Below are 144,179 nucleotides of genomic sequence, written 5' to 3' on the forward strand. Positions count from 1 at the left end.
TACACATCAGGGCAGAAGAAAATAATTGTTCAATAAATGGTGTTTGTATAACAAACACATTATTAACTTAGTTCTCATCTAATAGCATAGGCCCAGATTAATTCCAGAATCAAATTTAAAAATTCTCTAGCCCTGGCGGGTGTGGCACAGTGGAATGAGTGCTGGCCCACGAACTGAACTGGGGGGTCACTGGTGCAATTCCCAGTCAGGGCCAATGCCTCAGGTCCCCAGTAGGGGCTGCATGAGTGCAACCACACACTGATGTTTCTCTCCTTCTCTTTCTCTCCCCTTCCCCTCTGTCTACAAATAAATAGATAAAATCTTTTTTAACTCCTTTAAACAAATATAAATAAGGATTAATACTTGATAACTAAAGCACTGAAGTACAATGCAATGGCAAAAAGAAACAAGTGAGCCGTAGAGCAGCAATTTTCAATTGGTGCCACAGCACACTGGTGCGCCACAAGAATTTTTCAAACATGCAATATCTGACTACTTAGTCAGGGGCACTGACCTCTTTTTCCTTAGACTGTCAAATGAAAAAAAATGCCAACAGCCAACAAAATAGCCTTTTGGTGTAAATGAATCAAAATTATACCTATTATTTTCTCAGATAGGCAAAAAATATTTTTTTTGGTGTGTCGCAGAATTTTTGTAATTACTTTACGTGTGCCATGAGATGAGAAAGATTGAAAATAGCTGCCTTAGAGGGAAGCACCATGAAGGCGGAGACCCTAGAGGTCTGACTTATCACTGACTTTTGTGGCCAGTAGGAGATCTAGCCAATTGTATGTGCACAATTAAATCTTTATACAATTCATACATTTGTAAAATGTATGAAAACAATTGTTTATTTTTTGTAAAGGCAGAACCACTATCAATTTTAAAATGGCAAATTGTGAAAAATATTTGTCATATATATATATATGAAATAAGATTAATATCCTTCTCTTATTAAGAGTTCATGTAAATGATAAGAAACTTCTTTGAAGCTCATTAGATGGATAAATATGTGACCAAACTGTTCACAATAAAAAGAATACAGAGATTAATGAGCATTTGAAGAAATACTGAGGACTTCTGGTCAAGAGGGAGGTATAGGTACACACATTTTGCTTCCTTGCAGAACAACAAAAAGAATTACAATTAAATCTCAAAACAAATAATACCCAGAACTGTCAGAAATTCAAAATTAGAATTAGAAGTCTGACAACCAAGAATTTAAAGAAGCCACAATCATCCAGATGGGTATGGGGGCTGGAGATGCAGAGATGGGGCACAGAGGTGAGGAGAGCCGGTGTGGCACAGAGTGACAGTTGCGATGGTGGTGGCAGAACAGATGGTCCCACATTCACCTGTGGTGGATAAAAATAGGGAGGGATACCTTGGGAGTGAGCAATCCCAGCTCTAGACCAGACCACACAGCCCGGGGTTCCAGTGCTGGGAAGATAAATCCCCATAACTGCTGGCTGTTAAAACCACTGGGGTTTGGGGTGGCAGACTAAACTGAGGGATTTTCAAGAAGCTTCACTTAAAGAACTTGCACAATCTTAAAACATACGCAAACCCACCCACTCTGGGATTCAAAACCAGGGCAAGAGCTCAAAGGGTGCCAGTCACATACGGAAAGTGGGTGAGATGACTGGATATGGGGCAATTGTCCAGCAAACTCCCAGAAGCCAGGCAGTAGCACAGTCCCCTCTCTCAGTGCTCCCCCGCACAGAACCGCAAAGTGGTGAAGTGGGTTGCCCCACTATGGCCTAACACTCTGACCTACACATTTATAGGTGCCTTTTATGGAGAGTCAAAGCAGCTCTACTTAATACACGGAAACAAACACAGGGGGGCTGCTAAATAGAGAAGGCAAATAAATATGGCCCAAGTGAAAGAACAGAACAAAACCCTAGAAAAAGAACTAAATGAAATGGAGATAGACAACCTACCAGATGCAGAGTTCAAAACACAGGTGGTCAAGATACTCAGAGAACTCACTGAGTAAGGCAACAACATAAAGGAAGAAATGAAGATTACATTAAGTTAAATAGGGAAAAATCCACAGGGAACCAACAGTGAGGGGAAGGAAGTTAGGATTCAGATAAATGATTTGGAACATAAGGAAGAAATAACCAGAACATAAAGAAGAAACAAGAATCCAGGAAAATGGGAATGTATAAGAAGACTTTGGGATATCTCCAAATGTGCCAACATCTGAATCATAGGGCTGCCAGAAAGAGATATGGAAGAGCAAGAAATTAAAAACTTATTTGAAAAAATAATGAAAAAACTTTCCTAATTTGGTAAAGGAAATAGAAATAGACATACAAGTCCAGGAAGCACAGAGAGTCCCAAACAAGTTGGACCCAAAGAGGACCACACCAAGACACATCATAATTAAAAGCCAAAAGTTAAAGAGGGAATCTTAAAAGTAGCAAGAGAAAAGCAGAGAGTTACCTGCAAAGGCATACCCATAAGACTGTCATCTGATTTCTCAAAAGAAAGTTTTCAGGCAAGAAGGGACTGGCAAGAAGTATTCAAAGTGGTAAAAAGCAAGGACCTACAACCTAGATTACTCTATCCAGCAAAGCTATCATTTAGAATGGAAGGACAGATAAAGTGCTTCTCAGACAAGGTAAAGCTAAAGGAGTTCATCATTAATAAGCCAGTATTACATATAATGTTAAAGGGACTTATTTAAGAAAAATAAGATAAAAACTACGAACATCAAAAAGGCAACAAATTCACAACTATCATCAGCTGAATTAAAAAAAAAAGCAACCAACTAAGCAAACCAGGACAGGAACAGAATCATAGGTTTGGAGCTTATTTGGAGGGTTATCAGCTAGGAGAAAGGAGGAAGGGGGAGAAGGGATAAAGGTGCAAGGATTAAACAGCATCACTGGTAGGTGCAAAATAGACAGAGGAATTTTAAGAATAGTATAGAACATTGAGAAGCCAAAGAACTTACATGTACAACCCATGGACATGAACTAAGGGAGGGGATCACTGGAGGGAATGTAGGTAGTGGGCAGGGTATGGCAAAGGGGGCAAATTGGGACAACCATAATAATATAATAAAATATACTTTAAAAACACTGAATGTTAATGAAAAAGAGTTGTGTATTATCTGTCAAATTATAAGATTAAAAAAATAAGAATATCCAATGAGAGTTTGGTAGTAATAGTGTTACTGATCCAAAGTCTGTGTGTCTGAAGCTTCAAAAGGCCAAAACTCAAAATGTCAGAGTTTGGAGTAACGAAAGGTTTATTGATCTAGAATTTGCCGATAGAGGAGATGAGAGACCTAGTGGTCTTCAAAAAGGAGTTAAAGGGAAGGAGGGATGGAAGAGGCAAGAGGTGACTGAGGACCACAGACATCCAGGCCCTAGCAGGGGTCAGAGGAAGATTGTACTTAGTCTGTTGACCCTAGCTGAAGTGAGTGTGATCACAAGGTTCCTGGAAATATTTGCTAAACAGTGCATACTTCCCTTATCGCTTTGGGAGAGGAACTTTCTGGTAAGGGGTCGCTTTTGTAAAACTCAAGCCATAAACAGAATTCCTCTACTGATTATTGTGTCTGTGTGCAAAAAGTTATTAACCTAAAAGCTTTAGGACGAAAGCAGGCTTGAACAAGATGGGGTGGGGGGAGCCAAACATTTCACTGTTACAAGAGGTCATATCACACAGTTTGATACAAACTATTGTAAGAAAGTAATATTGCATTGTGTATTCTCAGCCTTAAAAATATGTACTACTTTTGACTCTGTAATCACTTTTCAGATAATGTATCTTAAAGAAATTATCCAACACAAAAAAACTTATAAAAAGTTTATCATAGAATTATATATGGCAATGAAAATTTGGCAAGTCTATGCCTAACAATAGAAAAATGGATTTAAATGTTTGGTATAGCCACCCAATGGAATACTATGCAGCCATTTAAATTATTTTTATAAAGATTTTAAAATGTCATTGGGAAATAATGGTTTTAAAAGATACTGTGAGGAAATAGTTTTGTGATTCCCAACAATATAAAATATGCATAGAAAAATAATAAACATACCATAAGTGTTACCTTTTCCTGAAGAGGTACTCTCTCAACACTTTAAAGGGATTATGTTATTTACCCTCACATCAAACCTATGATACTTTTTTTTTTTATTTGTACCACTGAACGACTGAGGAAGCTGATTCACAAAGTAACTAAGTAACTTGCCCAAGTCGCTGGGGTAACACATGGGATAGCAGGGTTTGACGGCGGACTAGCTTCTATATCCATGCTTTTCATCACTGCACTATATGGCTTGTTTCTGTTAAAATGTAACAGAATGTTTTCACTAGTTTTATAGGTTTGGGGCTCATTGCCTCTCTGTACTTTATATAATTTCCAAAGTTTTTACAATAAGCATTTATCATTCTAAATAATCTTAATTAATTTTATTAAGATCCCCAAATCAATTTGATTCTGTATAGTCACACCCAGATCCTATATCTGGGAATTATTTGCAGCCTTGGGAGCCTCTGGTTCCCATTTCTTCTTGTTCACGGGGTCTCCCGGATTTTACCCACAGTATGTCCAGATCCCCATTCTTTTTTAAAATCATTTTTTAATTGTTGTTCAAATACAGTTGTGTCTAGATTCCCATTCCTGAAGCATGCTTTTTTACCCTGCGCCTGTGTCGCATCAAACAGCTCGAGGGTGCAGTTGCCAAACTTTTAAAGGCCGCAGGGCCAGAGTCTTCTGGACCCTCCTGGGTGCCACCCCACGAGGCCCTGCAGACCTCTAGCGGCCGCGGGTTCATGTTTCTGTTGCTGGACGAGGCCCGGCACCCATCCAAGAATGCAGCGTCCTTCCTAGAGTGAGGTGCCCATGGGGAAATCCCCTGGGGCTTGCAGGCGGGAATCGGCCTCTGCCCACAGTCAGAGAGGCTGGGAGGCCGCAGGGGTTTGAGGTTCATGCCAGGTACCAGCTCCGGTGCCGGAGGTCCTGGAGCAGCGCCTCTTGGGTTGGGGGATGCGCACGCAGCCACAGAGGCAGCAGCCCACCTGCTTGACCATCATCTATCAGGTTGGGGCAGTTGCTGAAAACAGTGATTCTTTCAATCTGACTGAGCAGTGCCTGAGGAAAGCGAGTGTTAATGAATGAAGGTTTTCTGGGACAAATTTACGGCTTGTGTCCTGGGGGGTGGGGAGGAATTATTGTGGGGTGAGTGTATTATAAACACATTTTCATCTTGAGAATAAATGGTCTCTGGTGGGGAACAAGAGTAGGGGGAACGGTTTGTGCAGCCGTGGGAGCCGAAGTCCCACTTTTGTGGCATTAGGGCAAGGGATGCCTTGTGGCAGCGCGGCCCCTGGGTAAGCAAGTTTTCCAGGTCCCCGGGGCAATTATTCGGCTTAAGCCTGCCTTGTTCCTGGGAGGCATTCACAAGCACCAGCACGGCCCGTAAGCCGGTTCCTCTGCCTGGAGTAAGCTTTTCACTTCACTGGTCTGCTCAGGGAAAAATGGTGAAACCCCCAAATCTGCTTCCTTATGTGGTTAATAAAAGGGCGCAAAGAAGAGCCCGGGGAGAGAAGGAATGCGAGTGACTTGCGTAGTGTTTTGACGTTTAAAAACCCGACTCCGGTGAATCACTGAATCACGTATTTCAAGTTTCAGTGTCTAAATGAAGTTTGGGGGGCGCAAATTACTTGCTGTTTGCACAATCTCTGCACAGTGTGCCCCAAGTTGACGGCTCCCATGTGAAAAGCTGGGCTGAGCGGGGGTGGGGAGGGTCTCCAGTCGCAGGCGCTGCGCTCGGGGCTTCTGCCTCGTTTCCTGCCTCGGAGTTGCGGCATCCGCCCCAGCCCAGAGCAGTTTGTGCAATTTAGAAACTCGATAGGAGGCAGCAGCTGATCTCCCACCACCCTAAAAATAATCCACTCAGGCGCGCTGCGTGCTTCGGCTAGGGGAGGAAAACTCTGCCTTCGGAGTAAGTGAGTCCGTCTTTTACATGAGTATCATTAACAATTTTTAAGAATAACTGTAAACTGTAGATTTGAATCTAACGTTTCGGCAACCCAAGGGCGCCCGCGCACTCTCCAGCGCTTGTCTTCTCGGAGGCTATTTCTAGGATTAAGGGAAAGGGCCTCCGCCGGGATGAGAGGGCGTGGGGATCAGGTTTCCAGCGTTCCTAGCAAAGCTCTGGCGGCTCCTACTTAAACCAACTGGAGACAGTGCAAGGAGTCATTACTAATTTTTTTTTTACTCTTAGACATTTCCCGTACTGTTCACAAAGTAGCTTTCTATCTGTTTAATTTTTGTTACTCTTTGCTTTTTAGGAGTTCTGCTTCCCGGGTTGAAATGTACACTTAAGCCAGTGTAGGAAGCCGGTGTGTTGAAGGTAGAGCGAGTACACCAGTAGGGGTTTGAAGCAGCGTCAGATTGTCCAAGGTATTTATTTGTTGCTTTATTTGTTCAGTTAGAGATTTTAAAATATCCCATTGGAGTGTCCGTCTAAGGAATCTTACCTGCTGAGTAGTTCCAGCATTTCCTTGCGTTTGCTATCGAACTCAATGGGTGCGTTCAGATCCTTAGCCAATGCTCGTTTTTTTTTTCCCCAGTGATTTTCCCACTTGGATCTGTCGTTCATAGGCAGATAGATAAACAGACGGGCATATTTTAGTTCTCATTTTATGAACTATTGGCTGAATAACTTAAAGATGTTATTACGTTTGTTTTCATAACTGATCTCATCCTGAAAATGTCCTAGATAAGGATAAAGTCCTAAATAAGTTCTTTAAGATGTCATGTTTCTTTCTCATAACATAATTTGATTAATCTCTGGATAACTAAAAAATGAGTTATTGTGCCTGTAAGGATGAAAGCTTTAATGTTGCTTTTAGCATGTTTTCTTTAGGTGTTTCCAGCATATTAAATTCCCAGGGATTGCTGTTGCATTAGAACTGACACTTTCTGCTGGATAACCGGAGAAGAGTACTAGTTTCCCCGTACTTTGCGCTTGTCAACCAAATCCAATTTTTTTTTTTAACTCTGAGGGGAGTTCTTTGTGCAGTGCCTTTCAAAGAATAAGAATACCCAGAGTAGTATTCTTGCCGTGAAATTATGTTTGGTCATCAAGGAGTATTTTCTTCTTGTTTTCTGCTCTGCAGACCATCCCTATAATCAAAATTTCACTGTTGATGTTTGTCTTTAAAGTGTATTCAATCAAATTCTCCAGCTGTATCCATGGTCATAAACACTTGAACATCTTTCGGTGGGTTTGTGCTCGTGAGGAAAATGTCATGTCTTCCTGTCTCACTCTCCCTTCCTGCTCCCCCTTCCTTGATGTGGGCCTCAGTCAGTATTTGGCTGAACTGGACAGATCCAGAAGGGGCGGGGCTGAAAGATGTCAGGGGGCAGAGTTTAGCCAGCAAGAGCACCAGTTTGTGTCCTTCCCAAAGCCTTCCTAACCTAACCTGGGTAGGGAAACCTTGAATGGCATTCGGAGATCTAAAAATTAGTTAAAAATACTGAGTGAATAAAAAAACTCTTTAGGTAAACACAATGATTTTCGATATACCTACAAGTTTATTTCTTCCCTCTTTTTGGTCCATGTTGGGCTGCAGTATGGACTGGCTGTTAGAATGTGGCACCTGCACACTGGGTTTTAGAGAAAGAGGCTAAGGGTCCAAGGGAGAAGATAGAAAAGGAGGTAGGAGAAAAGGCAAAAGGGGAGATGTGGTGAAAGAGACAGTGAACAGGTTGGGAGCCAGGGGGAATCTGAGCTTAGAGATTTTGGTGGAAGGAATAAATCATTCTAAAGCTTTTGCTTTACCAGTCTGGAGTAGGGACCTCCCTGTGACAATGTCCTTGTATATTTCGCTGTCTCTTAGATGATAACTTTTCCATTAGACCCAGAACTATTGGGATTAGTGTGGTCTGTACAGTCTAAGACCATGAGGACTGTTCTGTCACATGCAGTGTTGGGTTCCTGGTGTCTAGCACACGCTCAGCATTAATAAGTACATTCATAGTTAGTTGGGTGTCGGCCTGGCATCCCAGGCATCCGGTGCATGGCTGAAACTGTTCTTTGACTTTTTCAGGTTGTTGAACTTCTCTGATATTTTCTTTCCACAGTCACACACATTTGTCAAAAGGTTACTTAACTGGTTGGTTTTAAGATTGATTAAATACTAAGCAGGTGATGCTTGGAGCTAATAAAGTGTATGTTGTGCAAATTCAGATTATTTTTTAGCATCTGACTCAGTGATAATGATAGTGTGGCCAGTTGGAATATTATAATTTTGGATAAAATTATAAAACCAGCTAAAATAAATAGGACAGTTTATACATGTTTGTCAGTTTAGAGGGGGCTTAAAGTTTTCTTTTATCACCTTTACTAAAAATTCCATTACTAGTTATTAGTGTTTAGTTTATGTACTTTTCATCTTTACCAGAAATACATCTAACATATAATTATAAACTCATAACTTCCATTTTACTGTTATTTTAAAAAATCTCAAGTCCTTTTTAATTATTTAGTTTACTATCTTAGAATCTTATTGCTATAAGGATTTGCCAAGTATATAACCTTGAGGTTTTTTTTAAGAGTGACTTTTTTTTTATAGATGAGAAGACGTCTCAACTTGAGAGCATTTAAATTATTTTTACAAAGGGTTAATCAGAAATAATATGTGAAAGGAACTTCACATAAGCTTTAATAGACTACAAGTACATAGGCTTTCTAACTAGTTCTATTTACATCGTGCTTTATAAAACTTCTGCTTGAAATTCAGTTTCCCCTGTAGTTTACCTTTTGTGGCCAATCTTTTCTATGTAATACTCTATTATTTTCCAGGAAAAAAATATTGTTCATATTCATTGCTAAATAAATTATCAACGAAAAAGAAGAGAGGACAAGTACCATTTTAGTTATTCAAACCATTGCCAGTCTTTAATAATCTAACTCAGAGTCCCAGATGACATAAATATGGAAAAAACAATGAAATCCAGTGAGATTAAAATTTTAAGCTGCTACTTACTTTAATAAGAATAGATAATATATTTTCTTTAAAAAATAGATTGGAGGCTGTGTGATACAGTGGGACAAACATAGTTTATGGTCAGACAGATGGGTGGGGATGCCAGCTACTCTACTGATTGACAAGTTACTGAACCAATCTCAACTTCAGTATCCTCCTCTGTGAATTGTGCATGAGTCCACTAACATTTCATGGTGTTTCTCAGGACTTAAGATAACACCTTTTTAAGGCTATAATTTTATGAAGGAAAATTTAATAATAAGAGGCCGTTCCTCTTTTTCTCTTCATTTCAGAGTGAACCATATAATAAGAAATGAGCCTTTCATTCTGTGGTAACAACATTTCTTCATATAATATCTATAGTGGTGTTTTACAAAATTCCTGCTTTGTGGATGCCCTCAACCTGGTTCCTCATGTCTTCCTGTTGTTTATCACTTTTCCAATATTGTTTATTGGTAAGTAATGTACTGTTCTATATTATATCACCTAATATTTATTTTTAAAAAACTCTTATTAATGGCTGAGGTATAATATTGATTAATTTCTCTAACATGAAAACTGATATATAACTGTAAGAAGAGAACAAGCAAGTATTTTGTGTGTTCCAATTATTTAATTTTTGGCATATAACATTCTATAGGTAAAATAGAATTTACACGCCATCTCACAATAGACATTAAGTAACAGCAATGTTTTTTTTAAAAAGAGAGAAAAGAGAATTATATGAGATAGATTTAAAGCATTTGTTGAGCCTTGCTTTGCACTAGGTAAAGAGAATGGAAAATGAGTAAAATGCAATACTTGCCCAGGATGTTCCCTGGGATGGTCCAGTGAAACAGGTATGTTAAAGTTAACAGAGATGACTATAGTAGTCCCCCCTTATTTTTGGTTTGGCTTTCTGTGGTTTTTAGTTATAGTCAAATGCAGTCCAGAACTACTAAATGGAAAATTCCAGAATTAAACAATTCATAAGATTTAAATTGCACATTGTTCTAAGTAGCGTGATGAAATTTTGTGCCTCCCCATTCTGCCCCAAAAGGGACATAAATCATCCCTCTGTCCAGTGTATCCACAATGTATATGCTACACACCCATTAGTTACTCAGCAGCCCCCTCGATTGACACATTGACTGTCATGATATCACAGTGCTTGTGTTCAGGTAACTCTCATTTTACTTAATGGCCTGAAAATGCAAGAGTAGTGATGTTGACAGTTTGGGAATGTCAGTGTGTCAAAGAGAAGCCATAAAGTGCTTCATTCGAATGGTAAGCTGAGTACAACACAAAAAATATTTTGAGAGAGAACACATTTTCATAATTTTTATTAAAGTGTATTGTTCTAATTGTTATATTTTATTATTAGTCATTTTTGTTAGTTTGGGGTACCTTTCCTAATTCATAAATTAGAATTTATAGTAGGTATTTAATATAGGAAGACACAGTAAATGTACGGTTTGGTACTATCCATGCTTTCATGCATCTACTGGAGGTCTTAGGATGTATCCCTTGAGGGTTAGGGAGGACTACTATATACCACATTGTCAGCTCAATTACAGATGCAGGAACAAATCTTCCTGGAGATTAACCTACTAGAACAACTCACTCTTCCTGAGGCTAGAAGGGAATTTATGTTGTGTAGCATATTACGTCATGCAGAGGCCAGCATACTCTTGCTACACAGTTGTTCATGTTAAACCAATGTACAGACATTAAATATATTGGTACTACAATGGCCATTTATAGAGACACTAGTCGTTTATGTGGTATTATTTGCAGGACATTTAGAATGCCCTTTGGCTAAAAGTAGGACATCCTTTTTCAAAAAATTGTATTGATTTTTTTTTGAGAGAGAAAAACATCATTTTGTTTTTCCACTTATTTCTGCATTCATTAGTTGATTCTTGTATGTGTCCTGACTGGGGACTGAACCCACAACATTGGTGTATCAGGATGATGCCCTAGCCAACTGAGTTGCCCAACCAGTGCAGAACATACATTTTAAAAATTGCAATTCTACAATTAAGAATTCATTTCTGGCATCTAATTAACTTCTTGAGAGCAATTACTGTGGCATTTTTATTTGTATTTCTAGCATCAAATACAAAGGCTGGCAAATGGGTATTTGAATCAAGTGGAATTAAAATGAACATTGTCAAAGGGAAATGGAAGAAAATGCAGTCTGTTTATCTCTAATATTGGCTACTCGAGTTAGTGAGAATACATAAATAAATCTCAAGGAACTTATCAGCTATAAGGAAAATTATAATGCTACAAAAGAGACACAGGGCTTGCCTGCAAGAGTTTGTAGCATAAATTCTAATAAAATATGTTAAATGTAAGTAATCATCCAATAATGAAGTTCATTTGGAAACAACTAAGACATGAGTCAATTTTACTTTCAAAGAATGCTCAGGGACCCTTTCGTTCATGAAGAATTTTCTTCCTACAGTATTTCAGACATAAAACACACTTATTCCTTTTTAAAATTTTCTTTTTATTAAATTTATTGGGGTGACATTTGTTAATAAGAATATAGAAGTTTCAAGCTATGACACATGATCTTCATGTGCATTGTACGTCCACCACCCACAGTCAAGTCATCTTTCGCCACCATGTATTTGACCCCTGTACCCTTGACCACCCTTACACCCCCTTCCTCTGGTAACCACCATACTTGTGTCTGTGTCTATGAGTTTTTGTTTGCTTTTCTTATTTGTTCATTTCTTGCTTTCAGTTTTATATCCTGCATATGAGTGAAATTATATGATTCTTAACTGTTTCTGATTTATTTTGCTTAGCATGATATTCTCACCCAGGATGTTGCAAATGGCATTGTTTCATCTTTTCTTTTGGTTGTGTAGTATTCCATTTTATATGTGTACCACAACTTTCTTATCCAATTATCAATTGAAGGACACTTTTGTTGTTTTGATTTGGCAACATTTAATTGCAAAGACATATGCACCCCTACGTTCACTGCAGCACTATTCATGGTGACCAACACATTCACTCTTGACATATGTGGGATTTCTCAGTATTCAAAATGAGAAAAACAGGAGACAAAATGACCCAAAGTGAGTTCTTTCCTAGCACACCATATATGAGTTGGTATTACTTTGCTGTTTGGGAGAAGCCATCAGAATTCTACTAAACAGTAGTCTTGAACTTTTTCTTCAATGATGAGCTAAGGGTGAAGCTATATTGTTCTTGGTGCTACTTAAAAGGTAGACAATGAACACAATCAAGCTTTCTTTTAGAAAGAATCACTACCACTGTTGAAAAGTGCTGGCTCAATCACAGTCTTAATTTTTCTCACATGATATCCTTATGATTAAGAGTTGACTCAACTAATGAGTCCTATATTTCATCACCAAATACAACCTTTATTGTGAGTCTTCCATAAATCCTGTGCTTTGAAAGATTTTAGACACCAAACTGCTTTTATTAATATTATCATTAACTTTTTCTTTTTGAATGAATCAGACAGCATTCCCTGAGTAATTCTCTGTGAGTAAGAGCTTTGATTAGCATGAAATAACCATGTAGTCACTTGGACTTGGTGTTAATCCCAAACAATGCAATAAATGTTAACATGTTAACCTAGACAGTCTTGTAAAAATAAATTGAAATTATTATTTTTAACATAATGAAAATAGATCACAATATCCACTCTAGAAATTGTAGTGTTACTCTAGAAAGCACTAAGGTTTCATGAACTCCCCAGAGCATATCACAATGTAAACTTTCTCCATCATTATAATCGATTCTTTTGTTTATCTCTTTACTCTTTTCTTTTTTTCAGGGTGGGGCAGTCAAAGCTCAAAAGTACAAATTCATCACAACACATGGCTTCACTTTCCTGGACATAACCTGAGATGGATTCTTACATTTGCTCTCCTATTTGTGCATGTTTGTGAAATTGCAGAAGGCATAGTTTCAGATTCGTAAGTGACTCAACTTAGTTAATGTGATACATTATACATACATGTGAGTGCATTGATATGGGTAGTAGCTAAGAGTGTACCAAGTCAGACTTAACTTTTTGGTCATAATTTAGGAACAAGAGCTGCCACCCAGTATCTATGATGGTCATGCCTGTTGGCCTGACTTTTGTGTTGCTACATAATTTCTTTGATAACACAAGTTCAGTTCTCTGTGACAAGAACTTATTGATGTACTTTCTGGGTCTTTTGCCCCTTCTTCTATGTAGCCCTGGAAGAAAATTCTGTCCTTTTAAACACTTGGGTGTTTGCCTTGTCTTTTAAAATAGGTATAAATAGCAAGATTGTCTATATTGGCATATAACCCTAGTAACTTTATATTTACATATAAGTGTATAACCAATACTCAGATGTTTTGATTTACTTTATAAAGAAGCACATATAGATGAAGCAGGCATTAAAGGAGTCCAAGAATCTATGAGGATATAAGTACAAACCAAGGCATAGTACAAAATTATTTTAAAATCAGGGTTTGTCCCCAAACCACTACTTTTGAAAGAATTTTGTCATTCTTATAAAAGAAGAAATTTATATTAGGCATTTAAAATATAATGAATTCTATTTGTAAACTTGAACATAATGTATGGGAAATATTTTTATCACAAAGGTATAGTAACAGAAAATACACTTAGGTAAGAGGAAAATTTTGATGATAAAATTTTGCTGAATAGTATACCTTTCATTGAAGAATTGACAGGAAAGAACCTTTAAAGATTTTTAAAAAGAAAGCTCCAAAAATCATTTTTCTCTTATCGAATAAGAACTTCCCTTGACATCTGTTTATGTTTTGCTGTTGCAGTTAATGAGGAATGAAAGTTCTAAGCTTTTGATAGGCAGCCAGTTATTTTATAATGTTGTATGACAGTTCTTTGCATATATGTGCACCTTGTGGTTTCTGATAAAAAGACAAATCAGAGACTCTAAGATATCCCATGCCTTCAAGTATTTAGAAGCCTAATTGGCTGTTCTCCTATTGATAATTGTTTAAAGCACTTTTGTGTTTTTGTACTATATTCTATTAGCATAGCCAATTCTAGTGTTCACTTTTTTTAAAAAAATTATTTATTTATTTTTAGAGAGGGAAGGGAGGGAGAAAGAGAGAGAGAGAAACATCAATGTGCGGTTGCTGGGGGTCATGGCCTGCAACCCAAGCATGTACCCTGGCTGGGAATCAAACCTGTGACACTTTGGTTTGCAGCCCATGCTCAATCCACTGAGCTATGCCAGCCAGGGCCTTAGTGTTCATTTTTTATTCCCTTACTATGTATGTGTATACAGGCCAACTCTACATTTTTCTGTATGTATAACATGGAAGATTGGTCGGTCTAATATTTCCTAAAAATGTGGTATCACATGGGCAAGGATGACTTCTCCTTTCCAGCCTCATGGTTGATGTACAGGTTCAGGCAGAGACTTAAAGCAAGAGGCTGCACTAATAATGATGGGGCATATGCTATTGGCAGAATCTTATCTTATAGTGGTAGTGACACAAGGGACCCATGCTAAAAACAAGCAGAAATAAACTTTTGAGTTTGCCCTACTCCCTCCCATTCTTTAGCTCTAGACTTTTCCCCCCGTACTCTTTTTATTCACGCTTCTCAAAAGTCCTCTTCCAGCTACTTATGAACCCAAATATTTAGTTTGTTTTCTCATGCTCCTATAAGAATTCCAATGAAGATTAACAATACTTTAAAGGATACCTTTTGCTCCTTAACATAATTGCTATATTTGATGCTGCTGATCGTTCCTTTCTTCTTTATTTTTTTAAACAAAATCTTTATGGACTTTTTTATATAAATATCACAAATGCTCATTATAATTAGCAAAACAATGCAAAGACTTTCTAAATTCAAATAACTTGTTTCTTTTATAGTAATACAAATATTAAAGCTATTAATTTTTCTTTTGAAATATCCTTATCTGTTTTGCATACGTATTTGTAATGTGCTCACATTTTTATCTCTATCTAAATAATTTATCATCTAGTATAGATACTCTCCTAGGTCTAGGAATCATTTCTACTTTGCTTTTTAGTCTACTTTGAAAGGTTTAATATTAGGGCATGTAATTTGTTAAATGAACACCTTTTGGAATTTATTACCATTTTCAAAATAGTAAAATATTTGATTATTTTACAAATATTTAATGAGTGTTAGAAAATAATATACATTCTTTGTAGGAAATGAAATTTTGTTGAGTTTATTGATGAATTACTAGAGTTCGGTGCATTGATTATTTTTATATTTAATCCATTAAATTCTAAAAATGTATATTAAAGTCTTCTCTATCATTATGTTTTCATTGAGGTTTTTATTTTTATCATTTTCTTTTTTTTGAAATTATTCTTTTGTCCTACATAATGTGCACTTTAAAAATTTTCTTCTTAACTTTCTTGCTAAAGATTTTCTGCTATAATGGGATATAAAGGCTTTTACAGAATGTTGAGATCTGTGGATCACACTCTAAAAATAATAGCGCTTAAGGGAAAAGATAGGGTTGGGGCAACTACTTGAGTAACCTAGACAACTTTTCTAATTACAAAAACTTGAGTGGTTAGAAGACATTAATAAACGAATGCTACAGTAAATATAAAACCTTACAGTATTACAGAAAAATCCTGTTATCTTTATTCTTCCTTTACTATTGCTTCTCTTAATGATGTCTTGTAGTTCTTTTTCTAACTTGAATTGACTACTTAATTTATTATGATTATTTCTTATTGAATATGTGTAAGGTTATAAACTCTCTTCTTCTGGTTATAGTTTTGGCAGCATTTAACAAGCTTGCATAAGTAGTATGCTTATCTTAAATTTCCTAAATATTGAGTGATTTTAAAAATTCTTTCTTTGGTTCAATAATTAGAGAGTATTAGAAGCATTTCCTAATTCCTGTACTGATGAAATATTTATTTCCTACTTTTTTTCTTTGACCACTTTCAACTATTTCTGGGAGGTGGTGCGTGGTTTTTAAGCTAGTTTTTATGGTATCTAGCACTTTCGTATTTTCATTACTATGTCTATACTAATGTTTCCAGGTTTATCACTGATCATGTTCCAAATCTCTACATATTCCTATTAGACAACTTCCTTTGCATGTTTACTAGTTCATGCATTCCTGCTGAAATGAGTTACTTTCTTCTCTCCAATCTGCTCATCCTCTTAAAATCGTATTTGCCCACACCACCATCCACCCAGGCACTGTGGGAATTATTCTCTACCTCTCCATTGCTGTCATCCACATACCCTAACACTGTTAAAGTCCTGTCTATTTAACAGTTAATATTTTGCAAATGTATTACTTCCTTTATATTTCTGCCGCCAAAGCTTAATTCAGGCTTTCATCATTCAGGCTTTCATCATTCGTCACCTGGCCTACACCCACACTTGGCTAACTGCTCTTTCTTTCTGTGTCTCTCTCCTTACCTCAGACCTGCACACTACCTGTCAACTCCATGATCTGCATGACTACCAGACTGATATGTCTAAAACTCAAATCTGACCATACCACTTACCCGGTAAAGTATTTCAATTTTCTGCAAGATTAGAGCCCGGCTCCTAATATCGCACGCAAAGCCCTTTATCTGATCTCAGATTTTCTGCTTAAGGAACATTACATTGCTTGGAATTTTGAAGATGCTATACTGTTTCATGCTTCTGTGTATTTGCACATTCTGTTCTCTTTTTTTGAAGTGCTCTTCTACCACTTTCCTTACTAGTGGATTCCTTTATATATTTCAGTTCCCATTGTCAACCATACCTCTTTCTGAAATGGCTTTCCCAAATGTTTCTCTTTCCCTCACTCACAAACGAGTTACTTTCTTCTCTGTTTTTGTATAAATAATATATTTAAGTATTTGAGAAAATATGTTTAATTTTGTATCATTGTTAATGCAAATGAGTTGAGGGCTGTCTACCATGCAAATCTGTCCTGTCATATTTCTGATCCACTTGAAGCTCTCTATAATCCTCAGAATGACGCCTCATCTCCTTGCAATCATAATGAATTGCTTGCAATACCCTTGAACGTATCTAGGCCCTGTGCCTGAAACTGTTCTACTTTCTTCTTCCGCTGTGTAGCAATTTCTCATTCTTTTTTTTTAATTTGCTTTTATTGTATTTCAAGTACAGTTGTCTCCATTTTCTCCCATGCCCTCCCCCCTGCCCCACCCACCCCCTCCTCCCACCCTCAATCCTACCTACCTTTGCCTTTGTCCATGGGTTCTTTATACACGTTCCTTGAAGACCCTTCCCTTTCTTTCCCTTGTTATCCCCCCTCCCCCTGCCTCTAGTTACCCTTAGTCTATTCTTTATTTCAATGTCTCTGTTTGTATTTTGCTTGCTTCCTTGTTTTTCTGATTAGGTTCCACTTACAGATGAGATCATATGGTATTTGTCTTTCACTGCCTGGCTTGTTTCACTTAACATAATGCCCTCCATTTCCATCCACGCTGTCACAAAGGGCAGAAGCTCCTTCTTTCTTCCTGCTGCCTAGTATTCCACTGTGTAAATGTACCATAGTTTTTTGACCCACTCATGAAGTCTCAGTCTAGAACCCCATTCCTTGACAAAGCTTCCTCTGTCACAGGCACTAGCCCTGTCTACACTCACAGTCTCTTCATCTGTGTTATAATTTCCTATATACTATTGCTCTTTAAACTAAATTTTGTGATCACAGACACTATATCATGTCTTGTTTACTGCTGCATCCCTAAATCTAATACAGTGCCTGGACCAACAAACACATGTAAATTCAATGAATTAATGAAACTGGAAGAATCACTGAAAAGTTTATGAAAGCTATAAAAAAACATACTTTTCAAAGACTTTAGCACTTATTTTCAGTTGATTGTTCTTACTTGCTATGGGTGTTAAATTGTTTTAGCAGGTCTGCTCCTCAGGATAAGAACAGTTATATATTTGCTTTTGTTGTATGCATTTTAAGGTCTTGTTTAGCTGTGTTTACACAGCCCTCCATGTCAGCGTTGACCCTTTCAACAGAATTCTGTCTCCCACCGTAATCTTCCTTTCTTTATATGTTCTTTTGTCAACTACCACTGAATTCTGTATTTTACATATCTTATTGCTAAGAGGGAGTTTTAATGAGAACATTGGAAACAAAATGAGAGACTGTCCAGAATCACCTGCTGCAGCCACTGACACTGTACCGCTCTCTGCAGACGCCGGGAATCGCGGCATCTCCATCTCTTCATGCCGGCCGTGATGGGATTTGTTGCCACGACAACATCAATAGTATATTATCATAACATTGAAACATCAAATTTTCCTAAATTACTTTTAGGTAAGTATGAACAAATGTCCACCCCCCCCCCCCCATTTTGGAAAGAGCTATTTGTTTTCCCTTTTCCTCATAGTAGATGCTACCAGTGTGGGTTGGGATTGGGAAGAATTACCCATGGAAGAACCACAATATTTAATTATTCTGTAGGCTCCCCATAAATATGGTGATGAAAATAAGCCGAGTTGCTCTAGGCTGTAAAAACATCATTTCGCTAGGATATCTGTTGTGCATGAAATGCCCCTCGCGATGCATTGGTCCGTGGCCGAAGGAAAGGGGAGGGGATGTGCTAGCCTTCTGGTGGCACAAGCTGTATTCCCAGAGCCACAGCTCTGGTGAGGCGCTGCTGCACTGAGTGGCCCCCTGAACCAGCCGTTTCCTCTAGTTCCACATGTGGCTAAGGTTCAGGCCTTCCATGGAAACTGTGGGAGAGTCACGCCCCTCCTAGAATGGCTGCGGAGGCAGCAGGGGGACTCCAGGTGGCAGAGCATCCTTCCCAGCACCCGGAGAACTGAGCCTGTCTGAGAATCACCGCCCCAAAGCACAGCCCCTCACGGCTGCGTCAGGTGTCACATCATCGCCTTAGCCCCTCTTGCCCCTCTACTCTGCGGATCAGAGGCTGTCCGAAATGTTCCTTGTTTTTCCCTTAGGCTGAAACAATAGAACTTATCCCAATGAGCTAGATTTGATACTCCAACCCATCCTAGCATTCCCGGGTGCACACTTTCATAAACAGAGCTAAGGGGAAGCTATAGAACCTGGACCATGTATGACCTTCAGGGATCGATCTGTGACTCTCCTAAAATCGTAGTCAGAGTTGTGTGTGTTTGTGTGTGAATGAGTTCTTATAATCTTCTATGTTTCATAAATTTTATTTGATTGGTATATGAACATCACATTGATGAGTGATACACAAACTAAGAAAAGTAGCAATTAAACCACACATATATTATTTGCTTGTCCAGAGGACATTAAAATTTAAAACAGATAAGAGAAGAATACTAATTATTTAATTTTATGTTGACTTGCATTATTAGATTGTGCAAAAGTAATCTAACAAAAACAAGTAGACGGGTTAAATACTAATTTAAAAAGCCTGTCAAAGTCTGAATTATCTTACTAGAAAGCTCTTTAGTACAAAATAGTAGGCAGATATCATCACAGAATTTTTTTTATGAAGATATCCCCCAAAAAGCAAAATTTTCACCAGGCAACAGCAAAAAAAAATATACATAGCATTAGGAATTCGATACACTAGATATTAAGTTCCTGAAAAACTGATGATGATATGAGTTCTCAGATGTAATTAGAAAGGAAACTGCATTTTAATAATATTTTGAAGGAGATGCAATCAGAATCTTGCTGTAATTTTTATGTAGATACAAGGCAGAGGGCACAATTTGATCATATTTCTGGAAGGACTTACAGAGATGAAAAATAGTCCAACTTTTTCTTATTTTAGGAAAGAAATATTTGGACCTAGAAAATCACACTTATTTTAAGATCACAAAATTAGTCCTTTTGTCCCAACATTGTATTTTTCCCCTACCAAACATAAAGTTGAAGGAATTATGTGAATATTCATATATCTACCACCTAGATTCTTCAATTTACATTTTATTCTATTTTATCAGGTATCTACATCTTTCTATCCTTCTCCATCAATTAATCTACCTTATTTTTGATAAGTTGCAGACATTACTATGCATCATCCCATGCTTATTTCAACGTATCATTAACTAGAGTTAAATACTCATTTATAATTCTTTTTTGTGAGACAAATTTTTTTTTTAATTTTTTAATTTTAATCATTGTTCAAGCATGGACAAAATTTACATACTGAAGTACAGAAATCTTAATTTGCTGAATGCATACACCTGCAGAACATTGCCCCGGTCCATGAAAGTTTTCTTGTGCTCCTTACCAGGCAATCCTGGATTTCATTGCCCCAGAGGCAATGCCTAATCTGATTTTTTTCCCCACCATAGACTAGATTTGCCAGCTCTAGGACTTCATAATCATTGAACCATATAGTTTAAGCTCTCTTGTGTAAGACTTCTTTCCCTCAGCATGATTTTTTGAGGCTGACTCAGATTGTAGTATCAATTAATATTTGTTCTTGTAATTGTTGGGTATTCCATTGTGTAAATACACCTCAGTTTTTTCCATTTTCTTGTCGATATACACCTAGACTGTTCCCAGGTTTTGGCTATCATGGAAAAAAAGGCTGCTGTAATCATTCATGTGTAAGTCTTTTGATGGATATCATTTATTTCTTTTGGGTATAGAGTTAGGAGTAAAATTGCTGGGTTGTAGGGTAGGTAGGTAAATGCTTATATTTGTGAGAAATCATGAGGTCTTTTCCCAAGGTGGTTTACTTTCCAGTTGCACTAGAAATGTGTGGGAATTCCAGTTGTTCACATGCTCACCATCATTTGATTTTCTTAATTTTGTAATTTAGCCATGCTGTTGGGTATGAACTGCTAACACATCGTGGGTTTAGTTTGCTTTCCGCTCAGGGCTAGTGATGCTGACCCTTTTTGATGAGTTTATCGGCCATTCATTATTTTTATGAAGTGGCTATTCATATATATTTGCCAACTTTTTATTGGTTGTATTTTTATTATTGAGTTGTAAGAGTGCTTTGTATATACTGGATGCTAATATGTCATCAGATACATGTATTTAGAATATTTTCCTCCTAGTCTGTGGCATGCATACTCATTTACTTAACAAGGTATTTTTATGAGCAGAAGATTTTAACTTTGATATAGTATAATTCATTATTTGTCATGTATAGTTATTGATTTCTGTGTCTTAAATCTTTGACTTCTCAACATATTATTCCCTCATATTTTTCTATTTTCTTTGAGAAGCTTTATAGTATCAGTTTTTATTTTGAGAACTATGATTCATTTATGTTAACTGTGTCTATGATATAAGGTTGGTATCAAGGTTCTTTTTTCTCCAAATGGGTATTCATGTGTTTGAGCACCATTTGTTGAATAGACTTTCCATTTCTTATCAGATTGCTTGGGACCTGTGTAAAGAATGAAATCAAATAACTGTTCAAGTATGATTTGTTTCTTGACTCGGTATTTTTTATTCTTTGAACTTTCTATGCCATTATCCTTTTGTCCTGATTACGGTAGCTTTGGAGGTTTTGAAGTCATGTATTATGATCACACAACTTGTTTTCTTTGTTTCCCTCCCAAGACTGCTGTGGATATGCTAAATTTTTTCATTTCCATATGCAGTTTACAATTGGATTGTCATTTTCTACTACCAAATGTATATCTATGTGTGTGTATATATGTATAATGTGTGTATATATGTATATATGTATGCATGTGTGTGTATATATAAAACTGGTGAGATTATGATAGGAATTACACTGAATGTATAGAGCAATTTGGGGATAATTGACATCTTAAAAGTATTGTTTCACAATTCATTCTTTATTTGTTTGGGTCTCTCATTTGCTTTAGCAATGCTCTATAGTTTTCAATGTAGAGGCCTTCCATGTCTTACTAATTGTAATACTAGCAATTTTGGTTCACTGCTGTTATATATATGCAATTGTATTTTAAATTTCATTTACATTTGCTTCTATCATTTGATAAAATGCAGTTGATTTTGTATATTGACCTTGATTCTTGTCACCTATTCTAATTATTGCTTTGTAGGTTTCTTTAGATTTTCTATATAAACAAGTACCATCTGAAAATAGAGACAATTGTATTTCTTTCTTTTCCAAGTTTAATTTATGCTTTTTTGCCATATTGCATTAGGTAGGACCATCAGTAAAATGTAGAATAGACATGGGGAGAGTGAAATCTTTGCTTATTTCCTCATGTTAAGGAAAACATAGTCTTTCATAATTAATTACAAAGTTAATTATAGACTTTTCATATAAGACCTTTATCAGGTTAGTAAGTTTTCTTTTATTCAAAGCTTTCTCAGAGGTTTTTTTAAAATCATAGATAGATACTGAATTTTATTAAAGATTTTTTCCTGCATTTGTCGGGATACATATTTCTGATAATGTGCTTCTGTCGATGTATATTTATTAATTTTTTAAGTGATAAAGTAACCATGTGTTTCTGGGCTAAGCTGCACATCATACTCTATTCATGCTATATATTGCAAGATTTTATTTGTTAAGGTTTTTTATAGCTAGGTTGTGAGGGGTATTGGTCTGTTTTTTTCTCCCAATCTTTTCCAGTTTTTATATGTTGGGATATACAAATGAATTTGCAAATGTTCCCTATTTCTATTTTCTGAAAGACAGTCATGAGGTTAATTTTATTTCTTCCTTAAATTTTTGATAGAATTCATCAGTGAAGTCACCTGGGCCTATACCTTTAACTAAGGGAGGATTTTAAATTATAAATTTATTTATTAGATATAGTCTCTTCAGAGAATCTATTTTATCTCATTTCAATGTTGATAAGTTATAGTTTTCAATAAATGTTTTAATAGTTTTCAATAAAGTTTTACAGTTTTGAAATATAAATTTCAAATCTCTCAGTTTTCTATTTATTGTCATAAAGTTGTTTAAGATATTCCCTGATTTTCTTTTTTAAGTACCTGGTATATGCAGTGATAACTCTTCTTTCATTCCTAGGATTAATAATTTGTGTTTCTTTTTTCCTGGTCATTCGGGCAAGGGCCTTATCAATGTTCTTGATCTTTTTAAAAAATTAACCTTGTTGGCTTTGTTGTTTTTTAAAAAATTTTCTCAATTATTTGTTTTCTATCTTATTGCTTTCTATTCTTATCTCTGTTGTTTCCATCTTTTTATTTTGTTTATTCTTCTTCTTTATCCTATTATCCTATTATCTTAGCTTTTAAAATGGAAACATAGATCATTGGTTTTAGACTTGTCTTTAGAAAACTGTACTTGAATAATGATTAAAATAAAATTTAAAAAAGTTATGAATTTTTATCTAAGTATTGCTTTAGTAGCTATCCTTAAATTTTTAATATGTAGTATTTTTATTAAAAATTTCTTTAAATATTTTCTAACTTTCCTAGTGATTTATTCTTTAGTATGTGGTTAATTAGAAATGCACTGTTTAAATTACAACTATTTGGAGACTTCTAGATATTGTGCTATGTGCAAAGACTGAAAGGTTACATCCATTATCTGTGTGCCTGGTGTTCACACCCTGGACTATCCTATCCTCTTAAGTGTGAGTGGGACTTGTGACTTAATTCTGGCCAGGAAGTTATGGCAAAGAGGATATAATACGAAATCTGTTGAGACTGCAACCCTATCCACATATCGATGGCAGCCTGACTCCATAGAAACTCCTGACCCATGGAAGTTGTGAGATAATAAATATGTGTTGTTTTAAGCTGCTAAGTCTGTCAAAATTTGATAAGCAGCAACAGAAAACACATTTATTATTCTTGACTTTTAGTTTAACTTCATTGTTATCAGAGAACATTCTCTATATGACCTCTGTATTTTAAATTTGTTGCTCCTTGTTTTCTGAAGATATTGTCTGCACCCGTGCTATGTGCACGTAACAAGAATACATATTCTGAAGATTTGGGGGTGTATTTTTATAAGATTAAATATCAATATTATAAATACTTAACCATTCAATGTGGTTGATGGTGTTCAGATTGTCCAAGTCTTTAGTAGACCTATGTGAATTTTAATTGTCTAATTCTTAAAAATTGACACATTTGTCTTTATTAAAATTTTTTTTAAATTTTTAATAGTATTCTTTGTCTTAAAGTCTACATTATCTGACACTAATATAACCACCCCAGGAAAATATTTTTTCCTTCCACTTATATTCAATCTGTTTATTTATATTTAAGGTGAATCTCTTAGTTAGCATATACTAATTTGGCCTGTTTTAATTTTTTTCTAAATCCATTTTGACAATCTCTATATTTTAAGCAAAAAAAAAAAAAAAGGATGTACAATGAGCTTAAATGACAATTTAGTTCTTTTTCACTAAGGAAGTTGTGATTATCCATCAACATTCTGGCTTTGATACGTGTTGTCCAAACTGGATTACCTCATATATGTTTACAGTTTTTCTTTCTCATCCTCTATTCATTTGTACTGACCTTTATTCAAACTTCAAAGTATACTGAATTCATCACAACAGATTTCTAGGAACATCTCTGCTTTCATCTCTGTTTGCTGCAACATTCTGGCTGTGGTTGTGAGGTGGTGTAGATCCCAGTCCTGCCTGACTGCTTGTAGGCTGGGTTTGATCTGTAGGATTGTTGTTCTCTGTGTTTAGTGGTTTCATGTGGGGTTTTAAACCATTTTGAGGGAGAAGAGTCACTAATTGAATGCTGATTTGTAAAGCAGGAAGCCTATCACATAGCTACATGGATTCCACAATAATCCAGGGTTGCACTGTTAGACATATCCCTAGAAGTTGAAACACACTTACTTATTGGTTAGGTTACACAAATACCCACTTGTGAATTCTTCCTATAATAAAGGCTTTAAAAAAAAAAACAAGACTAGAAGACAAAGTCCATTTTGAAGTCTACAGAATTACACATAAGTTCTGAAGTGTATAGACTTTCCTGTTCTATGTCTCCTGTGTCTGCCTCTATCACATATAATCAGAGTGGGAGTACTAACATTTCACAGTAATTACCATACCTTCAATTCAAGACTCCAAAAGTGCACTAAAGCATACATGTTTTCTTAAATACAATTATCTGGAAATAGAATATTTAAACTTGTCTTCTGTTGTTAAAAAGATTATATTTATACTGACATTTCAGTGAAGTTTTAAAAAAATATTAGCAAAAGATTGCATCTTTTTCTTTTTCTCTTTTTCAGCTCTATTCCTGTATTGGGTAATGGCCTTTATTACAAAAACCATAAAATTGGTCAAGTACTGGCAGTCTGGTTGGGGAGTGTCAGATCTGCGCTTCTGCATCACAGGCATAATGGTCATCTTGAACGGACTCCTGATGGCTGTGGAGATCAACGTCATTCGGGTCAGAGTAGGTATCTGATGATTCTTTGCTTAGTTCCCGGCATTCAAGATTCTGATATTAAAGATTATAGTCAGCTAGAAATCATTAGTATTTAACAAATGTATGTCATCTACATGTATAAATAGAAAGCTCAATTAATCACTAAGTTTCAGACCATTAATGTTCCAGAAATCTTAATTTGACCCTGGAATCTATTTATTCATTCACAAATATTGATTGAATGCTTGCTATGCACTAAACACTATGATTAATTCAAATTATAGATGAAATTGTTTTCATCAGAAGTTTCAGAAGTTCCGTCATCCACGAGTGATTCCAACCAAGTAGTTTGATTAAGTAGTTAATCAAACTACTGTATTATCAGAAATTGCAAACTGAAAAGACGATCTAATCCAATTTGTTCATTTCACTGTTGCAAAAACTTTTATAAAGATAACTCTTGCTATATACCCATGTACATGGTCAAGACTCATATCTAATCTGTGATTACAAATCTACTGTACCTTCCACCACATAATGCTTCCAGTTATGTTGTGTGACATTGTAGAGGTTGATTTTCCAATGCCCATTTTCTATCAGAGCACTTTCAATGTGCACTGAATGGCAAGACACATGCTGCGATAAATAGTGGAGAACAGTCAGTTAACATTAGTCAGACCACAAATTCTAACAGAATTAGCAGTGGTGCTGATAACACATTTTAAAAATCTAAAGAATGTAAAGATCTTCATTTAGTTGACTTTATCACAGGATATCATGAAACTATTGATTTTTAGTAATGGTTATCGTTTGAAAAGGATAATTGAGTTTTTAGAAGTAGTCCCAAGTGAATTAAATGTAAAGTTCTGGAATTCAATTAGTTAATTTATTCACAACAAAAGGGAAATATTTTAAAAAATATTTCAGAAAAGGATGGAAAGAGGTATGAACATATCAATTTTGGCCCCCTGAAATGAAAATGCAGAAAAGATTAAAATTTTATTTTTAATACATGAAAAAGAATCAGGGTAATTGTTATTCTGTGGAATTTTTCTTGCCACAGAGATATGTTTTCTTCATGAATCCTCAGAAAGTAAAGCCTCCTGAAGACCTCCAGGATCTGGGTGTGAGATTTCTTCAACCATTTGTGAATTTACTGTCAAAAGCAACATACTGGTGGATGAACACACTTATCATATCTGCTCATAAAAAGCCTATTGATCTGAAGGCAATTGGAAAGTTACCAATAGCAATGAGGGCGGTAACAAATTATGTTTGCCTGAAAGATGCCTATGAAGAACAAAAGGTAACATAATATCTGTTTTTTATGTTGCTAATTGTAGAGGATGGGGCTATTAAATATAAGGGCACTAAGCATAAATCATATGTATGGTTAAGGAAGAGCAGATTTTTTTCTCTCTGTCTTTCCCAGTAGTTTTGAGTCATGTTAATTGGGCTGCTGAGAACACAAACCAGAAACAGTGTGGGGGCAAAAGTAGGTTTACATTGTGAGTACATGAAAGAGTTCATTCTTATATTATTGTTCAGTAATTATTGCATTGGTTTCCACACAAACAATTGTAAAACTGTTTTTGCCCCATCCTGTATGTTGTGTTAGTTGCCCCATCAATGCATGAGTAGGGATAGAGAGAGCACTCTTGGCTCTGGGACCAAGTGGAAAGTGAGAATTAAGTCCAATGTAGTGTATGTCTAGTCCTTGTTACCATATAATGTTAACAATGCATGGGATTGTTAAATTTCTTTTAGATCATATCCACTAATAACTGACTTTTAAGAAACCAAAATCCTTTAGTTATTAACTAAAATTTGGACCTTGAATTTCAAACTTAGGAACCTAAATCGAATAAAGGGGCATCTTCTACCTACTTACTCCCTGTACCAAGTTATATGTCAGCCAAAATTGGTTTCTTCTGGTACTTTCTTTGAGTATTTATAATTGCTTTAAAAATATAAACATGAGAGTCTTTGGATCTTTTCAATTTGTCTTGTTTTCATTCTGTATGCTATCCACAGTAGTAGATATATTTTATATTGCAATCATCTACAGATTTTAGTGTAATTAAAAATAAGAGTAACAATATGGAATTGCCTCAGAAAACTAAAAGTGGAACTGCCTTTTGACTTGGCAATTTCACTGCTGGGATTATACCCTAAGGACCCTGAAACACCAATTCAAAAAGAACCTATGCACTCCAATGTTTATAGCAGCACAATTTACAATAGCCAAGTGCTGGAAGCAACCTAAGTGCCCATCAGTAAATGAGTGGATCAAAAAACTATGGTACATTTACACAATGGAATTCTATGCAGCAGAAGGAAAGAAGGAGCTCCTACCTTTTGCAACAGCATGGATGGATCTGGAGAGCATTACGTTAAGTGAAATAAGCCAGGCTGTGAAAAACAAATACCATATGATCTCGCCTATAAGTGGAACCTAATCAACAAAACAAACAAGCAAACAAAATATAACCAGAGACAATGAAATAAAGAACAAACTGACAGTAACCAGAGGGAGGTGGGAGGGGATAATGGGGGGAAAGGGGGAGGGGTTTTCAGGAACATGTATAAAGGACACATGGACAAAACCAAAGGGGATAGGATTGAGAGTGGGAGGTGGGGATGGCTGGGGTGGGGGGAGTGGTTGGGGGAAAAATGGAGACAACTGTACACGAACAACAATAAAAAAAAGTATGAGTATTCACAACTGGAAAGGAGCAGAGTATGGAGAATCAGTTATCGAGTTTTTGGCTGTTCTAAATTAAAATCAACAAAACATTTATGGTAAATGATGAAAATAACCTCTGTGTGGGGTCAAAAATGTGTATTATGAAATTAATGTTGCAGGAAATGGTTACTACAAATGAATTTGACTCATCTCTTTGCTTGTACCTCTGGGAAAAAGTATTGCATAATATTTTTTAAACTACTGTACTAAAGTAAAGATTAACAATATAGCCTAAACATAGCTTAAGTTTTTGAGTACTCTTATAACACAGATTAGCTTGAAATTGGTGTGTTAATGACTTTTATCAAAAACTTAAACAATAATCAAATTATTTATCTAACAGGAAGTGAATATAAAACACAGTTGAACTCTATTGCATTGAGTTAGCTTCTTTGCCACAGTGAGAAAACTATTCACCTCTTCTCTAAGACATAGTTATGAAGACTGTTTAGTTCTTAAAATCTTTTCAACAAATGACTAAAGATGTGTGAAGCCATGAGTTGGCTTAAGTTATTTGGTATATTTGTGACAACCATACAGTTACCAAATCAAAGGGAATCAAAATTATTGTAGCCATTAGAATTTCGGGTGATGTTTTGATGACTAAAATAATACAATATCTGAAAACTGGGCTGGTTACACTTTATTCTATATCATTAACATGCATTCAGTAGCATAGAATGCAAGGATAGAGAATCATGTATACTACACTGAAAGAGACTCATTAGCAGTTATTTATAAACCTTTAAAACATCATCAAAAATATCAGAAGAAATTTCCATGGTGGCTAAGAGTAATTGCCACTCTAGTCATTTTATTTTGGTTCATCTGGATTTTTGTTTTGTTTGCTTTTTTTTCCCAGAAAAAAGTAGCAGATCATCCAAACCGGACTCCCTCCATATGGCTAGCAATGTATAGAGCTTTTGGGCGACCAATTCTACTGAGTAGCACATTCCGTTATCTTGCTGACTTACTGGGTTTTGCTGGACCTCTCTGTATTTCTGGAATAGTGCAGCGTGTGAATGAAACCCAGAATGGGACAAATAACACAACAGGAGTAAGTTTGTCGTGATTTTGAAAGGAAACATTGGCAGATTTCATTATAATTGTTACTTTTTTATTGGATTTATTGGGATGACACTGGTTGTCAAAATTATACAGGTTTCAGGTGTACAATTTAGCAACACATCATCTGTACACTGCGTTGTGTGCTCACAACCCCAAGTTAAGTCTCTGTCCATCACCATTTTTCCCCCAAACCTTCCTCTACCTCCCCCCTTTCCTCCTGGCTCTGATAATCATCACACTGTTGTCCATGTCCATGAGCTTTTTCTCTTTTAAATTTTTTTTTCTATCCCTCTACTACCCTACTCAGCTCCCCAACCCCAACAACTGTCAGCCTGCTCTCTGAGTCTGTCTCTAGTTTGCTTGCAGTGGAATACTACTCAACCATTAAAAGGAAGAAAAATTTTACCCTTTTCGACAGCATGAATGAACCCAGAGAGCCTTATGCTAAGAGAAATAGGCAAGTAAGAGAAAGACAAATACCAAATGATTTCACTCATCTGTGGAGTCTAATGAATACAGTGTTACTTTTTATTAATGCAGTTTTATAAGCAGTTCAAGCAGATTTATGTATAAAGAATTGAATGCTTTTTAAAAATGAAAACAGTAATTGTGGAGAATATATTGCATTTGTGTATTAATTGAATGAATCTGGTCAACAAAATCTTGTCTCAGATTCAGAGCCTATAAAAATGGAATAGGCATTTACCGTGTGCCAGAAATTATGATTGGAAATTTCACACTGGTTATTTTATTTTGTCTTTATAGCAATCCTTTAAAGAATTTTCATGCATAAGTACATGGGGGGTGGTGTTTGAGTCACGTTTTCAGAGGCCTATAACCGAGAACGTTAGCAATGTGATTTTTAATACGTATGTTGCCTTTTTCTAATATGTTAAAGCCATCCTGATTCACAATGATAAGGGCAAGTCACATTATGATGTCTTTATCAGATGCTATGTTACTATTTTGGGGGCTTTTTAATATAAGATATTTGCTGTTATAAATTTATAATCTCATATTTTCTGTTCTTAATAAAGGATACATCATCACAAATTTCCTGTTTCTTTCTAAGATGAGTTAATTTCCCTAGTTTCATAGATAGAAATGCTAGTACAGATGCATCGACTTTCCTTTTCAAGTTTCTCAATCTGTTTTCTTTCTACTCCCTCAATCTGATTTCCTGTCATTTTTTTAACCTATTGAAATGTTATGCATTTTCAAACCCTGCAGTAAATGCTGCCTTCTCAGTGAATCTTCTTTGGATTGTCCTCATTGGAATTTGACTTTCCTGTAACACGTTGTTTAATTCATGTTGGCACTTAACATAAATGCTATTTATAATGAAGCATGTTATTTATGGATACGCTTATCTCTCTAGGTTGAAAGCTTTTTAAACAGAATGACTGTGAACAGTCCATATTTGTGCCCACAATGCTTAGTCCAGTTCCTTGCGTACAATAGTGTTCAATTATTGACATTATTGAAGTGAAGCAGATATTTGTGAAGTAATCCCTACTACCTTATTACTTTTGTGGAGTAATCCCTACTACCTAATTACATACAGATATTTAAATTTCACATAAAATTCTTCTGTCGTCCCTCTCCCTTATGTATATTAGCCACACATTTGTCTGAGAAGAAACAGAACTTACAAATTTTATGTATCCCCATGAAAGATGAAGGGACCAGAAGTAGAATTTAATGGGTCTAAACCGTAAAAAATGAGGAGTGTTCATACTGACGTGATGTACTTATTTGAGTACTTATTTTCCTTCACTTCTAACATACAAATTATAATATGCCATTGTTACAAACAAAAAACAGCCGATTTTACTATAAGGTCATATTCCTACTAAAACAACTGCTTTCCTAAGTTTGTTTTTTTATCACTGGAAATGTCATGTAGGTAAAATCAATAGCCAAGTTATGTATTTTATAATCTAATTAATATAAACTAAGATATATGAAAATCAGAAACAGTCAATTCGGCAGAATTATTTTAAAATAATAAGGCTGCAGAAGTTGTATTTTTGTTTCATTGGCCTTGCTGACCAAGTGTCAGTTTTGTGGTTTTTACTTCTAAGTGAGTCTAAATTAACTTCTGTTACCAATATTACTAAGGTAGAATATATCTTTGCAGAAATATACTCAGATTTTTAACAAAATTAAAATGTATTTTTTTCCCTACCATCAGGCATTTCCAGCTGTTGTAATGATCAGTTTGGGATTTTATGCACTGAACTGATTTCTATTAGTTTTTGTGGATGTTACAAAAAAAAACCCAAATTGCCTTTCTGTGGCTCATTCCATGGATATACTATAAAGATACTGAGTTTTTAGTTCTAAAAATTATGTATCATTTAATAAATACAAACTACAACTGGTATATGAAAAGACCAATTTTAATTTATGTCTTTTTTTTTTCTTTTGGGACAAGTATTCAGAAATCCTCTCATCAAAGGAATTTCTTGAAAATGCTTATGTTCTAGCAGTTCTTCTTTTCTTGGCCCTTATTCTGCAAAGGACGTTTTTGCAGGCTTCATACTATGTAACCATAGAGACGGGCATTAACCTCCGTGGAGCTCTGCTGGTACGTACAAGCTTTGCATGATCTTTGGTTCTTTAAAATGCCACATACCAGCCAGTGACAGAAAGGGTAGTTGGGTTTGTTTTTGCTTTTGCATTTCATTTTCACATTGATATTATAACATCAACACTTCTAGGACCTACTTAATAAAAGAAACATAGAGCTAATTAATAAACCCACTGAATTTAAAAATAACCTTTAAGTAATATATTATATTAAGAAAAATATTTTGAAACTTTGCATTTACTTATCTCTGTTCTAGAGCTTATGATTAAATTTGAATGTATGTTTTGGTTATATCTCTAGAAAAGATAAGTTTGTATTTAGTTGAGAATTGGAAGTAACTATGCTAAAATGAAAATAATGGTGGACTTAAGATGGCATTATAGGTTTCTTCCCTTTTTAAAACAATTTTAAGTGTTATTTTAATGAAAATAAATATGTATAGTGTTGATCATTAAATTTAGAGCTTCAAATACATTTTCTTTTTTTTTTTTTTTGCAGGCCATGATATACAATAAAATCCTTAGACTTTCTACATCTAATTTATCCATGGGTGAGATGACCTTGGGACAGATTAATAACTTGGTTGCCATTGAAACCAATCAACTCATGTGGTTCTTGTTCCTGTGTCCCAATCTATGGGCCATGCCTGTTCAGGTAGATCAATATAAGTAAGATTCTCATTTGTAAAGGAAATCAAACAAAAGGAGTATAAGATACTTACCTCAGTAAAAGTTATACTTTTTGAATGTGCTGATGTTATATCTTTCTTATAGAGAAGGAAGCTGAGACTCAGAAATTCTATGACATAGGTTAATATAAAGGGATTTAGAATTATATTTATTGCTTGAGTTTAAATATTTGTTCTCTCCCTTTTTTGCATGTGTTTAACCCCTTAAAACATTTGTTTCTTTACCTGTAAAATGCAAATGATGATAGCATCTGCCTCGTAGAGTTGTTGGAATAGTCAATACTAAATAAGTTAATATGTGTAAAGTGTTTAGCACAGTGCCTAACATTTCATGGGCTCTCAAGAATTGTAAGTTATTATTGTTGCCCAAATTTATGCAAGTCACAGAGCCAAGCCTTGTTCTCTTTCATTTTGACCAGCTCCCCTATAGTATTTCTAAACTAGAGCAATTACTTTAACCCATTGCATAGTTTTAATTGCATAGTTGATATATTGCAAAATGTCAAACTTCATAAGGTAGTAGAAACACTAACAAACTGTAGAGCTATTTAGTTATTTCTGATGAAATAGCATTTCAGTAAAGACATGGGGTTTTTCCCCCTTGATCGCCAAAGAAATGAATTCAGTATTTTCCACTTTGTGATATTGAATATTTTTAATTATTTCAAGCTTTGCACCCTGTAAATGAAGCTTAAACTGTAGATCTTACTCAATAGTCTGTCATCTATATCCCTGTATACCCTATTTACCAAAGTGCATAAAATAATAAAGAAGATATGGTAGTTTCTATATTTATTGTTTGCCTTTTTACTTTCAAATGGAAATCCAAGTCAAATAAAAGTGTGTATCATACACAGTGCTTGGCACAATGTAGGATATCAGATATGTTTTGTTTCATCTTAGCAAAATGTACTTATACCTGGGTCAACTAGGTACCTTCCTATGTGGTAAAATTTAGTGCAGCAAAAATCCCCGCCTACATCTGAATGACTGCATGGTGGGTGACTTTAAGGAAATGTTTGTTTGGATTGGAATTCCCAAAGAGCCGAATTCGTTAGGCAGTTAACATATGCCATTGCCTCTAGAAGGCTACAATAAGCCGTTCTCCTTGACATGTAGGCGTAGGCGTGGGTTAAATGCCTTAACTACATGGGTACAGTTCATTAGGTAACATTTTGAGACATGGTAAGCTGAACTACTGGGAACATTTTTTCAGAAAAACAAAGGAAGAAGAAGAAAGTGACAAGCCAGAGAGTGTAGGCTAAGTCAGCCTGCCCTTGGCTTTAGGAAATAAACTTAAGGGCAGTGAGATAAGATGGGGTTCGAACTTCAGCATCTTCAGTTTTAGTTAGGTGGTGGCTTCTTCTTATTACATGATTTCTGGGGTCTCTGAGGAGGTGAAGAGCTCAGATTATTCCTTTCTGACCACAAACAACCATCCTGTACTCACATTATAATGTTGCCCTTACTTTCTCTCTTCCTCACCTTGGAAATCTAGTACATTTCCAAGAGAATGAGGAAAGTCAAATTTATGGTGAGTGACAACATTTTCAAGAAAAGTTTCATGTTGTTTCAAAAATTTGAAGACTGCTTTAGAAGGCCAGAAGCATTACGGGGTTGCTCTGCAACTTCATACAGTAAAGTGGTTTGACACCAGTTGTACAGATCATCATACTAAAAATAAATCTCTACTACGTAGCTTTCCCCACATAAATCACACTAAAATCCATTGTCATGGCTGAGTTGACTTCTAAATAAACTTAATGTAATAACTAAGAAATATTTTCACTTTAAAATGAGTCCTTTCATGCAGTGCCCCCACACCCCCATTAATTTTCCCTTTTCCGTGTGTTTCCTCCCCAGATCATAATGGGAGTGATCCTGCTCTATAATTTACTCGGGTCGAGCGCATTAGTCGGTGCAGCTGTCATTGTGCTCCTCGCGCCAATTCAGTACTTCATCGCCACAAAGTTGGCAGAGGCTCAGAAGAGCACTCTTGTAAGTACCGTCTTTGGGAAATGTCATTAGGAAAATCTCATGCTGTTTTATTTTTAAATTGTAGGAAATGAATACATACCACTCGGGATTATTTGGAAATCATTGTATTTCATTTCAGTTCTTACGCAGTGAATATGTATTTTCTGTACTACCAAGTAATTTTTAAAAGTGGTTTGAAATTTAAGACCTGATGATTTTTAGACTCAAAATACCAAAATCACAGTTCCTGATGTTTTTAAGTGCCATGAGGTAGTGAGGCTTTGGGTCTTCTTCTAGATCACTTGCCTAGAGAACATGCGTCAGTGTACTTTGAGGCCATTGGATGTCAGTTATCGACATGGAGAAATGAAGCAAGAAGCAAATAAAGGATCAGGTTTAGTGCTTCTGAAATTCAATTTCCATAGGGTTGAATCAAACCACATGATGATCTGTGGAGTTACACTGAAATGTTTCAGTGGCAGCTGCTCTGGCCGAATATGTTCATGCTCAACCTAGCAAGCAAGTAAAAGCCAAATTATTGACTCTTTTTTGGTTGCAATATGCCATGAAAATATTTTATTTGAGCAAGACTTGGCATCTTTTAAAGAAATATTTACAAATAATAAACTTGTTGACAGCATGCTTAGAAATAAAGTTTGAATAAATATGAGCAAAGTTGTCTATCTATAAATCAGGCATAAAATATAGGGATGCTGTCACTGATGGAATTGTTTCCCAAGGTGGCATTTGACAGTGACTAGCAAGCTGCATGCCACACAAGTGATTTCTATCACTTGTTTTCCTGCTGCCTCTGATGAGGTTATTCATTGTTTTTGTCTGAGCCTTCCACCCTCTGTCCCAGGACATGAATACAGAGAGATGTAGAAGAGGGCATGAAGTGGAGACACCACCACCCTCAGATGCTTTCACTTAGCCTTTCACCCAGCATTTATTTACTCATGAACAGTCATTTGATAGGCATTGAAGACCCTGGAAAGACACAAGGATGAATAAAAAAGAAGGCTATTTGCTTGTTTTGCTTCCCTCCAGCTACCTTTTGCCATTTTACAGCCCCTTTGATGCTTCACAGATCATATGGTGCCTTACTAGTCATTCTGAGCGAGTATTTGGTGGTAGAAGAAGCTGAAACAGTTAACCAAATTGAGGCTTTTGTATCTGCAACAAATCTCTTTACAGTTATTCCAAGTCAGTAGTAATCAGTAAATCTAATGTGGGCCTTAAACAAGAGCTTATAAAAAAGTACTATGTAGAAATCTCTTGAAGTTAAAGGTGATAGGCTTGGTTTCAATAATTGTATTGTAAAGACACAATGTGAACACACACAACAGTGTATCCTCACATTCCTGAATGAGAAGCAAGTGAACTTTTCTTAAATTCATTGTTTCTCTTCTAAATATGGGAGCTGATGCTGAGAGGAGAGTGAAATGATTTAGATACTAAAAGGGAGCCTTTGGAAGTCTATCAACCTCCCTCCTCACCAAAAAAAAAAAATATATGTATACACACACAATCAGTAGACAGTCAAGAAAATCATGTCAGATTGTCAAGAAACTGCTTTTACTTAAACCAAAGCAACAGATACATAAAAGTTGTCAGGTGGGAAGAAATCTGAGGTCATCTGATTCAACTCTTCATTTCAAAGTGGGAGACTAAAGCCCTGAGAGTTCACTTCTCCCAGGTGGTTCACAGCCGTAATAATTAGTGGGAGAACCATGCAGCAATCAAGGTCACCATCATCGCTGTCTATCACATAGCTCTGCCTCTTTGATTCACTTGGATATAGCTTGCATTGTGTTTTTATTTTGTTGTTTTATAGGATTATTCCACCGAGAGACTGAAGAAAACAAATGAAATATTGAAAGGCATCAAACTTCTAAAGTTGTATGCCTGGGAGCACATCTTTTGCAAAAGTGTGGAAGAAACAAGAATGAAAGAACTATCCAGTCTCAAAACCTTTGCCCTTTATACATCACTCTCCAGTAAGTTGCTTTTGCTCTAAGGACTGCCAAAAAATAAAGATAAAGATTCATCGTCTGTTTAGTTTTAATTGAGACATTCTAGTCATCAGAGGAAGCCCATTTATTTTCCATGTATGTACTGTCTGATAGCTACTGGCCCCATGAGACAATTAAAATTAAAGAGTAAAGTTAGCACAGGCTTAGAATCAAGTAGACCTGAGTTTGATTCTTTGCAAGTTGTGATCCTTTGCCACGTTACTTTACATCTGAAATCCTGGGTTTCTTCATCTGTAAGATGGGGATGGCGATGGCAGTGGTATAGGCGATTGAAACCCTCTTATCAGTTACAGTTAGGAAGGATGGGGTTTTTCAGTAAAAATCTGTGTGTATAAATTCATTTGATTGTATTTACTATTGACTATCTTATTCCCAAAGGCCTTTAAAAATTACCTGCAGTTGTCTTGCCTGACTCTTTGGAGCTTATGATGTTACATTTTCTTAAAGATTGTATTTGAAGTGCCATTTTTGAATATTGAGGAGAAATAATGTCGACATTTCCAAGGGAAAGAAACCAAATTACATTCATGTAAAACCTTCTTTTCCAATAATACATTTTCAAGAACTTTTAAATACAGAGCACATTTATCCTCAACTCTAATTTTTCAAAAATAATTATTACAAAAATTGGGTTTGTTCTGAAAGAGTGACACTAAGTATGCTCAAGAATAATGAGTTCATTAGTACAATTATTATGAACTTAGCCAAAATACTGCCATTAATATTTGATTTGGTTTATGTGTCAGTTTTGTTCATCTCTATTGTCCCCAAGACTTTTAACAACTTACAGTTTTGGAGGTTTATATATTGTTTTCTCTTTAATTCTAAATGAGTCTTTAGAGATAATAAACACTTCTTTTGTGAAATGATGCAGAGAAAATATTTGGTGTATATAGCTCATTATTTTAGCCCTAATATTTTAGAAAGGAAATCGGAATTTGTCTTCCAGCTGTGCCCCACTACTAATATGGTGTCAAAATGCTAGAGGATGAAATGATGATTATCCACTTACATATATAATAAAGCTTAAAGCTGGCCCCCACAATACATTCCTCTCTGCAATGGATTGAAATTCTCATAGGGAGGATGGATGCAGCCAGAAATAATGATCTGAATGATGATGAAACTACTTCTGCTACTGCTAACAACAAAAATATATTCAGATACTCAACCAATTATTGCCATGAGTGGCTTTACATATATCATCTCATTTAATCCTTGCAATGACCCAATAAAATAGTTTCTATTAACTCAATTTAAAAAATTTAAAGGTTGAGTTGGAGAGAGCTTAAGTAACTTGAACTTCTGCCGAATCATCCCACTACTAAAAAGCAGGGGTGGGTTGTTAACCCAGTTTGTCTTCGGACATGAGATTTTGGGGACACACAAGGTCATCATAGTGTCAGGGGAAAAAGTCACAAAGGTAAAAGTACATGATGATGTATTTGTGATAGGCAGCAGAAATTCATGAGTCGTGGGTGGAATGTTCAAGTTAGACCATTTTCAAGTTTTATGATTTGGGTAGGTACTATGTTCTTGGTGGTTAAGAACTTGAACTAAACCACATCTGGACCTGCAAAAGTGCCAGCTGATTCTGTGTTCACTGGCAGGGACAGTTCACGAGAGTGGATCATGAGAGCTGACGATGATTTTGGGGGTGGACTCTCTCCTGATGTCAAGAAAACCAGGTTTTAGTTCTCATTCTGCCATTGTCTGGCTCTGTTAACAATAACTCATTTTAATCCTTTGGTCCTCAGCCCTTAAAATGCTGTGCTTTATAAGAAATATAATTACAAATCATCAACTTGGCTTTTCATTTGTACTACAACTTCCAAATCCTAGTATTTTAGCCTAGAGTATAAGTTTTTCTTGTTTCACCTATGCTTATCATGTTTCCCAAATGATAGTGCAGTATATTCCTGGAGAGATATTTAAGCAAGCAGAGGGTCCAGGGTATAAAGTTATTAAGCAAAAGGTCACTGAGTGAAAATTAATGTCACTGTTGAAGAACTTGAAATGATATCAAATTTTTGTTTTTAATCTGTACAATAACTCAATTTTCATATATTCTTGTTAGCTTTGTAGACCAAACAAAATACAGATTGTAAATACTCTCAACATTTGTTAAATTCTAATGTTTTGCATCATTCAAGGGTTATTTTATGTGAATTTTGCTCTTTGTAACAAATCACAAAGAATATTTTTTTTCAATAAGGGAAAACATTTTCTGGTTAAGACTAATGGGTAGGAGCTCATACAACTGCAAACAAGAAAATACCCACTGGGAAATGTTTACAGACTCCGGACAAGATGTTATTTAATGCGCTTGGTCCTTCCTGTCCTCAAGGAAAGTTAAAGTAATAATTGATGACTAATTAAAGTTACTGAAAATGTTTCACAGTTCAGTGACACTAATGTATTGCATTTCTTTCCACAGTCTTCATGAATGCAGCGATTCCCATAGCAGCCGTTCTCGCTGTAAGGCATTTTTTCTTCCTTTTAGACGTAGGATGAAGTCAGTGTTTAGAAATGATTTATGAACACGAATGTGTGGGTGGTAATAAATATTACCTCACCTGTGCCAGTTTTTTCTTAGCAATCTCCGTTGCAATAGTTCTAGTCCACGGTTTCTCAACTGTGGCACTTCAGGACATTTTGGCTCAGAGAATTCTTTGTTGTAAGGGCCTGGTTTGAGTATTAGGATGTTTAACAGCATCCCTGGCTTCTACCTATTAGACGCCAGCAGAATCCTCTTCCTCACCCACCCCCACACCCCCCAGTCCAAGGCATGACAATCAAAAATATCCCGAAACATGGCCAAATGTGCCCTGGGAGCAGCTTTACCCGTAGTTGCAAGCTCACTGCTCTGATCCCCATAACCTGGTTCCCAGACATTCTTACAACAGGATGGTGTAAGCTCAATAACCAGGAAATGTTAAATAATTACATTATATTTCAAACATATTACAAACCCAAGAGCTAATAGTATATTTAGAAATATAAATACGTCTGCATTGGACCCCAATGTTGGCAGTTTTAGCAAAGGTCCACAATAAGGACCTGAAAACAATGGAATGTTTTCTTTTTCTCTCAGAAAATGTAGTTTTGGTTGCAAAGATCCTGGCTGGTTGTTAAGAACTCTGGTTCCTCCTCACTGTTCCTCTCCCTACTGGGCAATTTAACAGATGTCAATTTACTAATTTGTAAACAGAATCTGGTTTGCCCTTCTCATGTGTTTGCTGCTAGAATGAATGTAAACCATTAAGTATTCTACCAATGGCAAGTATATTTTTCATAGGAAGTACTTTGGGGGCTGTAACTGTTTTCATAGTTGCATCGGACATCTCGGCAGGGCAGGACATACTAGGTCTGTAAAGTCGCATGCAAGCATTTGTGCAGGTTTCTCCAGCTTTCTGAAGAAACCCTTTCTCTGTGCAGACGTTTGTGACCCACGCGTATGCCAGCGGGAATAGCCTGAAACCTGCGGAGGCCTTTGCTTCGCTGTCTCTCTTTCACATCCTGGTCACCCCGTTGTTCCTGCTGTCCACCGTGGTCAGGTTTGCAGTGAAAGCCATCATAAGGTACGCCCTGGAGTGTTTGGATTTCTTTGCTTGGTGACAAAAAAAACATGCTCATAGTAGTAAATTCAAAAAATTGTAAAAAGAACAGCAAAATTACTGTCCAGAGATAACCATGGTTAAAATGTTTGGTATGCTGACTTTTATTATTTTATTCATTTCATATAAAAATAATTATTCTAAAATAGAATCTTGAATGTATGTAGTTTTTGACTCTTGTTTTACTTATGGTTTTTATTATTTTCTCCCTCATTTTGATCATTACCCATGTTTACTGGCTATGTGACATTTATTATAATTTATTTATTGACTACCTGCTTATTGGGTATTTGGAGTGTTTTGTTTTCTCCCTAACATAAATAATATATATATAACATTGAGGTAAACAACTTTGTTTACCTTCTGATTATTTTCTTAAGTTAGATTAGAAGTGGGATACTTGTATTAATAGTATGGACATTTTTAAGGTCCTTGATAAATATGCCTGTGTTGTTTTCCATTGAAGGAGTGGGTCAAAAGGTGCACGTATTTGTATGATTTTTTATGATTGGGGTCATGTTTTGCGGTGAAGGTGAATCAGCTTATGCCTCAGTAACATTAACATATAACACTGTAATCTAAAAAAAGAATTCCAGGCTCACAGTTTTTGCAAAAGGAAAGACTTGATAACAGCTCAGTGTTTTGTTCATTTTAAATGTGCTTCTATAGTGTTGCTGCCCAGTGTAGACTTGTCTCAGACTCACCATGGTTCACAGTGCACAACTACGGCAATAGATATATGATCATGACCATTTCCCCACCATTTTTACTCATATTATATAATACATGTTACCAAACTACATATGTTATATGTCAGTGTATGTGCCATAGTCTACCATGCATTAGTCCTTATTATAAACAAGACCATCTTCTTAAAGTAGTATTTTGCTTTTTTACCACAAGATCTTGTAAACTTTATAGATCATCAGTGTATTTATATCTGGCCTTTGAAAGAAATGCCAAGACGTTGCAATACCAAAGGAAAATTGGAAAAAACTGTGGTCTTAAATGTACAGAGTATGGTGTTAGCATTGACAGCAATGCAGAACATCTTTTGTAATGTCTTTTAAAATCAGCTAATTTTTCCCCATGTCTATATATTACTAAGAAAAGTAATATTTAAAATATAATCTTGGGTTTTAGGCAATAATTTATATTGGCTTAACCACATCTTTATACTAAATAACTTTAAAATGTGTAAATATTATCCTATTATAAAACAAGTGCTGATTGGTTACAATAGTATCATAACGTGATTTCAGTCCCATCCTGTAAATATGCTATTAATAGCCAATTCTGGAGCTGAGTTTAAAGCTCAGGCCTTCCGGCCTCATCTGCCCTAACTTTCTTTTCTTATTGTTCTGCCTTTTGAAACACTTGCACAGATCACTGACTGCTTTTTGTAGCACCACTTCCAAATTAGGCAGTGCTCTGGAAGGGAAGCTACTTCAAACACTAAAATTGATAAATGGCCAGAGTCTGCTATTTTGGTCCTTATTTTCATTTTCTCCATTTAATAGCTGTCCCTCTCACAGTTGTGTTTTAAGTTGAAATTTGACTTTGTACTGCTCTCAGTGAAGACAGAAAGCGGTTGATAACTTACACTGGATATACTCTGAAATCAGGAGGTGACACAGCGCCGAAAGGATGTTAAGAGTTGATATGAAAATCAAAAAAGGAAAAACCAAAAAATCTAGTAGTGTCTTCAAGTCCACAGCATAAAATCGTGCTGTAGTAAATCCTGGTTAGTTTGAGGGTTGATACTATTTCCTGTGTATTTCTGCGTAGTACTCTCTCTTCCCGATGTCCCGGGGAAAAGGCATTTGCCAGTTTGATAAAGACCAGTCTGTTTTCAGGGCTCAGCTCCAGATTTCCCAAGCCATAGGCCAAATGGAGTCTGCTTACAAAAACTTCTCTAAAATGAATTTCCGTGGTTGATTTGTGGGTCCTACAGAGATGAGCAGTCAACAGAGAGGCCAGTGCTTTTTCCCATTGCGTGCTGGTTCTGGGAACCCAGTTGAGCACTTTCCCATTGTTGACTGACTGGGCTCGGCATATTCTGTGCCTGGGAACCCGTGATCAATCTTCGATGCCAGTTGGCCCACAGCAGCCTGTTTATAATCAGAGACTTAGGTCAGCTGGTTTTGAAGCTTCGTCTTTAGGACTGTGGAAGTCGTCAGTTCTTCGTGCATTCTTAAATGCATTCAGAAATTTGGTGGGTTAGAGTGGGGTGCAGCATACTCCCCAACTGTGTTACCCATATGTGTAAGAGACTTATAAACATCTCTACTGTAGGAAATTTCCATGCCACGTAAAATTCTTTGCTATGGGGGAGTTCTGTGCTTTCCTTTAAAAATGTTTAGCTTGTTAGACAAAATTTCTTCACATTGCTCAATGGGTGACCCCATGGATACATAATAAAATGGGAGAGAGAGGCACTTACGTTCCAGGTCATCTCCTCATGACCCCTGGACTCCATAGCATTTGAGCTCTCTGGACATTTTATAATGATATGTTCCAGTCTACATTTGCAAAACAGAGCGAGATGTGAAGAAAAGTATTATCTTAAATAAATCATTTGAATAAGAGTGATTTTTCAGGATGTTCTCCTCAGTTCTCCACTTTGTTGTATTTATAAGAAAGTAATTTATGTGTTTTGCTCTTCTAGAGGAAACTTGAAGTTCATATGTTGCATCCTTCATAAATAATTTGAGTTTAGGTTCCTGTTATTTGATGTATAATGCAACATCTAGGTCCAAAGATGTTATTTGCCAAGGGAAAAATGAGCAAAAAGAATATTCTGCTTTGTGGAAAATAACTTTGTGTCTCTTGTCTCAAGTACCTCCTAAAGGAATGTATGCTTGGCTTGTCTATTGCAATTGCCTTTAATCAAGTAAATTGTTACTGATACTTTTTGTAGAGCAGATATCCACTTTGATCTGGTGCCTATTTTACAAAAACATCAGGAAAAATTACAAGAAAAACATGTAACTGTCAGTCACAAAAAGAATTATTCCCAACTAATGCGATACCTATACAAGGTTACTCAAGCTGTGTGTAAGAACTCAAAGGGAAACTTGAAAAATGAGAAAATAACAGGTGTAATTAAAACCTTAAATATGTTTGTAAATTATCTAAATATATGAGAAATTAATAAAATACTGACTAATAAAGATAATGGAAGCAGGATAGAAAACTGATCTCAAATGTACCTGCTTGTAAACCCAGGCACTGCCATGGAACACTCATTGTTTAACCTCACATTCATTAGTGTCTCTGTATCTCAACTTCCTCACTTATCAGATGGGCACAGTAAGAGCTCCTGCTTATGGAGGTTGAGGGAATTAAGGAGATAATACATGAAAAGTATATTTTTAAAAATCCCCATTTTACCAATTCACCAACATCTTACTAATTTTCATTCCATACCTCAGAGAGAGATTTCTGTAGGTCTACATGCATTTGTTAACACTTTGGGTGCATTGCTGGGCACTAGGGATTGCGAAGAGGATCCCTAGTAGGGATTGCAGCCCCACATGGGGAACATTGAACGTCATCAAAAGAGGAGGCAGATAGTCTGGTCAGTGAAGGTTTAAAGGAGACAGTGGATCCCTTGTGGGATCTTAAAAAAATTAGTAAGACTCAGTTATTTGAAGAAAAAGAAAAAAAACATGTTCTATGTAAGGAAGCAACATAAGCAAGAGGAAAAGGTGGATAAGTAGGTCTCAGTATATTTAGTGCAGTGAAAGTGGTTGAGTGTAGTTGAGGAAACAATCTGATGTGGAGAGAGGGGATCAGGCTTGCAGATGATGCTAAGGATGCTAAAAGGCAAGGGGTGTCATTTGTTATTTTAAAAAAAGAATTGTTGTGTGAACAGATTTGGGTTTTTTAAATATAAGCCTGGCAGCATGGTGGAAATTACTTCACCCTTGGTCAGGATTCATGCATTTGTCGTAATTGTTTTTCCTCTGATTTCTGAAAGGACCTCATATGAACAGGAAATGCTTTTAGTATGACCCATTTATTCATTCACCAGACATTTCTTGAGGAACTATTATGCTATATCTTTGGCATAGGTAGATTCTGAAGATGAAAATTGCTCTTAAGGTTCTCACAGTCTAATGGGACAGATGGACAATAAACAAACAATGACAAAACAGCAGTGCAGGGAACCCTCAGCCAGAAAGCCTAGAATGAAGGAAGCAGGGGAGGGGCAAGGAAGAGGAAATTCAGGGAAGGGTTAGTGTTGGGTCCTCCAGTGTTCATTGTAATTGGTGTTCCGAATGGGGAGTGTTATAAAGACAGAAGAAAGCTCTCCCATACGCCAAGTATGCTCAGAGACCTTGTTTCTCCTTATTCAGCAGTAATGGAGCTCAGCAATTCCATAAAATCTTCAGTAAGATTTGCATGTGTACTAGAAAAGTAAAGTGGAGAATTCAACCAACTGACTTTACTTAAGTGCCTGAATCATTGATTTATTCCTTCTTTGATTTATTCAACAAACATTCTTGAGTAATGTGCGCCAGGAGCTGCTGGACTTAGAGTTACTGAGGCAAATGAGCTTAGCCCTGTACTTTCCTTGTGAAGGAGGACATAGTGTGAGATCGTATGAGGTAGTCCTTTGATTGATGAAGCTGTGCTTCTTAAAATCCAGTGTCTTCAAAACATTAGGAACAGAATGACAATTAAAATCTATAAAAGTAAAGAAAGTCTTTTACTACTACTTTTAAGGTATAGCTTAAATGTCCTCATCACAAAAAACAATTTTGTAATTGTGTATGGTGATGGATGTAACTAGACTTGTAGGATAATTTTGAAATATACAGAAATATCACATTATTATGTTGTACACCTGAAGCTAATATAACATTACATATCAGTCGTACTTCAATTAAAAAATAAAGAGAATAATGCCATGTACAATGAGTAAAATGCCATTGCATAAGGCATTTCTAATGGTCAGGCTTTGCTGCAAAGACTCAAAAAGGGTACACAGATGGAAGCTCTTTTTCTTTTGGGGGTCTGAAATTCTTTTTCTGAAGTTGGAGTGAAATACATAATAACATAAATTGACCATTTAAACTGTTTTAAGTGTACAGTTCAGTGGCATTAAGTACATTTACACTGTTGTGCAGTCATCAGCACTGTGCATCTCCAGACCTTTTTACCTCCTCAGACCTTTTTGAGGTCAGACCTTTTTGACCTCCTAGAGATCAAAACTCTACACTCATTAAACGATAACTTCCCACTCACCTCTCTCTCTAGTCCCTGGTGACCACCACTGACTTTCTGTTTCTGTGAATTTGACTATTCTAGGTATCTCATACAAGTGGAATCATACAACAATTGGTTTGTGTGTGTGTGTGTGCCTGGCTAATTTTACTTAGGATAGTATCTTCAAGGTTTATCTATGTTTCTACAACAGTAATATGTTTAACTGAGTCAAGAATTCCAAAAATGGACAACAGGATAGGGATTGATTGGAGGAGCGTGGGGTAGGTGGGGTGGGGTACAGCAATGGGGCAAATTGGGACAGTTGTAATTGAACAACAATAGAAGAAAAAAGAGAATTCTGGAACTATGGTGCAGCCACTGTGGGGAAGTATGGCGGTTCCTCAAAAAATATCACATAGGATTATCATATCATGCAGCAATTCCACTTCTGGGTATATACCCAAAAGAATTAAAAGTAGGGGCTTGAATAGATATTTGTACACCTGAGTTCATGGCAGCGTTATTCACAATAGCCAGAAGGTGGAAACAACCCAAGTGTCCATAAATGGATGAATAAATAAACAAATTGTGGCATATATGTACAATGGAATATTATTCAGCCAAAGGTCTTCTTAAACAATTACCTCTTTTTAGTTGCCTGAAAATATAATTTGGAAGTTAATATTAGATTGTCCCAATGAATTTTATCTACCTTTATGTTTTCAATGGAAGGAAGTAGCATGTAAGGATATAGGGCTGGAAGTTCATGGGCAAAAGACTGAATTAAATTTAGTTTTCTTCAATTTACTCTCTGCCACAAAATCAAACTAGTCAGACCTATCTGGAAGCACTTAACTTGACTATAACCTCAAATGCAAAAAATTAAAAGGAAACTGTTTCAAATATATGTTTTCTAGTATCTTACCAAAGGCAGTGTCTTCGCTGTGATTGAAGCTGCATGTGCTGAGCTAGTTTGTCCCATTCTAGAATGCTAAAAGGGACATTTCTTTTGCAACTTCACAGTTTTCTGTAGTGTATTATTTTATTGATAGGAGGATGTTGTCAAATCATGTTGCTATTTTCTGTGACTCTGTTTTTGCTTGTAATCCTGTGTCATTGGTTTGAAAAGTTAGAAAGGGAGGGACAGGAGGACCAAGTTTTGTGCCCAGCCTAAGGAGACCATAATAAACAGTGTTTGCAAACCAGCCTTCTGGAGCAGGGCTTCTCACACTGTAATGTGCTTATGAAGTCTCTCCAGATCTTGTTGAAATGTATATATTGATTAAGTAGATCTTGGGTGGAACCTGAGATTCTCTGTTTCTAGTCAAATTGCAGGTAAGGCTGATGCAGCTGGTCCTTGGCCAACACTTTAAATACCTGCTCTCTAGAGGGCCCTCTCCTTACCAGGTGCAGCAAATACGTGTAATGTGTAGTGCTTAAGCCAGAGAGCACAGTGCCTGTGGACCCCAGATCTGTGTGTTCACACCAAATGCTGTTAGATTGCTTACCTTCTCTGAATCTTATTTCTCCTCATTTGTTAAAGTGGCATAATGAGTACTTCCCTCATTGTATTATTATTTTTAACCACCCTGTTTCAAGTTCCTCTCCAACTCTACTATTTTTGACAATGAATACAATTGCAAAAAAATAGTGCAAAAGAAATTTGACTAATTTAAGGTACCTGAATGGCTCTGGTTTTTCTGAGGTTTTTCCTGCTTTTACCACTAAAAGTTCTAGTTCCTGGGAGTCCATCATTCCTGAGCAATTTAGGATGCTTGTTCATTTGAGCTAAACTTCCAGCTTGTCTTGAGACATGATGCTCAGAGCTGCTTGCTCAACAGGGTAATGAGAGGGGAAGAGTTTATGTAAGTCCAGCTTCGTTGTCTGTAGTCTTATTTTTAACCCTCTATGTTTATTTGCTTTCTGCAGCGTTCAAAAGTTGAATGAGTTTCTCTTGAGTGATGAGATTGGTGATGACAGCTGGCGAACTGGTGAAGGCTCTCTTCCTTTTGAGTCCTGTAAGAAACACACTGGAGTCGTAAGTGCTTTTTCTTGTCAATAGAAACTGTGAATAGGGAATAGCCCCTAGAATGGATGACTTAAAATGGGTGCAATTGGAAGAAATTGTAAGCTTTACTTTCATCTATATGAAGAATGATTGTTACCCGCTTCTACAACAAACCTCACAAATCTAAAATCATCAATAAATGTATAAGGCTTGTCTTTATAAATCATCAAAGGATTATCCCAAGAGACTTAACACATTTTATAACCATCTATTTTTTATGTTTCAAATACACTTGACACTCAATATTATATTAGTTTCAGGTGTACAGCATAATGGTTAGACATTTATATAACTTACAAAGTGATCCCCTGATAAGTCTAGTAACCACCTGGCCCCATACGTAGTTCTTACAATATTGTTGATTGTACTTCCTATGCTGTACTTTATATCACCAAGGCAGCACCTGTTTGATTCAAGCAGAAAGTAGGAGGTTGTACAACCAGGCTTTAGCTAAGAATAATATAAAGTCAGCTTATAACTCATGTACCATATTCTTATAGTATTTTTTGGCTATATTATACTTTTTAATTGAAAAAGTGCTTTCTGATGCATTGTCTTTTGACTTACCTGTTTTTATTTTTCAGATTAGTATGTTCACTTTGCATGTCATATGGCTTGAATAAAGTCAGAAAATTAGGAAGTGACAGAGCCAGAATTAAAATTGAATGAATTTTATTCACCTATTGCACCATTTTACCCACCTACTGTACAAATACTTACTCAGGATATATCAATAAATGGGGGCTGGAAATACAGTCAATATTATTTTGTCATGTATTACATGTAATTTGACATGGATTATGTACTGTATTTGCCTGTGTCTCCAGACTTATTGACTACCCTGTACTTCATGCCAGGTCCTATAGATGTAGCAGTGACCAAGGCAGAGAGGATCCTTCTTGTCACAGAGTTTGCTTCCTTGAGGCAGGAGTCAGATGAAAAACAAGTGAAAAATGAGATAACTTTGCTGTAGAAAGAAAATAAAAATGTGTATAGAGAGTGATTGGGATACTCAAAGCAGGGTGGTCATTTCCCAAGAGATCCCTTCAAGAAGCTGACATTTGAACTGATAACTGAATGAAGAGTAGGTATTTGGGCCACAGCAATCTGGGAAGGGAGCATTTCAGGCACAGAACTAGCAAATGCAAAGACCCTGAGATGAGAAATAATTTGATGTGTTTAAGAAACAGGAGCACTATGGTGGAGCCTGGTGAAGAAGGGAGAGAAAGGACAAAATAAGAACAAGGATTAAGGGTCTTATAGATCATGGAAAGAATCTGCATCTTATTACCATACAACAGGAAACCACTGGAGAGCTTCAAAGTAGGCACTGATATAATTTTGTTTATATTTTTAAAATGCCACTTTAGCTACTGGGTGGAAAGTAGTCAGTCAGTGGGGATAAGCATTGAACAGATAGATCATTAAAGAGGTTGTTATAACATAGGCAAGAAACGATGGTTAGAATTAGTTTTTATTACAATTTCAGTGGACATTGTGAGGAAGTGATCAAATTCAACATACATTTTTTTTAGGTTGAGCTGACAAAGACTTGCTAGTAGATCAGATGGCAGGGATAAGGGGAAAAGAGGACTCGAGGATGTCAGGTTATTGGCTTGACTGCTGGGTAGATGGAACCATTAACTGATATAGGGAGGCTGAGAAATAAGTAGGTTTATATTGAGGTGGAATCAAGAGGTATATTTTGCACCTAATAATCTTGAGATATATATTGACATCCAAGAAGAGAAATCAACCATTAAATAATAGTATTTAAAACAATAGAACTCAGTAGAATTCTTGAGAGGTGTATAAAAAATTATTGTCTTAAAAGTAATATGTATACTTTATAAGAGTAAAATAGAAAGATTTTATTCTAAAATGAGTTTTGTTAATATTATTCATGTTACTGTTAGAAAAAAATATGAATGCACTTACCATTTATGTAACCTCCCCAAAAAACAAAACCCTATAATGTGCAATCTCCTGACTGGAATTGATTGAGGCTTGGAAAGCCTTTATCAGAAGTCATTCAATATTAAATTTTTCTTTACATCATGTTTAACAATACTGAAAACACTTAAGATGAGCATTTGGCTATATTTAGGTTGTTTTTTTAATTTTGCTTTTCCGAAGTTATTTTTACTCTCTGTTAAGGGATTTCATGGAGCAGGGGGAGTTTTTTTCTGAGGAGGAATGACCACCAGAGCTTATGGACATAATGTCACAGTGCCTCCAAGTGCTCGATTGTTGTTTGGACAAGGACACAGAGACAACAACACGCTGTAGAGTGTCTACACTTTGAGGCAGCAGGAAAGTCAAGGATTTGATTAGGACCAGCCTTGTCATACTTTGGATGGCAGGCAATGACCAAAGAACTTACTGTGTCAGGTTTCCAATACTGCCTGTGATCTTTCAGAGATGTGAAGATGAGCAGAGTGAGATGACCTCGAGAAAGGGGATGGAGGAGGTCAAGATTGTGGAGTCAAGGAAATCTGAAGAATCTTTTGTAGGAGATGAAGATTAGAGGAAATATTGAACTAAGAAAAGATTTTTGGAAGGAAAAAAGAATCCCCTTCAAATGCATCCAATATCTTCAGGGTTATTGAAACCAGACTGGACTTCTGATGTCTTTCAGGGTCATTCATCACTGCTGATGGGCCAAACCACAAACGACAAACTTTTTAAAATGGAGTGAAAAAAGCTGTGCATTTGAAAATAACACTAATGGAGACTCCATCTTGAGAGCGCTTAAGATGCTATGTCTGTAAAAGCTTAGAGTTAAGTGGTTTTGGCTGTAGAATCTCCATGGAGAATTAGTGACATTCTAGAGCCAAAGTCTCTTCAAATTACATCTGTGGAACTCCAACTCAAATCTCTGTCAACACATCTCCTCCTCCCACCCTCTCCTTAGTTTTGTGAAGAACATGAAGTCATTCCTTTTGGATCTCTGGGGGCAGTACTACTATAGAATTACTCTAGAAGACATTGAATATATGTGCTGGCATAGACCTGTCTTGTGTGGAAAATATACTTAGCTTAAATGTTAGTGACTTTCTGCAGCATCTTATACAATGTACTTCCAGGGTCATCTGTGAGGCTGTCAGAAGAAAAACAAAACTGAAATAAAATTTCACAGATACTCTTTTACTTTTTCAGTTGAAATACATTAAGTATTTTCTCTGTGACAGAACCACTGGTAGTTTTTTTAGTGACTTTTTAATCTATGAAATTATTTGTATGCAGCCTATTTCATTGTGTGATATTCAGTTGATACACCAATTGGTGGAAATTGGAAGAACAATATCTTGTTTGGATTAAGTTACTGGTTATTTGAGTACATTTCTAATTCTGATAGTAGAGTTCAATGGATATTTCAAAAAGCTAAACCTATAATTCCAGGCAAAAAAAAAGTTTCACAATTCTAGAACCCTTTGCTTTTATAGATAATTATCAGTTTTAAAGTGTATTAATATTTAGTCTCACAATCTCCATAAAGCAAGTAAAACAGATAATTATTTATGTTGAAATACCTGCTCATTTGGTCCTTAGGACAAAGTTTGAGCTTTTAAACTTTTCTATATTAGAGGCTTACAAAATTGAATTTTCTACCTTCTCTTTAGCCATTTGTCTTTATCCCCTGAAATTAAACTCAAAATTGGAAAATAACAAACTTCTAGTTATGACCTAAGTTCATTAGAAGTATCTGAAGACTCTCCAGTTTCTGCCGGCATGTTCTTTATTACAGATGCTGTGGTCCGTTGACTGGAAACAATGCTCTAACATCTGAGAAAGACTAGATTGTTTTACAATGCTTGTGGATCTCCTTATGAAATGATACATGTTTGGTCAAACATATCCTAGATCTTTATGCTTTTTCTTCCTCCACACTAGGTCCTCAAGTGATGTTAGCCCGATCTGACTTAAGTGAGTGGATGAGAGTCAAAATTCTCATGATTCAGAGTATAATAAAAAAGATACTGTTAGAACATTTACAGGCTCAATGGCCTAACAAGTGGAATCGGGTTTAACCTGAATTAGTCTGTGTACCTTTTGACACAACACATGTTTTGTTTTGTTTTTATTGCCTGGGTATGTTCACCCAGATTGCTGGAGAAAAAATATCTAAATCTAGTTTGGGGGTTGGCACTTCAACCTCCATTGTTTGCAAGTAGCGTAGCCTATCTTCGTATTTTCCTTTTTCTTAAAAAGCTGTGAATTAGATTTAAAATTGTTGCAGAACACATTTTTGTTATCATTTGCGGAGGTTTTTTTTTTTTGAGGAAACCATTGAAATAGTTTAAATATGACATTTATTTTACGTGTTTCTTTTTCTTGGAATTCAAGTGGAGAAGGAGCAAAGTGAGTTCAGTAAAACCTGAATTTTTTCATAAAACTTCAATTTGTGTTCTTTTCCATTTGGAATGCAGCAGCCGAAAACTATAAACAGGAAACAGCCTGGGAGATATCACCTGGACAGCTATGAGCAATCAACAAGACGTCTACGTCCTGCGGAGACCGAGGATATTGCCATAAAGGTTATTTGCTTCCTGGATTCTTACATGAATAGAAACATTTAAGCTACTATTTTATGGTGAAGCTCAGCAAACGTGTCCTGAAATGTGTCTTTAAAGTCTCTTTACAATGATCACTAATCCTTATAACATTTTTAAAAAGATATCCTGATGAGTTCTTCCTTACCTTCCAACTGCAGTTTTGCCTCAGCAGTGTGTTTCAATAGCTTGAGAAGGAGCCTTTCTTCTGAATCTGCTTTAGAAGCTAGTATCTAATGGAATTCCTCTCATACTCATGTTTGTCTACCAAGTAAATTGATTTATAGAGAATACCAATATTATAAACCCAATTTTTAAGGAAATAAATGAAATAATAATTGTCTTCAACCAGGAAAAGTTTATACCGTGCTGTGTGCATTCACCCAAGTTTCCAATATTGCCTTTGGTTAATGTTATACTCAGCCTTTGGTATGCTCGCCAGCACGTGTGGTTTTGTAAACAGGTCACCAGAGAAACACAGGCTGAGGACTGATAGTTGGAATAAGCCCCAGGGAAGGGTCAGTGCTGTGCAAGGAGTGGAATACATGCTTGCAGCAGCCAAAAGCCTCTGGACTTCGGAGCCACAGTAGTCCAGGAAACTAGCCCTTGAAAACTCGCTGCTTTAGCTGCTTCTGACTATCTAACTTCCTTCACTGCCCATCCAATCAAAGAGTGAGAGAGGCTTCATGGATTGTAGAGTATAGAGCCAAGAGCTACACTTAATTCTTCTCTCATTCCTTTTACCTGGCACAATACCTGTCCTACAATATGCTTACTATTGGAGCTAACGTGTTAGTGGGTGGAATAAACCTCTGATAGCTCCACCTCTGCCATTAATTTGATGTGTGACTTTGGGGAAAATTACTTTTCCTCTCTGACCCATGGTCTGCCCATCTTGAGTTGGAGATGCCCTCTTAGTATGTTTGTGTTGAGGATAAAATATGTCACCTGTGAATTTTAAAGAGTTATAGTGATTCTTAACATTGGGTGTACCTTCGAATAACCTACAGATGTTTAAATATATATATATATAATATATGGATATCATTTAAAAAATAATTCTAGTAATTTTCTAGGCAATTATAATGTATAAATAGGGTGTGAACTACTAGGCTATGAAAAAGTAGGTAATGAGACACCAGAAAGGATCTCCTCTATGCTGCAAGTTCTCAAATATGCTGAACTAACAAACAAATGTATTAGTGTCTAAGGAAACAGGGTCACTTTTTTAACTCTCATTTTCTATTCAACATAATAGGAATCTAAAAATATGTCTTTTCAGTGTGCCTTTTAGATTTGTTTTCATTTTTAGTGTAAAAATGGGAGGCCATCATTTTTTCTCAAAATTGACTTTGTGCACCAAACAGAAAAGGCCCCAAAACCCTCTTTATCAGTGTCTTAGAGTCTGCTATGCCTCTGAATAGCCAAACAGTTCAAGCCCACCTTCAAGCCCAAATTATTGTTCATTCATGGTAGAAATTCCCAAATTGGTAATAACTCATTTATCTCTTTGAAATATTTTTATTGTGAAATCCAACAGAAATTTCACAAAACATATATGTACCATTAAATGAAAAACTAAACAGCTCTGCAGCCACCACCAAGCAAAGAATGTCGTCTCCCTCTGAAGTCCCCAACGTACACATTGCTGCTGTTTTTCATATCTCTCCCCTGGCCCCCCACCATTGTGGCTCCAGCACTAACGTGCTCAATACATACACTTAAACACACTCGTATTCCCGCAAAATATGTAGTGTTGTCATGAGCATCAGTGTGCTTTCAGTTTACTGAGACACTTTATGACGGCCTACCTCTGCTACCTGCACTGCTGTGTGCTGCAGCACGCATAACGGTTTTCCTTATCCCCTAGTGATGTGTGCTAGGTTTGTCTCCATCTTCCCTCTGTTGCAAATGCTACTGTGAGGATCATTTTTGCACCTACCCTGTTATGAACCTTTGCAAAGATTTTTAGTGTTAGCTGCACTCCCCCGCTTCCTTGAAGATTCAAGTATCTGTTTTTCAGTTCATCTTTTTACCTTAGTTGATGCCAAGCTTGGATGTGATTTAAACTTTCAAGTGCACAGCCTGTCTCGTGTACCAGTCCAGATATCCCTTAAATCCATGGTCACTCCACTTCCACAAGCTCACTTGTGTTTACACTTAGCCACCTCCTGGAGCTGCTGCTTCTCTGACATTTTCATCTCTACAGTACCAGTCAGTCACTTACATCAGATCTGACCCTCCAGCTGTCCCAGGCCTTCACCTTCACTGTTTCTGTTTTTAATGTCCTTGAAACCTCCAGTAACCTGAGCCCTTTTCTTTTCTCCCAGTTCTTTAGCACCATTCTGTAGGCAGTCCAACCTTGAACCCCCTACAGCCCTGTAAGCAGGCTGCTGAGTGTTGTGGAGAAAATGGCACAACTCTCCAAGTGGGCATGGCCACAGATTTATTATCTCCAACTCAGCTGACCCTCGGTAGTTCTTGGCAATTCCTTTGCATGCCTCTCATCAGCATTATTTTCCAGAATCTAGAGTAGCTCTTCAGCTCTCAGCACTCTCTTCCCACCTCCTATATCTCATCCACCCACTCCTTCTGCAGATAACCTTCACTCCCAATTCACTGATAGCATAAAGGTTGTCATGTAGGGCCTCTCTCTATTCCATGCTGACCCTCTTCCAAACCATCTAACTTACAGCTTGTGTAGCTTCCTGCTTACTGCCTTAGAGAAAGAAGGATGCTTAGCTTCTGAGGTGGTGGCTGTATAATTTTGCTGAACATTAATTGTCACTTACAGTATCAGATACAGTATCTGAAACCCCTGTTGCAGCTACCTTTATTATTCCACAATATGTTTCACAGTTTTCTGATCCTGCACTGATTCTTATTGCAGTTCTTTATCCAAAAATGCCTTCACTGAAGTTCAATATCTTTTCCAAAACTAGTTAAAAGAACTCTTCTTCTGTAGTTTTTTAAGCCATTTCACATATAAATGATTTTCTTTCTCTACTGCTATTTTACTTATTGTCTGTTTATTTTGTCTGCTTACTACTTAGCTCATGCTGCCTATGTTACACTTACATCCATGGTTGTTTTACTCATCTAACAGCAAGCTTCATAGGGGTAAGGAGGGTGCATTATACCTTCTTTGTAGCCTATGTCAGTCCCAATACAGAACCTCACACACAGTGGGTGGTCAGAAAATTTGTAAAGCAATCAATAATTTAGCCTTCTTTGCACACTCTTTCCAGGATTAACTTCATGCCTATGTATGTGATGGATGTTTCATGCATAAATGCCATATATTTTATGAGCTAGAGAAAACCTACTTGGAAAAACAATCTAGCCTTTTCAAAAAAAATTTTTTTACTCTTTAAGTTTTATTAAGATGTTTTTAGAGACATATTTACTAACAATTTAGACATCACCAATCTATTCTGCAAAATTAAAAAAAATGTAGTTAGAAATGTCATCATTTGTGGTTTTGAAACACAGTATTAATTGATAAGCAAGGTGTAGTCTCACTTTAATTTCCTGAACTTTTCAAAATCTTTCCCTCCACTTATCTATCTCTATTCACCCTCTCAATTTTGGGTTCTGGTATACCTATTTTTCCCCATTATTGTAACTATTACAACTACCAAGTCGACTTGAAACCTGCTAAAAGAAATAGAATGCAAAAATAAAATAATAACAAAAAAAGCAATATATAGTTTTGGATGATTTTAAGTTCTTATGATCCTTGCTGGTTGTTGAGGTTTACACTCCCAAGCAGTGGTACCTCATTTCTGTGCTTTATTCCTCTACTCTATTTTTTCTTTAAGTTCAGTGAAAACAATGAATCCATATAGTTCAAGAAACTCATTTATTACGAAACCTTCTTCTTCACGTAACAATCATTTGTGCAGAATAATTTGTAGTTATTTCTGTTGCATCACCAGGATTCTGAGAATTGCCTGGTAGTGAGAAAACAATCAGTGAAGAGAATTACTTGGTAAATATTTGGGTTGATTGCTTTTTAAGACTTCTCACAAGAAAATGCCCAGTAATCCCAGATTTTCAGCATTCTTCATAATGTCACTAATTCAAAGACTGTCCTTTTACAATACTCCCATTCTCTTTTGTTTTTCACCTGTACCTCTTAAATAGTTATAGCTCTATAAGTTTACCACTATGTGTTCTTTCTTGTATTCAAAGTCTGTCAGTGCTTTAAAAAGAAAATTTATTTTAATTGCATTATTATTGACACTACATATTTATATAATTTTATAATTTAATTTTTATATCATATTTTCTAGGTCACAAATGGGTACTTTTCATGGGGCAGTGGTTTAGCTACATTATCTGATATAAATATTCGAATCCCAACAGGTAAGAATCATTGGTTACTAATTTTTATAATTGTTAATTATCTCAACCATTGATTTTTCATGATAATTGAGCCTAATGAAAAGAAAGACAGAAGTTATTTATAGTTATTTTATTTGCACCAGGGAGCTCATGACTGTCTGTATGGGAATGACTAGAAATGAGACTTGCCTTTTACTACTGAGTGTAGATTTTTGGACAGTGTCCAAATTAACTGTAATCAGTTCAGTTGTCGATTAGTCCTATTTAAATAATGGGGTTTCTCATTTTGTTTGAGAAATGATTTAAATAAAGAATAGATAAGGAAATTATTTTTTTTTATCCCTAATGAAGACTGATGACGTTTTCAAGATATTTAAGGCTGAAATATCTAATATGCTTTATTTAAAATGTCTGGATAGTTGAATAGAAATGTTTTTTGACTTCCCCTAATGGTCAGTAGTTTGGGATTTTTCTATTATACATGCAAGTCAATGTAAGAGATTGAAGAAGACATATTAATAACAGCCCAAGTCACTTACCCCAATTACCAGATTTACTCAAAACTGCCTTTTTCTCCTGAATGAATTGAATAATAAAGTTAAAACTAATCTAGATACTTTAGGCAAATATTTCAATGTTTTGTTCACTAATTCCAGCTATTCTTATAGTTTGAAAAATAATAAATTAAGTTATATATCTTTTAATTTTTTTCTTTTTTCAAAAAACTTACATATCACAGAAGGGAGCTATTGGGAATACCTCATTGCCAGAGACCAAAGCTGAGCTATTGATTGTGAAACATCAGCCTTTTCTAAATGTATTTTGCTTTTATTTTATTAAGAAATTCTGTCTCATTCTGTTATGTCCTTTGTTCATTTCTCTAGGTCAGTTAACCATGATTGTGGGCCAGGTGGGATGTGGGAAGTCATCTCTTCTCCTTGCCATCCTCGGTGAGATGCAGACACTGGAAGGAAAAGTTCACTGGAGCAAGTATGTGCATTTTAAATTGGTTTTTATTGCTCTGTCATATCTGATGATCTTCCAAGGGAAGAAATTAGAGCAATAGATTCCTATGCCAGGAATTGGAGAAATCCCTCAGAAATAAACAGTTATTTATGTATTTGTTTATGTATGTGTGTATGTATGTATTTACTTATTTAAATTTGTAGAACATTAAATGTCATAAATTAAGAATAAGAAAGCAATTTTATAGAGATTTATAATAGTATAAACTAGTATGTGGCTGAGATAAAAGATTGAGATTATAAAGATAGATTTTTAGAGTTAAATGAAAATCAAAGAAATAATTTAGAATTCATCTTATACTAAAAGAAGTTATGGGTTCTTCCAATTGTGAACATGGTATGTGCTTCCAATTGTTTATGTCTTCCTTAATTTCATTCTTCAGTGTTCTGTAGTTCTCTGAGCACAGGTCTTTTGCCTCCTTGGTTAAGTTTTTTCCTAGGTACTTTATTTTTCTTGCTGCTATAGTAAATGGGACTTTTTTCTAGTTTCTATTTCTGATATTTCTTTGTTAGTGTACAAAAATGCCTTCAATTTCTGAATATTAACTTTGTATCCCTCTATTTTGCCAAATTCACTTATTAGGTCAAGTAGTTTTTTGGTAGAACCTATAAAGTTTACTATGTACACATGTCATTTGCAAATAATGTTAGTTTTACTTCCTTCTTTCCAATTTGGATGTCTTATTATTTCTTTTTCTTTTCTTATCACCATGGCTAGAACTTCCAATACTATGTTGAATAGAAGTGGTAAAATTGGACACCCTTACCTTGTTCCTGATCTTAGGGGGAAAGCTTTTAGTTTTTGCCTATTAAGTATGATATTGACTGTAGGTTTTTCATATGAGGCACATGCAAAAAAAATGAAACTAGACCACCAACTTACACCATACACCAGAATAAACTCAAAATGGATAAAGGACTTAAACATAAGGCATGACACCATAAAAGTCCTCGAGGAAAACATGGACAGTAAAATTTCAGATATCCCACACAGCAACATGTTCACCAATACAGGGCAAGGGAAATAAAGAAAATAATAAACAAATGGAACTACATCAAATTAAAAAGCTTCTGCATGGCTAAAGAAATCATCATCAAAATAAAAAGGGAATGAATTGTGTGAGAAAACATATTTGCCAATGATATCTTGGACGAGGGTTTGATTCCCAAAATACACAAAGAACTCATAGGACTCAATGCCAGGAAGACAAACAACCCAATTTAAAAAATGGGCAAAAAACCTGAATAGGCACTTCTCTAAGGAGGGCATACAGAGGGCCCATAAGCATATGAAAGGATGCTCAGCACCACTAGCCATCAAAGAGATGCAAATTAAAACCACAAGGAGGTACCACCTCACACCAGTCAGAATGGCCATCATTAACAAATCAATGAACAACAAATGTTAGAGAGGATGTGGAGAAAAGGGAACCCTAGTGCACTGTTGGTGGTAATGCAGACTGGTGCACTCACTGTGGAAAACAGTATGGAATTTCCTCAGAAAACTGAAAATGGAACTGCCTTTGACCTGGCAATTCCACTGCTGGGATTATGCCCCAAGAATCCTGAAACACCAATTCAAAAGAACCTATGTACCCTAATATTCATAGCAATATTATTTACAATAGCAAAGTCCTGGAAACAGCCTAAATGCCCATCAGTAAATGAATGGATCAAAAAATCTGTGCTATATTTACACAATGGAATACTATGCAGCCGAAAGAAAGAAGGAACTTCTACTTTTCATGACAGCATGGATGGAACTGGAGAGTATTACACTAAGTGAAACAAGCCAGGTGGTGAAAGACAAATGCCATATGATCTCACCTATAACAGGAATCTAATGAACAAAACAAACAACTGAGCAAAATAGAACCAGGGCATGGAAACAAGGAAACAAACTGACAGGGACCAGAGAGGAGGGGGAAGAGGGATAAGGGAGGAAAGAAGGGGAAGGGCCTAGTTAAAGAACTGTATGAATGACCCATGGACAAAAACAATGGGGTGGGGATCAACTGTGGGAGCAGGGGGTGGGTGGGGCAGGGGAGAACAATGGTGGAAAATTGGGACAACTGTAATAAAACAATAAGAAAAGAAAGAAAGAAAGAAAGAAAGAAAGAAAGAAAGAAAGAAAGAAAGAAAGAAAGAGAGAAAGAAAGAAGAGAAAGAGAGAGCATGTGAGAGAGAAAGAAAGGAAGGAAAGGAGGGAGGGAGGGAGGAAGGAAGGAAGGAAGGAAGGAAGGAAGGAAGGAAGCAAGGAAGCAGGCCCTAAAAAATAAAAAATGAAGACTGTATAAAAAAGAAGGTATGGAAAACCTACAATATATACAACTGCAAACAGAGTCTTAATGATTCAATATTCAGAGAAGAAATATGAAATAATCATTTCCAGGACCTTCATAAGGGGCTGAGAAGTCTGCCATTTTTCTTCACACCCAATTTAAGCTAGACATTAGAAATACCTAGTTAGAGATATGAATAAGTCAGGCTAGTGCACCCCTAAGGACGTTAAAAAAGAGGTATGTAGCATGGAACTTCATCTGGATGTTTGAATGGTTGGCTTGGCCTCTTCAAAGCACATTGTGGAAATAAAGTGCCTCAGAACCGTAGTATTATCTACCTAGTAGCCACCATAAGCAGTTTATGTAGAAATTGGCTACAGTTTACCTAAGAAATTGGAGTGTAGACCAGTTCTAACCCAGATATAACTTTGGGGACATTAGGCAATATCTGCAGATATTTTTGGCTGTCACAAAGGGAAATTAGGCTGCTACTGATCTGGTTGGTAGAGGCCAGGGATGCTTCCAGATAACCTACAATGCACAGGACAGCTCCATCCCCACCCACCAAGAGGAATTATCTGGCCCCAAATGTCAGTTGAGCCAAGACTAAAAAACTCTGCTCTTGACCTACAGATGTTCTTCAATATCAATTTCTACCCATCACTGTGAATTCTGCTGTGGGTTAGCCTGCTCTTCATGTGCACAGACATCTTTCAAGAATGAGTAAAGACTATTTATGGGCATTTTAAGAATAGATTCTATTTTAAACTCCAATGAAGAGAAGGAAGTGCTTGGATGTGAAATTTGAACAGGAAACAATAGAACTGTAAATCCTATTTTTGGTATCATGGGTGAAAGAAGGCTAAGAAATTGAGTGTACCTTTCATTTCCGTTGAGCAAATTTAACAGATAGTGGACATGAAACTGTCTTGTGACTACTCAGCAGAGAGCTTGGTAAATAATTGCAGCCTGGGGTTTGCTTCATGACAAGTTCCTGTTGATTACTAAGGTCAGGCACCAGCCAGTGCTTGCCCTGCCACAGCCACCCTCTGTCTTGCATGACTGTAGGTTTGGAGAAGCAGGTCTTCCTGGGTTAAATTACGTTGTGTGATATGTGCAGCCATAATCAAGTTATTTGGGTTTTGTTTTTACTTGGTTTCACTATCATTAAGACAGAGAAAAAGAATGGGAGGCAGTGACAGAAAAAGCTTGAGGTTTGGTTTTCATATCTCTATCAAGGACATTTGCCTTATCAAATTTTCTTCAGTGTTAACAAAGGATTATAGGCCCTAGCTCCACTTGAGCCAAATTGACTCCCAATATCATCGTTAGTAATTACTGTAATGTAATTTCTTTTTAATGGAGAAGTAAGGGATGTGGGAGTTAGGAGAGTATTTTACACAATCTAGTTATTTATTTTCCACATTCCTCAGTAAGATATCCTGCTTTATTTCATAAAGGTTGTGAATTATTTTATTTAAAATTACATAGTATAATAAATCTTGAAAAAAGATAAAGATATCAAGAAGGAAAATAGGGTTTAAATAATAATCTGAGAAATTAATAGATGGAAATGCATACACTTATGAAATATAGTCCATTATAAAATATAGGCCACAGGTTCCACTCTGAGCTTTATAAAAGCTAGCAAAGAGGAAAATAAGAGGAAAGACATACTTTTACTCAATAGAGGCTAAGGTTTTTTTAAAGAAATCTCTCCCTGGATTCTAATTTAAAAATCCAATGAAAGGTTGTATCTTGGAGAAAGAACCAATATAATGAAGGTATAAGAAAGGATTTAAGATAATTATACATATTTATAAAATTCCCATAATTTATAAATCATCTTTTTATGAATATTTAATAGACAATAATCTCATCTCTTAATGGCAGAAGGACTAAGATTTTTCTTCAGAAAATGTGTGTGTCAGCTCTGACACAGGAACCCAAAGCCTTCAAGAGCTTGGATAAGCTAACACTTGTTCCATTTTTCTCTAATTACAAAAATTACTTAATTTCCTTCCATGGTATCCTTAATAGCTGATAAAATGTATTTTCAATCAGGAATATTCAGAGAATACTGATTAAAGTATCATTCATTTATTCACCCTGAAATCAGTTGGTGGGTGCCTAAGTCAGAGCTCAAAGATTCAACTTAGATTCCTCTCTGTCTCTCTCCATCACCTGAGAAATCCAACCAATCACTTCTCTTATATTTCAATGTCTGTTTTAATATCCCTAGTTTAAGCAGTTATCCCTTAACTGAACTACTGTAATAACTCATTCACCTTTTTTCACACCACTGCAAGATTTACCTTTTTGAAATGCAAATCCAATTACTTTCTTTTTCCTTATAATTTTTTTTTTATTTTATAAAAAAGTAATATTCCAAAGACCTTCGCATTTTATATTAGGGACTTTCATAATCTTCTTCCTGTCTGACTTTTAAAACTCATATCCTGCCATTCCACCCACCTTTACCATTGTGCTCCCATAACTCTGAACTGCAGGTAGTTCTCAAAAGCAGACACTATGTATGTAATACCCCTCTCGGACTGGTGGCCTCATCCCTGTTTCTAGTGTCAACTCAGATTTTATCTCTTTGACGAAGCCTCTTGTTCCCCCATGTGGATTGAAATGTACCTTCTCTTCTGGTTCCTCTGCACATTGTTCAAATCACTAAGGGGGATTCAAATCACTCAGTCTAGTCTTCTCACTAGATTGGGACACCCTAAAGCCAAAGCATGTCATCTGCTTCAGATATTGCCCAGCCCCTGGTTCATTCCCATTTCTATTTGTAAAACAGAACTTTGTTTTCCTTTCTCTAGCTCTCTATTTCTCTCTCTCTCTCTCAGCCTCCTTTTCCCTCTCTCTCCCTTCCCCTCTCCCTTTCTCTTTCTACTCTCAACCATCAACTACCACCCTTTTACCTCCTTTTGAAGATAAAAGGACTTCACTCATTCTCTCCAATTTCTCTTTTTCTGCTCTCACCTCAGTCCACTGCAGTCTGATTTCTACCTCTATCACCCTACTGAAACTATTCCTATCAAATCCACCAGTTACATCCTAATTGTTAAAATCACTGGGCACTTTTATGATAATTATCTTCCCTGACCTCCTAGCCACTTGACATTGTTGCTCATACTTTCTGCCTCAAAAGGTCTCTTGCTTAGTTTCCAGTAAAACTCGGTGTTTAGCTTACCTCATAACTTTTTCCTGCTCCTCTTGGTCTCTTCTGCAGATTTCTCTTCCTTAGCCATTTCTTAAACAGTGGTGTTTTCAGGGTTCTGTCTTTTTCCCTTTCTTTCCTGTCTCTGTGCATACTCCCTGAGCAATCACATAGCTTCCCCTGACTTTAGTTTTGTCTTATCTGCTCTTTTTGTTGTTTGCTTATGAAACAAGCAAGAATTATTGAAGTCATTTATTGACTCTTCACTAATAAAGGATGGAATCTAAAGTCCTTATTATAAGACATATATTATAAGGTCAGATCACCCCGACATGTTCATTTGTTTATCGGATCTCTCCCTGAGCTTCAAATTCTGCTTCCTAGCTATGGTCATTTGGATACCCCTTACTTGCCTCAAACTTAATGTGTCCACTGCTAATTCAGTATCTCCTCCCGCCATATGTGCTTCCTAGTTTGTGTTCCCTGTCCTTGATTTCTTTCTCTCTATTACTCCTCCCGTCTTATCAATCACACAATCCTTGGTATCTGGAAATATGTCCACTTCCTTTCATTCATTCACCAGTACCCTAGCTAAGGGCACTGCCTTCTTATCTCCATGACTCTGAGAGTCTCCAGTGGTATCTATGTTACCTCTAGTTTTCCTCCCTCCAATTCATATGTTCCATTCTGCAAGCAAAGTGATATTTCTAAACTGAACCTATATCTCTCTTTTGTTTAAACCCTTTCAGTGGTTTTGCATTGCTCTGAGGAAAAGTTCCAACTCCATAAAATAATTTAAGAGCCCCTTTATTGTCTGGGCTGTGCATACTTTTTTTTGAAGTTTACCATGTATTTTTCTTAACTCACTGTTTATACTTACATTTCAGCCATGCTAAGTTTTTCTCAGTTCCTTCTATGACAGGATACCTCAAGGCCATTCAATATGTATTTTACCTAGTATGAAACACCTTTTTTCATCTAGCCCACTCTTACTTATCCCTCTGGCATCAACTCTATTGTTTACCCTTAGTTGGGGGTTCTTTATCTGTGTTTACTGCCACTCCTTACAGCACCTACCACACTGTTTATCCCTTGGCACCCTGCCATAAATCATAAAGCAGCAGGAAAGCAGTAATGGGTTTTTCTCATGTGCAGGGTCTCTAGCGTTTTGGCACTAGGTGGTGATCAATTAATAGTAATAAGTATAGTTGGAATTAATCAATAGTAATTGAAAACAATTGATGGCTTCCAAATTTGTATCTTCAGTTTGGGCTGTCATTTTCAAATATCTGTTGGGCATTTCCACCTGGAATGCCAGGAGGTGAATTAATCTATTATAATTTCTGCCACATGCCTGCCTTTCCTCTTTTGTTCTCTGTCTTCCTCAGATACACTAAAATCATTGAGATAATTTATTGGCTTTTTATCACTAAAAAAAATAAAATCCAAATTTCTTGGCATCTAAAGCATATTGCGTAGAAAATATCACTTAGGGAATTGTGTATTTTACTGATTTATTTTTTGTAAGCAACTTAAATTAGGAGAGTTTTTAGTCTGAGATTGCTTCTTTCTGCTTCCATTAACCATCCCAAGATGTCATTAGCAATGAGTAATTGTGAAAATCTTATTAGTAACTACACGCTAAATATCAGTAGGTATCATAGGTAAATTTTCTCCACAAAGGTTTATAATTCTTTCCGAAGTCAAATAAGACTTATTTTTGGAGTTCTATAGCCTGTAGTATGTGCATAGTTTTCACATTCAGTTTTTTTCAGAATGATAACGTTCAACTGAATTATTAAAATTTAGTAAAAATAAAACAAACAGGTTGTCAGTATTTTCCCCATAATATAGCTATCACTAAATTCAATTAGTCAAACACTTCTTTTTACAAAAATCATATCAATAATTAATTATACCCAAATTCACAGTTTGACCTATTGTAAGTGTCTTTCTTTCTTGCCAGTTGCTTACAGTCCACGCTGTTTCTAAACCTTTCAAGTCCAGAGTCCCCAAATTAATTATTTTTCTCATACTTCAGAGTAGATAATTAGGAGTTTATATAGATTAAATTTGAATTTTAAAGATAAGGAGGTCTTAGAGATATTAAATCCTTATACAGACTAGGAAACTATTCTAGAGAAATTGTGTAAATTTATATAGAAGAGTGGGGGCTAGAACCCAGGTCATTGTATGAATCCATATTTTGTGTGAAAGAGAACAGTACTATTTATCTTTTGGAAGCTCACTAAGTCATTATTTTCTAACCAATTACAACATTAAAATATTATTTATCTGATTTGTCTTTGAAACTAATATCAAAAACCATTTGGGATCTGTAGCTATTAAATATGTTCAGTGTTATGTAACCTTTCACTGATATGTGCAGTCATTCTGTATTTATATTTCATAATTAATGTACATTGTTTGCCATACTTGCAGTGTAAATGAATCTGAACCTTCTTTTGAAGCAACCAGAAGGTATTATTTCTATTTTAATCTGCATTTAATAAAAATGACTTCCTTCCTCAGACTTTACTTGATACTCAATTTCTTTCTTTTGGTCATTTTGTTCATTCTGATGATGTATGAAGTTATATATTAAAATATGCTAGAATACTCCCAATCGCAGTGGTTCCCAACAGATGTGGGCTGCTGAAAGAATTAATTTAAACAAAAAAATGGCCCATTGTGTCAACTGTTTTCCCTCAGGGAGTCAAATAGGTCTTAACTTTGGCTGAAACTCAGTCGGTTCTTAGCAAATTGGGTTTGGGATATTATAAAATTGGAAAAAGGGGTAAGGGCAGGTAGAAAAGGATAAAGGGGGATCAGTGGTGATGGAAGGATGCTAGACTTTGGGGGGTGAACATATGATACAATATATAGATGATGTATTATAAAATTATATAGGTACATCTGAAACCTATGTAATTTTATTAACCAATGTCACCCCATAAATTCAATAAAAATGAAAGAATTAACATGTACTGTATTTTGCCATGTGTAATATGCTTTCCCATGTATAAAGCATGCCCAAGTTTTTGGCCCAAATTTTCAGGAAAAATATCTTTCATTTTAATTTTTTAATTCAATTTTTATTTATTTATATTTAGAAACAAAACTAGTTATCATATTCCAGAGTATTATTTTGTATGAAGATATCATTATCTTTCATTCTATCTATCATTCTATCTATCATTGCTTTCTAGAGTTACACTTTTAATGCATAAGCATAAATAAAAGAATTTAAAACATTTATATAGATACAGAGTTGGCACTACCCATGTATAATGTGCATCCTTATTTTTCCTTCAAAAATTTGGGCAAAAAAGTGCGCATTATACACGGAAAAATACAGTATATTGTTTATGAGTTCAACAGTGATGAAATCTGTGAATAAGGTAGAGATGGAGAACAAAATGCTACCCATATTTCAAAAACAAGAAAAGCACTTAAAGGACTTACGGGAAGCAGGCATGTCAGAGGTTGGGAACCGCTGTTTCGCTGCACACGTGGTTATCCAAGAGACCACTGGCATACCGTATGTTGTTATGTCTTCTAACTGCTAGACATTATGTTTCAGGATAATCACGCAGCATTTCTAACTACTCTTTTTCTTAATCTTATTACTCTTTTAACCTTAATTCCTTTTTTAGTACTTACAGTCAATGAACTAACTATGGACATGTGACCCTTTCCCTGACCCAATATCATCATCTTCTGTATCTTCAGCTCACACGCATTTTCCTAATTATTGCAAATTAAAGTTTAAGATACAGATCTGGTAGAATGTAAAAGCTCAAAAATATGAGAGGAAAAGGTTATCATTTTTAAATAAACTATTTCAATATGTATTGAAATATGTGGATTTCAGATGTATATGCCTTTCAATATTGAAATGGACTCTTCAAAATATTATTGTTTGTTTTGAAATATATATTATCTACTTCCTTAATATATGTTAATATGATTAAGCCACAAACACATATTATAATTATAGTTCAATTCACATTATGTTTTAAGGTCTACATATAAAAATTACTAATTTTACTATAAATTAAAACATCTGTAGCTATGACAAAGTGAATTATTATCTTTAATTATTTTAAAAATTATACCACTTTAGAAAATAAAGCTTCAATTAATAATATCTGCTTTAAAACACTTCTTTAGCACAGCAAAATCAAATTTTGCACAATGTATGACATTTTGATATAATTCTAATCCCTTGAATTCAGGTGGAATCTTTAACCATTAATAAGGTTGGTGGTTGTTAAAATGTTTTCTTTTAGAAGTTCTCTACTTTTGTGTTTGAGATATTTTATCAAATTTTATTTCACTTAATCAAACTAAAATACACATAGAGCATAGAACCCATGTGTGATTTTGCTATTTTGCTTTTTTTTTTTTTTCCATTTTCCAGTAGGAGCAGATATTCTGTGGCTTATGCAGCTCAAAAGCCCTGGCTATTGAATGCAACAGTAGAAGAAAATATTACCTTTGGAAGTCCTTTCAACAAACAGAGGTAATGTTCAATTTATAAAATCATTATGTGTGGTCCATAGCATCTGGAATCTTTACATTGGAAGTTCCTTTTCTCCCTGCTTGCCTTCCTTCCATCCTCATCACCAGGTCTTTTGATTCAACTGTTTTAAGAGAAGCCTCATTGGAAGTTTCAGCCCATTCTGTACACTTAGTGAGAACAGTTTGTACACCAACACTGAACAGCTAAAAGTGAAGTGTGTATGTACAAGTATGTGAGGTGGTGAGATTATTGGTAAACAGAAGGAAAAATCCAAGTAAGCAGCTGAAGGAAGGCTAACATATTGAAAGAGAGGAAGGCTGTAGGATCTGGTGGGTCTAGTGTCCAGGAGCAGCCAGAATTTGCCATATTTAACTCATCTTTTAAGTACTACTGGAGTGTTCCCAGGTGTGACCCTTTCCTTAAGCCACTTTCACAAGGATGAGTCTTAAGACACCAAACTGGGTCTTGAAAGTCGAGGAGAATGAGGTCATGGAAGATGGATGAAGAAGGTAGTGGGAAGAGTAAATAGTGTGGAATCTAAATGGCTTGGGGTCGTTTGGGGCCTGAGAACAGAGCAGACAGAAGGGGATTTGAGGATATTGACAGTGGGGACCTGGATTGTGAAGGATGCTGAGTCAGGGTAGTGGTGGGCCATAGAATCCAGTTGGATGCGACTGTGTGGTTTCCAGGGAAGCACACAGCATGTTTGAGAAAGGGACATAACAAGGTAAATGTGATGTTTAATCTGGCTGTGTAATGACGGATATATGGGGTGGATCTGAATTAGGAGCAAGCAGACATTTAGATGTTTGTTAGAATAATTATCCAGGCATGCAGTGTTTGTTGCCTGCATCTGGAGGTGACTAGGAACATGGGAAGGAAGAGGTGAGGTGATTGACAGAAAACCATTCTAGAATGAGAATGGCCAAATACGAGCAAGGAGAAGAGGGAGAAATCGAGGATGGCTTGGATATTTTAAGACTAGGTGATTGAGAAAATGAACCATCGATAGTTTCCCCAGCGCTTTCAAACTCCATGCTTCCTTAGATTTCCAATCCAGCGGATCCCCAGTCCTGGCCTTAGATCAGTGTGAGTCCTGTCAATCCCCTTCGCCTTCCACCTGCAACCCGTGCTTCCATCCTGGTGGGCCTCCTGGTGTGTCACGTAGGCACCATAAATTCTCTCACCTTTAGGCAGTTTTCTAAGCTTCCTTTCCCTCATTTCTTGACAAATTATGATTCCTCTTTCTGGATATTATTTACACCTTGCATTCTCTGCAAAGACGTCACTGACTTCTCGGGATGGTCAGTCATTTCTTCCTGTGTGTATTCTGGGAGCACTTTGTATGCTCTTCTGCGAGAGTACGTAACAAGGTACATTTTTATTATATGTTTCTGTGTCAGTCTCGTGCTCCAACTGCTAGCTTCTTAAGACTGAGAACCAATACTTATTTATCTTTGTATCCACAGATTTAGCTTAGAGGCTAATAGGTACAATTGTTCAATAAATGTTATATTTCAGCTTCCAAGATATTGAATTGGGGACTTAGTTTGTGGGCAGCATATTAATAACGTTCTAAAAATTCAAAATCATTTCTCCTAAAGGTATAAAGCTGTCACAGATGCTTGTTCTCTTCAGCCAGATATTGACTTACTACCATTTGGAGACCAAACTGAAATTGGAGAAAGGGTGAGCTATGTATAGTTGAACTAAATGATAAACAAAAATCTAGAAAAGCCTTCTGGTTGTCATTAACCTTTAATAGAGTACAATAAAATCTGAGGGTTTGAAATTTGTGTGTTGTACTAGTGACAAGTTCCAGAGAAAGAATACAGGAGCTCTTTAATGCCACTCTCTCTTAAGTGTCTGTTACATAACCACCATATACTTAACATTGTGCTGGCCACTTGAGAGCTCTCGAGGAAAACAGAGCAGTTCCTGCCTTTGATCAAATGTAATTTTACTTACTTGGAGGTTACTTTATATTGATTTGGAAACTGGGATTGCTTTTGACAACTTCTTCCACTCTTGTCAGCATCTATTTACTCTTGTTAAAGTGTTCATTTTTTTCCTTGTGTAAACATGTTTTTCATTGACATTGTGCTATTCTGACCAGCTGAAAAATATTTATACCTCTATGTAACCTTTTTAACAATGTTGGATAACATTTTTAATGCTCATAGGCATCAAGTATTCAGCGAAAGATTTTTATATGCTACCTGCACATTGAAGCTGAGAAAGCGGAAGCCAAGAGAGGTTAAAGAGCTAGCCCCATCATAGAGTCAGTGGCGCATCTGGAATTAGTCTGACTCTGTAGTCTGCATTCTTTTATGTTTTTTTTAAAACAAAAGCTAAGTTTGTTTGTTCATTTCTTGCATTTGAAATACTCCTCGATGATATCCTTGGCCTGAGACTCTTTACCCTAGTCTTTAACCACCACACAACTGCCTCCAGCCACTTGACAGGGTTTTCCCTCTCTGTCAATTTTACAGAGGCCTACCCATCCCCTAGTTCCTTGTCGTCATCAACCGTAACTTAGGTTGGTTTAGTGTTCAGCACAAAGGGACTCCACCAACTTCACGTACTCAGGCTCATCACAGTTGGATGCAAGCACATGTTGATGGGCTTGGCATTTGTCTGTGGCTTTGGCAGCTTCGCCAATTCCACATGCGAGGCCATTGTCGATAAGGGCAGTCTTCAGCACTCCTTGCAAAGCAGTATTAATGTCCATTACAGCTCCAGCAGCAATGCCTTCCTTGGCTATGGCATTGAGTTATGGTGGAGCTAAATCTTGAACATACCCAAGTCTCTGCCTCCATGCAACTGCTTGGGAACAGGAAAAGAGCTGTAGTCTGCATTATTAATGACTATTTATTCACCATAGTATATGGTATTTAAGAGCATGAACTTAGCTTCTCAGAGCCTTAGTTTTTGTATTTGTAAAATGAGAACAGTACTACCTATTGGAATTACTATGAGGAATAAAAGAAATGAGGAATGTAAAGCCATTCATACAAGTGCTCAATAAGTATCAATAAATCTTCGAATAACATCCTTTTGTTCGATATCATTTTGTTCAACATTGTTTTGTTATAACATTGAGATGCTGTAGGAACTTAACACTTGTTCATATCAATTAGCCTATGGTAAAACTGGTTTTGTCATATGTTGTCTTGCTGTGGTCCCGAGAACTTGTGGACAATGTTAAGTGAGGACTTACTTTAACAGTTTTTTAAAAAAATGTTATAATTAGCACTTGATTATAAAAGTATTGCAGCATAGTTCTGTTGAACAAAGCTTGTAATACCAAATTTAAGAGATATATGTTAAGTACACTACAGACAACAAAGTAGGAAAAAAATTGGAATTGTTGACAGTCTTCAGCACCCACTAGTGTTTTGCTCATTAATGCTTTTGTGCAACAGAATTCTCTCTTGGAGTGAAAGGGAGATTACTGTTACCAGTGAAAAATTACCTTAATATATGATTCAGGTGTTAACCACTAAACAGTTTTCATTTTATCTTATCAGTATTATCACAGTTCAATTAGTAAATTACCATTAGTTTGAGATTTTTTTAGAGAAATTTTTGGGTGGGAGGATGGGGAGAGTGGTGGGGAGAAAATGGAGACAACTGTAATTAAACAACAATAAAAAAAATTTAAAAAATGTTTAGAGAAATTTGTATTTGAAAGGGAATGCTTTACCAACAGATCATTTATTCATGGAAAAGGTGGATATTATGGCTATTTCTTTTCTAGGGCATCAACCTGAGTGGGGGTCAGAGGCAAAGAATCTGTGTGGCACGAGCTCTCTATCAAAACACCAATATTGTCTTCTTGGTGAGAATATAGCCTTTACTTTCTACTTCATTTTCTCCCTCTGGTAAAATGAGTCTTTAAAGGACAAGCAAAATAACTTAAGGAAAGACGGTTTATGTTGTGAAGTCATAGAAAATGTAGGGAAAACAAATCCTCACAGTATAAATCAGATCAACACAGAAGGTCGAGAGCTGGGGGACTCTCAGTGCAAGAGACTGAGGTTCCCATATGATTGCTTATATGAGTTTCTTAACCACGAGAATCATTAGTGAGGGCATGTGAATGGTGCTGAATCAACTGGACAAGATCATAGGTCTTCTCATTTATATTTGCTGGCAAGGAAAATAGGTCTGGAAAATACATTCTTGGTGGACATAACAGGAAGTAAGCATAGTATTCCATTCCAGTGGTGTACACCTTAGGCTGTGGATAAGTTTCCTAAAGTTATAGAAGTCCAGTTACCACCCAAGACCTATTGAATCATAATCCATAAGGGCAGATTCTAGGATTTGTGTTTTGAAAAAGCTCCATGAATATTTATCATATTAATTCTGGGTTATTAACTTGGTTCTACTTGTGGATCCACAAGTAAACTTAGATGATTATGTTGACTATGAATTTGTTCTAGTACTGAGCTTACAAATAGATAATATATATCAGAGACCAGAAGACTTTGTAAATGCATCCTTCCCTGTCTTTTTCTTCTTTGCAAGTATTAACTATTTATAAATCTGGTTTCCAGGCCTCATTTAGAGTTTTTACTTCATTTAATATTAAAAAAGCACTTCAAAAAGTAGGTTGGTTTTAGAATTTCCCACTAAGTTTGGATCCATTACTGTAGATGGTAGTAGAATTTGGACATACTGTGAATTCACTTCAGGTTCATTTCCCTAAGAACACCAGTCCCCAAAATTTTCCAGACAAAAACACCCTAAAAGCCATAGCAAGTTCTAGCAGTAACCTATGTAACTGTAATTTTTTTATAATGGATGGGCCCACAACTAGAAGTGACTTCTTGAACTTTGGGATCAGTTAATGACTGAACCAACAAGGACAAGTGACGTGGAAATCTGAAACAGACCAAGGTCTTCTGGGTGTGGTATTCCATTCCAGTTCATTTCACTGCCTTCAATTTAGTGACCCTTACTTACCTCAACTGTAGAAGCTTGGGACTCAGGCCATAGGGCTAACCTATTGTGGATTCCTAACCATTCGTTATAGGATTAGTATTTTTTGCCTCATTTCTAACAGCTTCTTCATGATTCCCTCTGAAGACAGATTGCTTATCTTTAAGGCAACCTTTTCCTTCTTGGTCAGTGTGTAAGTTCCTTGTGCAAGTATAACAAATTGCCATAATTAGTGTCTTAAACATTACAAACTTGTTATCTTATACTTCTGTAGGTTAGAAGTCCATCAGGAATCTTACTAGGCTCAAATCACAATGTCAGCAGGGCTGTGTTCCCTTCTGGAGGCTCTAGGGGAGAACTCATTTCCTCACCCTTTCTAGCGTCTAGGGACTCCACCTTCCTTGGCTCATGGCTGCCTGCCTTCATCTTCAAAACTTACTACTGTCAAATTATGACCTGTGTTGTCCTTCCCCCCTTATTTTGGCCTTTTCTCTTTCTTCCCTTTCCCCTTCATTTCCATTTCCTCCCTCCCTACCTCCCTCCATCCCTTCCTTTTTTCATCCCTCCTTCCCTTCCTTCTTTCCATCAATCAGTATTTAGTTAACCTCCTCAGTACCATTTTCTGTGCTGTGTAGAGAAACAAAGAAGAAAAAGGCATTACTCTTATCTTTAAGGACCTTACTTGTACAGATAATTACTGGAAGGGTTTTATATTTTGCTATCATTAAACTTTATCACATTAGCCTTTACACAATATCAAAGAGAAATGAAAACATTCTAATGATGTATCAAGCATGCCAGTTATTTTTGAAGCTTTATGGTATCTGTAAATGTGCCGTATCATTAATATATTTATAACGAGTTATTTCCAAAAATATATCCATGCAAAGAGTATAAAACTTGAACATATTAATTGAATATAGGAGAGAATGTATTAATGAGAACTGTATATATGCATATAAAAATAAACATATTCTTGAAAATGAAGGATTGGGCATTTGGCATATTGTCTTACTTTCTCTAAAAGAAGCATTGCCCCCAAATGTTAATATGTAAACTGGATCTTGAGGAATGATTTGCAAACTATCAAGCCTAGATTTTTATTAAGTTGCATAAAAGGTTACATTTGACTGTACCACCAAAACACCCCATAATGTAGCCATGGCATATAAATTAAATGAAAGCAACCATCATTGAGGGCTTTCTATGAACTAGCTATAATTCTAAGTACTTAATACACATTAGCACATTACATTATCGTAAATCCTGTTAGGTTGGGCATTGGTATTGTCATTATTATTATTGCTACTGCTGCTACTGCTATTTACGGAGTATATTGAGGCTTCCAGGAATAATTTATCCAAGGTCACACAGAGAGTAATAGCAAAGCAAGGATTCAAACCCAGGTGGCCTGATTCCATAGCCGGTGTTCCAACCACCGCATTCTTCCTTATGAAGAGATTCCTGGAAGTCACTGAACTCTCACCGAGATGCTTTAAAGGGATTAGTTTTAATCCACCACACCTAATTTTTTTTAAAATAAGAAACTGATTCTAAAAAAACACTTTTAGAACACTTTGCAGAGACTTTTACAACATTGTATTCGATCTTTGTAACAGCTCTATGTGCTCTCTGATAGGTCTCATCATTACCCACAATTACACATGTGGGTCCAAGTGACGGAACATGGAAATTCACCCAGTGTCAGAGAGGGTTGGAGTCATGGCTACAGTTTAGGTCTCTTGATTTAGAGATAATGAACTTTTCTTTATGCCTTAGTATCTTACAACATTTAAAGTCAGAATTTTATAGAAATTGTTTCTTCCTCTTGATATTGACAGCTTTTGAAATCCTCTATTGTTTTTCAGTTTTGCTATAATGTATCCTTCAGCTCTATGATTTCTGTTTGGTACTTTTTTGTATTTTGTTCTCTTTGTTCAAATTCTCACTTTGTTCATGCATTGCTCTTCTGACCTCGCTGAGCATCTTTATGACTGTTATTTTGAACTCTGTATCAGGTAAATCACTTATCTTTGTTTCACTGCAAAGACTGGCTTATGGAGATTTATCCTACTGAAATATATTCCCTTGTTTCTTCATTCCTCTTGACTCTCTATGTTAGTTTCTGTTCATTATATTAAACAACCACCTCTTCCACCCCAAGCTCCTGGTTGCCTCTCAGACTTTTGTGATTATCCAAGCTGCCATTTTGGTCCTTACTGGCCCCCTAGTAGTTGAATGGGTGCTAAGATCCATCAAAATCTCAAAGAGGAGGATCAGAGTCAGCACCTAGATACAGGCTGATTAGAAGCTAGACCCTTCGGTAGAAAAAGGCCAGGAAAATATTCAACCAAATCCCTTTGAGGGGGATGGGCATTTTTGCATGATCTGTCTGTGTGGAGCCAGGGTGTACAGCCAGGGGCGATGGGGAGTGGGGTGCTCCTGCACCTGTTTAAAAGCTGCTTCTTTGTTTGCTGTGAGATTTGTGAATGCAAGTCCTGTTAGCTATCAGAACTAGGTGACTTGGGGGCTGTCCCTTGGGTGACAGCCATAAAAGCTGGGGCACCAGATGGGTGAAGAGCCCTTTCTAGGGAGATACTGGCTTCTCTGCTTTGTTGTCGGAGTGAGCTGGAGACAGAAGGCAGAGGAAGTACCCAGTAGCTCTTGAAGGCTCTAAGGAGGGTCCATGTCAGCACTTACATTCATATTAATTGGAAGCTGAATCTTCAGGTAAGTTTGTAAAGTTTGCAGTTAAAACTCCTCCAGGGGTGGGGGTGGAAAACTCCTCCAAGGAAAGACTAGGAACTGGGCCCACTGTGCTGAGCCCTGAACATGGCAGATTGTCATGTGCCTGTCAACAACTGCTTCTTTGTTATAGACCTTTTTGGTCGTAAATGAAAGTCCCATTGGCTTTCAAACCTAGGTGATTTAGGATCCTGTCTGTTGGGTGGTAGCCATAAAATCAAGGCACTAGATGTGTGATTCCAACTCTTCCCTGCTCAGGAAAAGCTGGGAGTTGTGGGTTCTCTCTCAGTTGTATGGTACTGTGTCAGGGTGGGGTTTATGGACACAGTGTATCTCAGCAATTCCTACCCATTTAGACGTGGGTATTTTCTCAGTTGCCTAATGTGTAGAAGTCACTCAACCAGTTTCTGGATTGTTCTGTGTGTAGCTGTCTGTGTATCTGGTGCACCTGTGGGAGGAGGGAAATTCAGGAGCTCCCCATGTCACCATCTTGGTCCAGAGCCTATGCCTATTTTTATAATCTAAAATTCAACTACTCCAATTCTGTTCTTTGTTTAGTCTGTAGTTAAAGGTTGTCAAAATGTTGGGTTTTGAACTTGAAGATTCTATATATAAAATTCAAACCCTTTTTAATATAGTATTTACTTTTAAAAAATTTTAAGGTAAAAGAAAATAAAAGCTTCTTTTTTTATATTATACCAGCAGCTTATTGATTCTTCTTTAAAAAATACAGTTGCCATGCAATGTTATATTGTTCCACATGTACAGCGCAGTGCTTAGACATTTACAGAATTTACAATGCAACCCCCCAATAAATCTAATAACCACCTCACCGTGTATAGTTATTACAGTGTTGCTGACTGTATTTCCTATGCTGTACTTTACATGACTATTTTGTATCTACCAATGTGTACTTCTTAATTCCTTCATTTTAACATAATATTTCTGGCAATTTAAAGTTATTGATATATGAAGTCTGTTTTTATAAATCAGACATGAGGGATCATTTGCCCTTTGTTATTTGTATTCTCACTTTCTGGAGAAAATAAGTCACAGAAAGGGATAGGAAGTTTTTACCTTCTCTCTTTTGACTGGTTGTAGGATGATCCGTTCTCCGCCCTGGACATTCACTTGAGTGATCACTTAATGCAGGAAGGGATTTTGAAATTTCTCCAAGACGACAAGAGGACACTTGTCCTTGTGACTCACAAGTTACAGTATCTAACACATGCTGACTGGGTGAGAGTTTAAACGAAGTTTCATTAATTTTTATATTATAGTTCGCTTAATAAAAAGGGACATTAAGAAGTGCTTTCTGAGATCAAGGTAGTTCATTTGGCCACTTCAGGCTTTTTGTCACAGTTATGCTAATATGTGCTTTCCTTAGATCATAGCCATGAAGGATGGAAGTGTGCTAAGGGAAGGGACTTTGAAGGACATTCAAACCAAAGATGTTGAGCTTTATGAACACTGGAAAACACTTATGAATCGGCAAGATCAAGAATTAGAAAAGGTAATTGCTCATAGTTTCAAAGAATTCCAAGTTCAGTTCAGAAGAGTCAGAAATATACTGTATAATTAGTAAGATATTTTAAAGAAGTATTTAACTTTAATGTTTGATATTTGATAATTGTCCTCATTTGAAATCCAAAGCAATTGCATATTTCTGTGTCATTAACAAATGGGCTACTTTGAAACTATAAAATTCAAATGTTGTCTTTTGGATGAAGTGCCATCAGGTTTTTAGAAGATTTTTACTTGAATTTGAACCATATTGCAAATTGATGTGTGATTAGAATTTAAACAAATTATTTGCTGAAGCATATTCTTATTTTATATATCCTTATTTTATCTTATTTTTCTGATGTATATCTTATTTTTTTCATCTGTAGTGTGAGAATATTTTCATTCGCCACCTACAAATAATCAGTTACAGGCAACACAAAATCCAATGTAACTTAGAAAAAATGAACATCTGTGAGCTGTGGGTGAGGTTGTAAAGCATGTATTGGGTAGCATTAGAAGTGAGGGAAGGTGATCAGAAAGAAATAAGAATTAATTTTTACATTTGTATAGCTTTAAAAGTTCACAAAGCCCATTTTACAGGATCTCATTTAATTAGCATAAAACTCTAGAAATCAGAAAAAAGAATGAGGAAGAGGGAAATGAGCAAAAAAAGAATACCGCCTAACTTTTACAGATGGGGAAACAAGCTCAGAGAGGCTGAGTTACTTGCCCAAAGTTGTACAGTGTGTATGATATGTGGTCCTAGTTGAACTTAAATCCAGGTCCATATCCAATGTGATTATAGTGTAATGTTATGTATGATGTAATTACTACATGGAAATCAGACTGAATACAATAAAAAAAGAACAACTTGTGATTAAGAGTGAAATTGTAACTTGAATTAGTAAAGTTTTCAATTGTTATCTCTTGACTTGTGATGAAACAGTGTCCAAAATTTGGCACCCCTGGCCGTGAATAAGATTGTAAAATGAAATCTTTATATCAACAAATTTCTGAGAATATCAATAAATTAAAATGTTTATTTTATAAAAGAATGAAAGGATCTATGTTTCAATAGAGAGGGGAAGATAAAAAGTCAGACCCTTGGATTGCTCTGTCTTCTGTGGATATGACCAAAATATCAAAAGGTAACTACATAAGGAGGAAATGATGTATGTAAAAATCTTTAAGTAGAATAAGATCAATCATGGAACCCTTGAAAACAGGACATTTATTTAAAAAATAATAAGGTACAATTGGCCAGTGCCCACTTAGAAATTATACTGTGAAAAGCTTGATTATGAACTTACTAGGGATGGATCCAAGTGATATTTTTTCAGATGCCAGGGAGAAAAGAGTATGATGTAAGCTTAAGGAGTGGGACCATTTATGGTTTACTTTGGAAAGAAGATTTGGAAAGAGAGAGAAAGAGAGAGAGAGAGTGAGAGCTGTTGGCTTGGTTTTATAGTAATACTGTTAAGCAAGCCAGGAAGAAAGTCCATTAAGTTATATTTAGAGATGAAGTGATCACTTGAGATAGCATAGCTTTATAATTAAAGACACATTACAGGGTTCTAAATCAGCTGAGGCAGATAGGGAACAAGTTAAGGTGAGGACAGAGTGAACCCAGGTGTGCGGTGGAAGAGTGGCAGTGGAAGCCAAAATGAACCATGCACCTGCCCAGAATCCCCGCCAGGGAGTGGAGGGAGGGTCCTGTCACCCAGGGAAGGCCAAGGAGAGTCACACTATGGGGAACATCTTGAGAAAGTGTTTGTAAAAACAGCTTCTTGTTTAATTCATTATGTGGCAGAGTGTTTTTACATAGAGCCCTGGTTCTCAACCAGGGCCGCTTTTGCCTTCTAGGAGACACTTGTGACATCTACACCCATTTTTGGTTGCCACAACTCAGGGGAAGTTGCTACTGGCATCTAGTGGGTAGAAGGATGGTCCTAAACTTCTACAATGCACAGGGCAGCACGCCCCACCCCACAAAAAAAGAGCTCCTTGAGCCTAAAAGGCCATAGTGGCAAGGCTGAGAAAGGCTGGCTTGTAGCCAGATGGAACAAGCAGAGGAGGAAGGTGATATTAAAGGATCCACAGAACGTCCTGTCTCAGGACTTTACACAGCACTGCCAGTTTACTGGTGAAGGGGTCAACAGCAAAGATTACGTTCAATTAAAAGAATAGCCATGAAAACTACAAGAAGAAGAAAATCACTTTTTCACCTGGTTTAAATAGTACTAAAAATTTTAGCTGGGATAGCATCAACCATATTCTTCATAATGTCGTTATGCTAAATAAACTGGCATCATCTGATGTTTCCTCCCCTACTCCCAGCTCTCCCTTGACCTGCCCCATTGTCGGCACTCAATAAATATATATTGGAGAAATGAGTTCATATTTACCTGATCCAAATATCAACACTATTTCAAATATTCAACCTGTAGTGAGCCTACTATGAGCATTTACTCATAGGAAACATGATTTTGAAGATTTTTTCTAATGTCTATAAGATGTTCAATCTTTTACTCACACAGCATGGAGGTTGAATAAAACCAAATCTTCTACTTTTCAGTGGATAGGTTGTATTTCTTTCAGTACACTGTTCCCAAAGGATTGGGTCCTTTTTAATTGTATTTTATCTAAGCTCATGTACAAGTGTTCATTTTCATATCATCAGACAAAATTAAAAGCTGATGTTAAGTTGTCTCTGAAAAAATACTGTTCCTGAGACACTTTCACTTTTACTCTTTTTTAACCAAGAATCTGGAAGCAATAGAGCCGTCTAGAATAGCATGTCTCCTGAATCACACGTGTCATCTGAGGCTAAGTGAATAAATAGACCTCAAATCAAAATCACTATTTAAAGGCCAGTCACTTCAGGCTTATTGATATAACAAACTGATTTTTTTTGTATCAGCATGTACAGGAAACCCACAAATTACCTGGATTCCAAAAGTTTGTGGGTCAGTTGTTGGGAACTCAGAATGCATTTCCCCACAGAAACCAGGCATGTGGTTAGTTTCCCAGAATGTCCTGCAGAAGCTGATTTAATCCACAGTGTAACACAATGCTGCTCCAGTTCTGAAGTCCGGGGGCAGGGGTGTCATTCATAGACACAAGAGAAAATGAATTGCTCCTTCTTTCTTGGACAAGTCTGGGGCAACCCTTAAAAATTCACAGTTTGTTTTGGGTACCTTTCCCCTTCTCTATCTGCACATGTCCCCCTCCTCAGTCTTTCTACTAAACTGCTAGGCATCTAGGTACCCTCATTTCCCATTTCCTTCAAAATTACCTATGTTCCTTCAGTTCTTGTTGAAGTTCCTATCTTTTTTGCAGCTATCTTAGTGAGATGCTAAAGAAACTCATTCTGATTTAATAGTTCATAATAACAGGGAATGACAGATAGTGCTTTAACCAGTCTAGAATATGTATTTCAAAGGAAGAGATTTATTAACATAAGTAAATCTTTAGTTAGAGAAATTAAAGGAGTTATCTGAAAGTGATGTAAAAATAAAGCAACTGTCAGTGGTAGAACTGTGCTTTAGGGCTGGGGGAGGTATCCTCTGCCCTTGGGGTCAGCGGCATCATGCTGTTACTACTTTCTGGGTTTCTTCCTGCTCTGGGCTTCTTAGCTCTCAGGCACTTCCTACAGACCTTAGACATTGCCCCACAGCTGTTCCTATGACAGGAGCTGTGGATCTCTGGAGAGAGCAGAGAGCCCAGACTGGTAAGGTAACTAACGATTGGTACGTGTGGGTCACTGACCAGCAAGTTAAAACTTTCCAGTGGCTGTGAGCTCCTTGAGTGATGATAGCACAATATTTGCTGCAGGACATGGAAGCTGACCAAACGACTTTAGAGAGGAAAACTCTGCGAAGAGCCATGTATTCCAGAGAGGCCAAAGCCCAAATGGAGGATGAAGATGAAGGTACACTTCTTTTCCTTCCATCAGAAACAGTCAAGTAGATAATGGGATGTGAGGGCTTTATTTTGGCAATTGACCTGTGAGTGTCCTACTGAGGAATAAGCCCCTCTGCAGGCGGAAAAGAGCTAAATCAAGTACAATGGTAGTGAAAATGCAAAGGATAGGAGTGGAAGCGAATGGTATGCACTCAATCAGCAGGCATCTTGAGGGATTTCCCATAGTGTGTCTTAGTGTATTTGTGTTGTGTGTGAGAGAAAGCTGAAATGAAAAGTCAATAGTTTGTAAAATCTAGACTCTTGTTCAGCAAAATTGGAAAGGTCTAGTAGCATGACCCACTGAAGTTATTAATAAATGTCACTCTTTCAAAAATAAACAATACATGGGGAATATAGAGATTCCCCATTTGAAATATATATATATATATTGAATCATGAGGTTCTTCATGGTGTTTTTATGGCAATGAAGAATAAGAGAATTAGCCATTTATTATGTTTCAATTTTCTGGATATAATAAGGAGTAGTGGAGAAAAAGATTTACTGGAAATTTGAGGAATTAGATGAAATAATTACGTTGCTTTGGCATTTATTGCCAGGAAGTTTGTACAATAAATCACTTTCAAGTCTATAGACTATATGCACTGTCCTTCATTTTTCCTATACAGTTTTTGCTTAAGACTACATTCTTACAAGTTATTTTAAGCCACAGAACACCAAAATGTGCTACCTTTATGTTTCAGGTGATAATTACTCAGTTTTTCAACAAATGACTGAATGAGTGGATAGATTTTTGTTTCAGTTTATTTGATTTAACATGGTTTTAAGATATTTTGATAACATCAGCCTCAAGAATTCTAACTCAGTTATTTCTAATGTGCTCTAAAGGTAATGTCATGCCCAGCTACTCCCCTCAGTGTGCCTGTGGTGAGCATACCACTTGGGATGCCGACTCTGCCCTGGTCTCGGTCTATTAATCCATTTTCTCAAGTATAAAATAAGATAAAAACACTTTCCTTACAGGGTAAAATGAGGTAATGTCTATGAAAGAGTCCAGTACGGTACTCGTACATATTACCTATTAGGTTGCTGGTTCTGGTCCTGTCTGTATGTCTGCTCAAGCCACCAGGAAAGGAAAAAGGAGAGTAATTGCATGTTTCTACTACTTACATTGGCCAATCAGAGTAGGTACAAGGAAAGTGAAAGAATGTTGTCTTTAGCGAGACAGCCACAAACAAGTTGAAATTACAGTTAATATGGAAACAGAATATGAATATTGGGGAGACAGCTAGTGGTTTGCGTCTGCCTCTTTCATCAGGTAAATTTCGCATCTTGTCTTTCTCCTGCGTTGAAACCACCCTTAAGAGAGGGATTATTTGAGACCTGTTTATTTATTGTATCCAGATCAAATATTAGCATCCTTTGTGACGCTTAGTCCTCCCATCATATCCATATTTAGATCCCTGTGGTCTGATAACCTATAATCCAAAACCAAGTAGTCTGTCCTTCCTACCCACAACCTGCTCAGTGTTCAGAGATGGTGTATATAAAGGGTAACTCCAACAAAAAGCACCTTTGGAAAACGAAAGGAAGGGGATGTGCAATAGTCACGGAACCATACAAATCATCAAGTATTGCTGGTCAGGAAATGCCCAGATCCTCTGTCCTCACAATACAGTATGTTCTTAGGATAGCCTTCCTGGAGTTTCCAGATAGCTTAACATCTGAGAGGAACTCCCTGCCCACAGTCCCCTGTTGCTCCCGGCTCTGCCTGCAGATGTTTCTCTTTGCCCCTTCTCTGCATTACCACGTCTGAAATGGGCCATAGAGCGTGGAGTACGCCCTCTGGGGCCTGGGACAAATTTCAGAGCCTATTTATTCCTGGTGCAGCTTTCTAAGTTCAGAAATTTAGAGTTCAAAGAATTCCATATAAATATTGTCAGGCCAGATATGTGGTTTTATTGGCAACATAATTCCTTCAACAACTTAGTAAATTTCTATCCTAAACTTCCAGTAAACTTGGTGTGTAATAAATCATCAAATTATCTCACCCAGACATGGATTTTGTGGGGTTTTTTCACTCATTTATTTATTCATTTTCACCCATTTTTCAAAAATGACATTTTCTCTGCTGTAAGTATTCAAGTTTTCTAAGACTAATACTTGTAGTTCTATAAATTTGAGGGAGATCATTATATGCTTTTTTGTGAGATAATACAAATTCTATCTACCTGCTGCCCACCTGAAGCTTCAACAAGTGTTTCTATGCAGAAGAAGAAGAGGAGGAAGATGAGGATGACAATATGTCCACAGTGATGAGGCTCAGGACTAAAATGCCATGGAAAACGTGTTGGCGCTACCTCACTTCTGGAGGATTCTTCTTGCTCTTTCTCATGATTTTCTCTAAGCTTTTGAAGCATTCAGTCATTGTAGCTATAGACTACTGGCTGGCCACGTGGACATCGGAGTACAGCATAAACAATACTGGAGAAGCTGATCAGGTACAGTGGGTTCTGTCTTTAAATCATCAAGGGAAGGTTGAGAGTAACTGTGATACCTTTTTATCTAGTTAGAGACTAATGGCCCAAATGTCATAAGACTTTTGTAGTGTGATTCAATAAGTTAATTAGAACAGGGCCTGTCAAAGTGGGATCTGTTATCATCACTTTTGTTTTTAAAGTTTATCACAAGAAACATTTAAAGGTAATGTTGGATTAGGATTCAAGAGAATTATATACACATGATGTGTGTGTATGTGTGTGTGTGTGTGTGTGTCATACACAAGGGACTCTGGTTGTTCTGATGGTATTTGATTTTAACTTCCTATACCAGTGAACGAACTATTTGTTCTGAAATTAGGGATAAAAAGAATGAGTGCTGCAATATAAAAATCCAAGAATATTTCAAACCTACAAACAGACTCCATGCTTCATCTGCCCTTAGGTAAACCTGGAAAGAGAGTGAAGGAAGCAAGGGGAGACTAGGCCTTAGAATTATGGTAGAAATATTGCCCTAACCCTCAAAAATTGCACACCTTCCAACTGTCTAAATTGATGCGAAATAATGAAGTTGACAATATTGTCTGACTTGACCAAACTGATATTTGGTTTTCTAGTAAGGAAAAACTCAACTGGTAATTTTATATGTTTTTTATGTTGGTGTCTCTTAGACCTACTACGTGGCTGGGTTTAGCATACTCTGTGGAGCAGGAATTTTCCTCTGCCTCGTCACATCTCTCACTGTGGAATGGATGGGTCTCACAGCTGCCAAAAATCTTCACCACAATCTCCTCAATAAGATAATTCTTGGGCCAATAAGGTAAAAAGTTAATTATTTTTACTTCCATGTATAAAATCTACATGCATTTTAAAATCTAAGTGCAATGTGGAATTTTAAAGAATGTATTCAGTCCTTGAACAAATGAATAGGGACCTTCTCATTTTCATGACTCTAAGATGTCTACTTGCAGTGCTCAGGTTCCAAATGCTTTAGTATTTTCATATGTTTCAATGTGTTTGTTGCCTAGATTCTTTGATACCACACCCCTGGGACTGATTCTCAATCGCTTTTCAGCTGATACAAATATCATTGATCAGGTGAGTGCTTGAGCTAGTTCCAAGTTCAAGAATAAATTTCTTAGTGTAAGCTAAATAACATTTGGGATATACCATGATTCCTCTTAACAATACAGGATTTCTAAAACTTAAGTGAAAACCTATTTATGTTCATATCAATATTGTATGCATAAATGATTTATAGAATAAAATCTTTAAGGAAAACCTTAATGCAAAATAATTTATACATGTAGAAGAGAATACTTAGAGAATCAGCATGATATCAATAGAAATAGCAGAAAATAAACTAACATTTAAATTTTTATTATAAAAGGGAATGATTTTGATGAATGTTGTATCTCTATTCACAGTAAAGTTCTTAAAAGTTCAGTTGATGCAAAGTGTCTCCCAGAAGTAAAGAATGGAATGCCAATCTGTTTTAAATGTCTTTTATTTTTATTAGATGAGCTCTTGAATGAGAGAAGTTGTAGATGGTATGATATTTTAGAAATATTCCAAAGATAACCAGTTGAGTCTTAGATCCTCAGGCCTCTAAAAGTTGGTCCTGAAATTAAAGACTTCAAACCCTGAGTTTAGCTAACTCCAAGAACAGACCCTTTAGGATGACTGAGAAAAGAATCCATCAAATTAGCCCTTGCCTTTTCCGATTTTACAAAGTAAGCTTTAGGAAACCTAAATTACCCTCAATTTAGAAAAAGAGCCCTGGCTGGTAAAACTACTAAACTGTGGGAAGTGAGTGAAGTTGGAGCAAAAAATTGCTTACAATGGAAATGTTTATATACTACTTCCGTAATTAACTGTATAGTGTCACATTAATATAAACTGAATATTATCTTACATTGTAACCAACATGCATTGATCTGAAACATTTTCCTTCCAAACTACCTGCATAATAGCACATCCCGCCAACTTTGGAATCTCTCACTCGCTCAACGCTGCTCTGCCTGTCTGCCATTGGCATGATTTCCTATGCGACCCGTGTGTTCCTGGTTGCCATTGTGCCTCTTGGAGTCGCCTTTTATTTTATCCAGAAATACTTCCGAGTGGCCTCTAAGTAAGTAAAACAATATTCTACTCATCTTCAAAAGCCTATGTATTTGATTTATTGTGGTCCATATTTCCTGTAGGCTTTTTTTTTTTTTTTTCAAGAGAAAGTATAGGATTTGGAAATGCAACCTTTTGTCATGGTGAAACCTATCCTGACGTGGGAGGTCCACTATAATTGTTTCTGCAATTAGTTGTCCACCCTTACATAGCCCTGGACGCCAATATATTAGCACATGGATTGATCTGTTGAGGTTTTGGTCCACAGACTGCCAAATTTTTTATCCCACGTGGTCTTTTTACTGAACATGACATTGGCAAAAAAATTAGGAAATCCAACCTAGTCCCAAAGAATAAGTAACTTAATATTATTATATTCACAAGTGGGGGGAAAAATAAAATATTTTGACATGTTTAAGACACATTCTGTAAAAAGTACAGTACAAACAAAAAACAGACTGATGGCCATGAAAGTAGATAAGCTTGAATGCTGTAACTTTAGGAGACTGGAAATTTTCAGATTGGATCATTTAAGATGCACTTGAATATCCAGCCAAATAAGTAAAAGATAGCCATGGATTTTAAATTACTCTATTAATATGGGATTTGTCAGTTGCTGAGCTGTTGAATAGTTAAATGAAATATTGTACCAGTCATTTTGAAATTTCCAGTTTAACTTTGAAGCCCTGCTATAAATAGTACAGTAAATGTTATATCATTGCAATAATCACATTATTTCAACAAACACTTATTAAGCATTGACAGTGTTGCAAATAATTCTGTGAGCCAGGGGGCAGATGAAGAGATCAACATGATAAGGACCCATTATAGAACAGTTTTGGGGGAAGATAAAACATATTAAGTGCTGGAATAGGAAAAAAGACATTAAGTTTATTCAGTAAGCTACAAATATTTGATAGGACTTGAGGCAGGGGAGTGTAAGAAAAAATCAGCGAAGGGAACAAAAAAGGGCAAGAATAAAGTTGGGAACTTCTGAAAATACCATACAACATTTCCTAATTTAAAAAATATACGTTCTCCCTCAAGGCTGTGAATTAGGTTTGTTCAAATGTTAGGGATTTATATTAAAGCCAGAGTGTGTTTTTACCCCCAGCCTCATACCCTTTTTTACCAGAAATGCAGACCAAAAGAGACAGGCTAATCATCAAATTCACTCTTTCATTTTTTTCTAGTGTCATGGCTCATGCCGCTTTGATGGAGGGGCAAAAACGTTTAGTTGCTTCATTCTGCCTTTCCACCACTAAAGAAACAGTCATGACTTACTTCAGTCACAGACTAATTTGGGACTATTTTGTCCAGCAATACAAATTCAGTGCGAAGTCTAGGCAATGGTCTAGTTCATTAATTTGAATTGAGCAGTCTGTTCATTATAAGTGAGAATAATTTGTTAGCACTGGTAGTGACTGAAAAAACAGAAGGGATAACCATTTTTAAAGAATTAACACTGATAATGGACTATAAACCATCTTTATTTGAAATCCTCTGAAAGCTAGCAAATATGGCCACATGATTTTAAGTTTCTCAGATTAAAAATACCCTTTTAACTGCTGAGGTTTTGCAGGACTTACCCAGTTGAAAAGTTCAGGCAGTATAACAGGTGATTTTGTAAACACCAAGGAGAATTTGAATGGGGGACATGCTACAGGAAATGCCACAAGTTTTGAATGTCTAAAATACAGATCTAATGTGTAGTTAGCTCTGTAAGCGTTTCTTCCTTACTACATTACAAGACCAAACTGTACCCTCACCTTCACTCACAAAATGCAGTCCTATAAACAAACGTTCCTCCTTTCTAATTTTTTTCCCTTCACTACTAACCTCAGTGTAGTGACCACCTGTTGCTTATGTCAAAATTACAAATAGCCACTTGGTTTTCTGTTTAAAAATAGCAGACTATTTACATTCCTTTGTATTCATTCTCCTCCCTTCTTTCTTCCCCTCCCTCATCTGCAGTTTCTGAAGTGAGCAAATCCATTTTAGAAACTCAAAAAAGACATTGCATTTATTTGTGGTACAAAATAGACAGCCCAGAAATGGCACATATTGACTGTTGAAGGTTGTCTAACAGTGTAGTCAGTTCAGTTGACTCTGGCAGATGAATGTCAAGGCTGCTATTCTCATTCCCTCCATCCCAAAGACCTGGAGATGTGCAGAGAAAGAGACTGAAAAGAAGAGAGAGGGAAGTTTTGAAACATGTGTTATAACTTTTAGCCTACCTTGTAGAAATGCTAGCTTATTTAAAGAAAAAGTGTCCTGAGTGTTCATTCTCATGAAAAGGGTTAAATTCAGTCATATGTCCGCCAAACATTCATTGAGTGCCATCTAATATCTATATAGATATGGACATATAGGTATATACACATACATATATACATATATGTAGATATATATAAAATTTTTATTCATAAAAGTTCCATCATGGCAGAGATTCTGTCTCACTGTGGCCAAAGCCAAACTCATTATCCTGTTGTTGTTTTTTCTAATATCTTATTCTGGGTCCTCCACCCTGGTGAGTTGCACTGCCATTTTCCAAGTCTGCTAAGCCACAGCCACGCCATATTTGACCCTTCTGTCTTGTCCACCTTGCTACAACTACTTGATTGTAGCAGCTTAGATAGCTGCTTCTAGTAGACCGACTTACAGTCCTCCGCTATTTTAAATCTAACCAGCATCACACCAATTCATAACTTTAAAAACATCTCTTATGTGTAGACTACAGAACTCATTCTATTTCATCCTTTACACTGTCTCCCAAGTTCTGTTGCTTAAGCACAGCTCTAGTCATTTTATTTCTAGTTGTCAGGGATTTTTCCCAGCTACCCAGGATCCTCCACAACCTAGTCTCACCCATTTTTTTATAAAGTCCTTTCCCACTATAACATCCCCAAAGGATTCTGGGCACCAGCCAGATTGAACTGATTGAACTTCCGGGTTCTTTAGTCTTCTGTGCTTATCCTTTTGTTCCTTTAGCTAGAACACACTACTTCTTACCTGTTTGGTTGAGGCCCTCTTTATGCTTAAGGTTTAGCATAAATGCCACCTCCTAAAAAATATTACCAATCTCCAATGTATGGCTCAGTTGGTCATTCCTCTGTGTCCCCATAGGAGTTTGCTTTAGCTGTTCTACAAAGCTGACATTCTGTACAACGCTTTACATTCAGCTTGGGACCATATTTATTACATACCCATCTTTTTCTTTGTTTTGGGACTGTAAGCTGTTAAAGTTTTTGTTAATTGGTTGCTTGAGAGGAACAATTATAATGATAAATAATAACCTTAGTTTAGAATAAACATGGTGGGCTTTGAGCTTGGAGGCATGTGAAGTTTATTTTTGCACTTCTCTCTGTTCTAGGGACCTCCAGGAACTTGACGATAGCACCCAGCTCCCTCTGCTTTGCCACTTCTCAGAGACGGCTGAAGGCCTCACCACCATTAGGGCATTTAGGTGAGTGACTTATGTTTCCATTTTGTTAAGTAGGCAATTACATCATCACAAATATTTATATACAAATAACTGACAACTGCTACCATTTTTTGGATGCCCACTGTGTGCATGACAGTGTCTTAAATTAGAAGAAAATGAGGCAGTAAGTGACCAGAGATAGAGTTTAATCATCTGAAATTTTAACTAGGATAAAGGAAGAATGAAATACCACATTGGAAAGATAATTAGCTGTATGATTTAGATGAGGCTTTTAAATTCTCTAGTTTTAGTATCCTCATTTGTGAGGTGGGGAAGTCAATTTCATTTCTTAGGATCATTGCATGTGACCAGTGATAAGCAAAGAAGCACCCAACAAATAAGTTAAAATGAATTTATTAGTAATAATAAAATAACTATCATATTAGAGTTATTTTAGGACTTAATCAGTTTTTTAATGTTGGGAAACAGAGTAATAACCCAAGCTTTTGACCAAGAGTGTTTACTTAACAGTCAAAAAATAAAAACCTTTCTTTGTTTTCCCTGTTTCAGTATCAGAAAAGTGGCATCACTGAATACTTTAATCTAAAAAATTGACATCTCAAAGTATTATATCTTTCTGCAACCCTAAATGCAAATGGGTATTGATTCCAGAGATTTTTCTAACATGAGAAATTATATTTGTATAATTTATATAAATTATGTATATTTATATAATTTCTTCTATTTTTATAAATATTCTTATATATTTGTGTGTGTATGTATATATATATATATATATATATATATATATATATATATATATCTGCACAGAATTCCCACATAATTCTACATAGGTTTCATCATAAAGCATTCATATTGTCTGTAGTTGTGTGTCTTCCCATCAGAGTGTACAGACTTTTATTGGTGATGGCAAAACTATTTCTTGACATTGAATTGGATATTAACACAAAATTTATATTCTAATAGTAGCCATCAACGATGAAGTATACTCATAAGTACACTATATTAAATAAAGATTACATTTTTCACCAGACAAGCTCTTTTGAGTTATTTTTTTGAGTGTCGAGCATGTGCTAAATATTGCCCTTACTGTGATTATATAAAGACTACAGAGACTCGGCCTTTTGCTCCCACCCCAGATAAATGCCATAAAGAGAAAGGGTGGGGTGGCATGGGGGTGGGGACAGGCCGTTACTGGATTCAGGCAACCTGATGGGATCAGCTTTTTGCTGGATGTGGATCAACAAGCACTTGGTGGGTTGAGCCTATAACAGCCTCTGTTTTCTCCCTGAAGAATAAGGTGAGATATTTTCTGAGAGCAAGGAGGCCTAGAATCAGGTCAATCATCTTGCAGTTTAGAATGAAAGAGAAACTTAACCAGGAGTCATTGTTTAGATTTTTCATTTACCTTCTTCACTAGATACATGAGCAAAATTTAGCATGACTATTCCTAATTTTACATCGGCAAAATTCCAGGTAGCTGTTAGAACACAATATAGTACCTGTTAACCTTCAGGCCTTGAATTATGATTGGAAAAAACAAAAGATGACCTGATTTTTATGTAAAAGTACCTGCACCATACTAGTCCAGATTTAGATCTTCCCAGGTCCAGTATTAAATGAAATATCTATGGTATTAAATATTAAATACCAGGGATATCAGCATTGTTAAACCAAAGGAAGTTTTCAAATGTGGGGATGGTCCTGTTACCACGAATATAACTCTGATAGAATCTTTAAGTTCGGTACTTGTGGCGAAGCATCAAACACATTCTTTTCCATCTATTTCTTCCTTTTTTGCAAGCTACCCAGCGTCCCGAGCGCCCTCAGCTCTCTTGGAAAGTTAGTATTTACTGATTAGACTGCCTCTCCTCCCCTGCCTTCAGAGTTCGTGGTGTACTCACGCGCAGCAGTCAACCCCCTCAAGAAGTTTTACCACGAAAGTATCACAGTTAAATTAGACTGAGATTTCAGTGACCTTTCCTATTATTTTGTGTCTGACAGAATAAAGGTCTAAGAATGTTCAGAAGATGAGCTGGATGTGGATGAAAAGATACAGACTGAGTGTGTCAAAGTTTCCATTAGGAAAACAGAAGGTTTCTTGCCAAAGAGAAACACACAGAAAGAATGTTCATTGCATTTCCACCCCTCCCCTCTCACTGCTGCTTCAGACTGTTGCCAACTCCATTTACAAACTCTTTAGGAGTGTATCTGAAACAATATCCCTAAACTAAAGAAGGAGTAAGAAGAGTCCCAGATGAAACACTTTCTCAGAATTGTGTTTAATGTTCATCTCCAACGTAGTCCACTGGCCTTAGTCTTACTGGCCACATCTCCAGTCTATCCATCACCATTCCTGTAAGGAAAGGACCTTTCCTCAAGCCCTGAAAATGTTGTTTTCTTATTTTTGTGCCTTTTCTCATGTTGCTACCCCTGCTTCCAATGCTTTGCCCTCCCTTGTTCACCTGAAAAATTCAACTCATCCCTCGAAACCTCACTTAGACAGCCCTCCCAGTCCTCCATGAAACCTTGCTTACTTCTTCTCCTCTCCCACCCTCCACCCCAGTCCCTGCCATCCCGATCCTCTGGACCCTGGGAATCATCCCCTTCTTTTATGTTCATGTAGCGTTTTGTACGTAGGGCCCTTCTAACAACCTCCAGGTTGTCCTGTCCTTGCTTGTTAATGCCTCATTTACCTCCCTCACAAACAGTGTGCTCCTCAAGGACAGAAGTCAGAAGTCATGGCTTGTTCATATGTATATTCTGATGTGTCACTTATAGTTGAACCTCACCAAATGTTTCTGAACAAATGAGTGAAAATCTCCCTACCTCTGGAAGTTCAGGAAGAATGGCCCTTATATGGATATCTCTCTTTACAGTTCATATTCACTATCTCAGTCAGTCTTATGATCCTATGAACCACCCTACCTTTTGAGTATCCACTCTATTTATCTCTAGAATGGTAATCATGAGGGTAGGCACGTTGCTGGGATGGCTCAGGCCTGCCTCTGTGTGTTGCTGCTCAGCACAGGTCCTCTGTGCCTGGCATTTGGGTCAAGACTACATAACTCAAAGTGAGGTAATTATTTGGCTCTGACTGCAGAATCCTTTGATTGTTTTAGATCAGATGTTACTGTCTGACTCAATTATCTGATTTATCTGGTTTGGCACGTTGGAGTGGTCAGGTCAATTGGATAGATATCAAGTATCTGCTTTATATTGGCCTGTATGGATGATTTCGTGGGCCAAGTGAACGCCCCACCCAGATTCTTCAGTCTTCGGCATAGGAGTGGTTTGTTATCAAGTTTTACAAATTGATTTGAACATGTCGGGGGACCTGGGGCAGGCAATCTTTTATCAAGCAAGAAGCACAGGCAAACTGTCAGATGAAGTTTGGCTCTTCCTCACAAACATGATGCGTAGACAGGAGGTCGCTGTAAGACCAGCCACGGCGGCAGAGAGTGAATGAACCACATTTTGATTCAGCATTTCCTCCAACCTTCAATGTGTCACTTAGAGTTGGTGCTTGCTAAATGTTTCTGAATGGATTAAACCAGTTAGTTTGATTATATCATCCATCTTTCCATTGTTTCTGTTATTCAGGGAAAATATTTTAAAAATGGAAAGAGTCGATTTTTGTGATTTAGCAAAGATTCATCACCAGGTAGCTCAAGTTGCTGTGAGAGTAGCTCATATGTTCAAATGGATACAATTTTTAGTAGCTGTTTCCTTTATAACACAAGTTACACAGGATTGAGTCTGATCACGTTAGTCACCAGGAATGACCTTGATTTGGTCAAGGATTAATCTCTAAACTCTACGTGTCATAACATCCTGTAAGTACACAGGGTACAGGTTCTTCCTATGCAATGGCCATCCTTACAAATAGTTTAGAACTTTGAGGCACAGGTATCTTATTTAAACTGCATAATTCCTCTGAGAACATCAGACATCTCCAAGACCCCATTTGTTTTTCGTGTCATCCCAGTTTCCTTTTTTGGTTCCCTCAAACACCAGGCAAAAGGAGAAATTTAAAAGTATGTATTTGCTTGATATGAATGCATAGATTCCCATCTTCCCCAGTTCTCATCCAGCACCTCCCACCCTGACTCTAACTGTGCTATTTGGAAAAGTAAAATAAGTGCAATAAAAAGAAGGTTGGGATTTTTGCATTTTTGTACAACTTATTCTAGTTTGTGTAAAACCCTTGCAACATAGGCCATACCTTGTTTCCATGGCTACAATTATTATGTGGAAATTTATGAAATGATCACTAATAGGACTTGGTCATTAGAAAGATTCCTTTTCATAGCAAAGGTCTGAGAAATGAAGGAAACACTGGATCACACCATCTCTACCAAGAATATCACAGAGCAGTAGCAGCTGGCCTTTATTTTGAAATAGGAGTCGTTCCCTAGTCATTTCATCCCATTACTTTGTCACTCAGTTGAGTAAATAGTGTAGTAGTAAGTGTGACTATATTTTTTCTGTTTTCTATTACTTCTCCTGTTTTGTGGTTAACATGAGAATATTTTTGTTTTCTGCAGGCATGAAACCAGATTTAAGCAACGTATGCTGGAACTGACGGACACAAACAACATTGCCTACTTATTTCTCTCAGCTGCCAACAGATGGCTAGAGGTCAGAACGGTACGTTCATTTCATGATTTCGAAATGGAAACCAAACAGAAAAGAGGCCTGATACAAAGAGGGAGGCAGTTGTAAAAATTAGTCTGCCACTGAGATTCAGCACTAACTTTGCATTTTCTGGACTTTAAAAATAGATCAGGTTTGTTTATGTTGCAGATGAAATTTGTCACAATGTTTTAGCTAATGGCAAGACAAATAGCCCCAGAAGCAAAATTTCATCCTGTGTTCATTAGTCTTTAGATTACATAAGTTAATGGAATGGCAAATATTTGTATAACTTCAATTTTTTTTCCAAAAGAGCAAGTTTGACAAGTGAACAGATGTACTCATTTCCTTCACTCAGCTTGACAGGCCTGGAAGAGATGGCACCTTTTTATGTTTTAAATCAGTGGAGGATCATGTTAACACAAAATGTAAAAAACTCTAATTAATCATCTATTGCTTCCGTCTATCATATGAAGTGGGAGAACAGGCATGAGCATTGCCATTTACAGACTTGGTCTGGCAAGTTAATTAACTTTATTTGAGTTCCAGTTCCTCATCTATAAAATAGGAATAAGAATATATACCTCATGGGGATATTAGGATTAAAATAGTAATAGAAATCCCCTAGTTCACTGAGTAGCAAATGCGCTCAACAAATGTCTTGGAAAGGATTGGAGGGATGGATGAATGAAAATAGTACCTGTCCTGAAAGTGATTCATAAGCCAGCCAACAGGAGTATGGAGTAGGAAATAGATGAGACTCAAGTTTCAGAAGGGAAGGAAATGTACAGTTGACACTAGAACAGCATGTCTTTGAACTGCATGGGTGGATTTTTTTCAATAAATACAATAAGTGTATTTTCTTATGATTTTTAAATTGCATTTTATTTTATTTAGCTTATTTTACTGTAAGAACACAGTATATACTACATATACAAAATATGTGTCAACTGACTTCATGTTATTTGTAAGGCTTCTTCCAAATAGTAGATTATTAGTAGTGAAGTTTGGGGGGAGTCAAAAGTTACACATATTTTTCAACTCTGCAAAGGAGGGTTGGCGCCCCTAACCCCTGTGATGTGCAGGGGTCAACCATAGTTTGCAAACTGGTCTGTGTATCTGAAGTTCAGATAAGCTATTTTGGTGGTAATGATTTGTCTATAATCTTTTTAAAAAATAATTATCTATTAGTTTGTAAAAAGGAAAAGGAGGTTTATCTGCATTATTGTAAGAATCTCATTTCCACCTGCTGGTTAAGCACCCCTATCATATGCAGGCTTTTTTTAAAGCTCAACAGACAAATGGTAAATGGTAAAGGGAATTTGATAAAGTTGAAATGAAGGAGCCAAAGTTAAAATCTGAGCTGTTAATGGATGAATACAGACTGATATGGAATCTTGGATCCCTCTATTAAATTTAGTTTTCATGATTTCTCACTAGTTTACAGAGATTCTCTACCACTGTATTAGTCATTACATGGAAACAATTCAGAACATAATGCTATTATATTTCTCAAATTTTAGATTGAAGCATTTGTTGTTGGTAAGAAATTCCTTTCAGGTAGCTGTGGGGTTGGGCAAATGTCTTCTGAATTCCCTACCGATAACATAGAGGTAGATGAAGTGCTCCATAGGATTTATAACAAAACCAAAACATTATTTCTTGATGCTGGCCAGATCCTACATCTTTGCTTAAAACTTCTGTTTATTTGTTTAAATCTATTTTCTCTAAGAAAGAAAATCATATCTGAATAATAGAATTAATAATGAAATAGCTTAATGAAAGATCTCAAATTCATAAGGGAAATGTGTAAGTAGCTACCTTTATATGTAATTTCCCTAAACTTGGAGATCAAGTATGTTTTTAGGGGGCAAGTGTGTTTGCTTTGGACTAGAGGTGAGTGTCTGACTTGAGTCCTGTTTCTGCTCTTCAGCACTTCCTACTGTCAGGTTAATGGACAAGCGTTTAACAAGGATCTTCAAGCAAACCATATGTTCTGCTCTCATAGCCAGAATGCAGAATATTACAGCCTTCAGGCTGCCAAGAAAGGAGAGGTCAGGAAAAGTTAGAACGACAGCCAGATTCAGAATGAGTTAGTTTAGTTTGACTTACAACCCACTACTCTAACCCCCACAGGAAAAAGCAGTCAGACCTACCTGAATGTGAAAGAATTGTAGTCCCACTAGTAGAAATCTAAAGAAAATATTGATATTTCAACAAGAAGAGCACAATCTGTCATTCATTCTGTTACTGGTATTATGTCTTTTCTTTGTTTTCTATATATTATACTCTTTTCAAGATTTGCTGGCTAGTTTCATTACCAGAACTCTCCTCTAAACTAATACCAAAAAAAAGAAAAAAGAAAAAAGATTTGCTTCTATTTCTGATGAATAAAGGTGAATTTTGGTAAGAAACTTGTTGATTTGTTGCAAAGTTTTAGGCATATCTGCGGACAGAAATCAAGGTCCCAAGTCCTTTGTGTATCACTTATCCACTTCAACATTGTATTTGTGTGTCAGTAAGTTCATGCAGGTAAGCACATGGGCACACACATGCACAAACCTCCAGGGCACCCCAGAGATACAACTTAAAGCCAGTCAGACTCTCTCTCTTTCTCTTCTGCTGAGTGCATTGAGAGTTCTCAATAGAATGAGAATAATTGGAATATTAGAATATTAAAATATTTATTTGGATATAAATCCTATAATCCAGGAACATATGCCATCGCAGGAGTGCTGAATGAGTAGATGAGTCCTGTTAAGAAAGAACCTTTCCCAAGTACACATGCATAAATTATCTCATTACGACTTTGTGGTTCCTGTGGGCGTGGTCATATCACTGGAGACACAATTTCAGTTTGAAATAAATGAATCTTGTGTCAGAAATATGAATTCTGAGATACAGGACCTTAGAGACTCGGGTGTGAACTGCTTTCTGAACCCCACAGCTGGGCATAGTCTGCCTTCTAAGTCGTTGTTTAAAAAAATAAATAAATAATGAAAACTTTTATTTGGCCCCATGAATCTGCATTGATCTTATCCACAATATTAGCACAGCCCCATTTGCTGGTACATTAACAAAAATATCTGCTTATAGTAAATATTCTTGGAGTTGCCAGAGCACAACTAAAATGGCATGAGGAGCACGGAGGCATTGGACATAAATCAGAAGGGTCAGGGCTTTCTGACACGGATCTGGGGATTGCACCAACTGTAATTCATGGACTCATCACCTTAATGAAGGAAAGGAGAAAACTTATTATAGCTTTCTGTGGCTGTTTTTCTCTTCATTCCCAATCCTAACTTTCCAGAGCAATATCACTGAATTCAATGGACAGAAAAATCTCAAGGAGAAGAGAAGAAGGGAAAGCAGAGTAAAAATACCTCTTGTTGAATTTAGGAAGACCCCAGAAACCCATCTAATTTTCATTTATGACCTAATTTATTTATTTTCACTTAAGGTGAAAGCCATGTGTTAAGTGAGAGTAAGGACAGTCACAAGCTATCCCCTTTCTCTGGATACACAGTTTTCCCTATGGAATATTTAGCCCTTCCCACCATGTTTATTTTGAATTGGGGAAAAAAATGAAGGTCAAAACACATTCAAATAAAAATCGCACAAGAGTGAGGACAATAAAATAATTTGGCGTGTTGGAAAGTAGCTAGACTGTGACCACCCAGGTTGCTCTGACAACAGACGGGAGTGTTTTTCCTCTGGGTGCCAAGTGAAGTGGGTCCCAGTTGTGTGCAGTGTGTCACTACGTCCTAACCTTTGAATGCTGCTTACGTTCTTTTGTTCGGCACAGAGTTTTCTCCTCATCCCTCTGCACTAAACAGTTCCAGTTCTTTGGCACCGGTGTTTCCATTTGCAAAAATTGTGTAACTCTATCTAATGGCTGTCTTTCCAAGGCTTTGTCTTGCTGTGTGGTGAGAGGATAAAAGAAAATTCACATCAGGAAGCCAAAAACAAAGTCTTCAGAATCAACAGGCTAAAGTGAAATAGTCTTCAGGGTGAGCTTGCACAAGTCTAGCACAAGAGTGTGTTTTGTGAAACAGCACACAACCTTCTGTGCTCCTAAGTCCATGATAAACAGGTGTGCCCAGATGCTGTAATTGGGAGGACCTATTGTAGTCTCCCAGGCACTCAGCACTAGCAGAGACTTCTGAGGGCTATGTGAAGGAAAGAGATTATGTTGCTATTAAGTATCTACAAGTCTGTTTTATAGAAAATTATAACTTTACCATAATCTCACATATAAGTAGGTATCATGGAATCACTAAAAATCTGACCAGAGACCTCAATTTTGACATGGGAATCGAAGGCTTCCCTTCTGGAGAGGGTCAAATTCACAAACTCAATGAAAGTTGTAATTTATCACCATACCGATAAAATGTTCTGTGAGAGGGCCCTCCCTGACAGTGGGTAGTTCACATATACAGCAACTTCTATTTTCTAAATTGAATCTCATTCTCTCATTCCATTGTACTGTTTTGAGCACAGGTGTCTTTTTTTTTTTCCCATTGAATTGATTGGTTAGGATGCGAAAGGCCTTAGCAGTAGAATAAATGTTGCTAGTGATCCCTAAGTATTTGCTCTCCTGGGTGTGAGTTATTCAGACCATCTGCTTTCCTTTTCAGGGGTCATTTGGTAATTCATTAAACTTGGTAAGTTTAATGTTAAAGAAGTGGAAAATAGAAAGTTAATGAAAGCTCTTACATTTTCTATCAATTTCACACTTTTATACTCCTGTAGTGTTTGAAGAGAAGTGATAGGAATTTAATGATTTTGCTGTAAAATGTTTTGATAAATACTGTGCACAAAAGAGCCTCCTCTCTTATGCAGATCAAGGTGAAATTCTTAGCAAATGCCTCCAAAAAATTTCCATTGACAGAAAAAAACATTTTGATCAGTGGTAATAATTCAGAAGTGAGCAGAAAAGTATCTAGTTGATATAACTAAAAGACACCATGAACAACACTTTCTAAAAAAAAAGACAAAGAAGGTTTTTGCTACGTAAAATAACTCTGTTACAGATATTAAACTACAGACTTATTGGTTTTTAAGCTCTCATATCTATTTAGTAGACTGAGATTTTGAAGTAGGTATGTTTCCCCTGAAAACAAAAATGCTATAAATATATATATTTCAAAAAGTACTTGAACGACAATAAAAAAAAGTTTAGCCTTATGGCTGAATTATAAAAAACATCATCCCTCTACATTATCTTTATATGTAAATTTTGGCATATTTAATTTATTCGACTATTAGAACGGTAATGTCTGATTATCATATTGAAAACTGTACAAGTAATTTTGAAAACAGTAGCCATGTGGAAGAGACCCAGAAAGTGTACATGGATTACTCTGTTGATACTCCCTTTGTCTATTTTCAGTTCTCTTACTGACTCTATTGCTAGGATAAAGCTAAGGCTACCAAACTGCTACCAGAATTACCATTTTAATTCATCAGAAAATAGAATTATCATCTACTTGAATCTATGATTTAGTTCTATATAACTGATGAATCAAGGGTGTAAATATTCCATGGTAAATGAAATTTAACAGGGAGAAAAAGGAAGAGGTTGAGTGCATAGTGGTTTTCATTTTCTTTGTAGTGAGTGTACAATCTAATTTTCATGTACTTTGTTGTTTAGTGTATTAAATGTGGCCTTATTCTCTTCTAGTCCTATTCAGATCGGTTCTTTATAACACAGAACACAGAACTTTATGAATTTTTCCTCCACAATTGAAATAGTAAAAAAATTAATAATAATTTGGAACTGAATGATGACATTCATGGCTTAAAGTAAGAGTGCATTTCACCTTAGGAAAGCAAAGGACCCCTGATACTTATGCATAGCAAAACATTTTAGGAAACAATCATCTTACAATACAAAGTGGGAGAGTGAAGTATCATAACACTTTGTATTGGACTTCCCACAACACTAATGTTTTCACATGTTCAACTCTTAAAGTCTGGAAGAGAGATTGGTGGAGAATTAAATAATTCATAAGAATCCTAAAAATATTCAACAGTATTGATTTAGAAGACATTTGGCTCATATAAAAATTCAGTGGGTTTTAGGAAGGGATGAATTTCTCTGGTCATTTATTCCATAAGGTATTACTGAACCTTTACAGTGTACTTAGCATTATTACTGGTGCTAGAGATAATCATGAAGATTCAGACAAGGCTCTGTCCTCCTGGAATTTAAATTCTAAGGAGACTGGCTAGACAATAGCACGTAGACAAATAAGCAGATGCCATCCTTTCAGATAGCTCTAAATGTATGCAGTGGAATAAAATGAGGCAGTGGGATAGAGAACAGTTTCAGCACTGGGAGTGGGGCCAAGAAAAGAAGGCTTCTCCAAACAGGTGACATTCAGGTTCACCCTTAGATGATGACAAAGAGCCAGGGTTCAGAGACCTGTGGCACCAACACTTCAGGCAGAGAGTCATTGGCAGAAACAAAGTTGGCATGTTCCTGATGTCCCAAATTCAGTGGAGTAAATTTGAAGATCTAATTGGCTTTATTGATTGGTTCATGGATCAGGCAGTATCCCATCTGGCAACCAGGAGGGCACTCAGGAATTGTATATAAAATGGAAGGGTGTTATAGGAAGAGGAGTGGGGCAAGGGAGCTATTAACAAAAGAAAGGATTCTTCCTGGTCCCAGGATATCTTTCCTCTGAGAGGAATAGAACAGGAATGTGAAGGGGTTTTATCATGCATATCAACTCTGCTTTTTATTGGGGGTGGGGGAGTGTGATGGAGGGGACCCCTCGGACACATTACCCTGCCAGTGCTTGATCAGAAAATTCCAGACAGGTTGATTAAGATTATATTTCTGGAAGAGGTTGAAACTGCAGTTAGATCAGGTATTAAGTCTAGGTTTGATATCTGGTATCATGGGCTTTTAACATGTGTGATGCCGTTTGGGGACTGTTTAATGCTAAGAACAGGAAGACCAGCATGGTTTGAACAGGGTGAACAAGCAGAAGTGGATTCTCAGACATGGTTAGAGTAGGCAGTCTAAAACCAGACTTCACACCATATAAGGCTTTGTAATTTATCCGAGTCAGAATTTATTTTAAGTACAATAGGAAGGCAAGTTATATGAACTAACATATACTTTTAAAAGGATGTATGTATGAATGAATAAATAAATGAATGTTGAACCTTCTCCTGGGATGTGTGACACATTAGCATGATATGTTTGAAGGTTTTTTTGAATGTTGAGAATACTAAGAATACTGAGAAGTAGGAAAGGAAGAGGGTGTTAGCAAATGGACACATGTGGCCTCTCAGTTGAGTTTAAAGCGGGCCTTAATAAATTTTTCAACTTTCACAAAAGGGTTTCTCATTGAGTCATAGGCAATTCAGATACTCTAAGACATGTCCACACTTCTAATTTATGAGAAAATATAATCCTTACTCTTATTTACACATAATCTGGAGATTTAATGTCCCAGACTCTGAGTCCAGATAGTTGACAAAAAAATTCAGATATGAATTCCAGCAAGTTAACCAGAGGCAAATTTCTGCAGAGGACTTAGCATAGAAGGGAGCTAATCACGGCTCTGACATACACACGCATGAAATTTACAGTAGAAGATCAAGTTCAGAAATAATTGCTTGTCCAGAAACACAATAAAGTAGAAAGGGAAAAAAAAGAAGAAAAAGGAAACTCTATATCTGCCCCTGGTTGTGCCACAAATTTGCAGTTTAATTTCTGGCAAACCATTTAACTTCTCTGAATCAATATCTGCATGGATACTCTGAAATAGTATTGCATCATTCCCATTTCAGCCCAAATATTGTAGTTGCAATTTTTGAGAATGTAGGTAGCCTTCCTCTTACCAGGACACAGAGGAGTGATGTGTATTTTGGTGATTACCTAAGTCGATTGGGAATTTTGGTTTAAGAAGTTGAGAAAAATATTTTAACATTTTTTCTTGATCCTTTTTAGGATTATCTTGGAGCTTGCATTGTTCTCACTGCATCTATTGCATGCATTAGCGGGTCTTCCAATTCTGGATTGGTGGGCTTAGGTCTTCTCTATGCACTCACGGTAAGTACAGATGAAAATCTCTCTTTCTGGGCAGTGTTGGAGGTATTTTTCTTAGCTATTATCAACTCTTATTCGTGGATGTTAGAGGATAACTTTGAATTCATAACAAGCTGACGTCTTACAAATACTAGCAGATTTGGGCCTACACCAATATTTTAGAACAGCATGGATTTATTTCTAATATTGTGAACCAATTTTTATTTTATTTTTCTATTTATTTGTTTATTGTATTGGCATGATGTTGCTTAATAAAGTTATACAGGTTTCAGGTGTACAGGTCTGCAATACGTCATCTGTATACTGTATGTTCACCACCCAAGTCTATAAACCAATGTTTGGAACCTCCTCAAACCCTATGAACAGAACACTACCCCCCAACCAGGGCTCCTTGGGATCCATGCCCTGAGTTGCTCACAACCCATTTAGCAACACTGCAATGAATGTGAGCATTGAGATAAGTACAATCCAGAGGTACATCCATTGTGTAGGGAAATCAGGCCTTCACAAAACAGAGCCATTTGCGGACTCTTGAAGAACAGACAGCCACCTTCTTTGACAACTTTATCCCGTGACATCCTCTCTGGTCTCTGATATCCTGCAGCCCTTATGAATTATACAGCACAATGTACACTCACTGTCCAAGTCATTCTATCTCCAAACATCCAGGGACTGCAAAAATTGATACTTTATTGAAAGTGGGTTAATTTTTGTTGTTGCTATTGTCTAATGCAGATAACCAATTATTTGAACTGGGTGGTGAGGAACCTGGCTGACCTGGAGGTCCAGATGGGGGCAGTGAAGAAAGTGAACAGTTTCTTGACTATGGAGTCTGAGAACTATGAAGGCACCATGGGTATTGCTCAGAATATTATTTTGTTTCACTTAAATATGTATATTATTCAAACATTGTGTCAAACATTTTTGCTTTTGCTTTCCATTTCAGTATCCAGATAATTGCCTCTCTTCTTGACTTTACTCGATTAGGTGCACATGGGATGATAAGTCTTCCTAGGCCTGAAAAGTCTTGGATACAATCAGAGTCCAAATAAATATTACTTAGTAATAGTTAAAGAGAATCATACATTTGGGCTTTATTACATTAGTTGCCAACCTAAACCATACACTACCATATTTTCTTTCTTAAGACCTTATTAACTTAGATGTCAAGAAACATGGATCTTATAATATTGACTGGGATTCTCAGCTTTGCTGGAATTAAATTGGTAAGAAATTCAATACTGAGGATGGAATAATCTTTTGTAAGTGCAAGTCTCATGCTTAAAATCCATTCTTTTGCCTGAATCCTCCAACAGCTATTCAGGTTTTCAAAGACAAGATCCAGGTAACTTAGCTATATGGACCACCAGACCCTTCATTAGTCAATCCATGCCTGCCTAACTAGTCTCATCTTTCATCATCTATCTATGTACCTTTTACTCTGGCCATGTCAATGGGCTATTCTTTCCTTTTATTTTTGTTCTTTTCCCTCTCAATATACATATGAGGTATATTTGAAACAAATTTTCCCATCACATATCCTTTATCATTCATCTCACACACAACTTCCTTTTGAAGCCCTTCTGGACAGGATGCCACTTCCTGTGCTCCCAGAACACCTTGGGTTGGCCTTCTCTTGCATCTCTCCATGCAGTACGGGAGATGCTAACTTACTTGTGTGCTGCCCCCAGGACACAGTGAGCACCTGGAAGCATGTCTTTCATCTCCATATCTCCAACACCTTGGAGAGGTACAACACCCCTCACATTTTAGGCATTCAAATGTTTGATGAGCAACCGACTGAACAAATGAATCAATTCACAGATGAACTGTCTTCAGTAGAATTGAGTGATGGATGATGAAGAGACAGGAGGCTGTTGAATGCTTCGAAAATAAACAAATAAAACACTATTTTAAAAGTTCTTAATCCAGAAGTCTTTCCTCTTATGTAATTTAATTTAAAAACCACAGAATTTAGTTCAATATTAGTTTAAAATTAAGGAAAATATTGTGTTCATCTGTATAAATGTGTATAATGCTCTCTCTGTGTCTCTCCCTCACCTTCACCCTCTCCCTCACCCTGTTTCTGTTGTCCCTTCCACTTCTTTCTGCCGCAGATCCTTCTCAAGTTCCAGAACACTGGCCACAGGAAGGGGAGATCAAGATTCATGATCTGTGTGTGAGATATGAAAATAATCTGAAACCTGTTCTTAAGCACGTTAAGGCTTACATCAAACCTGGGCAAAAGGTGCGGAATTCACTGACATTTGATTTATTTCATACAAACTCTTTGATGGACACTCTATTACCTCCTGAGGTCTTCAGACATTACAGCCAAGTATATTCTCACTTGGCTTACATAATATTCTGTATACTTTACAGGTGAAATTATCTGCATAAAAGAAAATAGGAGGGATAGGATCAGAATAAAATATATCTTTTCTGTTATATTGCCATTCATTAGTCTCCTATGAATGGCAATTCAAATGAAAGGAAATTCAAAAATAGGTGTGTTCTTAAAAATTTCTGTCAGTGGTTCTAGCCATACCAGACATCCTCTTGAAAACTTTTGCATTTGCACTAGCTCTAGTCCCAAATGATTTGTTTTAGTTATTTTAAAAAGAGCAAGCATACAGGGACAAAAAGGACTTGTTCTACTTTTTGTTATAAGATCACTTCTAGGAAAAAGTAAATATTCATCAGGCTAACATATGACTAATGGAAAAGTTAAACCACAAAGAAAAACAACACAATCACATAAAAATTTTAAAAAGAGTTGGAATGGAATTACTGATGATTTGGTGAGGACTCCATGCTTTCATCTTAATAATGACCATTGATAGCAGAGACCTATAAAGAGAATGGTGATGTTAATGTAAGTATTTATATAGAATTGTGGTTTCACTGTGGTGTCTTGTCCAAGTCAGACATACTTTTTTCCCATCTTTCATCGTTTGTCTGAGTCTGTCATCCTCTCTGAGTGACAGTTGCTTTTTCAGGTGGGCATATGCGGTCGCACCGGCAGTGGGAAGTCGTCATTATCTCTGGCTTTCTTCAGAATGGTTGACATATTTGATGGTGAGTTAATAACCAAATTTTTCCATTAGTCGTGTGATCCTTTCCCTTAGAAAATGCAACATCAATGTACCTAATTCTATATAAATAAAAACCCAAATATTTACAAGGACTTTGTATCCTATAGCACATGTATTGAGTCATGTATCCCAGGAAAACACTCCTGAAGTAAAGAAAAAAATATAGAATTGTGGAAATAAAACTATTAGCCCAAAACTTAGTTCTAGGCATAGTTGGTAAAGAATTCCAGCAAACTGACAAAGTGAAAACAAGCCCACCCGTTTTGAATAACAGTAGAGGGAGATAGCATTTTAAGAGGAAGGAAGCAAGGGAAAGACTGTCTTGTTTCCTGAAGGCTAAAAGTATATCTCTTCTCATCAAAGGAAAAAATACAAGGAGAGAAGTAATCTGCACCTTTAATTTTGGTGCATGACTCTCACTGTCTTCTTATTAACATTATTTAATGAGCTTGAACATTTTGTGAGGGAGAACCTTTACTATAAAGTGCTAAGCACATGTTGACAATATACAAAAACATTTATTCACAAAATTATTTATAATATGATACATGGAAATAATTTAATCTTTACTTTGTAAAAAATATGTCACATGTTTAGTCTATCAAGTGGCCTATAGATAGACCAGAACATAAGCCATCTTGAATAAAAGAGGATCCAGCAACATGCCTGACCATCAGCTCAGGGGAGTGCTTGCTATTATCACCTGTAATGATTACAGTGATGATGATAGTAGTTCACATTTTTATTGTACTTGACAGTTTATATTATTTCATGCAATCTATACAACAGTTCAATGAAATAAAGAGGTCAGTTTATGAACACAAAGTTGAACTGTGGTAATTGCTGTCTGTTTGGGGTTTAGGATCAGGAACAGGTTGGGTTTCTGCCGCTGAGCTAGCAGTTTGCTCCTTCTGTGGCTAGTAATAATACAACAGATACTTTACAGGTTTTCAGGAGGGATTTGCAGTGTAAGTCAGTTACACGATCCATAGACAGCTGATAGACACTCTTCTTAAAGAACTGTGGTTGTGACTGAACATATTAGATTATGAAACACATTTCAGGCACCGAATGGTCTCTCAATGACTTGTTCTCTTTTTAATATCATTAGACTATTAGGATTTTACTAGATAATATATTATTTCTGAAAGAAAGTTTAATTAACCCCCTTTCCTGCTCTTGAATGTAAAGTCACCTGGAAAAGGGACTCTAGGTGTCATGCTTCACCTGGTGCAGTCTGCACACGGGGCCATATTTGTTTTTGCATGAAGGGATATGACAGTAAATCTATCAAGTCTGAGGAAAAGACGTGACAATTGTACAAGTCTCTGTAAGTCTACGTATATCATGGAGAAATTCATTAAAACGTGGTAACTATGTCATAGAATTTTTTTCTTACTTGTAATACACTGAACTGTTCAGTCAATACAGGAGTGAAAAAGACATGCAAAAATCCCTGTCTTTAAGGAGCTTTGTTTTTACACTTCAGTTGGGGGAGAAACACACACACACACAAAGATCAATAAATGGATAAGGAATGTGCTACGAAGGAAAATAAAGCAGAGAACTGGGATAAAGGTAGTTTAGGAATTTCAACCCTGAACTAGGAACATACTCTCAATTTGTATAGCAAATAAGCATTACCTTGCTTGTGATTTTATTACATGCCTGCCATTTTTGTTTCTCTTTAACAGGAAAGATTGTCATTGATGGGATTGACATTTCAAAACTGCCACTGCACACACTACGTTCTAGACTTTCAATCATCCTGCAAGATCCAATACTATTTAGTGGTTCTATTAGGTAGGTGATGTATTTGACAGAAAACCGTGTACCTCAGGATTTACCATTTGGCTCATAGGACAGTTTTGCTTAGAATTACTTTTCAGGTAGGTGTGAAATAATATTATCAAGATGTCAAGATAAAATCTCTATCCAACAATTTGAATTGGGGAACCGTCAAGTTGCTAAATTAGTCTATAGAAGCCCATCTTTTTTGTCTCCAGTTCTTTTTCCATTTGATTTTACCAAAATCACCTTTACTCTGCACTTGGGGGCTGTGGTTCTTGGCAGACCTTTCTTAGGTGTTCCACCCTCCAGATAGCCTGCATCTCTCGTGTGTATTTGGCTGGACCTTAGCAGACATTCAGTTTGGTTAGTACCTTGATTTCCAGCCCCTGCACCCTTCACTACTTTTCTTTCAGACAACATTGCTTTTAAGAAGCAGCTTCAGCCTTCATTATTCCTAGTTTTTGGTTTCCCAAGGGAAATAAAGATGGACATATTTGCTATCTGCTAGGCACTGTAAATACATTGTCTCATTAAATCCTCATAATATTGTTCTAGCATATAGAGGATAAGGCAAAAGTAGGTTTACAGTTGTGAGTACATGAAACAGAGTTTGTTCTTATATTATTATTTATTAATTATCATATTATGTTCCATATGAACAACTGTAAACCTATTTTTGCCCCATCCTGTGTATTATCACCATTTTAAAGATGAATATTTTGAACCTCAGAGAAGCTATAACTTGCCCAAGTTCATATGCTCAATAAATATATGTAGAACTGTGAACCCAAATAAACTTTGACTCTGCGAGTCTGCCATGGCATCTTCCACGAGATTATGACTCGCATTTCATCTCTCCTTTGTCCTCTCTTGCTCCCCCTCTCCATTTATTTAATTGCAAAGAAGTAATTTGCCACTTCCTTTTACTAATTGCTCCTTGTCTTTAAGAGAAAATATATGTAAGATTGCTGAACATTCAGGTGTAACATTACTTTAATTAAAAGTTCTAAATTTTGCAATTTATTTAGCAATATCATAGTCCATTTATATCTCTGAATATATTTACTCTGAATAAATATACCAGTACTATTTTGGTTGGTAAAATGCAATGAGTTGGTAAAGCTGATAGCTTCCATTGTTCCCAGAGATATTTATGTATTTATACCCATCATTTCTGTAGGAATATTTGCTAGACTCAGGTTATAAAAAGCAATATAAAAGTGGGAGAATCCAAATAATGAATTTTATTATATCTTTTCATGCATATAAACTTTCTAATTATATTATCAAAAATCTTTTTTGTAATATTAAGGTCATTCATTCATTCATCAAACATAAGTTGAATGCCTACTCTACCCTAAGCACTGTTGTATGTTCTGGGGTTAGAGCAGCAACCAAAACAAATAGAACTTATGTTCTGAGGAAAGAAAAGCAGTACATAAGCATATGCAAAATTTTATTTTTATTTATTGACTAATTAACTGATTTTTTTCCTCTTACAGATTTAATTTAGATCCAGAATGCAAATGCACAGATGACAGACTCTGGGAAGCTCTAGAAATTGCTCAGCTGAAGAATATGGTCAAATCCCTACCAGGAGGTCTAGGTAAATTTCTAAATTATACATTTATTTTTAAAATATGCAGTTAATACTAAATATATACATCTATATACAATTTATGCTAGAATCACATAATTCTAGTGTTAAATCCCATTACATTTAAAATAATTTTTAAAGGTCATTAGGACAATTCAAAATCTAATGATTTTGCATGTTGTAGAAGAGGATGAACTTTATAATATTCTCTTCCATGTGAACAATCCAAAGTATTCCAGTTAATACAGGTATGCCTTTTCACCATTGGTGGGCACAGATCACTTCAATCAGAATATTTTCTTGTGGTCATTCTGTTCATATGATCTTCCTAATCACTTGCCCTCAGCAAATGGATAAGAGGACTGAAGAGACTGTTAGGTTCAAAGAGTACTTGGTGCCATTTAGGAGCAGGTATTTTCTCCACATTGGCTGCCATTTCTTTGCTGCCAAAAGGTCATATTCATTTTATTTTGAGGTCTGTCCAGAAAAGGTCCAGCCATTGTTAACATAATGAGAATGGTTTGCATGACATGAATATAATCTGGCAGCAGAGGAGAGTGGACTAGATTGGGCATGAGTGAATAATGATGACTTCACTGTATTAGTCAGTGGGGGCAGTAGTTGCTGCTGAGTGAGCATGTGCACTGTATGGCCATCACATTCAAAATGAATGAGCAAGTAGAGTGATGACTTTGCATCAAATTTTGCATTAAGCTTGAACATTCTTCCAAGATACTATTCAGATGATTCAGAAGTCCACAGCTCTGAACAACTGGTGACTAGCAGCTTCATCACGACAATTTGCCTGCTCATGCATCACATCTCATGCAGAGTTTTTTGGTGAAACATCAAATCACCCAGGTGACTCAGCCCCACTACAGGCCAGATTTGGCACCCTGCAAATTCTGGCTTTTCTCAAAACTGAAATCATCTTTGAAAGGGAAGAGATTTCAGACCATTGATAAGGTTCAGAAAACTACAACAGGGTAGCTGATGGCAACGGGGAGAACTGTGTGAGATTCTAAGGTGCCTACTTTGAGGGGGACTGAGGTGTCATGTCCTATGTACAATGTTTCTTGTTATCTTGTGTCTCCTTTAATAAATGTCTCTATTTTTCTTATTACATGGCTGGATACCTTCTACACAGACCTCCTATAATATAATTTTTTTGAAGACATTATTTTTTTAAAGATTTTATTTATTTTTAGACAAAGGAGAAGGGAGGGCGAAAGACAGGGAGTGCAACATCAGTGTGTGGTTGCCTCTCGCATGCCCCATAATGGGGACCTGGCCTGCAGCCCAGGTATGTGCCCTGACTGAGAATTGAACTCATAACCCTGTTGGTCACAGGCCAGCACTCAGTCCAGTGAGCCACACCAGCCAGGGCTGAAGACATTATTTTCTACCACCTTAACTGCAGCATCAGTATTGTTCACATGATAAAGGAATGAAACCTACTCAAACAATTTCTGATATAAATTTGGCTGCAGAGGTAGTGCAATTTCTGGCAAATAACTGATGACAGAACAAAAAAAACAATGTGGATAATGAAAGAATAACATGACTAATGAAACAACAGAGAGTTCACAATATAGTATTTAATTCATAAAAATGAACATTTATAGTTTTGGACTTGTGCATTCTTAAAATCTGAACTCATTTAAGAAAGCAATCAGAAGGACAATAGTTAGTTGATATTCTAATTTTAATACAATATAGTTGTCAAATTGATTGTGTAGTTTTGGCATGAAGTTTTAAAAAATCAATGTATAAAGTTGTCCCAGAGGCTGCTTATACTATCCTTACTTTTTTGGATTCTTTTTTTCTTGTTCTGATTGGTTGTTTTTTCCTTCCTCGTGTTCCAAATAATTGATTTGATTCTTGGTTTCATCCACTCTACTGTTGTTGCCCTGTAAACTGTTCTTTATTTCAATTAGTGTATTCTTTGTTTCTGACTGGATGTTTTCTATGCTGCTGAGTTCCTTACTGATGTTCCTTGAGCATCCTTGTAACCAGTGTTTTGACCTCTGCATCTGATAGCTTGCTTATCTCCATATCATTTAGCTGTTTTTCTGGAGTTTTGATCTGTTCTTTCATTTGGGCCATGTTTCTTTGTCTCCTCATTTTGGCAACCTCCCTATTTTTTGTTTCTATGTAGTAGATAGAACTGCTTTGACTCTGTATCTTGGTAGTGTAGGCTAATATAGTGGGTGTCCTGTAGGGTCTGGTGGCACAGCCTCCCCTATCACCCAAGCTGGATACTTAAGTTGTGCCCGTCATGTGGATGAGTACACCCTCCTTTTGTAGTTGAGCCTTGGTTGCTGTTGGCAGATCAATGGGTGGGATTTACCCTCTCCAGTCACCTGCAAGGATTGGCTATGACCATTAACCACTAATCTCTGCCCTCCCTGGAGGATCAGCTGTGCAGGGGCAGGGTGGTAGTGCTCTGATGTGGTTTGTAGCTGTCCACTGGGTGTGCAGGCTCTGGGGTTTCCCTGGTGGTGCAGGCCTAGGTCAGCCCCCAGCTTCAAAAGGTCCAACATTCACATCATAGGGGTACCAGAAAGAGAAGATAAAGAGCAAGAAACTGGACATCTATTTGAAAAAATAATGAAAGAAAACTTCTCTAATTAGGTGAAGGAAGTAGACACGCAAGTCCAGAAAGCACAGGGAGTCCCAAATGAAATGGATGCAAAGAGGCCCACTCTAAAACACATCATAATTAAAATACCAAAGGTTAAATATAAAGAGAGAATCTTAAAAGCAGCAAGAGAAAAGAAGTTATTTACCTATAAGGGAGTTCTCATAAGACTGTCAGCTGATTTCTCAAAATAAACTTTGCAGGCTAGAAGAGATTTGCAAGAAGTATTCAAAGTCATGAAAAGCAGGAGCCTACAGTGAAGATTGCCCTACCCAGCAAAGCTATCATTTAGAATGGAAGGGCAGATAAAGAGCTTTGCAGACAAGAAAAACCTAAAGGAATGCATCATCACCAAACCATTATTTTATGAAATGTTAGACTTATTTAAGAAAAAGAAGATCAAAACTATGAACACTAAAATAGCAAAAATACTCATCTATCAATAATTGAATCTAAAAAACAAACTAAGCAAACAAGAAGAACAGAGACAGAATCATGGATATGGAGAGCCATTTTATGATTGCCTGATGGGAGGGGGGTTTGGGGAATGGGCGAAGAGGTGAAGACATTAAAAGTACAAATAGGTAGTTACAGAATAGCCATAGAGGTGTAAACTACAGCATAGGAAACAGAGTAGCCAAAGAACTTACATACATGACTCAGGGACAAGAACAAGGTTTGGGGATTGCCTGAGGGAGTAGAGGGTGCTGTGTGGAGGGGGTAAAGGGGAGAAAGTTGGGACGACTGTAATACCATAATCAATAAAATATAATTTAAAATGAAGATAAACTAAAACACAAGCCAATATTCATCCCTTGCACAGACGCTGATACAAGAGACCTAACATGACCTTGATCTCATGTTATCCCCCCAAAAAGAAATATAAAATAAAGTAAAATAGAATAAAATAAAATAAACCTACTAAATAAAACCATACTTATTTTTTAGTTTATTTGGGAAGGAGGACCTAGTCAAAAACAATACCTTTTATGACTTTATGTCTCAAGGAGAAGGCATCTCGCAAACAAAAACTGAGACACCATGTCTTTAAGGATATTTTCATTGACTTAGACAGGGCCAGATTGTGGTAGCAATTCCATGGGTCTGGATGAACTTTCTCATAATAATTTTTGATGTCTCTTCTGAAGATGTCTAGCAAGTCTACTTGAAAAATTGGTAATGCTTATAGACCCATCTTGCTTGGTATTTAGAGACTACCCCCTTTGCCATTAATAGTCAGAAAAACAAGCAATTGTATCTTTATTGTAGTCCTCCTCACTAACATGAAAGCTGTATACACCTGGTTTGAATCATGGATACAGTGTTTGTGGGTTATGGCACAGTGTAAGCAATGGGATTGTGTCAGTATTTACCCTTATTAATTGAATGTTGTTTATGCACATTGACTTGATAAAGAATATATCAATTGCTTGATAAAGAAATGATTCAGGCCTAGTCTCGTGAAAAACATTCATCATCTCTAGTGTCCTCCTTATTTATTACATCAATTGAAATTTGGAGAATAAATGCATAGCCCCCAAGCTTGACAAATTATAAGAATTTGATGCAATGAGAATATACCAAAAGAAATTGCCCCTAACCCTAAACCCGTCTCACACACATATGCAACTTTACTAAAAAGTGTTTGAATTCTAATAAAAGAGATACTTTTGAAACAGAATTTATTTTAAATTCACAATAGTACATTTTATGAAATGTGGATGGTAAAAATAATGAACATATAACACCCATTTATCTAGTTAATAGTGTTTTATTCAGCTACTATGTTAGGTACTGTGGTAAGTGCTGAGGATACACTGATGAACCAAAACAAGCACAGTCCTATCCACTTGGAGGTTAGAGTTTAATGGGATGCTATAACGGAAAAAGAATGGGTGTAGAGTTGAGAATATTCTTGTCAAGGTGTACTACAATTAAGCTATGTAATCTTGGACAAGCCACTTCATTTCTCTGGACCTTAATTGTATTAAATAATCTCTTTAGATACTTATATTACATAGTTAAATAACTTCCAAGGTCTTCCACTCTTCAAAATGTTTAACAGTATTTTATATCTTACTATATGGATGTGACTTACCATCCATTGTCAAAAATAGGATGGCCCTTGAATATATTAATTTTCTGATGTAAAATTCCTCTAAACTCTTTGTATATGAAATCCTTGCACCAGTACAAAGTAATATCCAGCTTCTTTTTATAAGACAGAACCTGTTTCACTACCTTACCCCAAGGACTATGATAGTAACATTTCTTCAATGAAATCCTTGCTTCTTCCTCTGATTTAGATGCAGTTGTCACTGAAGGTGGGGAGAACTTTAGTGTCGGACAGAGGCAGCTGTTTTGCCTTGCTAGGGCCTTTGTCCGCAAGAGCAGCATTCTCATCATGGATGAAGCCACTGCGTCCATTGACATGGCCACGGTGAGTGCACTATCTAAGCTTTCTAAGCGGATGACTTGGAGAAATAAATGCACATGGAAACTACATCTTTTTTCTCCTGATTGGGTTCTGAATGCTCTCAATCTTAATTTGAGGTTCATTTCATTCATCCATTTAATCAACTGATGATAGCACATGGAAAATTGCAATAAAGGAGACAGACACTAGTTTTAGGATGTTCCTGTAGCCAATAAACACAAAATAAATTTGCCATTACTTTTTCTTAAATTCTCAAAACTGTAAAATCCCAGGGCTCAGTGCATGAGAGTACTGTATTCAAGTATTATCATGGAAGTTCTAAAATAAAATATGCAAAACTCTATTAATAGAATTGATTGAGGATCAAAGCCAATCATTAGTTTCTAGAATAATTTGCAGAAAAGTGATTAGAATTGATAATGGCTACAATTAATAATGGTTGCCTCAATGTATTTAACTAACAGACCAGAAACTTTGACTTTAGAAAGAAATTATTTTAAAATGTCAATTACGTACAAAAAAGATCTGTCTAGAAGGCTATGATTAAGTAGAGAAAAGTCACATTAAACCACAAACTGAATGATCTAGCAATCAATGTTTTTATAAAAGTTAACTTATTAAAAGTTTGGCATCAGAAAGGATAAAAATAAAAAACATCCACAACCTCATCTTATTTTCTTGCTATACACATTAGATTGGGCAAAACTACTCCAAATAGTGAAACAGTTTCAAGATTAAGAGCCAATTATGTAATTTGACATCATTTCTTCCTACTAAGTAAGGCTAATCAATTAAAGTAACTATACAAAGTTATAGTATATCTTCTCAAAGTTAAGATAATTTAAAGCTATAAAATAGTTTCTAATCAAGCCATTTCATTAAATAAGCATAACAACATCAAAATTAGTATTGATTACTAAGGTTTTGCAATATTGGGGGTTATTTTAAGGGTAATACTGCCTCAACAGAGTTGAGAGAGAGACAGAATGTCTCTCAGAGAGTTCTCAGACGGGTTTGGGCAGGTGGAAGCGTTGTTCTTGGGGACCAAATACCATAGTGAGAGGAAGTAGTCCAGAGAAAATTCAGACTTAATTTGTTTTTTTTTTTTTTTGGCAGGAAAATATTTTGCAGAAAGTGGTAATGACAGCTTTTGCAGACCGCACCGTTGTTACAATAGCTGTAAGTATGGGAGATGGGGTTGACTTCTTCCTCTCTGGTTTTCATTCCAAGATACAATAATCTTTATTTTTGAACAATTATAATACATTGAATTATGTCTTTTTTGCTAATGTTTCTGTATCTGTGCAAACAAAGAAAAAAAAATACCTGCTCTGCCCTGAAAGCCTTTACATTGATTTTTCCAGACTCACTGCTCTGCCCACCTCCCTGAAGTCACAGTGACAGACAGGACACCCTAATTGTCAGGTTCTGGCAGGTCATGGCCTGTGCTTTTCCTCAGATACATATGGTAGATTAGATAGGTCGCTTTTCAACAGTCTGATGGTCTAGAGAGTAGTTTCAGAAGCAAAATTCTTAAATTTGACTGCCAATTCTGCCACTGTTTATACTTCCTTTCTATGTCTCTTTCCACTTAACTGTTTTCTTAAAAAAAAGAAGAAGAAGAAGAAGACAGGCAATGCTTTCTCTGAGCACCAAATTGAAGAATTGCTTAAATCTCTGTAATCCGTGTTATAACTTCCTTCCAATAGGCCATGGTTTTCTCTTTCTCTTTGCAGATGAGTGGATTCTTGCTCCTATTTAGGCCTCATATTTAATAAAAACTATTTTGTGAATGAATCACCTGGATGTTTTCTCTTTTGCTGATTCTCTTTCTCCTTTCCACTTTTCTTTTCTTTTCTCTCCAGCATCGTGTCTCTTCTATTTTGGACGCAGGCCTTGTTTTAGTCTTTTCTGAGGGTATCTTAGTGGAGTGTGGCACGGTTCCAAACTTGCTCGCCCACAAGAATGGCCTCTTTTCCACTTTGGTGATGACCAACAAGTAGACCATCACAAGCTCCTGCCAAGTACCCCATTCGGTAGCTATTTTAGCAGCATCCCCTCAGTAAGACAAGGCTAATGCAGCCAATCCAAGGGGAAGGATTGGCAAGGGAACAAACTACTCACTGGCCAGGTGCTTCAGTTATGTTCAGTTCAAAGGAGGCACGTGTATGTATAAGTATTAAAATGTAAACATGCAAGAGGGAGTGTTTAGGAAAACCCAAGACCCAGATTTACCTCTCTGTCTTATTTCTTGGGGATGATCTCTAAGGGTCCTGAATAATACGATGCATGTTCTGTACTTGCCCTGAAGAATGCGCTAATTTAAATAATTACTTAAGTTTAGCAGTTGAGTGATGGAGCTAGGTATGGAGTGTTTGCTCAGGCTGCCATTTGTGTGAATGATGCATGGGAGAAAATGAACCCTTGGAAGCCAGGCTTTTTTAAGGTGGCCACCTCCTGTAAATGAGGCCTGAGGAGAGAGAAACTCACTTTCTCTCACTTTCCCAGTGAATTCGGTGGATCCTTTTGCCCTGGAGAACAGGTCCCCTGGTCAGTTCATTCACACTAAAGTGTGAACAACTTAGTGAGTAAGAGAATTGGCTAACCTGAAAAATGGTTCTATAATATTTGCAAGAAATTTTTTCACTGGAGGGGTAGGGAGAAAGAACTTCCTGTTTCCTCTAAATGAAAAGGTAGGTAAAGGTGGGGGACACAGACCCTAACCCTACTGAAAAGACTAGTTTTCTCTATGCTGCATGACGCATGGCCTTGTTGGATGGTCCCTTTTAGTCTAAACCAGGAAGATTACTTGTACATCATTTGACTTTTCACCAAAAAGTTATATTCTTACCTTGTTTCTGTCCTGCTACATTCATGAAACACTTTTTTATGTGCTTTATATCATTCACCTATTTTATGTCTCAAGACCACTAGTGTGGTGGTAGCCACCAGGATGCGCAGAGTTCTCCCCGCTGCACACACAGGAAGCTGTGGGAAAAGCACATTACTGTGGGGCCAGCTCCTCCCACGAGACTCACAGGAGACAGGGACTCCTTGTAGAATGACCCTCAGCTCTATTAGAAGTAACTCTTATTTCCTTCCCTGTTAAAAGTCGTTCTGTTAATTTTGTTACCTGCTAATGAAAATTATGGAATAGCTTAAGAAAATTTTCTCTGGCTTCTAAAAAGAAGCCCTCGTCACCAAAATAGTACAGGGCATTATTTATAAAAGTGATTTGTTCTTCACTCTTAATTAGATGAACTTCTGTGGAGCATTTTGAAAATTTCATCAACGCTATTGCAATTGGCACCACACTTTGTCAAGCAAAAAATAATTTGGATTAATGGATTAAAACTAGCTATATTTATTTCCATTGGCCAAGTTTTTCGATGTTTTCATTTTTTAAAATAAACATTATTTTATAATATCAAGGCAATGTTTATAAGATTCTATTTGTGGATTTAAGCCACATTCTTTTCTTAATATCTGTGATATGGTTACTGAAGAACTAAGTGTTTGGAGGGAAAATGCACAGCATATATTAAATAGTACATTCAGTTTAAGTGTATTTTATTGTTAATGTGTGGGCATGCATATGGCTCTGGTCTTTTCTCAAAGATAGGTAAACATTGTCTTCCAACTGGTGACATTCCCTAAATATTTATCATTAGCCCCTAATACTTAGTGAATGATAGGTTTGTCTGTGAATGTTGAAAATAGTGATGCATGTTCTAAGCTGTCTTCTTTATCACACTCCATATAAGTGTTTCTTTTCTTCTCTAGTTCTGAGTCCCAACTATGACCACTTGCTTCTCTGAAAGCATGAACAGTGACACGCCCACCCCCCATCTAGGTGGCCCAGAGTGGAAGATAAGCCTTTGCCCCTGGAGACGGCTTTAAGTTGCTGTCTTCTTTGGGTTAGGAGAAGGTACTTCGGAAGCCTGTGCATCAGCTAAACAGATGGTATTTCCAGGTTGAGCACTCCCATCAGCATGCTGATGTTTTGACCTGTGTGGTCCAGGTCCAAAATGATAGTACCTAGACACACACGGCTATTGAGCCCCTGGAGTGTGGGTAGTCCAAATTGGGAAGTGTTGCAGGTGCGAAATAGCCACTGGATTTGAAAGACATAGTACTAACAGAAGAATGTAAAAGACTTCATTAATAATTTTTATATTGGTTACATGTTGAAATAACATTTTAAATATATTAGGTATATTATTAAAGTGAATTTTATCTGTTTATTTGTGCTTTTAAAATGTGGCTCCTAAGAAATTTAGAAGTACGTGTGCCTCACACTTGTAGCCCACATTGTGTCTCTATGGTACAGCACTTACCTTTGCAGGAACAGTGAAAAGGCCCGCTGCACAGGTTTTTCCCCTTATAAACCCTAAAGATAAAAAATAACAGGTGCGGCTCTGTATTATTTGCTTGTATGTGTCAGACAAGGTGCTGCTGACATTTTTGTAGATGGATTGTCTCATTTGATCCTCACCACCACTCACCAAGGCAGATACTGTTATTCCCATCATTTTATAGACAGGAAACTTGAGACCTACAAAAATCAAGTGTGTTGCTGGAGACTGTGCAACTAACAGGTGGCGAAACCAGAATATGAGCCTACTCTCATTTCAGAGCCCGTGCTCTTAACCACAGCGCTAACGGTGGCAGGTGAACAGCCCTCTAAATTGCCAGTTGCTCCACGTGAAACAGTTTGGTGGCAGGTTTGGACGCATCTCACACTTTAAAACTAAGCCTGGTTGGTGTTGATGCTGGTTCTGCTGCTGTCTATGGGATCTCCTGATTTTGCTCTAACTCTATAAACCCCAAGGGTCTCCCCTATAAAGTGAAGAAAGATAACACCTACATTGAGGAATGTTCTGATGATTAACAAGTATGTGTGTGGAACACTTAATGTGTGGTGTATGCTCAGTAAGGGATAGCTTTTGTTATAATCCATCCTAACATTGCATGCCAAAGTGGACTTCCCCATATTGTCTTCCCAGGATTGACCACCTTCCAGGGTTTTTGAAATTGTGGGTTAGCCCACAGAATTAGTTGACTCCACACAAGAGATAATTTTGGTCTAGACTAAGCTGTAATCCATGGTTATATGATGACTCTTCCTATTTAATTATTTGACAAAATGTTTATTAGCCAACTTGCACTTCCATGAAAATGATGAAACTACTATATTAGCTGCAATCAATTTAATACAGCCCATACAGGACCCAGCAATAGTGGCCAGTATTTTAAAAATTTACCCCAATGTAAATAAATGTCTCTGAATAATTGGTGAAATATGCATATCCATTGCTTTGACTTGTGCCCCAAAATCTGTAACAAATATGTTTTCTTTTCACCCACAGCATCGGGTTCACACTATTCTGACGGCAGACCTAGTTATTGTGATGAAGCGAGGAAATATTTTAGAGTATGACACTCCAGAAAGCCTCTTGGCTCAGGAAGATGGAGTATTTGCTTCTTTTGTTCGTGCAGACATGTGAAGGGAAGTCTTAAAATGACACACGTATTAAAAATTATTCAGTCATAACCTACTCATTGGATCATCGGCCTGACCTTTGCAAAGTGCTATCTTAAACTTTTATGCATTGTTACAAAGCTTACTTGCTATGTTGTAGAACTTTGTAATTAGTAATAATGTCACTTTACCACTGAATATTGTATTTCCTGTGTTGACTTTTCTCCTTTTGAATTTGTGTTTTGTTTTCCAAGATATTACTGGCTAATATATTCATTACTGATGTTTTTCTAAAGATTAAACCATTTTAGCTTTAAGGTTGTATCAAAACATGTAAGCTTCTTTAAATGTTAAATCAACAGATATGTTTTCTATAATTTTAAGTCTAATAAATATCTCTCAGGCATAGAAATTAAAATGAGTATTCAGTGTTATTTTACTCTTTTTGTAAGAATATGTTTTCCTTTTTGTTGATGTCTCTTGATGTTACTGGAAAAGAATAAAAGGACAAATTTTCTAATCAGTTAGGAAATGAAACCTTCAAGTTCATTATCTACAGTGTGAGAATATTTTCTATATTCATTAATGTTAGTAATACTGTTGTTTCCTTTAGCAATCTCTTATTTTTTTTTATCTAAGTTGTTTCCTGTTACCAAGAAGTTACCACATTTATAATAGCTCTTTAAACCCAAAGCCTTAACTAGGAAGATCTTGAAAAGATTTGAATATTTAAAAAATTATACTCAAGTTTCCATTTTTCTGTGTCTACTAAAAAAAGAGTTACTGAGATATCAGGCATCATGTGCCTTTTCCAGACTGAATTTCAGAGTAATTAGGTCCAGTCCTTCAGTGGCAGGCCAGCTGAAGCCCTGTATGGTTTATTCACAATTAGATGTGGTTTTGATCCTGAGTCCTTCAATTTCACATAACTGAAGATTTGGGAGCATGGGCCTTACTTGCACAGCAGATACATATATAAATATCTAAAAGAATGCATTGTGTTTAGACATTTATGCCCAGTTGTATCACACGTGCTCCTGTTCTAATGTAACATGCATGCAAAAAGTGTAGCAAAAATGTTTTCTCATTGTAATGTGTATATTAAGACTGCATCAGAAATTGATGGGACATTTGTATTATGTTTTCTTAATATAAATTAATATACTAAAAAATACTAAAAGTTACCTTCGCTGTCATGCTAGTGCCCAAACCTTTCTACTACAATTCTGTGCCCACCTAGTATATTACTGATTTTCATATGAGGATCTGCATGTACTGTAAAATTTTGAAGAATTACATAATCAATGGAAAAAGAGAATTTATGCTCCCTTCCTTTAGTTCTTATGTTCAGTTCATTGTATTATGTATCCACTTTTGGAAAATCTGTGATACTTTTCTCTCCAGAGTATATGACTGGGCATTCACCTGAATACAGAGTCCTCATATTTACCTAAAATAAGTTCCACAAGCATGAACAAATGTGTCCTATGTCGCTTACCTTAAAGTGTCACCATTCATTGATATATATGAAACTTCATTTGGAGAAAAGGCCTCTTATTGTTTCCAGAAAGGTAAGCAGAACAAAATCAGCAACTATTAATTTGATCTTGAAAATACTTTATAAAATTTCCACCAATCTTCTTACAGTATTTCTGGCATGCAGTGTTTTGTAAGCCTGAATTTATGTCATGCCTGTTATCAAGTTATAACCCATTCTCACAGAGAAATGGGGATTGAGCCATAGAAATAATCCCTCGTAATATTTGTGAATCATGCTGCCATACAAGCAATGTCAGCAGAAGCATATCTCCTTACACCAAACTGAGAATCATGTCTATCATTCTTTCACCCTACTGGTTGCTGGTTGCCTTATAACTTTGAATCACCTAAATTGAGTAGTTGTTTGTTTACAAAATTAAACTGAATAAAGTCAGGGATGATTTTTTTTAAGATTTTATTTATTTATTTTTAGAGAGGGAATGGAGGGAGATAGAGAGAAAGAGAGAGAAAGGTCAATGTGCAGTTGCTAGGGGTCATGGCCTGCAACCCAGGCATGTACCCTGACTGGGAATCGAACCTGCGACACTTTGGTTCACAGCCCATGCTCAATCCACTGAGCTATGTCAACCAGGTGATTTTTAAAAATTGTTTAATCATTTACTATGTTCTATGTATGATTTATTGAATACTGAAATAACTCATCTTGAATTAACTTATTAATAAATAAGTATGTATCAGTAAAAGAGCCAGCCTTAACCAAATCAAATTTTATTCACAAATTTTACATTTAATTAAATCAATTTTTTATTGTAAATCCTTGATTTTGGTAAAAGCAATCAATGCATAAAGCTTTATATTAAAATAACAAGGTTACTGATATTACTGAAAGAGAAGGGAGTCTCTTAAAGAATTATATGTCCTCTATTTTTATGCTACTTTTCATGACCCTTTTAAAATTCAACTTAGGTCTAGATTAGGTACCAGAAGACCCTTCTAAGTAACTCATACTTGAGATTTGGGACCATATAATATTTGTCTGTGCCCTTGGCATGTAACACAAGTGCCTAGCGCACGGTAATTTCTAATAGATCTAGTTAATCAATCCATTGATTATTTTCACAACTAGCCATGTGTATAGATCTATGTGTTATTCTCTTCACTTTCTGTGTGGTGTTATCCTACTGTGAAAATACATTGGCTTTATATTATATAATAAATTACTCTTTTATTTGCTTGATTAAAGAGGGTGATTATTCTCTCACTTATAACACCATTGGTTATCAACCAGGGCTGATCATAGACATAAATCAACAGCAGTTGCTGTTGACAGCAACTGTCAGCAACAGACAGTTTTGTTTCACATTTGCCTCAATCAATCATTAACTTCATTAATTATGTATAGGCCCCATGGAGGTTTCCATTAAGTGGAACAGCTGTATCAGTAAATTTTGACATCTGTAATTAAATAGCTGGATGTCTAGACTTTTCCCTAAGGTTTCTTGATCAATTCTATGGTTGTCTTCCAATCTATTTAACTTATTTTATGCCACATTCTTTGGAGTTCTGTGATTTATAGAACTAACATAATTCCTTTATTGACCCATTGTCCAAAGTTAAATGCCATCTTCTAATCTTAGCCTTGTAACATAACAAACAGTAACCGAGAGGATGTACTCTGTCACTTAGATTTAATCTTTTCTTTGTTGCTACACATCATTTACAACAGGTTTTCTCAAGCATGAGTAAGAGTAAGCTGTCTCAAACTGCAGTGAAAAATCGGTATCTACATTTCTAGCAAGTGCCTCTAGGTGAGTTTCATAGATAGCCAAGTTTAGGAATAACTGATCTACCTAAGTCACCTCTCTGGCTCCTCTTTATTATGCAAAACATGGAGCCATAAATTATTGAAGGTGATGTTCAAATACTTCCTACTTCCCTGAGGTCACTTTACCCCGTATTGCTAAAACAAGCCTCTAGGTATCATTGAATAAACTGCCTTAATTCTAGTGTAAAGGAAACATAGCAAATGAACTGAATCTTAGCTGAGAAGATAACAAAGGGGCTTTGAATGCTATTTTGTTTTGTGGTTTAATCAGAAATAATGTGATGTAGGGGAAACATTTACACAAAGATGCAAAGCTTCCCCCACCCACATTTGAATTCCCAATTGAGTCATTTGCACATTATTCTGCTGAATTTAAATTTATATTTCCAAATGTTCACAGTACATAAACATGACTGGTTTGGGTAGGTTCCACACTGATGTTTCACCATGCGGAAAGAAGGTAAATTATTTGTGGTGATTAGTCTACTTTCCACCTTCACATTTTTTCTGCAGATATTGTCATCATCACTGATATATTCATTCCATACATCTACTACTTAGGATTTAAATTATTTCATAAAGGCTACCACCTTTAAATGGGCAGTAGCAAATTTCCCTTAGCCATTCTCATGATGGTTACCAATGCCTTCTTTCTAGACTGACAATGATTGAGGGGCCCATAGTTGGCTAAGTTAAATCAGCTGTGAGAAGAATGCCCTCTGTGACTTTAGTGCCACCAACCGTTATAGACCACCTCCAGTTACACACCACATTTTAATGACAGAGCTTTGTCTCCAGACTATTATTTTTATTACTTAATCTCACCACTGCATAGAAAACTTGCTCATATGTAGCAACGATGCAACACTGCTTAATGCTGATTTATTCCCATTTTTCTCTTGGAAAGGACTACAGCCTGTACTAATTATACAGAAGATCAGTTGTAATGAAGTGAAAGACTATTGACCTCTAACGGTACTAGAGCCAAGTGGATTGAGTCGAGCTCTTCTAGGTGTTTTGCTCTTTGGCTCACAGTAACCGGGGCTTTGTTCCAACACTTGTTAGGAGCAATTTTTTAAATTTCTTAATCTCTTTGTTTCAGATAACCAAACATTTTATCAACTCTTTGCATGATAAACAGAATCCTCAACTGTTTGAATCTGTCACGGGGTACAGTAACCCTCTTTCACAGATTGCAATCTGTCCTCTAACCAACCAGTCAGTATGTTATTGCGGGCCCCCAAAACACACATGTGTGTACACATTCACATTTTACTTGCTGTCTTAAAGAAGAGTATAGTGTGGGGAATTTGTGTATTACATATTAATACAATGCACAGAGACATCAAATATAGGAGCTTAGAATGGATGGCAAAAAGAGGAAGACTCTTATAATCACAAAAATTTGTAAGTGGATTTTCTAGACCTAATGGAATTTCAGTTCTAGGTAGATCATAAATGTATTTCCCGTGATATGAAGTCCAACCCACTTTTTCTATTAATTTTTAAGATAACAATGGCAACTTATTGCTGGGTTACAGTGAGGAGACTCTTTTTAGTTCAATAAAGTGATGATGATGGTTGTCTCATGAAAGATAATGAACCAGGCACCTATGAAAGGTGGCTGTTTCCCTACTCAGGGCTGTGGCATGCAAATAAACTTTGTTTTTTCATCTTAATTGATAATTTGTTGCATATCTGCTATGTGCTCACCTTTGAGTAATAAAGTGTGATTCAAGGAGATTGTCGGAGTAGTGCAAAACTTTAAGTACATTAAAAATAATATAAAAGTTTGAAATAATTATATTTATTGTAGTTATTTTTACAGGTAAGGAAACCAAGGTTAGAATTTAAATTAATTACCCTCAATTCAGTGATTTAAAGTCCATCTGACCCCAGAAATGGCATTTTATACACCAGGGGAAAGGAGTGGATTGATGGGGGTGATACCAAAAGGGCGTATCTGCACTGGAATGTAGAAAAAGCAGAATTATCACATCTCAGGAAAATTGAGGACTTAACTGAGTCCAGAGACCTGTCTAGGGACAATCTGCCTCCTCAAGTTCATCTCTGCTGCAGGCTTCCCAGCCTTTTTCTGTCCTCTGTGCTGTCCTATCCTTCTGTCCACTTCTTTCTCATCTTGCATGCAGCCTTCATGGGCCACTCCAGCCTCAGATGAAATCTTCTAATGCCTGGGCCCACAACTAACATCCACTTCTCAGATGTCTATTTCAAAGTATCAAGCAAGGAATCTAACTTTTCCAGCTCATTTCTTTGTCTTACACATGAGGGGACAAATTTGCATTACTTCACTTTCAGTCAGAGGCCGACCTCCAGCCCTAAATGCTGTGGCCAGATAGTGTGTACCAATTGGAAGTATTGTCTTATACCGAAGAAAATTTAACACATTCTGGAGAGTGACAAGAAAACAAGAACACAAACCCAAATCACAACTAGTAGTTCCAGAAGAAGAGTGAAGAGACGGGGCAGGCTACTGTTTACTTTCCTTGAGCAGGAAAGATCCGAGGGAGGTAGACCGTCCTACAATTGCACGAGTACTAAACTGGGCTGGTTGACTAAACCTCTAGGACGTTCTTCACAATTTCCCACATGCTACGTTCACTCCAGAGAGAGTGCAAGTCCAAAGAAGGATGTAAGAAAACACACAAAATCTCCTACCATATGTAATTATTTCCAAATATTGACTTTTTAAGCCTAAGTTTTATTTCCCTGTGGGAATGACTGCATAACACGCAGCCTGTGGAACACTTTCTTACAACTTCCCATTCAAAACAAGCAGCAACACCCACCAGAATTGCATTCTCCCACCCATTTTAGGATCCCCAACACACACGACAATTACAAGCATACTTGGAGTAAAGGCACCAATTTCTCCCAGTGACCTATATCACTCCCAGGCATTTACAAGTACCAAGCAGTTGCTCAGACACTGAATTTGTCGTGTCCTTGACAAATAGGAAAAAGAAGTTAGCAAAAGGAAGTGACTGGGGGTGACAATTTTCACCTGAAAATAAGAGCTTTTCTTCTTTGTTCCCACTTGACAATTTCTAGCATATATTAAGTGCAGCAAAACATTATATTGAAAACACAAGACATCAAGGCTTTTGGCCAGAAATGTAGGAAAAATTTAGCAAGGCTAATATTTCATGGCAAATTCTTGGCTTAAGTAATATTTTAATAAAGCTTACCTACATGTGCCAATAAGGCAGAGAGATGACATAATAATTTATGACTTAAATATCATCTCTGTAATGTCTGGTGCCATCTTATAGCCAGCAACATGAGGGAAACAAAATCACTGGGGAACAGAAGAAAGAAGCAATGTGAAATCAATTCAGACATCATGAGAATGCATATTGCAGAAACCGTCTCTAAAAATGTGATGAAAGGTTAATAATAGCTAATATATATTGACCAGATATGATATGAGCCTTAGAAGTATAATCCCATTTAATCTTAACAAAATTCTATGAAGTAAGCATTATTATCCCCCAGTTTATCATTTATGTTCAGAGCCTAACTTGCCCAAGTTTTAATAGAATTGAGATGCAAACACTTGCAGCCATGTGCTATAGTAGAGGAAATGATAAGTTAGTATGTCAATTAACTTCTCTTGGGAATAAGTGACATATATAATATTTGATATATGAGGTCTGTCCAGAAAGTACCCAGTCATGTACTACCACATATAGAGACATTTACTAAAGAAGACACAAGATGCAAGAAACATTGGGCACAGGACAATGACACCTTAGTCACCTTCAAAGTAGGCACCTTGGGCCTCCACATAGTTCTCCCAATTGCCATCAGCTGCCCCATCTTATTTTCCTGAATCTTACTGATGGTCTAAAATCTTTTCCCTTTCAGAAGTAATTACAGTTTTGGGAAATGCCAGAAGTTTCAGGGCACTAAATCTAGGCTGTAGGGGGACTGAGTCACCTGGGTGATTTGATATTTTGCAAAAAAACTCTGAAGGAGACATGATGCATGAGCAGGTACATTGCCATGATGAAGCTGCCAATCATCAGTGCCCATAGCTGTCACCTTCTGAATCACCAGAATAGTTTCTGCAGAGGAATGTTCAAACTTAATGCAAAATTTGGTGCAGATTTCATCGCTCTTATTCAGTCATTTTATAATGGGATGGCCACACAGTGCACATGCTCACTCAAAGCATCTACCACCCCCACTGACTAGTACAATGAAGTTGGCACTTTTCTTGCATGCCCATTCCAGTCCACTCTCCTTGGCTGCCAGGTTACATTGATGTAGCACAAATCATTCTCATTGTATTAACAATGGTTGGAGTTTTCCTGGACAGACCTCATATAATAATAGTTATGTGAGTGTCAGAAGGCAGAAAAAATTAGTTAATTTGAAATATGTTGTTGGAGTAGGGCTCTACAGATACCCTGGACTGCCAGGAAAACAAAACACTGGGTTTGAGAGTACAGTAAACCTAAAACGTCACTGAAAGCAAAAATGGCAAAAGTGAAGCTGAAGCTATCTTACTTTAGGCTTGTCATGAGAAGGTAGGGTTCTTTGGAAAAGACAATAATTATGGGAAAAACAGAAGGCATCAGGTAAAGGGAAAGACTAAATATGAGATGACTGACTTCATAAAAGAAGACAGGCATGAGTCTACAGAAGTTGAGTGGCCGCGGAGGGCAGGACATGGTGGACATCACACATTCATGGTGTTGCCAGGTACGGGAACTGACTCAGCAGCATGTGACACACACATGTGAGTTTATGTAGAATATGCTGAAAAAGGAACTGGACAGCTATTAGATGTAAGTTCTAGCCTTGGTTCTATAATATATTGGATGTAAGGCCTTAGATTATTATTTAGTCTGAGTTTAAATGTCCTCATTTACAAAGTGGACAAAACACATGGTAACAATAATCCTACTGACCTCACTGAGTTATGTGAATCTCAAATTAAATGATGGTGAAAAGGTTTTATGACGAAAAAGCACATTCTGAAATAAAATATTACTATTTTTAATTTTCTACATGTACCACATATTAATAGTATTATGTATGAAGCACAAAATATAATTTTGTTCTCTTAAAATATTTTTGATATGATTCCAACTTTACAATGGGGAAGTTGTATACTCAAGCTGAGATATCATATAAAATAGTTCCAGACTATTGCTATCCCTGGGGTTCTGAAAAGGGCAAATGCAAAATCAGTCAGTTTATTTGGGTCCAACCTACCTCTCCTGGGGAGGAAAGTAACTTAGATGAACTCTCATTCAAATTAAAACCATGTGAGAAAATGAACCACCATAATTGGAATCAAGAGACACAACAAATAAGAATATTAGCACAGAAACTAGAAATAATAAAACAATATAAAAGAGATTTTAAAATACGTGTTTGTTACTAAGCATGTGAAGGTGTGTTCAGCATCATTCTTTATCAGGAATGCAAATAAAATAGCTACCTGCCCACTAAAATGACAAGAACTACAGAGACCGACAGTGCCAAGTGCTAGTGAAGTTGAAACCCTCAAACACTGCTGACAGCATTGTAAATAGCCCCGCCAGCATGGGAAACTGGCAGTTCCTACTAACACAATGTGTGTGCCTCTACCAGGACTCAACAGTTCCATTCCTGAGCATGTATCCAAGAGAAATGATGCTTATGTCCACAAGAACTTGTACAGAAATGTTCATAGCCACTTAATTCATTATAATAAAAAAAAAGCACTGTCCAATGCCCATCAATAAGAGGATGGGTAAATAAATGATGGTTCCTTCACACAGTAAAATACTATTACTGGAATATAGAACAACATGACCAAATTTAATAGATACTGAGGGAAAGCAGGCAAACACGAAAGAGTACCCACGCTATGATTCCATGCATACAAAGCTCAATCACGAGCAAACAAATGGATAATGAAATGTCATAATAAAGTTAGCTCTGGTGAGGAGCAGTTGAGTCTGGAAAGAACCAGAAGGAAATATTGTAGGGTAATAGATGTGTTTTATATTTTGACCTGTGATTTGTGTGGTAATTATGTAATTGCATACAAAGGATTTTTTAAGGTGGGAAAAGAGGGAATTAACTTAAAATCACCAAATAGAACTTCTAGAAAGTAAAGAAGTTACTAAAATTAAAATAAAAAATTCAATGGACAGATTAAACAATAATTAAGCTTAGATGATGAGGGAATTCTTTCCATCGGAAACAGACATAGAACGTATGCAGAACTGCTGACAGAAAATATGAAGAACTATCAGAAATAAAATAAGGAGGGTAGTATTGGAAGGTCTGAAATAGGGATCCCAGAGGGGAAAAATAGAATGAAGAAGAGTCAAAGAGCCAAGAACTATTCCTAAAAAGTTTCAGATTCAGATGATTTCAAAATTATTGCATTTTCAAGGAGTAAGCTAATCCTATTGTGTTTCAAGTATTCCAATTTATGGAAAAAAATGCATCAATTCTTTTCACAAAGACCCATAATGCAGAGATAATGCAGAACAAACAATACAAACTGATCTCACTTATAAATACTTATGCAAAAATTCTAAATAAATATGAGCAAAAACAAGCTGGCATTATATGAAAATAATAATTCACCATGACCAAATGGAGTTCATCTCAGGAATGTAACAATAAATTCAACATTTTTTGAAAATCTAGTGACTTAATTCATCATATCAAATTGGCTAAAGGAGAAGAAAAAAGATCACTTTGGTATATGCTAAGAGGAGTTTTATGTAATTCATCATCCATCATTGATTTTAAAAACATAGAAAAATAGGAAAAGCACGCTTCCTTGAAACGGTAACTATATAAATGATATATTTTGGAAGCATTTTCTCAAAATCACTAAGAAGAAAAGCATGCTTGTTATTTACTATTGATCCAAAAGTACGAACAAATGCAGATTAAGAAAAGTTTTAAGTAATAAATCAATTAAATACTAGTTAAAGAAGTTGTGACAAAGTTATAACTGTTTTAGAAAACATTATGTTCCAGGAGTCGCTGGCCTGTGGTAAAATCTTTACATACTCACCTCACTTAATCCATACAGCTCTGAGAGTTTGTCCTCGTTTTATAGATTTGGATATTGAGGCTCAGAGTGAAGTATATTATTCAAAGTCACCAACCATGTGAATGGCAGGAACAATCACTGACTCCACATCTTTCTGACTATAAAGCTCCGTGAACGTGAATGAAAGCTTGTATCTTCCATGCAATCTCATTTTTTTTTTAAAAAAAAAGATAATTAGACAAAATAGACAGGGGGAGGTTAAGAACAGTATAGGAAATGGAGAAACCAAAGAACTTATATGTATGACCCATGAACATGAACAAGGGTTGTAGGGAATGCTGGAGGGAGACGGGTACAGGGCAGAGAGGAATAAAGGGCAGAAAAAAATGGGACAACTGCAACAGCATAATCAATAAAATACACTTAAAAATCAAAAAATAAAAATAAAAAAGATTAACTCAAATACATAATAAAATTGTGTGGGTTTACAGAGGGGAGATCATTTATTTATAATTCTAATAATAAATGAGGAAAATTGGCATTTTAAATTATCAACAAATATCAAAATATTTAATTCTAGTATGAACTTATTTAGAAAAATGACCTGATGGAAGCTTTTCTGGCACAGTTATTTTTTCCCTAAAGGAAAAACCGGGTCATTTTGCAGCCAAAAAAGAAAAAGAAAAGAAGTCCTGGCAAGTGATCCTGGGGACCAATGAGGCTAAATATCACTTTAAAACTTCTAACCTTTATAATCCCTTCTGCAGCTGGCATTTTTTGAAAGGTGGCAATGAGGAGTCATCCTACAGAGAGTTCTGGAAAATGTCAAGTTTCTCTTTCCAAGCACTGCATGAGTCACTGATTTTTCATAACATAGTGACGTGAAAGCTTAGCAATAGATTAGGGTGTTCTTGGGAACTGCTCTTTCCCAGAGAGCTTCTGAAATGCCTGTGAAGAGTTCCTATAGCAAGACAGCCCCCAGGCTCATGAGAACTTGCCTTTCTTTGGCACTGGAACATCCACGCATAATGTCAGGGCCTGGAGAAATGAACAATGACAGCATTCCTCATCTTCTCTTGGAAAAGACCCTAACAGCTTTATTTAGTACTAGCATTTTGTATCCTCCCAGCAGAAAATATTTAGGACAGGTAGTCTCCACTTGACTGAAGGAACCATTTTTCTCTTGAAGACACAATTACAGTAAAACAGACTTGTTAATTTCCTGGGCCCTTATTTTTATGACCAGTGTCTTCCTGACTGGCTCCCATGCAGTCCCAGGGTACTGGTTAAATGTCAGAGTTGAGAAGATACCTTTGTGAGCATTGGTTAGCACTCTGAAGGTTGGTGAGGTATCAGAAAGAATACTCACATCTATAAATTATATTATGTTTTCTTTTCACAGTCTTAGATTAGGAAAGATATTTACATAATAAAGGAGTCTAAATCTATGTCTCCCTCCCTTCCCACCTCCACCCCAACTCTGAGATCTTTTTGACCATCACCAAGCCAAAACCAGCCCTAATGTGTGAATAAGAACTGACATCTCTTTTTAATCCCCACCCGAGGATTGTTTATTGATTTGAGAGAGAAAGGAATGAAGAGAAAAGACAGATGGGAAATATTGATTGATTACCTCCTGTAGATGCCCCAACCAGGGATCTAACCTGCAACCTAGGTGAGTGCCCTGACTGGAGTTAGAACCGCAACATTTTTGGTGCATACAATGATGCTCCCACCAACTGAATCGCCTGGCTGGGACAGATCTGACTTCTTTTAAGTATTTAGCACAGACCAGTCTTTATCCTAAGTTCTGTGTGGATTGTGTCTTTGCATCCTCATAACAATTATAGGAATTTCTTATACCTAAGCAGGAGAGAGAAACTCCAGGGAGAACTTTTAAACATGCCTCATTTTATTAAAAGTATTTCTGCTTTCTCATTAAAGATTTTAATTTGAGGGTCAAAGATTTTGTACGTTATTTTATTCTTGCTCAGTAAAAGTCTGGGGGCCATAAAATAATGTCCGGTGTTTCTCATGCAGCTGGACCATAGATTAACAATCATTCCTTTGAGGTACTTTTCAGTGAGAAAAGCGTGGGATTTGGGATCAGGTGTTTTGAGTTGGTCGTAACTTTCCACCTACAAGCTCCTTCATTTTAGGCAAGTCATTTAACTATACTAATTGACTCATGTGTAAGATGAAGAAAATAACAACGTACAGCTGCCTCAAAGATTAGGTCAATGTTTTTTATAGCCAGGCTCTCAAACTTCATTCACTGGGTACATGTGAATACATTTCCCTCTTTCCTTATCTCATCTCTTCACCTGACATATTGCATTGTGAAGAAGAGGAAGATTTTCCTCTCCTTCACCTGACATATTGCATTGTGACTGTTCCTCAAACACGCCAAGCTATTTCCTGCCTCAAAGCCTTGATGCTTGCTCTTGGGCTGCCTGATGCACTCTTTCCTCAGTTCATCATCTGGCTAATCCTTTTCCAAAGTGTCACCTTTTGAGAGAGGTCTTTTCTTAACTCTATGTAAAATTGCCAGTCGCTGGCCTCAGTTACTTTCAACCCTTGTCCTGACTTACTCTCTTTATAAATCTTGGCACCATTGATAATTATATGATGTATTAATTTTTGACTTGTTTGCTAACAGCTTCCTCCCCAAGAATGCACTGGAGCAGGGAATTTGTTTTGTTCATCTAGGTGTGCACTGAAAGGTTGTGATTGTTATGAAAGTCCCCTTCCTGACTTGCTGATTCACACCTGTGCACAGGCATAATATTAAATAATTGAGCATAGAAACTGGACGAAGGTCTTTTTCATGAATGGTTCTGATGGATATCATTCAAAAGTGGGGTGACCTAATTTAAAGAAGAGTGAGGCTTTTTTTGCATATAAATGGATATATGCCTTAAACAGATATGTTCTCTGAACTCATTGGAACAGAGAAGTACAAATAGTGATATTGTCATTTCCATTTCATGATAACTCAAAAAAAGTGAGTTTATAACATGCTGTTTTGATTACTAGTTTATGTAACAGTTTTATTAAGCTGATTCCAAAGCAATATGTTCCAATATGTGGTTTATATGAGGACACTAATAAAGCAGCATACCAAGCAGATAGACCAAACTTTATTTGGGCTGCTAATATAAATCGCTTCCATTGTCATTTTGAAGACTATCCAAATTTCTTATGTCCATTATGGCTTAGGAAATCCAAGAGTTCAAAATTAATAAGTCGAGTCAAACACAAGTTCATCATATGCAAAGACTTCACCCTTTATCTCAAGAGTACTTTCATGGACTTTATTGATTTGTATTTGCTCTTCAAAGCAAGAAACAATTGGGTAAAGCATCAGCCCAATACTTTTTCCTCTTCTTTGAAGGCCCCTGACAAACTTGGTTTCTTAATGAGAATAGCAGAAACTTCTTTATCCATCAATAAAATGCTCGTGTGGTCTAAAAGAAACCTAACAGATATTTACTTACAAGTTGGCAGATATTTTTGAATTGTTTTCCAATTGCATAAATTTCTCTGGTATGGGACATTAACAGATTTCACCCAGATTCCTAAATAGTCAAGAAAATCCTAAGATTTTAAAAATTATTATGGCTCTTTTCTAAACTTATTACTGGTATCCTCGAGGCATAGTGTACAAATAAGTGTATGTGCTGAAAAGAACAAGTAGGAAGTATAAAACAGTTAAGAAAATACATGTATTTCAGTGGATGACAGCAAAATAGTAATTAAATAAGTAAACCAAAAAAAAAAAAAAAGTCTGAAGCAGTAAGTGGGTTCTTAAAAGATTAGTTGGTTTCCTCCACAAATTTTTCAGAGGAAAATGTAAACGTTCACTATTTGGACCATAATATGAGAAAAGGAAGGGCCATGTGGGGAAAAACTAGAGATCAATCAATAAAAAATACTTTTTAAGCACCTACTATTTGTCCAGAAAGACATTTGAGGGTTAGAGATATGTTTCCATTCAGTTCAAAATCAACTTATAAAGGGAAACATAGCCAGCAAGTGCCAAATGCATTTAAGTATTGCTGACCTGGAGTGGTTTAGTGGGTTTGCTGAGGAAGCAAGGGGTGGATAGCTGGAAGGGAGGGAAGCAATGAGGTAGAGAGAAGGGAGAGGCAGTGACAAAGGGAACCTTTGCAGACGGGGAAGGCCATAGGTCAAAAAGACCTCCAAGCTTCAGATGACCTGTGTGAACTATGAGTAATGGTTGCAAAACCAGGAAGGAAGGAAAGGTGAGAGTTAAAGCAAGAAAGAGAAAAACACCAGCTTTCAAGCACTGTTCCTTCTTTCCTTCATTTGGCAAGTATTTATTGATTAACTACTTCTCTGAGCTAGGAACGATTCCAGATACTGGGTGTACAATGATAACAACGAACAGTGTGTGTTCATGCAGCTCCATCCAGGGCAGAAAAACTAGTTAAAGGAAAAAAATGCATAAAGGGTTGGTCTAAAAAATGTTAGAAAGGGAATGGAAAGAGGGAAAAAAAGAAGAAAACTGTAACATTTTTACGGTACACATTCACACAGTTTTCTATACAGCTATTTGTTTTTAGGTATTCCATTGTCAAAATTTACTTTTTAATGTCTTAAATTTTGGCCTTTATTATGTCTATATTAGTGAGCTTATTTTGAATTAGTCAACTTAAATATTGACTAATAGAAAGTAAGGTATATCTTGTCACTTTACAACAAGTCAAAATACTTAAAATGGCACATTTTGAAGAATATATCTCATTAGACAGAAATATTGAGTCCTGGGTATGCATTATAGCAAGAGAACAGCATTTTCTTAGGATTTGGATGTGGATTTATTTGTTGTGAATCTCATAATTCTCCTCAGCAGTTCATCTCTTCTCATTTCAGTTTTCCTACCATCCTGTCACCCCAATTACAATTGGCGTACATTATTTTAGTTTAATATGTACAGCCCAGTGATTAGACGTTACTTAACTTAATAAGTGATTATCCTGATAAATCTCACACCCATGTGAAACCACACATAATTATTAGAATATTATTAGCTGTATTCCCTGGAATGGGAGTAGGGGGGAGAAAAATGTACTTGAACAATGATTAAAATAAAAAAAAAAGAAAAGAAAAAAAAAGAATATTATTAGCTGTATTCCCTATGTGGCACTTTATATCCCCATGACTATTCTGTAACTGCCAATTTGTACTTCTTAATCCCTGAGAGTTTTTGACCCATGATGAGAATTTTTGTGTTTATTTGAGCCAAACTGATGTCAATGGCCAAAAAGCAAGATCTCAAGTGCTTTTGTGTCTTTTTCCTCTCCCCATTATTGACTTTGTACAGCATTCCTTTAGTATATATTTGTATATTGTCCACCAACATTGCTTATTAGCCCTGGAAGCTCATCCCTGCTCTAACTGACACAGTAGTTTCCAGTGGCCCCTTCTGCCTGCCAGTTACAGAGTCTTGGAGGGCTCTATTAGCAACACCATCATAGCCTCTGCTTCCTGATCAGTCCTCCTGAAGCCAGCACCTACTGTGTTTTCTCTAATCAAAATCTTCCTATGGCTTACCACTACCTACTGCAGACTGCCCAGGCCCCTTTATGGAACATTTATGGTTGTCTACGGTTTTTTTTTAAGGTCTCAAAATGTTTTCCAACCTCATTTTTCATTGATTCAAACGGATTCTCTGAGCAATTCTAATCTGACCTGTGCTAGAGGCCTGTGATGTAAAGATAAGCAAGTCACAGCCCTGCCCTTCAGCAATCCTGTGTGTGCGGAGGTGAAGGGACAAGGTCATGGATAACCCATTATGTGTTGAGAGTGGTAGTGATAGGACGTGCCCAGGGAGGAATGGACTCAGAAACCCTGCTGTCTCATTGACCTTGCTTCATCGATGCTGATTTAATTAGTTTGCTATTAAAACGTGAACAACTCTTGTCAAGACTCCCTAACTTTTTTTCATGATGTTCCGTCTCTTTAGAGGTCTTTTCTCTGCTTTTCTATGTACCACAAATGCATTGGGTACTTCAAAGACTAAATCAGATGCCAAATAATCCACAGAGGTTTTCATAGTCTCTTTAGTCTCAGTCTCTCATTTGAATTTCATGACATTTCTAATCACATCCTTGCTTGTATTAGAGTTCATTGTCAAAGTTTCTCTCTGTTCACTATAACTGTCTGCCTCTTCAGAACAGAAACTATGATATAAACCTAAAAGAAATCTTACAAAATAGGTGTTCAATGAATGTTACCTGGGCTAAAATAATAGGGCATACCTAGTACAAAACTCAATTATGAAATAGTACAATAAGGGGATTAACTATACAAATTGATCCCCACACACTTGCAGTAAAACTACCATATAATTTTCTAGTTTTATTCAATCTTAACTGTAAAAATTAACGACAGTAGAGAGGAATGGGATCCTACCACTATTAGACTAGGATCTCCAGGATTGAAGGGGTTAAACAGATTTATCCACAAGGGGGAAAATGTTCTTTTTTTTTTTTGTCTTCATTAAAGACTAAGTTTAGGTTCTGTGATAATTAAATGAACAAGATATTTTTTTATGCCCATACTCTTTCTGCCCTGGGTCTTGGAAAATACATGAAATTTCCAAGAATTAAAGTTTCCATTAAGACAAGTGCCAAACCAGGAGGCTTGACCTGCGGAGGAAGCCGTTTGTCTTCGCTGATTCTTTTCCAAGAGGCTCTAAAAAGGTATTTACTGTATAACCTTTCTCCTGCGCAATTGTTCCATTTAATCACTCCAACCATCTAGACAACCCGGAGAAGCTGCAACTTTTCAGAAAGCAACCAAGTACCGAAAAGTGACCAGTGGAGTTCTAGATTTCTGACAGCTGTCCCTGTTTGGGGTAAAATTTCTCATTGGAAGACACTTCAAGTATCCCCCCCCCCTTTTCTTCGACTTGGGGTGTGTGTGCGTATGTGTAATTTTCTGTGAACTAGATGATTTGGCTGGTGATGAAACAGTTTGTTATGATGGTTTTCAGACCATCTTCCACCTGTATCATCCTTACTGGACGGAAATGTAATATAATCAAATGTGTAAGTTCACAGCTTGAAAGCCTCAAAAGATATTTTTATCTCTATATCTAGTTTTATTCAATCTTAAGTAGTCATTTATCAAGGTTACAGGGTGGTTTTTTTTTTTTTTTTCTTTACGTCAGTGAACTTAGACTCATAAAATTCTCTCCCCTGGGCAGGGAGCCTTTTAAAGACGAGCGTGTCACGCTGGCGGCAGGGGGTCACGGCTACTGGAAAATGAGCTGAGTCTTCAGGTCCCGCCTATCCCTCGTGGCCCCTCCCTCTGGCCGGCTCCCTACCCCCCTAGGGCTCGCCCCACCGCCTCCGCGACCGCCCCACCTCGTCTCCAGACCCTACTCGGCAACCTCCTGAGCCTCAGAGGTCTGGCGTGCGTCAAATCCCGCACTGGGAGGCTGATTTGTGGAGCATCACCCCAAGTTCCTCTTCCCTCAGCCCCTCCTCCGCCCACTCCAGAGACCAAGGGACTAGAGCTGAGCAGGGGGAGGGGAAGAGCTACACCCATCCCCCTTCCACCAGTCCTTTCCTCGTTCAGATTCAGTTGCACCTTTTATTATTTTACTCTTCTTCCTAGGACACGCGGCTCCGGGATCGGTCCCTCCGGCATTCGCGTTCCCGGCTCCCGCGCGCAGGGATGGGAGCGCGAGGGACCTGCCCACCGTCCGCAGGCGTCTGCCAGGAGGTGCAGTCGCAGCAGCCGCTGCCCCGAATCTGTAAGTTTCAACGCTCCTCCTGGGGAGCGAAGGGGAAGGCTGTCCGCATCCCCGCAAATGATTTAAAATGCAAAACACAGCAGAGGTTCGCAGTGCTGGATGGAATGTTTGGGACACACTCTTAACTCTATCCCCAACGCGCAGGCTATTTTCCGGGTTTTCCCTCCAACTTGTATGTTGATTCCTTCGTTGCAAAGAAGTTTTCAATTTATAATATGAGTTCCAATGGGAAGTATTTTATCCAACTCACGCTTCTTTCAAATTTAAAATACTTCTTAACAATGTTCATGTTACATAGCCCGTCGCTTATTATTTAGTCAAATGTAATACACTAAACGTTATTTATACTGCGCCAGAGGCAACGGCCTTTTCCTTGCCTACTTCTAAAAATAATGAAGAATTTCCCCTCTTTACTGTTTATATTTCTCTATCATGTACGTACTTTAGTAGCCTGATCGCGATATCCAGCTGGCATTAATTTTCGTTTTAGACGCCGCCACGTGCTCGTATGCTTGCACAGATCTAGGGGCGCGGTTAATGTGGGAGAATTCTCTTTGAGCCTGCTGTTTACAGGAAGCACCCTAATTTTGCTTGAGTAAGGCTATATCCAGATATGTTCAAAATGATAAGGAGAATGGAAACAGTTCTGGTTCAGACCAAATAAATTTCTGAGATCCCAGAACTGAAGCACAAACTACATTCGTGTTTAGATTAGTATAAAACCCTACCTTTAGCTTTGCATGTCACCTCGAATGTGTAGACAAAGCCTTAAATGCAAGGACCAAAGAGGTGAGGAAATGGGTGGGGGTGGGGGTGGGGAGGGAGTTTTTAACCATCGTTTCTCCCGTGCAGGAGGACGAGTCTCCAGGGGAGAGGCGGGTTCGAGACAGGTGGTAAGCTGGCTATGGTGACAGGACGATGTTGGCCAGAAAGAGCATCATCCCGGAGGAGTATGTGCTGGCGCGCATTGCGGCGGAGAACCTGCGCAAGCCGCGCATCCGAGACCACCTCTCGAAAGCCCGCTTCATCGCCAAGAGCGGGGCCTGCAATCTGGCGCACAAGAACATCCGTGAGCAGGGCCGATTCCTTCAGGACATCTTCACTACCTTGGTGGACCTGAAGTGGCGCCACACACTGGTCATCTTCACCATGTCGTTCCTCTGCAGCTGGCTACTCTTCGCCATCATGTGGTGGCTGGTGGCCTTTGCCCACGGGGACATCTATGCTTACATGGAGAAAAGTGGAATGGAGAAAAGTGGTTTGGAGTCCACTGTGTGTGTCACTAATGTCAGGTAAGACCGCAGTGGGGTGAACAGGGGTGGAAAACAGTATAGAAAAAAAATATTAAGCTGCTCTCCTTATCATTCCGTTTTGTCGAAAGTGAAATAAATGGTTTGTTTTAGTACCTTCAGAAACAAAAAGGCAAAAAAGCTAATCTAACATATTAGAAAATCTTTTTTAATGCAGCTTTATGGATGAGGCATCTTTGAAAATGAGAAGCTTCAGCCCCTTAGGTTAGCCTTGGAAACACTATTCCAGTTATTAAAAAATGGTTGTGGTTTGAAGGATTTCACAGACTGCCTAACTTAAAACAAACAAACAAACAAACAAATACATATACGCATTTAGTTTTCAGTATGAAGAAGCTGCTGTCCATAGTTCCAGTGTTCACAAGTAAGTATCTTTGATCAGCAAAACATATTGTGCAAATACTAGTAGTATTTTTTCATGACTTGTCTTACCCATGGCGTTTTCAGAAATAATGAGAAAAATGGGAAAACACTGGTGGAAAGGCATCCTAGACTTAAAATCCATTAAATGAAAGAAATAAATATAAGCCTCTTTTAATTAAATGGCTGATTGCTTGCATTGGATTTCAAAATTAAAAGTTATGCTAAGATTCAGAACTACAAAAAATTGATTTTTAATGAAAATTAGTTCAAATTTTCCATGGAAGAGATTATGTAGAAGCCAAATCATGTGGTTTTCTTCAAAAGTTTTTACTAGAATATGAAGACCCTAGAAAAGAAGACACTTTTTAGATTGCCTAACTTTTGTTTCTTTCTCTTTTATTTCAAAGATAAGTACAGTAGACTTGATTTCAGTGACTCTTCTCCCATATTTTCACACGACCTAACAACACTTAGTTGGAACGATTTGTCTCTTAACTTTTTTGTTGGAAGATGGAAAGACATCCTTTATATCAATTTCAAAAATGAAGCAAAAATAGTAATAATACCAGAAACTTTTCCGTGACATTTTGTGAATGATATTTCAAATTCACATAATGCATAAACCAAAGCAACTTGACCAGGCATGATTCTGCCAGGAAACTACAGAGAATGAGACTTGTACTGATTTTATGAAAGGAACACACTTCTGCGGGAAGCAGAAACTCAGGCTGTAAACTTGCCCATCCTTCAGTTTCTTAAGTGTCTGCAATGCCAGCATGCCAAGGAGGGACTTGTGTATATAGATCTCATGCCACAGATTTCAGCTTGGGTTTTGAGTGAAGAAAACTATGTGTAATTGATTGATTGCCCTTACCACCAAGTAGCTATTTCCTTGTCTTAAACTCATCCACAAACTTTAGTCTCAAAAAAAATAAAGGTGAAAAATACAGAAAATCATCAGTACATCAGATGTAAAAGGAACAATGAAAACACTATATTTAACCATTATTTGTAGGTCAAATATGATTATCTATATTTCTCTCATGGAAGTTTTTTGGCACTAATATTGGTGACTCATTTTCATTTTAAGATACACTTTTAATAAATTTGCAGTAGACACTCATACAGAGATAAAAGAAATGAAAATTATAAACCTTGAAAATAAATGATAGGTTTTGTTTATAGCACAAATATATTGGCTTTTCCTACAAAAAAGAAGTTATTAAGTCAATTTATTAAAGACATATCGTCAAAAGTGATACTTTTTCAATGATTTTTAAAGGATGTTATAAAGTGCATGGGTTATTAAAAGCTGCTTTACTGCCAGCCATCATTTTTCACAAGATGTGTTCTGAAGCATGGTTATCCCCCCAATGCATTCCTGCTGGTGTGAACATTGAGTTTAATAGGGGAAATGGTGTCAAAAATACAATGAGACAGAGTTGATTTTATTGGCATCACAATTTTAGCATTTTAAATTGCCCTTTTTATCTAAAAAAAATTTGACACCTTTAAGGTTAAATCTTACAGGTTTTATTTGAATGTTATGATACTATTTGTACTTTAATCTACACATACAGTTTAATCATAACAAACCATACATAATAAAAATTGTTTACTCAAAATATTGCAACAAAAATTTCTATTCTCTCCCAAAGGGACTTTAAAAGGATGACTAATGACATTTATAATTCTTTGCACTTCCTTTCTTTCATAAATCCACTGTCTCACCATATCATCATAATTGGAAACAACTTACTGTGATGCATACTCACCAGTATGTCCAAATAACATTTCACCATTCTCGTTTTAGAATGGCTCACTTTCCCTTTCATGTGGGATAACCCTAACGTGAGTCAGAAAATAAATCAACATATTTCCTCTATTATTCAGCCTAACTCCCTCTGGAGGAGAACAAACAAGCAGCTAAATACTTTCATCTCTTGAGGTTGCATAGCATGACAGGTGTCCATTAAAGGCTGGGTCTTGCACCATATAATGTTTAGAATTAAATTATTTCATAAAATAAGCAGTATGCATAATAAGACCCACGAATAGCCTCTCAAACCATTACAACCATACATTTAAAGACAGTGTTAGACTGCTCCCCAAAGTGTGTATATGTTATTAGAAATCAACATTGTGTCCATGCCCCTCTTCTGGGTCCATTCTTATCCCTTGCTGTGCCCTTGCATCATATGACATATTGTGTGTGTAGTTTCAGTGAAAAGCAACTACTGTGGTTTTCTGTGAAAAAGGCAATTTGCACTTTCTACTTAAAAGCTAATCAAAATAATCTGTGTGTGCTTGCTCCCTCCTCATAGTGTCCCACCAAAGCACAGTGTATACTCAGTAGTCAAATGTTTAAACATTTTGCTTACCCTTTGTGTGTGGCAGTAATAGATAGATCATATTTGAACAGGTGGCCTATATATGACTTATCTTCTACAAAGTTAGAGAAGTTTGAAATTGGAGTTGGGGGAAAACACAGGGCTAATGTTGTTTCTATTAAGAAGCCATGACTGTAATGGATATGTGGCTAAGTGAATAAATTAATGACAAGAAAAATCAAATCCAGTGATTCTCAACCAGGGGGATAATTCAAATTCATCTGAGAGTTTTTCAAAAGTCTTACCTAGGTCCACCTTGAACCTACCAAATCAGTGTTTAATCCACAGAGCTATGGAAGAAATAATGCAATTTGCAAAAGCTTCCCAAGACAATCCTGACACTTACTGGCTTTGTCCCTTGGCCCCTCTCAGAGCACTAGGCCAGAATTGAGAGCATCCCAGTTTTTATTAATTATATGATCTTGATACAGTAATTCAGTCATCTCTTCTTCGAATTCTTCTTTTAATAGCTTCAGCAGTATCATCACTTACAGAACAAAATAAGATAATCAGTAAGAAAACATTTATTCTTTCCAAATGGCAAAACATTCTTTTTTCTTAAAATACCAGTGTTTTGTACTATTTTTAGCACTGTGCTTTCATATATGAGGAACACAGTAAGTGTTAGCTAATGAATATGAGTTAAACATTGTGAATAAGTACACTCATTATTCAGTACCTTCCACATGACTTAAGTCATTTAAACACAGAGATGCAATAAATAATAAACATGTCCCTGGTAGAAATGTTCACAATCTACATCTTTGTAAAAGTAAATTATTTCACGAAGTAAAATATGCTACAAACATACATATGTATATTTACTATTTGAAAGTTTTCACACAAATAGGCCCATTATTATATTACCTAGAAAAACATTACTGGTATTGTGCCCTGGAAGTCTGGAGGTAGATGCACACAAGAAAGAGATGGAACGCAGGTGCTTGTTTTTAGAACTGGGCGTTTGGCCAGTTGGCTAGTCTTTCCAAAGGCATGCAATAAGCCTTTGGCCGAAGAAAATGGCAAACTCAGTATGGACGTTTCACCCTAGAAAAAAAGAATGCTTTTGATATTGAAAGAAAATTAGCTTGGCATGTTATTTCACCATTCAAAATTTGATCTGATGGCATTGTTCTCTGATATTATCCCTTACAGGTCTTTTACCTCTGCTTTTCTCTTCTCCATTGAGGTTCAAGTGACGATTGGATTTGGAGGGAGAATGATGACGGAGGAATGCCCTCTAGCCATCACAGTTCTGATTCTTCAGAACATTGTGGGTTTGATCATCAATGCCGTCATGTTGGGCTGCATTTTCATGAAAACAGCTCAGGCTCACAGAAGGGCAGAAACTTTGATTTTCAGTCGCCATGCTGTGATTGCGGTCCGGAACGGCAAGCTGTGCTTCATGTTCCGTGTGGGGGACTTGAGGAAGAGCATGATCATTAGCGCCTCAGTGCGCATCCAGGTGGTCAAGAAAACTACTACCCCTGAAGGAGAGGTGGTGCCTATTCACCAACTGGACATTCCTGTTGATAACCCGATTGAGAGTAACAACATTTTTCTAGTGGCGCCTTTGATCATCTGCCACGTGATTGACAAGCGCAGCCCCTTGTATGATATCTCAGCTACTGACCTCGCCAACCAAGACCTGGAGGTCATAGTGATTCTGGAAGGAGTGGTCGAAACCACCGGCATTACCACACAAGCGAGAACCTCCTACATCGCAGAGGAGATCCAATGGGGCCATCGCTTTGTGTCTATTGTAACAGAGGAGGAAGGAGTGTATTCTGTGGATTACTCCAAATTTGGCAACACTGTTAAAGTAGCAGCTCCCAGGTGCAGTGCCCGGGAGCTGGATGAGAAGCCTTCCATCCTTATTCAGACCCTCCAGAAGAGTGAGCTGTCCCATCAGAATTCTCTGAGGAAGCGCAATTCCATGAGAAGAAATAATTCCATGAGGAGGAACAACTCTATCCGAAGGAACAACTCGTCCCTCATTGTGCCAAAGGTGCAATTTATGACTCCAGAAGGAAGTCAAAACACATCAGAATCATGACAACAAGACAACCCCAAGAAAGTCTTTGTACCAACTGTTGATGCTTTACATGGGACACAATTAGACTGTACCAGAGCAGGAACACAGTGATTTGTCCTTCTACATCTTAATGCACTAAGTGTTATTCATATCAACCGCACCTTCCTTATCAATAAACCAGTAACACACCGGGTGGAGCATTCATGGTTCACACTTGCTTCATACGTGCAGTATTGGCAGTGATAAGTTTGTTGTGTATAGAAAACAGTAGGCTCTCATTTGTCTCCATTTGAAACAGTTACATTAATAGTAATGGACCTTGAATACAAAAGATGGTGAAGGAATGATTCTGTTCAAAATGTTTAGTAGATGAAACCACAGATCAATGTTTCCATTGTTTACTCTGGAAATACAAATAGAATAGGAGGGGGGAAAAAACCAAAATTGTATTAACACGTTTTGTATATCAACTAATATGTTGCCTTTTCCTTTCCCATGATACTGCATTGGATAAAAAGCAGGAGGCAAACACGGCTTAGCTCTCCTTGCTTCTGGGCAGATTCCCTTCGTTCACCGGGTCCTTCACCATGACCTCCGGAGGTTTCCTGCTCGCCCTCAGGACAGCCTGTTGGCAGAACTGAGAGGAGAGCATAGGAGAAAAGCTAGACCATTCCTATCTCATTCTAGGACTGCATAGTCGCAACAAGGGTTATTTCCGTTACCTTCTCACTTCTCCTTAAAAGCCCCCACAGGGAAATACTGCCTTGAGTATTTTATTAAAATATTTTCTTTGTATTCACTGTGGTTTTGTGATTCTTCTTTGACAAGATTATTCCTGGTTAAATCTCAAGGAAAAAAAACCAACATTTTTAGAGGCACATGCAACAGATACCATACAGCGATAACATCTCCGAGATTCTCTCTTTCTCTCTCTCAAGGTTCTCTCTTTGAGATTTGTTGGTCCAGGAAAACTACACTTTTGTTCAATTTTTATTTCATTTCAAGTTTTAGAATGTTTCTAGGTTTTTCTGTCTGAGCCTGATGTGTCAGAGAAATAGTATAACTTTTTTTCTTTGACTCTCCCACCTTAAAACTTTACCTCCTGCCCAGTAATATCTGAATTCAGGCCTGGAATATATAGATTTAGTGTTATCTCAATTGTCAAAGTGAGGTTTTCCATCAAACCTGGGTTTTATCATCCTCAGCTCCTCAGTCTTCAAGGGAGGGATAAGGTCACAGAGAGAAGTACTAGACTTATAAACCATTGGTTTATTCTTTACTCTTATTTTTCACATGAGTAAACATCAGAAAGCTGAGCTGTAGCTTTTTATACAAAGTTTTTATTTTGTATTTCTTTACTTCATTTATGAACACTGAAATAGGGGGGTGGGTAATCTTACATAGATTCAATCCTATCTGAAAGAAAAGACTTGCGATTCTAACCTGAGGGGTAGAAATGATCAGGTTACTGAGTTCATCATTTTTGAAGACTTCTAACCACTCCTTGGAACTTCATACTCATAAACCAAAAAGGTACTTGAAGCTCCACTTGGATACTTAATATGCATTTAAAACCTTCAGTGTCTAAAGCCAAATGCTTCATTTCCAAGTAACAAAGCATTCTTCCTCTCACCAGCCTTTCTTCCAATCACTCGGGTCAAAATCTGGGAATCATACATGACACCTCTCTTTCATACCTAACATGCCATCCATTAGCAAAACCTGTTAGGTCTACATTCAAAATATATCCAGGGTATGACCTATTCTCTCCACCTCTGCCAGTTCCGTAGTTCAAGCTGGGTGCTCATCACCCAGT

At 36.8% G+C, this 144,179-nt stretch overlaps 2 protein-coding genes and 1 pseudogene across 7 annotated transcripts; 2 read left to right on the top strand and 1 right to left on the bottom strand.

Annotated features, from left to right (window-relative positions):
* Positions 1-4,999: 4,999 nt before the first annotated feature.
* Positions 5,000-120,066, top strand: ABCC9 (ATP binding cassette subfamily C member 9). 6 transcript variants are annotated; one of them, XM_028532451.2, is made up of 41 exons: positions 5,738-5,973; positions 6,319-6,430; positions 9,315-9,476; positions 12,824-12,965; positions 18,199-18,320; positions 25,144-25,310; positions 26,347-26,589; positions 28,892-29,086; positions 31,535-31,687; positions 32,189-32,344; positions 34,242-34,376; positions 36,193-36,355; positions 38,829-38,869; positions 39,830-39,972; positions 47,152-47,260; positions 51,721-51,828; positions 56,139-56,211; positions 57,075-57,180; positions 65,109-65,147; positions 67,090-67,191; positions 68,796-68,880; positions 70,952-71,032; positions 75,985-76,122; positions 76,271-76,396; positions 80,224-80,320; positions 82,583-82,812; positions 83,481-83,629; positions 83,838-83,907; positions 84,783-84,940; positions 88,304-88,396; positions 92,923-93,025; positions 100,980-101,081; positions 101,814-101,934; positions 103,196-103,326; positions 104,078-104,156; positions 105,868-105,976; positions 107,467-107,570; positions 112,509-112,642; positions 113,756-113,818; positions 114,505-114,675; positions 118,009-118,132. In XM_028532451.2, exons 3-40 carry the CDS (start codon positions 9,335-9,337, stop codon positions 114,640-114,642), a joined length of 4,650 nt encoding a protein of 1,549 aa, XP_028388252.1. In that variant the 5' UTR covers positions 5,738-5,973; positions 6,319-6,430; positions 9,315-9,334; the 3' UTR covers positions 114,643-114,675; positions 118,009-118,132. The 6 variants fall into 6 exon arrangements, with proteins under 6 accessions (XP_035875154.1, XP_028388252.1, XP_035875157.1 ...); XM_036019261.1 differs by lacking the exons at positions 5,738-5,973; positions 114,505-114,675 and adding an exon at positions 5,000-5,203 and having other exon boundaries at positions 118,009-120,066; XM_036019264.1 differs by lacking the exon at positions 65,109-65,147.
* LOC114512884 lies at positions 68,889-69,964 on the bottom strand (annotated as a pseudogene).
* Positions 120,067-135,719: 15,653 nt separating the features above from the next.
* KCNJ8 (potassium inwardly rectifying channel subfamily J member 8) lies at positions 135,720-143,025 on the top strand. Its single transcript, XM_028533414.2, has 4 exons — positions 135,720-135,788; positions 136,127-136,265; positions 137,118-137,557; positions 141,484-143,025. The coding sequence occupies exons 3-4, from the start codon at positions 137,184-137,186 to the stop codon at positions 142,382-142,384; spliced, it is 1,275 nt and encodes a 424-aa protein (XP_028389215.1). The 5' UTR covers positions 135,720-135,788; positions 136,127-136,265; positions 137,118-137,183; the 3' UTR covers positions 142,385-143,025.
* Positions 143,026-144,179: the final 1,154 nt, after the last annotated feature.

Source organism: Phyllostomus discolor, chromosome 2, assembly GCF_004126475.2.
Source record: "Phyllostomus discolor isolate MPI-MPIP mPhyDis1 chromosome 2, mPhyDis1.pri.v3, whole genome shotgun sequence".
Lineage (NCBI taxonomy): Eukaryota > Metazoa > Chordata > Mammalia > Chiroptera > Phyllostomidae > Phyllostomus > Phyllostomus discolor.

Excerpts from the sequence above, each read along its gene's own strand:
- ABCC9 (XM_036019261.1), top strand. The coding sequence starts at position 9,335 with ATGAGCCTTTCATTCTGTGGTAACAACATTTCTTCATATAATATCTAT. Across the intron at positions 51,829-56,138 it reads CCGAGGATATTGCCATAAAG|GTCACAAATGGGTACTTTTC; the intron begins GTTATTTGCTTC and ends CATATTTTCTAG. Across the intron at positions 103,327-104,077 it reads ACATCAAACCTGGGCAAAAG|GTGGGCATATGCGGTCGCAC; the intron begins GTGCGGAATTCA and ends TTGCTTTTTCAG.
- KCNJ8 (XM_028533414.2), top strand. The coding sequence starts at position 137,184 with ATGTTGGCCAGAAAGAGCATCATCCCGGAGGAGTATGTGCTGGCGCGC. Across the intron at positions 137,558-141,483 it reads GTGTGTGTCACTAATGTCAG|GTCTTTTACCTCTGCTTTTC; the intron begins GTAAGACCGCAG and ends TATCCCTTACAG.